Source organism: Tiliqua scincoides, chromosome 2, assembly GCF_035046505.1.
Source record: "Tiliqua scincoides isolate rTilSci1 chromosome 2, rTilSci1.hap2, whole genome shotgun sequence".
NCBI classification, from domain to species: Eukaryota; Metazoa; Chordata; class Lepidosauria; order Squamata; family Scincidae; genus Tiliqua; species Tiliqua scincoides.
Window position 1 is genome coordinate 122,300,880 of NC_089822.1, and position 124,707 is coordinate 122,425,586.

Sequence of the window (124,707 nt, forward strand, 5' to 3'; positions counted from 1 at the left end):
ATGTACCATAACGGGGTGGGGAGAGGCCATTACTGGAGGCCTAGTGCAGCACCTCCAGGGCCTCCAACAAGCTAGTACAGGCACTGCTGGTGCACTTGTGTAACCGTACGTGTGAGAACCGTACGTGTTACAACTGTGTCCCTATTTTTGTCTCCAGAATGCTATGTACTGATGTGCTAGGACTTTCCTGTTAGTGCAACATGTTGCCAAAATGGAAATGTTCTCTAAATCACACAACTTTTTCAAGATCTTTCCAAGATATCGGCCCATTTGTCAATTGGTTTATTTTCTGTTCATTTACTTTCATTCCTTGACCAAGTTTTTGTATTTGTGGTTTAAAACCCTCTTGCTAGTTCATTCCCACATCTTCACCAGAGGACAGGGTTTTGGCACAGACCCAGTCATGAAAGAGAAATGTGTCCCTTAAGTATTACCCATCAAAAGAGTACCATCCCACTCATGAGAAAACTTGGCCTGGAGCTATAAAAATAATCTACTTCCACAAATTGCAAACATTTGAAGTGCGAATGCATCGGTTTTCCCACAGAAGCTGGGGCTGGGCCTATGTCATTCCTCGAAAATTATTTTATCTTGATGTTGATTTATGAATGTGCCCAAGAGAAAATGGAAGTGTTGTGGGTTTTTTATTATTTTTTTTTAAGGGCAAGTTAGTGAATGAGGGCTGGAAATGCAGAGATTTTATTTCCTCTTCAGTGGTTCAGCTGCTTGGGCAAAGTATATTGAGTGAGTTTTGCCCTATGAACTCAGAATGATTGAATTACCCCTGCTTAACAGCCACAGGGCTCTTTCCCAGCCTTGTGGGAGAATGGTGGTCGATCGTGTGGTTTTTGATAGTTTAGGCCAGACCAGACCAAGCTTCACCAGTGTGTGTGCACCTTCCAAGCCAGCTCCAAAATGCCACCTTAGGTCTTAATCCTAACCAACTTTCCAGCACTGAAATAAGGGCAATGCAATGCTGAGGTAAGGGAACAAACATTGCCCTATCTTGAGGAGGCCTCCATGATTGTTCCCCAGCTGCAGGATGCAGCACATGCCCCACTGGTACAGCTATGCCAGTGCTGGAAAGTTAGGATTGTGCCCTTACTGTCCCTTCCCATGCATGCCAAAATTAAAAAGAAGAATCTCTTGAGTACATTTGCTGAGGCGTGAGTGGCTGTGTGGCTGAGGCATGAATCAAGCCAAGCCAGACTAAATCCCTTTGCTTTACCTTCAACTTTAGCTGCCTAGGGTGCAGGGTAGATGTCAAGAGAGTGTATTTTTTTGGGGGGGGGGGATTTGTGAAGGAATGGAATTGTTGGGTTGCAGGGGAAGGGACATTGTGAGGGACATCTTAATTTGTCCTGACTTCAGCAACCCTTCTGAACTAGGAGGAGGAAAGGCTGAGACACAATCTTATGGTGGAAGCTGTGTGCTTTTGGGGTGGAGAAATCGTGTTCGTTACACACTGTCCACTATGGCGCCAGGAGACAGTGGGGAACAACATCGATCTTGCGTACCCAGGAAACTGGAGAGAAGCAGGGAGACATTCTAGAAAAGGAGAACATTGCGTAGTGGAAAAGCAGTTGGGAAAGAGCCTTTGGAGGGGCAACTGGAAACTGTTACTGACCCTTGAAGTACAGTTCACCTTCCAGACACACCCCTCCCTCTATTCTCTTGGACTAGTCACTAGGAGAAGCTCTTCTACTGGCCTGTGTTAAGAGTCCTGCTAGGGAGTAGCATAATATCCTATTTGTTAAAACTGTTACATTGTCAATACAGTACATGTGTGGAGCCTAACAGCTCAATCCTATGCATATCTACTCAGAAGTCCCACTGAAGCCAATGGGGCTTACTCCCAGGAAAGTGTGGATAGGATTGGGCTGTAAATGTGCTAATCAGGGCTCATCAGAGAACACAGGTCTGTATGCCATAAATTGTGCAGGCTTGTCCAAGATTAATCTTGAAATAGGTCCTGTCTCAGTTTTGTGCAATTCTATGGCCTCTTGGTTCTCAGCTACGGCTGAACACTAAATGCCACACGTCTTTGCAATCTGTCAAAATATCAAAATTTCAAATCTGAGAGTTTTTTGTTTTGAGTTTTTCCCCCCCAAATTTAAGTTTTGGTGTACCTTTAAGAAACAACCCCTTTTATGCCAGTAAAAGGATGGATAGGTGGATTGAAGAAACAACCCATAAAATCCTGCTGATGAATTTTAAAGCAATTATGTTCAGTACCAACGTGTCAAATTTAATAGTTTTTTACATGTATTTGCCCCTAAAAAAATAATAATAAAAGTTATATATCCAGTAACATCCACAAATGATTATTTTGACAAAAATTTCAGTTTTAAAGTAGTAGCATATCAATTTGAATTAGGAGAATCTGCTTGCAATTTTCATTTCCCTTATCCCTTAACCCTATGTCAGTCATAGAGATTAACAGAGGTTGTTGTTTTCTACTGCTGCCCTCTGCAGTTAAGGCTGCTGCCAGCCAACAAGGGAGATCATATGTGAACAATCAGCCCATATACTACATTTGCTCATGCGAGTAGGTAACCCAGACCAGCCGTGGCAGAAGAGGAAATGTAATTGCTGAACAAGCCTGTCAGTTCCCCAGGCTGATCTAGGGATTTCAGGATAAGAAGAACCAAAACTGCAAGTGACTTGCTAATTTTCTCTCAAGAGCTTTCAAAAATACGCATGTTCAGAACAGAGCTGTAGTTGGCAAGGGGTACACGAAGGCAGAAGCTGAAATGAATATTCACATATTTGAAATTTGCCAACATTTCAAAAGATGTTCCTTTTTCCGAGACAAACCACCCAAGAAGTGATGCCAGCAGGAAGCCATGTGTCTATGAGGTAAGTAATCTGTTCACATAGCTGGAGCTACATTGTATAGCTACAATGACACCCACCCTCCCAAATTCTCCTGCAGTACACGCCCAGTCACAGAGGCCTTCTCCTCCTTCTGCCCACTTCTGAAAAACACTACGTTAAGCTTCATTAGAGGGGATAAAAGATATTACAATGGAGGGAGGGCAAAGGTTCATGACAAGGGACACATTCTCTGTTGTGATAAAAGCAATGTGTTTCAAGAACTGTTATTGTTTTTTTACCATATGCCTCATAATAACCAGTGATTTTAGAAGACCCTGAGAAATAACGCTTGTACTGAAATATGGGTGGTGGTGGTTATGGGGTGTGTGCATTCATTTATCCTCCCCATCCTCTCTGAATATCCTTGTGAATATTTGACATCAGAGTCAAATACAGGAAAAACTGAATTTCCCTCTCCCCCAATCTGTGAGGTTCAGGGCTCTGTCTAAAGAGCGCACAGTATCAGCCTTGCCATTTGTGGACACCTCCCTGCAAAGATAACAGGTATGACAATGCCATCTGTCTTTAACCAATTTTGTGATCATCATCTCCTGAGATTTCTCTTTATTCACAAGTAAAAGCCAGTAATTTTCTTGGGAGGAAAAAAAAAAAAAAAGAGTCTCACCTCTTGCCCAAATACTGAACCAGTATCTGACTTCATGGCCATTTATGGTTCTCACAAGAAGCTGGCAAAAAGCCTGTACCAGTCATCAGTAGAGACTTTTTGTGCAGCTTCAGGTGTTTCAGAAGCTTCAGCTGAAGCAGTGTAGATAAGGACTGTGAGACTTCCTGAGATCCAGATCCTGAGACTGACACTGCAATCCTATACACACTTTCTTGGGAATTAGCCCCAAGGTTTACTTCTGAGTAGACATGCATAGGATTGTGCTCTGAATGAGTTCAAAGATGGCAGCTGTCAAAAAGGGATATTGTCTAGCTCTCCTGTCCAGTTTCTAGTGCAGGATAATTGCCCTAGTTTTTCATACACTATATTTAAAAATATGTCTCTTATGCTTTCCTTGGTGCCTGCTCCCAGTTACTCTCATCTAGAAAGACAGAGATACAGAGACTGGAAGAACATGCAGGAAAAGCAGGGGCATTATCTGGAAGGGAGAAGACAACTGGAAATAGACCTTATGGAAAAAAGGTGATGTTCTTGCTTCTTCTGAATCCTCAGTCTAAAGCTTTGTCTGAAGACTCTGAGAAGGAAGCTAAAGTCCTAAGACTCAGCAACCCTGACAGCTCAATCTTAGGCATGTCTACTCAAAGTGCCCCACTAAGTTTAGTGGGATTTACTCCCAGATGATGGAGTATAGAATTGCAAAAATTATATGCATACTTACTTGAGAGTGAGTCCCATTAACTCAATGAGGTTTACTTCTGAGTAGATTTGCACAGGATTGTGCTTCCAGTGTAGGTCACCCCCTGCACTTGCCTCCAAGATCCAAGATATTGGATTGCATCAAGATATTGGTAGTTCCATAGTGTTCCCACAAGGGGCCCTCACCGACTGACTGTAACACTCCTGGAGATCCTCTCATTCACTTTCATTGACTCAGGCTTAAAGCCTGAACAACTCATTCAATCACAAATATTGTATTTTGCTTTAGTCTTCTTAAAATAACAGCCATGGGTAGGTCTGATCATGATAAGGACCACAATGAGTCAAAGTGGATATTCATCCCTTTGTCTCCACCTTGATTCCCTGACTTAAATTCCTTCCCTGAAGCTGCAATTAGTCACAGAGTGGAAAATTTACACGCACAAAATTGTGCTTGGGTTCCCCTTGTCTAATGAAAGCTTGAGAACAGCAATTTGAATTGGGACTGTGATGTGTAGAGGAAAGGATTAACCCCCCTCCCCCCAGTGCTGTGACCCAAATCACACCCTCCCATTCAGATGCTTTTTGAGAAAGAAAATGAAATTGGGACCTCCAAAAACTGAGCTCCTGCATCATGTTTAGTTTGGCCTACAGGTGGGTGACCAGAACTGTAGACAGTATTTTAAATATAGTGTCCTAAAACAGCATTATAACAGACATTTTTGTTAACCCCTTTTCTAAGAATTCCCAATGTTTTCCAAGAATTCCCAAGAATTCTCTGGTGATTGTTCTGCTTGTTCAACGGATATTACCTAGGCCATGGTGATTCTTTCCTGAGTAGTCACAGCCCCTTCAGAACTAGTGCATGTGCGTGTGTGTAGCTTAGAACTTTTGCTCAAGGGTACCTCATTTATTTGCACTTAGTTTTTGCAACAGAACTTTGTTGCATGGCATTTTTGGGTCAACAGGCTCCTCAGGGCAACAACGCAGAATATCCAGCTTGAGTTCCCAACTCTTGAAAACTACTGTGAAAGAGTAAAGTGGTTTTAGTGCAAAAGTGTTAGAAGTTCCCCAGTGACCCCCCCCCCATAAAATGTAATCATATGAGTGAGATGTTGTATTTTGCAAAAAATGTATAATGATAATATGAGAAAAAATAAATCAAAGCCACAGTAATTGTATATAACTATAACATTTCTAGCTGAACTTGCTTCCTAAGCACAGCCCTAAGTATCTCTACTCAGAACTACCATTGTATTCAGTGGGGCTTATTCCCAGAAGATTGTGTATAGCAGGGGTGCTCAATAGGTAGATCGCGATCTACCGGTAGATCGCGAGGCAAAATGAGTAGATCGCGGAGTGCCGACCCCCCCCTTCAGGTGCCTCTGGGAGGAAACGCCAGGAGTAAGGCCCATTGTACTCAATGGGGCTTACTCCCAGGTAAGTGTGGCTAGGATTGCAGCCTCACAGCCTAATCCTAGGCATGTCTACTCAGGAGTAAGTCCTGTTATACTCGGTGGGGCTCAAGGTAAACCAACATACATTGTACACATAAATGTTATATGTTATGATGGCGCTAACACTGTAAAAAAAAAAACAACTCTGGTAGATCTCCGGGCCTTGCTGGGTTTCAAAGTAGCTCTCGAGCCAAAAAAGTGTGAGCACCCCTGGTGTATAGGATAACAGCCTTACAGCCCAGTCCGATGCTGCCTGAGTGCTGGTCACAAACTTGCTGTAAGGCACATTTGTGCCACCCAGAGAGCAAGCTGTGCCCCTGGGGAGACCTGCACTGCCCAATCAGTGCCACAGTAGGAGCCCCAGCCACTGCCAGAGTTCAGGTAAGTGTCAAGTGGTGCAGGGGCGTGGGCTTGGAAACCCAACATAGGACTTCTTGAGTCTGTGCCAGTGAAATAACTGGCACAGACTCAAGAAGCTCATTGAGCAAGTTGGGGTTTACTTGGGGAAAGGGGACCCCTTCCCCTGAGGAAACCTCCAGCTTGCTTGGATTCAGCACAGGATTCAATGGTACTAGGTAAGCCTTTGGAGACGCCGCTCCTGTGCTGGATAGAATTGAGCCCTCAAAGTGCAGTCCTGTGCAGGTTTACTTAGATTTAACTGTGTTCAATGGGGCTTGCTCCTAGAAAAGCATGCTTATGATTGCAGCCCAAAAGATACATAAACATTCATCACCAATATCACCTTGTGCGTAAAGACAGAATTCAGACACTACATGATTCAGCCTGTTGTATGTTCTGCTAAAGAGCACTGATTCCCAGTCTAGCACATACAGGAGGCTGGTCCAATATACTCCTCACTCCTAGAATAATATCTCTGATGATCATGCTTATCCACCTTTGTGGTCAAAAGCATTCTGTTTTACTGAGGTTTCTCTTTACCAAGAATCAGGAGTTAGCTATTTTCTTGAAACAATGTTTGAGGGCCCTAAGATTGCAAAAGGATTATCTAAAGCAGGGGTGTCAAACGCATGGTCTGCAGGCCACCATGTGGAACTTCCTTGCCATGAGAGTTTACCTTAACTCTCTCTTTGTCAGTCTACCAAAAACATCTAAATATGTTCCTGTTCTGGTAAGCATTGGGATTTCCTCTGTTTTTGTGTTCTCCCTGTGTGTTCGATGGGTCTGTTTTTCACTTCTGAGTTATTACAATATTTGGTTGCTTTGCTGTTATTTTGTTTTGCTTTGGTTGTGCTGTATTTAAACTGATGGTTAGCGGGGTTAGGCATCTCCATTTTGAAGAGGCAAAGCAGGAGAAAAAATTTAAAATAAATGAATGGATCTTTTTGTTGTCTTAGATCAGGGGTGTCCAAAGTTTTTTGGCAGGAGGGCCACATCATCTCTTTGACACTGTGCCAGGGGCGGGGGAAAAAAAGAATTAATTTACTTTTCAAATTTGAATAAATTTACATACGTTTACATAAATGAATATATTAAAGATGAACTTATATGAATGAATGAACGTCTTGCAATAGCTCAAAGCCTATAAAAGCCCTTGCACAAAACAAGGCTGGCCTTTCCTTTTCTGCCGCTACTGCATCACAGATGTGAAACAGCAAGCAGTGGCAGGAGCCCTCATCCCACAGCTCACGGGAGAGGTCAAACAGTTGCCCTCACACTGAGAGCAGTTGCATCCGGCCAGTGTGGGCTCCAACAAATCACCAGAGGGCCAGAGGCTCATTGGAGACTGGGAGCTCCCTGAGGGCCGCATTGAGAGGCCTTGAGGGCCGCAAGTGGCCCCAGGGCCAGGGTTTGGGCACCCCTGTCTTAGATTGTAAGCCCATGGGCAAGGGCTGTTTATTTTTGTCTTTATTTCTAACCTGTGCTTAGACATTTTTAAGAACTTCCATCAATCATCATGATCATATGCCACCCTGAGTTCCTTGAAGGAAGATGAGGAGAGGATACAAATATGAATAATGCTGTGTTTGTTCCCCAATCTGTTCCTGTTGCCCAGATCTGTGATGAACTGTTCCCCCAACCAAATCCTGTCTGTTGTGTAAGCAGCTCTGAGCGGCTCTTTACCAAGGATTCTGTAGCTTGCCTGGGCTGAACTGCCAGCACAAAAAGAAGCACCCTCTCTTTGTGAAACTGTGGGTGCAACCCTAACCAACCTTCCAGCACTGACCTAGCCATAATGCAACCTCAAGGTAAGGTAACAAGCATGCCCTTACCTTGAGGAGTCCACCCTGTCTCCCTCTCCGCTGCAGGATGCATGCTCGTTACATTGGCACAGCTATGTCAAGAGCTGGAAAGTTGGTTAGGATTGCGCCCTATGTAACTCAGTATCCATTTTTCCAGGAGTACCTCTGTTTTCATCGATCCCCCCCCCCCTGCCCCGGCCCCACCAGCCTGCGTCACTATCTTTATCTCTCTCATCTGATCTAAGACCAGGAAGCATGGAAAACAGAACAGGTCACGCCTGTCCCAGGGGAATGAGATACAGTAGTCAGATTTATTTTGTGGATGGGGGAGGGGGACAGGCCCGGGAGATGGAATAAATGTGGCTTTTTGACTCTGCCGTTCATCAGGGAATATATACAAATATTTTCCTGAGTATTTGGCTGGATTGCAATGGGCTTCATTCTGGTAAGGTGGCCACCTGCCCTCAGGGTCTTTGTGGTATCATACTGCTCCCTGAACCCTTCAAATGGCCTTGGGATGGCTAAGGATATTCAAGTGATTGCAGGACAATTAGCAATCACTTTGGACCACCAGAAATACTTTCCGATTTCCTGACACAGGACAGACTTTCAGAGGAGCATGTAAACCAGGGGCTTCAAACATAAGGCCTGGGGGCCAGATGCGGCCCGCAGAAGCTTTTTATACGGCCCTCGGGCTTTCAGCTACTAAGTAGTGCTGAGGTGTTACTGCTGAAAGGGCTGCCCGCATGAAAATTGGGCTTTCCCATATCTTGAAATATGATCAAGATTCATATATTTTCTTTTTTGTTATTTGCAGCTAAGTGAGAAAAACGTGTTTATTTTTGGTTATGACCTGTTTAATGACATCACTTCTTGCCTAATGACATCACTTCCGGTCCTCAGCAGGCATCATGAATGCTATGTGGCCATCCATATGAAATGAGTTTGGCACCCCTGATGTAAACATTTGAATTACATGTAGCATTTCTGATTTCAGTGCTCTCCCTGACATGGAATGCAGTTTAACTTGGAAAGCTTGCACATTCTTCAGCCAAGGCATCTGGTAGGAGATACTTCCTTACCTATCCGGCATTTCTGGAACAAGTTTGACAGCAATTCCAGCAAGCTCTACCTTCTGATCAGGGGAACACTCAGGCAGAATTATATCTCTGCTTCTGCTGGGTTGGTGTTTATGGTACATCAAGGAAAAAAAATCATAGAGGGTCAGGAAGGTGATGCTACTGAATAGAATAGGGTGCTACTGTCTACTGTCAAGCCCTGACCTGTTCATGTGTCTTTTAACAGCAATGTGATGTATACAAATCAGTTAAGTGATGCTTTTCCTGGCATGGAGATGCTAATTCCTGCCCATACAACTGTGGAAAAGAGCACAGGAGCAGACTGATTAAAGAAGTTGGCAACCCTAATTGTGAACTGAGGCAGCAATCATAAGGCCATGTTGTAAAGTTTAGTTTATCAAACCTTCATCTGCTTTTAAGTTATGTTCTGGGGCTAGGCCCGGCACACGTGTGTGTGTGTGTGTGTGTGTACACATATACGTCAATACATATATGAGAATGAGATGATAGCAGCAAGCTTGTCACAGGCTTGGCCCAGAGCTCTAAGAAGATTAATGATTAGTCTCCAACAGGTAACAGTGGTAAGTTAAATAACTTGATAACTGTGAGATAGAGCAGAGCAGAACGGCAATGCCTGCATTTGAATTGACATGGTGGTGGTGAAATCTCTGCTTAATGGGGCAGTTACAGAAAAAACAGGGCTGCTGTTCACATTCCTTTTTTCCAAGCCTGGGAAGCTTCTGCTTACTTCTGGGCTAGAGATTTGCAACCAAGGTACACAATCTTACCTGGGAAGGTGAAACATGGGAGGGTGAACACGGGGCCCAGCCCAAGTCAAATCTCGCTGCTGTTATTTCAACTAAAATTGCTGCCATCTGGTTCGGAAAATCCTATTCTGCACTGCTCTTATGCTTTAACAGCAGCTTGATCTACAGAAATGATCAGGTGACAGGTTTGACAGCACAGAGACAAACATTTTCTCTGTGCCCTTGCGGGTGCATACATGCCAGTCGATGTGTGCATATCAAACAGCTGCTAAAGGCATAGCTACTGAAGACCACTGAAATTCTTATACCCTTAAATTTAAATATGTATTTCAAACCAACAGCGTAGGCACTTTGTACACAAGAACTTCATTTGGCAAGTGGGGAAATTATAGGGATTGCCGAAGAACCAAAGAAAGATGGGAGGGGGGAAACAAAGAGTGGTGCAGATGCTGGTAAACAGAGGCTATGGTGGCAAAGGTCTTGTTTTCAGGTCTTGAGGCATTTTTTTTAAAAGGAAGAATGGGTGAATGGCTTGATGAACAGAGAAGGTGAGCTTCATCCAGGTAAGCTTCATCCAGGAGGAGTATGACAGAAAGCATGGAAATGAGGGGTTGCCAACTTTACAAAAGAGAAATCCTGAAGAAAGCCAATTCTATGCTTGGGATCATTAGAAAAGGTATTGAGAACAAAACGGCTAATATTATTATGCCGTTGTACAAATCGATGGTAAAGCCACACCTGGAGTATTGTGTCCAGTTCTGGTCGCCACATCTCAAAAAGGACATAGTGGAAATGGAAAAGGTGCAAAAGAGAGCAACTAAGTTGATTACGGGGCTGGGGCATCTTCCTTATGAGGAAAGGCTACGGCGTTTGGGCCTCTTCAGCCTAGAAAAGAGACGCTTGAGGGGGGACATGATTGAGACATACAAAATTATGCATGGGAAGGATAAAGTGGATAGAGAGATGCTCTTTACACTCTCACATAACACCAGAACCAGGGGACATTCACTAAAATTGAGTGTTGGGAGAGTTAAGACAGACAAAATAAAATATTTACTCAGCATATGGTTGGTCTGTGGAACTCCTTGCCACAGGATGTGGTGACGGCATCTGGCCTGGACACCTTTAAAAGGGGATTGGACAAGTTTCTGGAGGAAAAATCCATTACGGGTTACAAGCCATGATGTGTATGTGCAACCTCCTGATTTTAGAAATGGGCTAAGTCAGAATGCCAGATGCAAGGGAGGGCAGCAGGATGCAGGTCTCTTGTTATCAGGTGTGCTCCCTGGGGCATTTGGTGGGCCGCTGTGAGCTACAGGAAGCTGGACTAGATGGGCCTATGGCCTGATCCAGTGGGGCTGTTCTTATGTTCTTATGTTCTTATGATTCTTTTGTAAACCATCAGTGACTTTGAGGCAGGTAACCCTCCCTTCTTAAAAATTAACCAGTGCTCAATTCTGGCCGTCCCGTTTGTGAAATGTTTCTTGAAGACCTCCTGCCTTAGATCTTTCCTTCTGCCTGACCTCTTGACCTTCCCCAAAAGAGAGCAGATCTGCCTTTAAGGAGAAGGATTAGTGTTTTTGCATCACTTCCTGTGGAATAGCAAGCATGTCCTTCCCTTGGAGTGTTGCTTTGTAGAGAAGGGGGTTCTGACACACACCCTGTTTTATTTTACAGGTAAGTCGAGGCTTCTTTCTCCCCAATTACTAACTCTTTTTGTACTACAGTACATTTAGTGATAGAGCAGGAGAGTCTTAAAACCCCCAAGCTTATCCAATAAAGGTCTTTTGGAATCTTCACAGTTCAGTTGTTCATATTGCCTTGCTCAAGCGTTATGTGGTTGCTGCTTACTGCCTCTTAGTTGTGAGTTGATCAGAAAAGAACCAGCATGGATATCGAAGATTCTTTGTGTTTTCAGGCAGTCAGAAAGGCAAGAGGCAATACCATTTTTTCTCCTTCTGGAAGAAGGTTGGTGTGACTCCACCCCCAGGCTCCCTATAGGCTCTGTTCCTTGCCCATCTAGGTGCTATGGGTTGGAAGTTCAATGGTTGGGGATGTCATATTTGTGCCACTGCTGCTGCAATATATGTTGCTACCTGCTGCATCAGGAGGGATTGCCAGGCAATTGTTCCATTTGTTTGGTAAATGAACATAAGAACATAAGAACAGCCCCACTGGATCAGGCCATAGGCCCATCTAGTCCATTTCCATTATGTCTTTTTTGAGATGCGGCGACCAGAACTGGACACAATACTCCAGGTGTGGCCTTACCATCGATTTGTACAACGGCATTATAATATTAGCCGTTTTGTTCTCAATACCCTTCCTAATGATCCCAAGCATAAAATTGGCCTTCCTCACTGCCGCTTCACATTGGGTCGACACTTTCATCGACCTGTCCACCACCACCCCAAGATCTCTCTCCTGATCTGTCACAGACAGCTCAGAACCCATCAGCCTATATCTAAAGTTTTGATTTTTTGCCCCAATGTGCATGACGTTACACTTACTGACATTGAAGTGCATCTGCCATTTTGCTGCCCATTTTGCCAGTTTGGAGAGATTCTTCTGGAGCTCCTCACAATCACTTCTGGTCTTCACCACTTGGAAAAGTTTGGTGTCGTCCGCAAACCTTGCAACCTCACGGCTCAATCCTGTCTCCAGGTCATTTATGAAGAGGTTGAAAAGCACCGGTCCCAGGACAGATCCTTGGGGCACACCGCTTTTCACTTCTCTCCATTGTGAAAATTGCCCATTGACACCCACTCTCTGTTTCCTGGCCTCCAACCAGTTCTCAATCCATGAGAGGACCTGTCCTCTAATTCCCTGACTGTGGAGTTTTTTCAGTAGCCTTTGGTGAGGGACCATGTCGAACGCCTTCTGAAAGTGCAGATATATAATGTTCATGGGTTCTCCCACATCCACATGCCTGTTGACCTTTTCAAAGAAATCTATAAGGTTCGTGAGGCAAGACTTACCCTTACAGAAGCCTTGCTGATTCTCCCTCAGCAAGGCCTGTTCATCTATGTGTTTTGAGATCCTATCTTTGATGAGGCATTCCACCATCTTACCTGGTATAGATGTTAGGCTGACCGGCCTATAGTTTCCTGGGTCCCCTCTCTTTCCCTTTTTAAAGATAGGCGTGACATTTGCTATCCTCCAATCTTCTGGCACCGTGGCCGTTTTGAGGGACAAGTTGCATATCTTAGTCAAGAGATCTGCAACTTCATTCTTCAATTCCTTAATAACTCTAGGGTGGATGTCATCAGGGCCCGGTGACTTATTGATCTTTAGTTTATCAATGAGGTCTGAAACATCTTCTCTTTTAACCTCTATCTGACTTAATCATGACTTAATGGGACGGACTAATGTTCCAGTGATACCTTCACGCAGCCAGAAATGACGATAAGCAAAGGGTCTTGATAATGGGACAATGCTGGTTGTGTGTTTCAGTGAGGGTTGCTGACTGACCACAAATAGCAACCTGACCATTATTCTTTTGTTGTTTTTTGTTGTTTTTTTTTGGGGGGGGGGTCAAGAAAACCTCAGAGTGTCTTTCCCCTTCCCCTTTCAAACAAATAAGCAAAGCTGTACCCCTTTAAAATGAATAGGCTGCTTTTGTGCTGATTTCTGCCTTTGAACCCACTAAAAACCACTGGGTTCCAACTCCTGGCTCCGTTCAGTCTCCAGATTTTTTCTTGTTTTAAGAAGCAGTCTTCCTGTTCAGTATTATATATCATGGTTGAGAGTAGCCTATCAATAGCTACTAGAAATGATCATTTGGGTTCAGTGGCAGTAGGCTTCTTAATACCAGTTTCTTATACTAAGAGTGGTCTGCCTTTCTCTCCTGCTTGTGGGTTTTCTAGAGGCAGCTGAAGGGCCTCTGTGGGGAAACATGAGGCTAATCTAGATGGTCCTTGCACCTGAAGCAGCAGAACTTTTCATTTATCACATTCTTATGGAATACTTACACACTGCTTTTTCAACAAGAAAAGTTCTTCAAGTGGTTGACCAGTCACCTGTGCTGCAAAACCTGCCCCAAAGGGTTGTATTTTCATTAACAGCTTGCCATCCTTATTGACCTTACATGGGCTGTTGTGGGAGCCTTGTCAACTGAAGGACAAGGCTAAAAAAAATAAAAGCTTGAAGCATTAGAAGGTGCACTTGCAACTTCCTTCAGTACTGGGTACGCTTGCAAGATTTTACCTGCTATTGCACTGGTTTTCAACCTTTTTCATCTCATGTCACACTGGCGAGCACTGTCAAGGCAGTTTTTTGACAATTGACAAGGCAAACCATGCTGCTGGTGGGGGGGGTCGCACATCAGTTGCGGACCACCCATTCAGTCTGTGGGGCAAATGCCCTGGGCACGAGCCTCTAGGACTCGTGGAAGCCTCTCTGAGGCTCCTGACGGGGTCGAAAACTGTGTTTTTGGTTTTCTGGAAACACAGTTTATAGTGTCAGGAAACCTTCAGGAGGCTTCTCTGATGCAGGCACGGGTCATGCAAGGCTCCGTGAGCCTCAGGTGAGTGGGAGGAGGACAGATTTCTGCTTGGGGGTGGTGGTGACATCCCACGGGGGACACCACCATAGACCTTTGCCCTGGGGCGCAAGGCGGTCTGTCACTGGCCCACATCTCCCAATGGCCCTCCTAATAAATGATCCTCCCCCAAATTTCCATAGCACACTTGCAGACCATTTAAGAACATAAGAAGAGCCCTGCTAGATCAGACCAAAGGCCCATCTAGTCCAGCTTCCTGTATCTCACAGTGGCCCACCAAATGCCCCAGGGAGCACACCAGATAACAAGAGACCTCATCCTGGTGCCCTCCCTTGGATCTGGCATTCTGACATAGCCCATTTCTAAAATCAGGAGGTTAAGAACATAAGAACAGCCCCACTGGATCAGGCCATAGGCCCATCTAGTCCAGCTTCCTGTATCTCACAGCGGCCCACCAAATGCCCCAGGGAGCACACCAGATAACAAGAGACTTCATCCTGGTGCCCTCCCTTGCATCTGGCATTCTGACATTTGCGGCACAGTGGTTGAAAATGGCTATTCTATTGGCTCCAATTCTGTTAGCCCTTACTGTGTCCACATGCAAGTGTTCGGCTTGTTCTCATTTGCACTAGTAGGAACCAGTATGAGCTGGATCTGAATGAAAGCTCTTTCCATATACCTTGTGATACCTGGCAGTTGCGTGTGTAATTGCAAATATGAAAAAGCAAATTAGTTAAACTTGGCAATTCTTGGCTGGTTGGTGTTGCAAGACATGGGGTTATTATTTCACCTGGATTGTAATGCAGTGGAATCTTAGAATGGTTGGGAAACTTGCTCTGAGCTGATTTGACTCTAGTTTCAACCTTTTGCGTTCTGGTTACCACATCTCAAAAAGGACATAGTGGAACTGGAAAAGGTGCAGAAGAGAGTGACCAAAATGATTACTGGACTAGGGGACCTCCCTTATGGGGCACCTGATGGGGGAAATGATTGAGATGTACAAAATTATGCAGGGGATGGATAGAGTGATATTCTTTTCTCTCTCTCACAACTTCAGAGCCCAGGGGCATCCACTAAAATTGAGTGCCGTTAGAGTTAGAACAGACAAAAGAAAATATTTCTTTACCCAGCATGCAATTAGTCCATGGAACTCCTTGCCACAGGATGTGGTGATGGCAATTGGCCTAGATGCCTTTAAAAAGGGATTGCACAGATTTATGGAGAAAAAGTCAATCACAGGTTACAAACCACAATGGTATGTGCAACCTCGTTTCAGGAGTAGGCTTTTCAGAATGCCAGATGCAAGGGAGTGGCGACAGGATGCAGGTATCTTGTCGTCTTGGGTGCTCCCTGAGGCATCTGGTGGGCCGCTGTGAGATACAGGAAGCTGGACTAGATGGGCCTATGGCCTGATCCAGCTAGGCTCTTCTTATGTAACCTAAGTAGCAGTCGGATGACTCAAACTCAATGGGGCTGCACCTTGTTTGTGAGCATTCTCCACTTGTTGTTCTGAATTGGGTGTCTGTTTGATGGTAATCACTCTTTGCATTCAATTCAAGATACGCTTGCTGTGTTTTCTTGAGATACTAGGAATTGCTGAAGCATAAATTCTAGAGCAGAGGTCTCCAGATTATGGCCCAGGGGCCACATCAGGCCTGCCACAAGATTTCATCTGGCCCACAGCAACTTAAAATATTTTTTTCCCAACCAGGCTGACGGACAGTTAACACTAGCAGTTCTGTTTGCCAAACTCCTTTCCATATGGCCAGAGTGGTGTCAACGTGACTGACCCTCATTTCAGTCACCTGGGCCACAAGCTTCAAGACCCTCTATCCATAATTATTCGACCTCACCCCTTGCCGATAATACAGATTGAGTTTCTGCATGTTGATTTTTCAACAATGCCGTAGAATGATTGCAGTGAGGAAACAGCATCATTTTTGTGCATGCGTAAACAACTCACAATAAACCGGGTTTCTGCAACGGATTGGGCAGAGACAGTGTACTTTGCATTGCTTGCCTCTGCCCTAAATAAGCAGGTCATGTCAAGCCGCTGCCTCTTGTATCACCCCTGTGAATAACTATTGTCTTTGCAAAAATCCTAATCCTTAGAATTTTTAAAGATAATTCTAATCTTTTCATTGTTCAGATATACCCTTCGTGCAAATTTCATTCATTCATTTATAAAACTGATTTTTTTTCATGACAAATATATGATGTGGCCCTCGTACTGAAAGTTTGGAGACTCCTGCTCTAGAGCAGCAGTTTTCAACCTTTTTCATCTCATGGCACACTGAGATGGTGCTGTTATGAAATGGTTATATTTCATGGGCATGATAATCCTCTTTTGGCTATTTCTCTTTAAAATCCTGCTTGCATGACCCTGTGGTTTTTTTTTCCCTTTCTGTCTTTTGCTAGTGGAGAGTCCCAGCTATTCCTTGTTTACTTTGATTGCATGGGTTTTCCTTGTGGGAAGTCTCAAGTTATAGGAAAGGTGGAGGGTTAGTTTTATCCAAATAGAAAACAGGGTGTGCTTTCAGTTGGAGGATAAATGCTCAAGAAATCAAAGCCTTGAAAAGTGTCCCAAGGATTGCCTAGGCGAGGACCCAGCAAGTGACTTGTAATTGTGAGTTGAGAATACTGGTGGAGTTCACTATCAGGATTGGATTAGTTTGAATGTGTGTATTTAGAACCATCAGGATATATTTTATTTTGGGCTTGCTTTCTATCTGCTGTTTACAAAGTTCTGCTGAGGAGTTTCTTTTTTTGTCAACTTTGATGACTTTGTTTTTGCCTCTTTAATTGACCTTGCTATCATTTTGTATTCAGTAAGACTTCTATGTCTGTAATTTTTTTTGTCTCATTAGAAAAATCAGCAGAATTATTATGGTCTTGTTTTACAAGCATTGTCAGCAGGATCTTGAGGAAGATCTCTGAGCCTTTGTATTAGGTTGGGAGGGGGGTCTGCCCCCCCCTTTGTATAGCATAGTTTGCTGGGCTGGTGGCAGTGGAATTACTACCAAAACCGTCTCTGGCCATGACAGGTGCAAAAACTGTTCACACACACCCCATCAGTTCCTTGACAATTGACAAGGCACACCACTCTGCCAGCCCAGGGCTCACATCCCCCAATAGCCCTATAATATATGGCCCTCTCCCAAACTCCTGCAGCATACCTGCAGACCATTAACAGCACAGCAATGTACTGTGGCACAGTGGTTGAAAATCAGTGCTCTAGGTCAGTGGTTTTAGCACTGAGACTCACTTTTTAGAATGAGAATCTGTCAGGACCCACCTAGTGAGTCCCAACCCACAGTTTGAGAAACACTGCTTTAGATAATTTAGCTTTAATCAATTAGGACCTAATTTGTACCAAGTAAAATTTAGTCCATTTGGTACACTAGAAGAGCTGTGCTAGATTTTCAAGGTTTCAGATGCCCTCAGAGAGGGCAGTGCACACGTGTATATACCTATATTTTAAATAACAATGAGATGATGTCACTGTAAGCGAGTCCAGTGCCTTGTAATTTGAAGTCAACTGAAAGTCCATACAAATGCAATGGAGGGTTCCCCCCCCCTTCCAAAACTAGGGATGGGGGGAGTTTGGGGACAGGGATGGAGTTCCTGATGTAGTTTTAGAATACACTGGAAGCTCCTGCATCATTCTGCCAGTCTGACTCCGAGTATATTAGGATGGTTAAGCACCTCAAAATACTGTAAGAAGCCTTTTCTACTACAAGCAAGCATGGATTGGAACACTGTGCATCATATTAATGGGGCCCCAGCTTTTGATAACTGCCAGCTGTCCTTACACACAGCTCCTCTGTGCTATGAAGTAGGTTGTGCTGAGGACCGATAGGCATTGGCCCAGGTTTCATAGCTGAGCTGTGGAGAGTCAGATCCTTAACAGCCAGGCAGGTTCAGCACTTGATGTGCTACAACCTGATGATGGCTTTAAAGCAGGATAGAAAATGAAAGAGCACCTTCCCCCCCCCCCCAAAAAAAAACATACCTTCTGATGCAGGAAATGCAAATACAAGCATCCTGTGTGGAAAAACCCCTGAATATGCCCCCCTCACCCCATACTCAGTAGGCCTATTTTGAAGAGCCTGCTCTCTCACTGCTTCCTGTGGGGAAGCTGCAGAGCGTAGCCGGCTACTTTGAACTCCTCCAGACTTGCTCTACCAGAAACGTAGCAGCCTGTCAGTTGCCCAGCTTCTGGGGGTGTGGTGCTCCCAGCCTCTGATGAGAGGCTTTTCCAGCTGAGAGCTTCTGGGCAGGAGGCCAAGTGCTCTCCTGGTTGCAGCCTTAGTGGCGCTTTTCCTGCTGCTGCTCCCAGATCTTCAGAAGAGGGAAGGTGCCAGAGCAGAAACACACACACACACACACACACTCTGTTTCTCCTTGGGACTGTGTGTCAGACCAGGAAGCTAGGAGTAAGATCCTGGTAGCTTCTGCTCAGTGCCTTCCTTCGGGTGTGTGTGTGTTTGCCAAGAAAAGGTTTTGCTCAGAGCACACACTGGATCTTAACCTCAGCCCAAATGGGATCAGTGTGTGTGTGCTCTGGGATTTCCGCCTGATGTTTCTTCTGCTCGGCTTTTCTCCCAGCAGCATCCCAGCCAAAGACCGCATGCCTCCATCTACATGTGCTCCTCCATGTGGACCAGGCACGGGACATGAAGGTGAGTGTGGATTCAGACAAGGCTTTCCTATTGAGAGACCTGTTTCATGCCTTCCTGTCTGTGAGCATCCACTTGGCTGGGTAGGCACTGTACTCTCTCTTGTTATTGCAGTCTGGGGTAGTTGTGTTAATCTGCTCTTGCAGAAGTGATGAAGAGCCTTGTGGTACTGCAAAAGCTGCCATATCTATCTTTGAAGAAGCTTTCATGAACTACAGTTTGTTTTGTCACATGCACCAAGTGGCCTCTTGAATTCGCAGGTGTGCAGAGGAGGCATGAGATGGGTACTGAGAAAAGCTAATGTAGCATCCTGGCAAAGACACTGAGCTGTGAGCCAGGAAATCCCCAGCTAAAACCTCACCTAATATACTCCAGAAGGGTAACCTTGTTAGTCTTCTGCAGTAAAAAGAACAGAGTCTTGGTGACACCTTGAAGACCAACTAGTGTTTTGAAGCATAAATTTCAAAGTGCCCAGAGCCCACTTCATTAGCTCCCTGGAAAGTTATCTTCTTTTGGCAGGTATCTCATCACATGTAGGGGTAAAGATAGGGCTAAAACAAGCAAGAAGTTGGCTTTTAACAGTAAATGCATAAATGTAGACCAGTGGTTCCCAACCTTCATGAGCCTGGGGACCACCGAGGCAAAAATTGGAATTGTTGTGAACCGCAGTGTGGCTATGCGTGGTCTGGTCTCTGACCTCTCTGGTGGTCCGTCTCCCAAGTGCTCCCCAACAGACTATTCAATGGCTGTGAGCAGTCACTGCGGTGGCTGTGAGTAGTCCGCTCTCCTCCCTATTTAGTGGTCTGTGGTAGATTTCCTGCTTAGCAATATACTGGAAGTGATCAAAGGTGTTTGTTTGTTTTTTTTGCCTGAGACCTCTCAGACCACTTCTCAGGGTCTCGCGGACCACCTGTGGTCCACGGACCATAGGCTGGGAACCAGTGATATAGATGGAATAAGCACAGCAGTCCTTCTCAGTAGTAGGTGGTAAAAAAATCACCCTAAGATATCAACTCACTCAGTGGTCTTAGGCAAGCCAGTATGTGCCCAGCAGGACTCCTGGAAGTTAATGACCTACCTTACAGGGTTGTTGTAAGGATCACTGTGATAATATACACAAAGTGCTCTGTACACTCTCAAGCACAGTAAAAGTGCTGCAGTTATTGTATTGCTCTTCCAGTCTCCTGTGAAAGCCGAATACAGTTGGCACTCCATAGCAATAAGAGAATGTAGAACAAAAGGAGAGTTCCAGCATGTTTTCTCTGTTCTTAAAGGTGACCTGGAGTGGGCAGGGAAGATGGAATGCTGGGTTTCCCTTTGGTGACATCTCTGGTTTGCCCCAGCTTCCTGCGGGGTTCACGGACCCCACACCTGAAGGAAACCTGCTTTTTGGGATTTGGAGAAAGATGCACTTGTTTCGCAGCTGCAGCTATCGGTTCCAGGTGGAAGGGCAGGTTGGCAGCACCCCAAGGATCCAGGGTATCCGATGGGTAAGTACTGATGCTCTCTAGGACTTCAGGAGAACCAGACAGAGCTTTTTGATGTGGGTATTGTCATGGTTGTGCGGGCAGCCAGATTCTAATGGTAGGGAGAGTTCACCTGACCTCAGGTAAGCACACTGAATCAGCCAGGACAAGCAAAACCTTTGTTGTTGTGCCCAGAGCTGGTTCTGCCGGCCCTTGTGAGTCAACGTGATAGCAAACCACTGGCACAAGTGGGGCTGGGGATCGGATTGTTCTTGGCTCCAGAGAGGACAAAAAGCAATTTTCCACAAATGGAGTCTGTGTTTGCATGTAGGTTAAAAAAAAAAAATAAAATTAAGCACACAAGACTAACAAACACACAATGAAGCAATTCCCATTCCAGCACCAATGGTATCTGGTCTACTTTTCTTGTTGGGCTTCTTTTCACTGCAGTTCCCTAAAGAAATTATCAGCTCTGGTTCTGCTCCCCCCCCCCCAATCCAGGTAGTATGACTCTTGATTAGCACTGTTAAGGCTCATGTTTATCTGCTTACCTAACACATTCTCATTCCTGTGATGTAGTAGTTGGAGTGTTGACCTAGGACTGGAGACCCTGGATTCAAGTCTCCACCTGGCCATGAAGTGCATTAAATGACTTTGGGCCGATCACATCTCAGCCTAATGGTGGCTGTAAGCGTAAAATGGACAGAAAGAAAGGGACAGGGAATGCTTACCCAGTCAACTTCATAGCGAGACAGGAATTTGAACCCAGATCTTTAATCTACCCTGCATTACCCAAGTCTGTACATGAAAACCTTTATTTAACAATATTTTAGTTTGCAAAAATTTCATTTACCACTTTGATAATCCTCACAACTATGTAAAGTAGTCCAGTAGAAATTATTATCCCCATATTGCTGTTTGTAAGAAATAACGCATTTATTTCTTGCAAACTGGAAGTGGGTTGCAATCACTATTTTTAGACATTCTGAGGCTTGGGGTGCCCTGCAGAGGCATCTGTGGGCTACACACACACACACACACACACACACACACACACACACACACACACACACACACACACACACACACACACACACACACACACACACACACACACACACACTGGAGGCTGGCACTGTCCCTAGTAAACTGAAAAAACCCTTTCGTCCCCAGCAGTGGCATGATCCTGATGACTGTGTTGCTGCCTTCACCCCTCCCCTGCAAAGACTTATAGGGTTCCCAACTTTCGAGAAGTTTGGGAGCCACTGCTTTAGACTGTTAAACTCTCTTTGAGCCAAATATTCACTTGATTTATGTTGGATAATTCTCTCTCACAAGCTTCTTATCCCAACCCACAATTAATTACAGTTTAGCTGGATAAAGAACCAAGGCAGTTGGTCCTTCTCTTACATGATGTTGAATTATAAATAGAAGTCAGTTCTGTGAGTAATTAAAGAATTTGAAATCTGTTGCAAAATGTAGATTTTGAAAAAGCCTTCATTTTTTGTATTTTTTTTAAAAAGTTTCTACCCCTCGTGTATGTGAGTGAAAGTACTGATCCAACAAGGGCACTTTTTTAAAGCATGAATTCAACTTTTGTCTCAATTTACAAATTTGGTGAATCAAGCTGCTGCCATCGATCTCCCTTTCTTGCAGGTGATTGGTGCTGTTAGAATTGATGGCACCAGCCATAGCCTTTCACAACAAATATCTATGGACTGAGACTGGTGCCAAGCTCCACATACCTCAAAATGAGGTGATAGAATCCTGAAGTGGTAGTGTGGACTGTACCGTATCCGCCTGCATGTGAGGAGTGACATTTTTTATACACCCTATGTTGAAAAAGAAAAAGTCTTTCCTCAGTGGCATTCTTGGCTGCTTTTGTTTTTACATGCAGGGAGGAACATTTAAGCCCAGCCACTCCTTTTCAAGATACTTTTCTACTTGCAGGGAATGTTTTGTTTTGTTAAATCTAGGGATGTACAGTATTCAAAATGTTGTGAGAGTCAGAGTGTACAGAGCTACAGCCCAATAGGACACTTGCTGCCCAGTGTAGCAAAATGAATTGCATGCAGCTAGTGACAGGTTCATTAGGAGGATCCAGAATTTACACTTCTTCCCTGCCTCTGAGGAACTGAGGGTGGCCTACCAGATTAACTCCTTTCCTGTTTTATCCTCACAACAACCCTGTGACATGCCCAGTGTCATACAGCCAGCTTCATATGGGTGCTGGGATTTGAACCTGGGTCTCCCTGGTCCACGTTTGCTGCTTTAACTACTATGCCAGTGGTTCCCAAGCTGGTGGGTCGTGACCTACTAGGGGAACTGGAAGCAGGACATTCCCCCTTAAGGGGAGTGCCCTGCAGCGATGGCAGCAACATGATCGCTAGGATCTTGCCATTGTTAGAGACAAAGGGAGGGTTTCCTATTCATCTGTGACAGCTCCGGTCTCCTGGGGGGTTGGGGAGCCTGTAGTCCTCTTGATACAGACTCAGTATCTGTTACAGCATCCCTGACTGGTGGCTATCCAGCCTCTGCTTGTGAATCTTGGATGAGAGAGAGCCCTCGGCTACATGAGGCAAGACTATTCCAGTGCCAGCAGCAACTGTTACCCTGCACATGCCCAATCTTGTCTGATGTCAGAAGCTAAGCAGGGTCAGGCCTGGTTAGTACTTGGATGGGAGACCGCCTGGGAATACTGGGTGCTGTAGGCTTATATCATAGTCTTTCGAGACTGAAGGTTGCCAACCAAATTCCAGTGCCACTTCTTGTGGTTGTAAGGAAGAATTTCTTCCTTCTGTCTATCCTAAATACACGTATTTCCCTGTAGTTTCAACTGCATGTTGATCTCGGTGTTCGGCTATAGGGTAGGTTCTAACCTTGTCCTCAGAAGCCACAGAGGTAAAAGGTTCTCCCCTGCTTCTGTGTGAGCCTTTTGTGCACTTGTAGAGAGCTGTCCTATGTCCTGTTCTCCAGGCTAAGCTCTTTTAGCCATTTCTTATAGGATGGTTTCCAGACTTCTCACCATCCAGACTCCATATCGAGATTCTTTTTAGGCATGCTGCTGCCCAGTCAGGTCTCTCCTATCCTGTACTCATGTCTCAGATTATTTTTATGGCCCTATGTGCAGGACTTTACGTTTGTTTCCCCTGAGCTTCATCTAAATATAGGACCAGTGATCAAGCCTTTCAGGATCATTTCGAATCTTCCTTTGGTCTTCCACAGTGTTGACGCCGTATGTCATCAAATTTGATGACAGTGAAGATGAAGCACTTTACATGAACTCAGAGGCACTCCTTTTTAATTGTTGTTTTCATATTTACTATGGTCCCAGTACTTGAAAAAAAGCCCCAGTACTTAAAAAAAAGAAAGCACCTGTTTCAAAACTGAGCCATGGTTCAGATTAAAACCTGCATACATCTAAAGGTGCTTTTAAGTCCCCATGCTCCAGAAAGTTGTTTGGAGAGTTTAGTGTGCCTCTGCCTTTAGTCTCCTACATAGTTGTCCTTACGAAAAAATTCCAGAGGAAGAAGGCTCCCTAGGGGAGCTCCCGACTGTTCCTTTTGGTCTAAGGAAGGGCGATGGCCGTTGGTAACAGAAGTCGCAAGGAAGAAAATGGCAGGCCCCAGGTTTATTTGGCTGGCTGCCCACATAGGCCGGATTTCTGGCGACAGGCAGACTCTCTTGTCCCTGCAGCCAGAGGCAGGAAAAGAGGGAAGTGACAACCCCCTGAGGAATCTCTTTGGGCTCTTACAGCTTGAGCTGTAAGGGGCAGAGCCAGGCAGCTACCCAGATTGCTGTGACTGAAGCAGGCTAATGAAGGGACATAAACATTGAGATATTCTAAGGACGGTCCTGAGGGTGATGCTGCTACTTTATTGGTACTAAGGAAGTCAAAGCTTGTAGCGAGAGCTAATACGGCATAATAGATAGGGGACTGGGGCTTAAGCTGTTGCCTCTTTCACCTGACAGAGAATAGGGAGTCCAACCATTTCCCCACACCAGTGGGGCCAATGATACAGCTTAAGGGGCTTGTAGCAGCCAACAATCATCCCAGCTGCCTGATAGCATCATTTTCATAAAAATGGCTCCTTGCCTAGGCCTGAAGCATGTGTCAGAGCCACCAAGGGGGGATGGGTTAAAATGACTTTGAAGGACAGTGGCACATCACTAGAGAGATTGAGCCAGGTTGGCGTGGTAGCTGAGGGACTGAATCAAATCTTTCCTTTTCCACTGGTTCAGTAGGCAGCCCTGGACAAGCCCTTCTCTCTTTGCTTCAGCTGTTCCATCATTCCTACTCCTACTGAGTACCTTACAGGGTGGTTGTGAGGAAGTATACACGAAGAGTTTTGAATGCTCCAAAGAATGATATAAATGTAATTGTGGGGCGTCCTTAGTGAAAGTGGCATGGATTTAATTTGTCCAGGTCCCCTGGTGAGCACCTGGACAGCTCACCACTGCAACCCCACACAGGAATTGTGTGTCATATGGTGGCCAAACTGCATGCACCTGCCCTGATAAAAAGTTGCCCTTAAAAAGTTTTGATCCTATTTTATAGAGCAGGGCTCTCCAAACATTTTGGTTAGAGGACCGCATGAAATATCTGACGCAGTGCTGAAGGCTGGAAAAAAATTAAATATAACATTTAAATGAATAAATTAGAGATGGAACTTAGATGAATGAATGAATGAATGAATGAGTGGGCTCATTCACTCAGCCTCTCTGGCCCTCAGAACACCCTCCGGATGTAATCAGAGCACAGCTCTGGTCATGTTCAGTCGAGTGGGCCAAAGGCTTTCAGGGGACAAGAAGCTGGCTGCAGGCCGGAGAGATGCTTGCTGCCGGCCGCATCTGGCCACCAGGCCGGGGTTTGGAGACCCCGTTATAGAGGATAGGTTAGTCCTTGGAAGTTTTCTTTACAGTTTTAGTCAAAAGGGGAAGCGGATCAGCCATAAGAGCAACCCTACTATGTCAAACCAAAGGTTAATCTGTCTAGTCTTCTGTTTCCGAGCACAGCGGGAATGCAGCTATTCTCCCCTGTTGTTTGTGCCCAGTGTCTTTATTCAAAGGTATACTGCCGCTCATCAAAGAGGTTCCATTTAACCATCATGGCTGAGAGCCATAGATTGCTCTAGTGTTAGCCCATGAAGTTTTTTACTCCCCCTTTTTTAAAAATCACCTAATCCAGTGGGAATCATTACTGTACACAGATAAAGCAGATATCTGCATTACCACTATGTGGTGGTAGACCATTCCATAAATTAATTATGCATTGTGTAAAGGGGTTTCAGCAAATGCATTAGGAAGGAGCTTCCTCTGGCAGGCTTTCCATGTCCATTCATCATCTCAGCTTAGGTCTCCTTCTGTAGCAACTCATTTTTCTTAGGGCTTGGAGGAGGGAGGAACAGGGAAAATTAGCTGGTTCTGAGGGGGGGGGGCAGCTCCAACTTTCTCAGCACATTTTACTGGCACCCTGTTCCCCTTTCTCCACAAATGCCCCACTGGCTCCAGCACTCGGTCTTGGTAGGGCCATATATGACGGGTTGTGGGAGGCTGCTTCATTGGAGTCAGCAGGACACAAATTACCAGATCTGTAGGTGGGAGGTACGGAATAGCTCTATACAGAGAGCCCATCGATCTCTAGACCTTGTCCTCTAATGTGGCAGCAGCTCTTTGAGATCTGAAGAGGTCTTTCTGAGCCCTGCTACCCTAAAATCATTTTAGCCTGCCAGTGAGATGCTAGATATTGAAGCAGAGGCTTTCCTGGGGCATGCCCAGGAACAACCCCCCGCGCCCAGGGCAATGCCCAGGGCACACCCACACGCCCAGGGCAACCCCCAGTATTCTGCCCCCCACATGCCCAGGGCAACCCCCAGTATTCTGCGCCCCACATGCCCAGGGCAACCCCCAGTATTCCGCCCCACACCCTGTTTCGCCCCTTCTTCTCCGCCCCCCCCATGCACCTGACCCGGAAGTAATTGTGGTGACGTTATCGTCACTGCAATTACTTCCATGCAGCTGCCTCCTTCATTCCCCCTTTGAAAACCAGGGGGAATGGAGGAGGCAGCCGAGGCCCCCATGGAGCCTTCCACGCCGCGGGGGTCTCCATGGCAGTGGTCTGGGGCTGCTTCCAGTGGCCCCAGACCACTGCAGTGAAGACCTCCGCGCAGCTTGTAATCTGCGCAGAAGGCTCTGTAGGGGCCGGGAAGCGGCATGCGTCTCCTCCAAAGTTGGAGGAGGCATGCACCGCTTCCGCTCCGCCTCTGAGGGACGCCCTCAGAGGTGGAGCAGCGGCACCCAAGAGCGCTCCTGGGAGGCAGCGTCTTGGTGCCGACTGAGCCACCCCCCTCCTCTTTTATAGGAGGAGACGAGATGGGCGCCCTAGAGTGTCAGTGTCTCTCTAGGGTGCCTGTCTCCTATCCTATAAAGGAGGAGGGGAGGGGGGTGGCTCATTCGGCTCCTAGGCGCTGACAGAGGCAGCAAGCTGCCCCTCCACAGCGCTCCTGGGCGCCCCTCCTGGGGGGGTGGGGGCGAGGTTCCGAGAGGCGCCCCTGGAGGGTCGGCACTCGAGGCATTTGCCCCGTATGCCCCCTCTAGGTCCGCCAGTTTATTGAAGCTGGGACGTTATCTATGCAAAGTATGTATTCTAGAGCTGAGTTATGACTCTGCCCTTCAAATTACAAAGTTACACTCATAGGACTTGTCTGCTTAAACAGCAGATCATATGGTGAAACAGCAGATCATATGGTGAAAAGTACCGCTTTAGACTACAGGTGTTGGAGGGTGGGAGGGGAGGGTGTTGTTTCAGTGCTCCCCCAAACAAAAACGCTCCTGCATGTCAAATAAATGTGTCAATTAGAATTAGTCTCTCTAACATCTAGTTTTCACACTGCGTGATTTTTTTAAAACTAGGTAACTAAATGAGTGTATGCGAGTCCACCTACATGCAGTGAACGCAGGAAGCTCCCTTCTCCTGAATCCATCTTGTTTAGTATTGTCTACCGTCTTGTCTACAGTGACTTCGTATAGCTCACTAGGATTCCAGGCTTGGGTGTCTTTCCTAGTCCTGCCTGGAGATACCAAGAATTGAACCTGGAGTGTTCTACATGCAACGCAAGTGTGCTGCCATTGAGTTCCAGAGCTTCCTTTGACTTTCTTAGTGATGCAGTCAACTTAAAGACCAGTTTTACCCTGAACCAGGGGTGGAACCAAGGGGGGGCATGGGTGCATGGCCCCTGCCCCCAAACTGTCTACCAGCAGGGAAGGGTGCCCACTGGGCTGGTGAGCAAAATAAGGAAGGCGGAACGCCCACTGGGTGGGGCGTAGGTGAGATTGGCTGGAATGGGAGCCCAGGTCTATCTAACTGGTAGAGCTGGGCTCCAAGTCTAGGAGGAAGCCCAGATCTATCTGCCAGGTAGACCTAGGCTCCCACCCAGATCTACCGGCTGGATAGACCTTGGCTCCCATTCCAACCAATAGCTCCAAGACCAGACGGGAGCCCTGATCCAGGTCTACCTGGCTGGTAGATCTGGGCTCCAAGTCCAGGTGGAAGAGCAGGTCTACTCAGCCATGGAGGCAATCTAGTTCAACCTGGAGCCCAGGTCTACCTGCTTAGTTGACCTGGGCTCTGGAGTTGGTAGTGAGCATGCTCCCTCCCCAACACAAATATTGGTTCCACCCCTGCCGTGAACTCTGCTGTTTGCATGGAGAAGCTCATTGATTTATTTTTTTTTGCACATGCTGTGCAAAGTGCTATTGAGCTCCTTTTATGCTATTTAGGCAGAAATCCAGTTCAAAGGTGCTTGTGTCAAATTTTTAATTTGGCCACCCATATCAGTGGATTGACAACCTCATTTCTACCTGCTTGCACCTTTGTTGCCTCCCTGTGAATAGATGCATTCTGAAAGACTTCTTTAGACTTCCACATTCCATTTCTTTCTATTAGCAACACTATGCCATGGTGGTGTAGTGTTTTGGGAGGTGGACTTAGACCTGGAAAATCCAGGTTCAAGTTGCCCCTTAGCCATGAAGCTTCCTGGGTGACCTTGGGCCAGTCACTTTCTCTCAGCCTCGCCTACCTCACAGGGATGTTGTGAGGACAAAAGGCGGTGAGCAGCTGTGTACATCTCCCTGAGCCCTTTGGAGGAAGGGCGGAATAAAAATGTGAAAAATAAATAATAATAAATAATAATATTTGGGAATGGCCTTTTTCATATTTTAATCTCTCTTGTGTATGAAAGCATCTCTTTGGTCGCTATTAACAGATGTGGCATAGCTCCTTTTCAGTTCCTTTTTCTCATGATCAGGGTAGAGAGGCAGATTGGCTGCACTGTTATTTCCTCTTCACATCTGCCTCTGGTGAAACTGTCTTGTAGCGCAATCCTGTGCATGCCTACCCAGAAGAAAGTCATACCTACACATACCTACAGGTATGTGTATGTAGAACTGCAGCCTCAGTCACAAAAAGTCTTGTCAATTTCATTTATACTTCTTAGATCAGCTGTTTTCAACCGCTGTGCCATGAGGCAGCCTCAGGTGTGCTGCAGGGCCAGAGGAAGCAGCCAGCGTGCTGGAGAAGCGGTTGCTTTGACCCTCACAGGGCAGCCTTGGAAAAAGGAGCAGCTGCAAAAAGGAGCAGCTGCAACTGCTTTGCAGCATCTCCTGCTATGAGCCAGAGGAAGGCTGCAACCCAATCCTCCTTTACCTGGGAGTAAGCCCCGTTGACTATTATGGGGCTTACTTCTGAGTAGACACACCTAGGATTGGTTATCAAGTCCCTTGTCTGCCCTACATGCTGACTGGGCAACCAGAAAAGCCTGGAGGAGGTCTGGGAAGAGTGAGAAGGAGGGAGCCAGGGAGTCTGCTGGGGCCACCAATCTAAGAATGGGCTGGCTGAGGGTCCAGGAAAGTCCCTTCTCTTTGCCACAGTTGCCTGCAGCTCCCCAAAGCGACACTCCCTGCCTTGCTTTTGCCTTTCAGAGAAGGGGAGTTGGGCCACAGTCCTATCCACACTTTCCTGGGAGTAAGCTCCATTGACTATAATGGGACTTACTTCTGAGTAGACATGCCTAGGATTGGGCTTTTGGTCACACTTTTTTTCTGAAATACAGGAGCAGGCAACTGGGGGGGGGGGAATGTGAGGCAAGTGATTCTGGATTCTGGACTTTGGAACATGTGGACCAGTGAGGGGAGGGACAGCAGGAGAGGTGCTAACTGCAATTATGAGATGGTGGGGAATGTCCCTGTGGGAGGGGGTGGGGTGGGGGAGAGGAAGAGAGAGAAGTGCCAATCGCCTGCTCCTGTATTTGAGAAAAGAGTGCAACCAAAAGCCCAATCCTAGGCATGTCTACTCAGAAGTAAGTCCCACAGGCACATTCCCCCCCATGCGCCGCCCCCCCCCCCGTCTTTGGCTGCAATCCTAACCACACTTTCCTGAGAGTAAGCCCCATTGAACAAAATAGGACTTGCTTCTGAGTAGACCTGGTTAGGATTGTGCCCTTTGTCAGTGTAATGATTTAATTGTATTCATTTTATTAATTAAAAATTAATTGTAATATAGTAAAAAACTGGGAGTGTGCCTTGACCAATTTTAGTGCCTTGACAGTGTGCCGTGAGCTGAAAAGGGATGAAAATGGCTGTCCTAGACTATTGATTTTTTTTTTAAATTAAAGAGTGCTGTGTAGGTTGCATACCTTAGTGCACACATTGGAAGAAAGAAAACAAACCACACTTGTGAAATTGACAAGGTGTTTCCCCAACCTTGTCACTTTCATCAGAGGGAGTTCAGTGAAGGAAGTGGAACCAGTTAAGGAAGGGGGGAAAGCGTGCATTTGTGTTACACACTGTTGCCAACTGTGATTGCGTCAGAGACTAGTTGCTGTGTGGCCCGCCATACAGGTAGGCAAATGCAAGAGTCTTTTCGAGCGCACTAGCTTCCTGTTTTGCAGGAAAAAACATAACTTGTGAATTGTGATAAAGTGCAGTAACTGAAGTGGAAGAGAATTTCTGGATGATCATGAAAACTCTTTAAAATGCATTTTGTGATTTCAGCCTTGGCTGCATCCATGTTGGAGCGAAATGGGTGTTGGTGGTTTTCCATCCCAGTAGCAGACAGTGAAGGGAGAAGAGATTTTCAGGGGGAAATGGGATGGGGGTGTGTGCTTACTGCTGATAGCAATTCTATAGCCTGCCTTTGGGATGGGCCTAGGAAGGGGCTGTCTTATGCCAACCTGTGAGCCCCACTTCCTGGTTAGTGCACGATTTCCTTTGGAATCTCCAAATGCCCAAACATTCTGAGGGGGAAGAGTCTGTGATGGAATGTTGAAGATCAGTGCGGTTGCTTTGAGTGTTTGGTTGAGGCAATAGCACTGGAGAAAGGAAGGCGTGTGTACTGTGGGGGACACATAGGGGACACACAATTGATTTGTTTAGCTCAGTAGTGCCTACTGTGACTTGCAGCAAGTTCCAGCTCCACTTGCTGAGATCTTTAAACTGGAGATGCCAGGGTTTGAATGTGGGACCTTCTACTTGCAAAACATGTGCGCTACCACTCAGTTGTGGGCCAAGGGGTCAGAAGTGAGGCGGAGAGGCAGGAGAAGTTTCTGTAGGGGCAGGTTCTGAATTGGTAAAAAGAGGCATGGAGAACTCAGGTTCGCACGCTTTAAGTCAACCACTGCTACAAAAGATGTAATGATTTTTAATGGGCCGTTTGGCAAGCTGATGTCTCCTGGTTTAGGACAGTGCTGAGTGAGTTAAGTTTTGATGCTTCTTTGAGCTTCTTCTAACAGCTTGGCTAAGAAACAGGTCAGACTGGTCCCCTTCAGGCCAAGGTCTTCCCAGGACACTTTATATCCCTGACTGCAGATTAAATGCCATCGGTCCAGGATGTGGCAGCGAAGATGCACCCCTGCAGCTTCCAAAATAACGCAGCAGCCCACATCTTCTCTTCTGGAGCCTCGATCAGCATCTGCAGCTACAGCAGTTTGCATGGGTATTCACTTGCGTCACAGCAAGGTAAAAATTTGGATTTCTGACAGGTCTCTTTTAGACAACTAGAAAGTGGGTTGCTGCCTGGACCTGATCAAAGATCCTCCCTGGCAGTGGCCTGGGATTAAATAACTGCTAAGTAGCCCCCAGGGTCTTTGATGGTGACAGTCGGGGCAAAGAGCTACTTTTGTCCTCTTGGGTTAGGTGTAGGTAAGGTAGCAACTTCTAGTGGGGTAACTGTACTAGTCTGTAGCATCAAAAGTAGCAGGGGCTTGTAGTGCCTTAAAGGCAAACAAATGTTTGTCTTTCGTGCAGTACAGTCTGTGCAGCTGATGAAATGGACACATTTACACAGTAGTAACTGTGTTAGTCTTGTGGCACTTTAAAGATTTCCTTGTTATAAGTGGGTAGAGCGCCCTATAAACAATTAGCACCCTCCATTGCCCTTTACTTAAGACAAAGGAATATGGGATAGAAGCTGATTTTTCTTCCCAGGTGGGGAGCAAAATTGGATTTCCACTAAACAGTTTCCTCTTAATAAGCATATCACTCTTGTATTGTGAGCCATACAATAGTGAAATGCTTGTTATTGTGGGTGGAGACTGCTGCTGTCTGGAAAAAGTAGGTGTGAACGTGTGGTTATGAGCTTGAACTGTGGCTGATGGCATGACGGCATGGTCTTCGGTCAATTTGGCTTGAATAACGTTTTTCGGGCATGACTTTCAACACTTTTTTCCTCCACTGTAGCCTCCCTAAACCAGTGGTCTGTGCTTTCCCCAAATGCAAAAATACAAAGACAATTGGGTTGTGATAGTATTAGCTCTTGACAATCTTAGATCTGTTGCACTAAAACTGGAAGGAGATTTGTGGCACAAATGTGGCATATGGCCACATTGCAGAATTCAGATGGAACTTACTGTAAGTTCAGATGTTTTCACATGTTTGATTTTGAAAACCAGGTTTGAGTGACTTGGTTTTAAGTCTTGTTGATGAAATTTGTATTATCTTGCCAATTTGACTGTACACCTTTCCTACCCACTAAGAGTACCATTTGTATGGGGAGAGGGGGGATAAATCTGATTAGTAGCAACCATTCAGTTCTGTATTCAAGTAAATTTGAATAATGAGAATTTTGACTGAGGTTTCTCCCTCTACCATCCATTTCAGCTTATCAAAATGCCCTTCAAACTGTCAGTGTATGGTTGAGATGCTTGTTGTTGGCCAAGGCTTAATTGATTGAGGATAATCTTGCATATCTGTTTAGTGGGCAGTTTATTCTACTGATTTTATAATTGATTGATTATTATTATAAACGGATGATGATGATCATCATCATCATCCATATCGTAACTCCATAGGTTGAGACAAGTTAGATATCTAAATCAACCATTATTAAACTAAGGGTGAGGGACTGGAGGCTCTATGATATTGTGGACCTGTCAACAGCTGGACTAGAGACAAAACTGGCATCTGTGGCAACAGAACTAGCTGACAGCAACTCCAGGGAAGTGGGGTAGATGGATTGTACTGTGACTACCTGCTTGCTGTCAAACAGCCAAAGGAAGGTAACCTTTGGATGTGATTGTAATATGCTGGCTGGAGCAGGTAACGAAAAGCATTTGTGAAGAGTGAATGGGCTCACATTGTCTTTCCTAAAGAGCAGAGCTTGGTCCCTGTGTGTACCAACTGGTCTGACAGCACAAACTGGGCAGTTGACTCAGCTGTGTGTCTGGGCTAATCCACTTGCCTTTTCAGTATTATCTTGGTTATGCAGGAGGTGGCTCAAGTCCCCTGGCACGAACGCCAGGCACGCCTGCCTGGCTGACGTGATAGTTTCCGAGATTGCAGATTAGGCATGTTTCTTTACCAGGACTGCAGTGTTTTGGGCAGCAGTCTCTAACCTTGGAAGATCTGAGAACCACTTCATAAACTGCAGTATAATGCTGGAACACTATACTACCCTTGCCTCCCCCCAACTGCTCACAACTTGTGTTCCCCTGTGTCTCTTAGCTTATATACAGACATGTGTAACAGAAGTTCATGTTGGCAACCTTCAGTCTCGAAAGACTCTGGTATCGCGCTCTGAAAGGTGGTTCTGGAACAGCGTCTAGTGTGGCTGAAAAGGCCAATTTGGGAGTGACAGTCCCGTCCATACTGGGAGCAAGTGCAGTCTGTAACAGAAGTACATCATAATCATTTCAATGCCCACTGCCATCTGTGGTCCCCCACGTGGAATTACTGGGCAGCAGTGATGAGTGGATGAGGGCAGAGGAGGAGTTGTGGCTAAAAACTGAGATTGCGTTGTGCCTGGATTACAACACTGATGTAAGAGCTAATGCAAACAGATTGTCCTCCTTGTCTATTTTGCATAGAGGGGAAACATGACAGGAAGTGGAGTGTAGCTGAGCACCTGTCCTGGTGGGGGCTCTGCAGGGTGGGCCATTTCCTCTCATCAAATGTTGTTTGAGTGATCAGAGGCAGCTGAGCTTCTATCTTACTGGAGATTCAGCAGGAGGGAGCTTTTTGTTTCCCTGTCTTTTCCTGTTGCTTGAAAGTGTTCTTAGGGGGGCAGATGGGGACAAGAGGCAGGAGCTCAGTTGCTTGTCCTCTGTTTTGGTTCACAACTTCTTTCGTCTAGGATTTGTTGCCAGCCTTCGTGGTCAGGTAGAACAAAATTAACTAGCCCCCAGAAGCGAATCTGTCTTAGCAGTTGCATGGTTTGCTTCAAGGAGAGGCTGGGACGCTGCATGGTCTGCCTAGGACAGCCATGTTCAAACCAGTGTGCCATGGCAGATTGGTGTGCTGCGAAAGGTGTGCGGTGGGAGTTAGAAGCACAGCAGTTGGAAATGGCAGAAAAAGTCTTCTGGGTTCCGCAGCTCTGTTTGTAGTAACATGCAAGAGGCGGAGACCATAGAGAAGACCATAGAGGTTAGTGTGCCATGAGAAGAAGAACTTTAAAAACTGCTGACCTAAGTATTGGCAAATGCTTCTGATCTCTCTCTGGGTTGCAAATGAGTAAACGTGACGAGGCCTGTGCAAAATGTGGAGCCTGCCTGCCTCTTGGGCTCTGTCAATGTGCTCCCCAACCTGCCTAAGGTGATTCCTATTAAGAGCAAGTGTGGGCCTGAGGCACTTGGCTGGCTCCTGGCCACTTACAGCTCTTGTGATGTTTGCCATGTCAACAGGCTAAGGGGCAGGGAGGTGTTTGTTTTCCGCAGTTGGGGAAATTAAGAGACTTGGCAAGGAATCTTGGAAGAGTGTCCTGAGAGGACATTTCTAAGAACCAAGGAAATGGTAGCACTGGCTATTTGCCTTATATAATTGCTGTGGAACTAAATAAAGGAGCAACGGTGGGCCTTGGTTACAGCCATGGCCAGCTAAGTTTTTAGCCTTTCCCATTTTCAGTGCCTAGTCTCAGGCCAAAAAGAAATGAAGTAAAAATTAAAAAGGTGTCTTCAAACATGTGCAGAGTGCTGTTCTATCCTTGGATGTACTGGCTGTTTGGTGCTAACAAGAACTGCTGCTGGGTGTGCTCCTGCTACTGCTCTGGCAGTTGCAACAGCCTAGCAGAACGCAGGTACAAAATGCTGGAAGATCTGGGCACCCTTTCTCTGCACACCCAGGGTTGTGCATCAGGCCAGCCCAGTTTAAGTGATTATTCCAGTGGGGGGGGGGGGCAGAACATACGAACAGCCCCACTGGATCAGGCCATAGGCCCATCTAGTCCAGCTTCCTGTATCTCAAAGTAGCCCACCAAAGGGAGCACATAAGGCAAAAAGAGACCTGCATCCTGGTGCTTTCCATTGCATTCTAAGGTTACCCACTTCTAAAATCAAGAGGTTGTGCATATACATCATGGCTTGTAACCTGTGATTACTAGGAATCCTCCAGAAATTTGTCCAATCCCCTTTTAAAGGCATCAAGGCTAGATGCCATCACCACATCCTGTGGCAAGGAGTTCCACAGGCGAACTACATGCTGAGTAAAGAATTTTTTTCTTTTGTCTGTCCTAACTCTCCCAACACTCAGTTTTAGAGGATTTTTTTTTTGGGGGGGGGGGTGAGGCGAATGTGTGCATGTGGATGATCTGCATTTTGTAGTTGGTTGTATTAATGTTTGTTGGCTTTTAAGTTGGGATATATTTATGTATTAAACAGTGGCTCAGGCTCAGACAGTACCATCTGCTGGACCTGTCAACAATTCAAAGTTGCACGTGCATGAATGGCCACCCCTGCCATCTCTCTCTCTCTCTCCCCCCCCCCGTGTGTGTGTGTGTGTGTGTGTGTGTGTGTGTAACTTTCAAATAGCTCAGTTGCTTAGTTTCAACACTTTGTAGTATTTAAACTATTCAGTTAGGGATACTTTGAACATTCTGCTGCCCGTGTGAGTATGTGGAGGGAGGGCACTTGCACTTTTCTTTTTAACTGCCTGCTGGATAGAATTGTCAACTCTTCAGGATTGTCCTGGAGTCTCCATGAATTAGCATCAGTTTCCTCAATACTGCAGAAAGCAATCCCAGAGATTTTATCATGCCTACCTTGGCTAAATGACATTGCATCCTGTGGGGTAGGCAGAGGACCTCCAGAAATAGCTTCAGTCAGAGTTGGCAGTCCTGTTGGTGGCTGGAGGATAGTATCAACTGAATTGGCCCAATGATTTTGAAGAAAAAAAAGTATTTCCCCTTTAAGAAGATCTCAGTGCATCTCAGCAGGTGCTCTCATTCTCTCCTGTATGTAAGGCAAGGGGAAATGTCTATTCTGAAATGGTGCCTCCAAAGCAAAGTTTTATTAGGATTTGTAAAAATAATTCTAATCCGCTGCCTGTTTAATTGATCCACCTTTTTTAATTGATCAAAATGTTTTTCATCAACCTATTTGTTGCAATTCTACCTGTACCACATATTGTGGCACAGCCCCTCTCCTCCACCACATGATCAGTCTGTCAACTAATTGAGTACATCAGCTGGCCTTATTTATCTGTTCCATCTTCATTATGGGATTGCCATGAGGACCAGGTAGCATGGATCTGTGGCTCCCAAATGTTTTAACATTGAGTTGCACCTAAAAAGAAAGTTTTTACTTTACCAGATGCTAAAGCCTCTGTGGCTACAATGGTGATTGGGTAATAGTACTCTCCCTCCTCCCCAAGTTTCAGGGTTTGCTTAACCCTTGATGTGCATCGCTTTATCTGCCTTGACAGTTTCACAAACTACCAAAAATTAGTTGGGACCGACTGGTGGGCCACAGACCCACAGTTTGAGAATCGCTGGATAGGGTTTTGTGACTTTTGGATAGAGTAGGACATAAATCTAAACAAATACTGTACAATTTACAATAAGTCAAGGCCCCCTGCTTTTATTTGCAGATATGGGTGTCTCTTCCTCAGCTTAAGTGTTACATTTTACATCTCTTTGGAACCTTTTTGACTTTTGTGAGCTTATATTTTGCCTTTCTGGACTTCTGTTGTCTTCTGTTTGGATTGGTGTCGTCCATCCGTCCAATTGTTGGTTGATTGGTCAGTGGCTCCCAAATATCTTGGATCAGGTGAAGTGTTGCTTGGGGCCAACATTTAGGATGTTTGTCTGCTCATGTTTCAAGAAGCTGTTATCTACTTTGCAAACTGAGCCCACTGTTAGTAAAGCACTCAAAAGTTGAAATATTTCCACGGGACCTCTTGCAATAACACTCAGCATTCCTGCTAATCAAATGCCTACCATTACTGAACTGGAGTGTGTGTGTGTGTGTAGCTTGGTGAGGGGGGACCTTTATGGATTGCTCCACTCTTTTCTAATCTGCCATCCATGATATAAAATCCACCACCTGAAGTGACTGCCCGTTGTTAAACACAGTTAGGTCTGGTTGTGGGCATAAACCTAACAGAAATATTTAGAGAGGCTGAAGAGATACAGTAGCTGTTCTCTGACTCTGTGTGGATTTCTGGTGTGTACTGATTTGCACCTAGTACTGAAGTTCAGATTCAACTCACTGATGAAGTCATCTGAGGCTCAAGCAGCGGATTGACTGTGGGTACCCATCTCTGTACACACATGCCTGCACTGTTGTTTGGCAACCTTCAGTCTTGAAAGACTATGGTATAAGCCCACAGCACCTGGTATTCCCGGGCGGTCTCCCATCCAAGTTCTACCCAGGCCTGACCCTGCTTAACTTCCAAGATCATACAAGATCAAGCATATGCAGAGTTCAAGCCACCTACTACTACTCCTTCTCCTACTCCCTGATTTGCAAAAGAAAAAAGGGAAAGAGGAATGGTGGACAGGAGAATGGGGTGGTCACATCACCACATAAAGGGACACGGCATTTGGTGCACTGCCTTGAGGACTGAGAAGTTCGGGCCAATTCTGCTGGAGCTTATTTGAACATAGGAAATGGCCTAGCTTAGTTCTGTCTGCACTGACTGGCAGGGGCTCTCCGGAGTTTCAGGTGGGGGGTCTTTACTTGCCGTATCTGAAGATGTCAGGAATGGAACCTGGGATCTTTTACATGCAAGGTAGTGGCTCTCCACCATTGAGCTACAGACCCATCCTATAGCATCTCACTGGTGCAAATTCAGTTTCCAGTTTTAGGTTGAATTTTTTTGCACATTCATCATAATTGCAATATCAAATGATGCATATTGATGATGAGACACCTTAGGTGTCCGTAAGACGGTGCTTCCCAAACATTTTAGCTCCGGAACCCACTTTTTAAAATGACAGTCTATTGCGACCCACTAGACGAGGGCTTTTCAAACTGGGGCTTTGTGACGCCCCAGCCGGTGGGCCCTGGCCCCTGCCCCCTTAAGGGGCGGGGGCAGCCTGGAGGCAAGGAGGCAGCAGCGGGGCGAAGCCCCTGCTGCCCTCCTGAGTGGTGCGATCCCAAGGATAATAAAATATCCCCAGGATCGTGCCACTGCCTTCCCCCGCCCCTGCTGCCTCCTCCCTCCTGCCCACGCAAGAACTTACTGGCTCTCCAACTCTCCCAGAGAGTTTTAGAACCATTGCACTAGACCAAAAACAAACAAAAAACTTTGGTTCACACATGATCTATGGTATGCCAATTACTAAAGAAAATTGGAAAATGTGACATTTTAGTTTGGGTATATGGCGATTACCTCATACCACAGGTTAGCATTCCTGCTTAAACTTTTCATGACCCACCAAGAATAGGCTTGTGACCCCCTGGTGGGTCCTGACCCACAGTTTGGGAACCACTGCTATAAGGTAATGTAGATGACTGGAAGCACAGCAGCAAGACTCTCTTTTTCTTTTTTTTTTCAGAAGTATTACCAAATTCAATGCAAGTTTATTCTCAAGTGTACTTGGCCCCAAAATAGCATTATGGGATGGCACATAAGTATCACCAATACGGTCGTCTCCCATGTCTTCTTAACAAAGTGTAGATCAGCAATTTTCAACCTTCTTCATCTCACGGCACACTTACAAGGCGCTAAAATTTTCAGTGCACACCATCAGTTTTTGATAATTGACAAGGCACACTGCAGCACCGGTGGGGGACTTGCATCCCCCAGTGGACCTACTAATAAATGAACCCTGCTCCAAACTTCCACAGCACATCTGCGGACCATTTGCAGCACACCAATGTGCCATGGCACAGTGGTTGAAAATGGTTGGTGCAGATGAAAAAAAGTACCTGTGTGATGTGACCCCCCCATTTCCCCCACCTCCGAGTGGAGCCAGGGTAGGGAAATAGTTCCACAATGATATCCTGTGACACATATTTTCAACTACACGTTACAGGGGAGATTAGCAAGGCATGTGGATTGGGGATTCTGGTACTTTCCAATGATGTGTAGTGTGGTTCTATATCCATAACAATGTTTCCATGTTGAGGTCTTGTTGTGCCTGGAATTTTAAGCCATGGGAGGAAAGTTAAACTGCCTACAGCCAAGAGCAGAGAAAAACTCTTAGTGGCTGAGCTTCCTTCTACTCTCTATAGGTGGTTTGTTGACTTGCTTGGCTACAGAGTCCTGAACTTTTTGTTCGCGGAGTATTGATCAAGAGCACTTGTTTTTCTTCGTCAAACGTTGGAAAATATGGACTGCAGGCACTGCTCCTCAGGTTTTGAAATGCTTCCATGTCATAGTTTCCCTGCTCATGCACCCTGACTACATGTGGGCATCTCTCATTTGGGGTCTGCTCTCGTATAGACCACCTGGTCATTTGGTGCTTGTAAATTCCCAGAGTTTGTAGTAGATCCTTTCACAGGGGAGTCTCTTTTTTTTTTTTGTATGGGGAATGCCACCTGCTATGCTGTCCTAGACAAATGTAACAGACAGTTCCTTCCTCACTTTGTAAACTTACTACGGAAATGTCCTTGATCTCTTATTTGCTTTTGTTTCTAGACCCCTCTTCCAGAGAGTGAATCAGAGTTGGTGCCTAGCCACAGCCTGAAGCAGGTAAACATCTTGTGAAGCTCTTGCATGAGGTGGAAAAAAAAAAAAACCAGGGTAAAAGAGGAAGTGGTTAGCAGCACCTTCAGGTCTACCTTACAGTTTTTTCTTTATAGTAGCATGAGTTTTCCCACAGGTTTATCTATTGCCCTATGCTTATGCTTATAGAGGAATATGGGGGTGGGGGCAGTAAGAGTATGTTGGCAAACTCTGCCCCTGCTGGTCACCACGACCACAGTGTTGGTAGGGGGTAGGGCTTACCAGTATGCTTTTGCTCCCTGCCCTTGTTCTTCTGCACCAATGAAGGACATCTGCACAGAGTTTGTATAATCCGTGATTCTATGCAAGCATGGAATTTGACATTGACCACAGAATTCTGCACCTCCAATTCTTTTTTTTTTAAAAAGCATACTAGCCTTTTATGATTACTCAAGCACTTGCAAGCCTCTCTTCAGGCTCATCAGGTGAAATCACATGACTTCTAAAATTGCTTTTGCTGGATCAGAACCAGGATCTGTCTCCAGCTGGAGGGGGAGATTTATAGTGGTCAGGACTAGTGCTCTGCACAGCTCCTTGGTGCTAATTGTAATTGAATAAAGCAGAATAAATTATGGAAACAATCCCATATATCAGGGGTGCCCAAACCCTGGCCCTGGGGCCACTTGGTGCCCTCGAGGCCTCTCAGAGCCTCTGGCCCTCTGGAGATTTGTTGGAGCCCACACTGGCCCGACGCAACTGCTTTCAGCATGGGGGCAACTGTTTGACCTCTCCCGTGAGCTGTGAGATGAGGGCTCCGCTCCTTGTTGTTTCATGTCTGCGATGCAGTAGTGGCAGCAAAAGAAAGGCCAGCCTTGCTTTGTGCAAGGCCTTTTATAGGCCTTGAGCTATTGCAAGACCTTCATTCATTCATATAAGTTCATCTTTAATATATTCATTTATGTAAATTTATTCAAATTTTAAATGTAAATTAATTCTTTTTTTCCCTGGCCCCCGACACAGTGTCAGAGAGATGATGTGGCCCTCCTGCCAAAAACTTTGGACACCCCTGCCATATATTAAATATCACCTGATTTTTAGGCTGCTGTCCTGCTCACTGAATTTTAGTTACCCTGAAATAGAATTCTTATTGAGGCACAATACTAACTGGGTCTACGCAGAAGTAAGTCCTATTTTGTTCAGTGGGGCTTACTCTTAGGAAAGTGTGGTTAGGACTGCAGCCTGAGTGAAACAAAGAAGGTGTATCTGTTTCAAATAGACAAATGTGTTAACTCACTGAGAACTAGACGAAGAAACTCTGAATTGAGAGGTTTTCTTTTCCATTCATTCCGTGTCCTTGGCTGAACCCTTTGAGCCTCTGCCTCCTGTCTGCTGTAGATAGATATTTAATAACTATTACAGCCCAATCCTATGCATGTCTACTGAGAAGTAAGTCTCATTAAAGTCAATGGGGCTTACTCCCAGGAAAGTGTGGATAGGATTGGGCTGTTAGGAAGCTAGTGATGTTCTCTTACTGCAGAGGGCTATTGTAAGGATTGCCCCAATATCATATATGTAACCTTGCTATGAACAATTAAAAGTGCTATGTAAAGTCTTTATATTGAAACCTGGGCTGATGCCAGCAGCGCTCAGTTGGTTTCAGACTAAGGTTTCAGACTAAGGTTTTTCTCAGTCAGAAGTTCAAAGATATTGCAAGGGCCTGTCTTTTCATTGGGCTCAAGAAAATTATGTTATTATTTATGTACCGCTTTTTAACAAAAAATAGTGCACAAACTGGTTTACATAGCAAAATAAATCAATAAATGGTTCCCTGTCCCCAAAGCGTTTACAGTCTAAAAAGATAAAAACTGCAGCAATCTGTTATAAGAAAAGGCACTGTACTGCGACAAAGAGGGACAGTTGCTCTCCCCCTGCTTTAAAAGGTGCCTCTTTGCCCAGTTAGCAGGGGTGTATATGTATTTTTAAAGTTATGAGACTCTAAAATTCAATTTTAAATTGATCATTTAACTAAGGGTGCCAGTTTTCAACATGCGTTCTGTTTGCGGAATTGAAGCTGCTCTAGTTGAACAAGTTTCCGAACCAATAATGGTTCTTGATGGCATTAGTAAGCTTCAGCAGTATGTATGGGAGACAGGGGAAAGGGGATTGGCTGCATCTGTGTGTATGGGGCTGGCCTTAGGGTAATTTGACCAATTGGGCCAAATTGGACCCCGTGCCCCTCATGGGGGAGGTAAGCAGAGTGCCTGAGGCCAGTATCTCACCCTGTAGTTGACACTCCAGCATGGAATCTTCAATGCTGAGGTGTCCTGAGGAGAGTGCAGTGAGCCGAGCATTGTCACTGGAAGGTCCTCCCTCCCAACCACCCCTGGGTCCAATTGGCTTGAAATTGCCCCCCCAGCAGTTAGCAATGCTGCCACTGCTTGGTCCCTTGCCACTGCTGCTCATCCTGGTGGGTAGGGGGCCCCGTATATTTTGCATTGGACCCCACACATGTCTGTGTGGCATGTTCCTGCACGTGTTTGTGTATGATTGCACAATGTGTCCTTGTTTAGTAATGACATGACGCATGGCTTTTTGTGTGGCACGTGAATTTTTATGTGACATGCACCTGACATGGTGTCCAGGGCAGTAGTTTACAACCCACAATAAAACACGAAGATAAATGGAAAAAACAATAAAAGACAAAACAGAAGCCAGCATATAACATCAGTATAAAATTGTATATAATCAAAAGGCATAAAAACAATATAAAATGCAGCCGCAGGTGATGATGACAAAAGCATCTGAAAAGAAAAGTCTTTAATGCCTGCCAGAAGACCTCCAGGGAGGGCATGTTTCTCAGTGCAGCTGGGAGGGAGTTCTGTATTTTTGGCACTGCTACAGAGAAAGCGCTACCCCTTATTGCTGCCAAGTCAGGGGTGGCATTTGAAGGAGAGTCCCCCCCAGATGACCTCAAGGGATGAGCTGGTTCACATGGGAGAAGGCGGTTCCTTAGATACTTGGGCCCAAGCGCTCAAGGTCTTGAGCGGTCAAAACCAGCACCTTGAATTGTGCCAAGAAATGAAAGCACCATATGGTGCCTTGCAGCACCTCTTGAGTCTGGCATGCGCATGGCAGCAGGCATATGGTAAACTGCATGTGGTGTGTTGCAGGATGCAACACATTGCAGTATGCACGGGGAGGTGTGCAATGTGTTGCTGAATGTGTATCTAGGCGTGAAGGCGTGTGCTTTTCTGGAGCGTGTGAAGTGTCAGATTCTAATGCACAATACAGAGGTTAATGTGAGATACTGACCCAAGCAGGGTACATAATGGGAGGGGATAGGTCACAGTTTGGGTAGTTCAGGGCATGCCTGTTTGCATGTGAATGGTTTTACATGTGTGTTCAGCCGTGCTGGCAACAGTGCCTTAGTTGAGAGAACAGTGCAGGAATGTGCCTGAGCAAATGCTACAGGGGGTGGCATTTAGGGGAAGCCCTGTGCCATGTAGAAATGCATCAGGCAGATCTTCATTAAGTTCATATCTAGCAAGTATAAGAAACTTCCCACATTGAATTTTTGCCTGAATACATTCCTTCCTCCCCTGGGGGCTGGGGATAAGAATAGGCCCTCAGTTTGGCTGTACTTGTAAGAGACGACTAAACAGCCACTGGGTAGATGGGACTCCTTAGCCTGGGAAGGCAGCTCATCTAAGAGAAGGAAACTCTGACCTCAAACCTCCACTGCCTTGTGGCTACATCCAGTTATGGAAAAGGCTTCAGGAGTCAACCTCGAGGCAAAACCCAGAGCCGGAGTCCCTGAGGCAGTTCATGGCTGAACACAGTCACTTTCTGGCAACTCCTGCAATGCCTCTGGAACCAACCGTATTGGCTTCTGCCTTTCCATTGGACCATTTCAGCGACGTGGAGAGGGGGGATTTGCTGCATGAGAGTCTATCCTCCATATCTACTTTACCCAGGCTTCACGCACTGGAGAGGACACTGTTCCAGAGCCACCATTCAGAGCGCGATACCATAGTCTTCCGAGACTGAAGGATGCCAACATTCCTTCCCAGCCAACTCTAACTTCCATGTTTTGGAGAGCATAAGTGAACATTGACAGCACTTTAAATTGAAGGGTTATTTTTTTAATGTTTGAAGTGGATACTGAACCAGAGACATTCCGTTGCCCTGACCCAGTAAAGTTATTGTTGTGTTCTTCTTTCACAGGCTTCATCGAACAAAATTCAGAGAGCGGGAAGGCTCCTCTGTGCGCACTTAGTATTTGTGTACCCAGACCTAATCCGTGATCACAAACACCACCTCCGGCTTCACAGGTGTGTTTATGTGTCTTTCCCCTTTTGCAAAGAATTAGCAGTGTTTGTAAGTGTTCATTTGCACTAGGGGGAAAGAATGGGTTGCCATCGAAACTTTACACAAAGCAAAATTACAGGTTCCTCTGTACTCGAAATATCCAAGGAGTTTCAAGGGAAACTTCTTAAGGTGAGTGAAATTTTTCAGCGGGGGTTGCTTATGCCTGAAAATGATGCTTGATCAGCAAATTTATTTATCTTTAAATACCTTGTGAAGCTGATCACCAAGGCAACTTACAGTCAGTAATAATGTATTAAAACAAATTCAGTCAAGAATTAAGACAACCAAAAGTCAAAACAATCAGAAGCGGAAACAAATTTTCAGACTTTCAAAACGTGGTGTTTGCAAATTTGTCTATTGAATGAGAAATGTCACTCTCAATGGTCGTTTTAGCAGCTGCTAGCATTCTGAAAGATCTCAAAAATCTCAGGAAATGTTCTTGGCACATTTTTGTTCTTGTCAGGGAGGAAGGTGGTGGAATATTGGAAGGTGTCCTTCCTGAGATCATTCGGTGTGTAAAAGCACAGACTTATTAGAGTTCTTATAAAGTTGTTTTTAAAAATCAGAAACAAAAGCCTCTTCAGAATCTGAGCAATGAGACTTGGAGCTAGATAACATGGCTGCCATATGAGAGATCCATGATTCATGCATGGATTTTCATCTGTATTGTACTTGTAAGGGTTTCCCCCCTATATAGCTAATGGGTACATCCAGAGCAGGGTGGGGAGGTTAATTCCCCTTCCAGAAGCCCTGATCAAATGGGGTCCTCCCCCAATAGTTGCTTTTATACAAAAAAATTTTATACAAAATTTCAGGAGAACTAATCATGTAGTTTGCCCTGAGGTTGAAACAACACATTCTGAGAAAAATTACAGATTCTCCTCTGCAGTACCTCCCCTGGACTGTCAATTATTTTTTTTCTTCATCAAGGCTCTGAAATTATAAATAAGTCCAACTGGGGGGAGGGGGACAATCTCATGAAGCCCATTTTCAGGGAAGTATTGTTTGTGCAGGAGAATTTAAACATCTTGCTTTCTGTTAGGGTTGCCAGCCCTCTAGGATTTGCCTGGAGTCTCCAGGAATCTGCATTAATCTCCAGATGAAACCTGAAAGTGATCCTAGAGGTTTGAACAGGGCCTCCAGGAATTTCTAACATGACATCAGGCTTGTCAGGGGTGGGGGTGGAAGAAGCATTTCCTTCCAACTTCAAGTCAGAGTTGGCCACCTTATCAATCACCCACCAGTTTTCCCTGACAAATGCCAGCCTCTGCATTTGCAGCCTCAACAAACCATTTTGGGAACATGTATTTGCCAAGTTAGTGGTGGTCTACTCAGGAAGTGTTACCAAAAGCTGAAATTGACTCCCAAAACAAAGTGTGTGGGGTGGGTGGGTGGAGAGATTCCTCATTTATTTATCTGGTTCTTTGGATCTCTAGCACTGCTTTGAACTCTCTGCTGTCTCCTATCTCCCTTCCAGGCAGTGCTGTTCTGGGAAGGAGCTGGTGGATGCACTACTCAGCGCAGGGCTTTCTGTGCAGACCCGCAGCCAGGCCCTTGGACTCTGCCAGGTGCTGATGGATGAAGGTGTTATGGCTCATGGTGAGATCCTACATGATCTTCTGTGAGGATGTTCAGTTGCAGGGTGCCCTGGTGCTGGCTTCCATAGCTCTCTAGGCCCCAAGGTGTGTTCTGAAAGCAAACTTGCTGGTGCTAAAGAGATCTGGATCTTGCTAGTGCCTCAATGGGAGGCTGCAGAGACACCCCCGTGTATGCTGTTGAGTTCTGTGATGAGGTGGAAATATGAAGTGGAATAAATAAATTGGGAAAATGAGACTATGTGGGCAACCTACCTCCATAAAAAATGTGTGCACGTGGCTGGGCAAGTTGACCAGCTGTGAGGTCACAAAGAGCTGCTTACACGTCTCTTGATGTCATAAATGGTCTCTTTCCTACTGAGGCTGAGCTATCAGCCCAGCAATGGTCTCTTATGCTCTGAGAGAAGGAACCTTGCTTGTGTCAGTATGAGGAGATGGGTTGCTGTTACTCGGAATGAAGCCACCTGGGCAGTGCATATTGAGCTGCAGTGAGACTCCTCTACCAATTTGATTTTCACCCATGCATAGTCATCTGATTATGTTTCCTAGTCCAGAGTTGCTGCTTCTCTTACTCCAACGCCTGGTTCATGACCATCTTTGGACGATCTTGAACAGGAACTTACTCTGGATAGCACCAACCCCCTCTGAGTCCTTTTGCTCCAGAGCCACATTCCTTCACTTTTGGTTGGTTGGCAACCTTCAGTCTCGAAAGACTATGGTATAAGCCTACAGCACCCGGTATTCCCAGGCGGTCTCCCATCCAAGTGCTAACCAGGCCTGACCCTGCTTAGCTTCCAAGATCAGACGAGACCAGGCATGTGCAGGGTAACAGGTTAACCCTTTGATATGGTGGCAGCTGCTGACGCAGTGAGAGAGCCTGGCTACAATCTTATCAAAGCCAGCAGCTGTTCTTCATATTCCCCTGCTGGCAGGCAGTAGGGTGGGGCCAGACTTCCTGTTTCCCTCTGCTGTGTGCTTTGGCTCTCATTTTGGGATCTAGCATTTACCCATCTTTTCCCCTTACAGTACGACAGGAGAGCTATTTCCAGGATCGGGATGCCCAGTTCTTCCGCTTTGTGGCCCTGGAACCAAGTGCTGAAGTCCAGGATAGCGAGGAGCTGCTGGAAGCATTGGCACTGCTCACCCAGCTGGGCCCTACGGCATTGCTCACCACTGTCCTGCGCAAAATGTGAGTGTGAGAATTGGACAATGAGGCAGGCAGGTAGAAAGTCATTGAGGAGGCTTCAAGGCTGTGCTGGGGGTTCTGTTCTGTACATCCAGGAAGATGATTTAAAGCACTGGTTCATTCATTTCTCTGTTTTATGCATTCATTAATTTGAAGGATTTATAGCCTGCGTTTTGACCAAGGGCCATCTAAGGCAGCTTGCAATGCATTGTGGAAATAAAATATTAAAAACCTTGAACAACCCCTTACATCAACTTAAGCATAAGAACATAAGAACAGCCCCACTGAATCAGGCCATAGGCCCATCTAGTCCAGCTTCCTGTATCTCACAGCGGCCCCACCAAACGCCCTAGGGAGCACACCTGATAACAAGAGACCTGCATCATGTTTGCAAACACTGCATGTTTGCAGTTTGCAAACACTGCAGGAACAAGAGTGCTGACTTGAAAGATCTTGCTCCTTTTCAGATACTGGCACCAGCTTTATCGAATGGTCAGTTATAACTTTGAACAACCCCTTACATCAACTTGAGCATAAGAACATAAAAACAACCCCACTGGATCAGGCCATAGGCCCATCTAGTCCAGCTTCCTGTATCTCACAGCGGCCCACCAAAGGCCCCAGGGAGCACCACAATTCCAAAGTCACCTAGCCAATGGCAGAAGTCGGGAGGTGCTTCCTTTCAGAGCTGCAGTTCTTGGGCCACTGGCAGTTAGAGTGGAGCAGAGGGTTATTTTCTGGTTGAGGGGAGGAGGGAGAGTGAGCTCCCTGTAGCTACTCCTTCCCCAGCAGATGCATGGGACTAGTCTGAGCTTCCCTTTGGTCCTTATGGTCTTCCTGATACATGCACGTTTTGATTCCACTTTTCTATATGGTACTGTATATTCCAAAGAGCTTAACACCTTCTATATGGTACTTTTCTATGTGGACCTCAACAAGTGGGAAACCCTGGCCTCTGAGCGGCCCGCTAGGAGTCAGGCTGTGCAGAATGGCCTTTCCCAGTTTGAAGAGACACTTGGCCAACAGTCTGAGGCTAAGAGGCAAAGAAGGAAGGCCCATAGCCAGGGAGACAGACCAGGGACAGACTGCACTTGCTTCCAGTGTGGAAGGGATTGTCACTCCCGAATCGGCCTTTTCAGCCACACTAGACGCTGTTCCAGAACCACCTTTCAGAGCGCGATACCATAGTCTTTCGAGACTGAAGGTTGCCAACGATGACGACCTCCACTTTTCTTTATGGTACTGTATATTCCAAAGAGCTTAACACCTTAATTAAAATAGCCAATCCAATATGTGAACGTTAAAATCGGTCAAAATCACAATAATAAAACATTGCAGTACTGTTGGGCCTGTTGAAACGAAAAAACCTTAACTGCCTGCCAGAATGCAAGCAGAGGTGGAAGTTTTTGGTGTTCCCTTGTGTGGGGGCATTCCATAATTGAGTTGCCACCACATGAATTCTGTGTTTTCAAAAATCTTAGCCTTTTCTGACCGCTGCCCTTAAAGTGAATTTCTCTGTTCTCACAGTCATGAAACTAAGCTTCATGGCAGGGCCTCTGAGAGGAATATTATTAAGGGGTACAAAGTTTATTTTGGGCCCCTTTGGGAGGGAGTGAAACAGAGCAGGGGAGGGTGGTGACGGTTGAGCAGAATAGGGGCAGGGAGAGGTGAAACAGGGTGCAGGGAGGGTAGAGACAGCTGGAAAAGCCTTTGGAGCCCAGGTCTACCCACCCATGTGGCATCAGTAGTGTCCCCAGCATACCGTACAGGCAACAAGCCTGAGTAGAAAGGAAAATGTCAGATCCTAGGAAATTTCTGGGCCCCCTCCTTGAGCTCCTGGCCCCCCCTTTTGACCCTGGGCCCAGGTACAAGTTACCCCCTTTACCCCCATCTCCTAGGCCCTGCTTCATAGTATCTATCTAGCATTAATGCAGCGGCCAGAGATTACAATGGTGACTGAGTGGGGCTTCCTGTCAGTACAAGGGTGAAGTCTCAGTGCTTTGTACTGTCTGTTGTCCCTTCCATATGGCTTGGGGAAGCAATAGAATACTGCACATGGAAAGTCATGATTTTCAGAATTCATTTAATTTCCGTTTTAACAGGTTCCTTAAAGCATTGTGAATTAGGCTGTAGAGGAGAGCTTGCACAGTGTCTGGAGAAATTGGGGTGGGTGAATGTATGTTTGCCTGCATGCTTTACTTGTCACCTTCTCCACCAGCCCTGGCCAGCGCTCAGAGGAGGAGCTTGTGCTGATCTTTGAGGAGCTGCTGCACATCAAAGCTGTCGCCCACCTCTCCAGTTCAGTGAGTTGCAAGTGCATCCCACCCCAGCCTTTTGGATGACTCCCATCACTTCCTGCTTTCCCCACCTAGCTCTGCCTCTGCCTTACCAACTCCTTAGTTTTCCCTCCTTTACTAGGCACTCCGTATCTACCTGTCAGGTACAGTAACTTCAAACTGCTCCACATCTGACTCTTTTCCAGCACAGGTATGGGAGGGGGAACCATAGATATCATCTCCCCCCCCCCCCACCACCACCAATAAGACCTCATGTATGAAAAATGTGAGAATCTGTTTTACCAGATTGTCTCTTTTGATATGAGATGGGGGTCACAACCACCTTGCTTTAAAATTTACATGTCTGTCCCATCATTCCTCTACGGAGCTCAGAATAGCCTACCTTGTGAGACAGTGCTGTCGCAGTGTGCACTGACACGTTTTCTCCCATCTGATGCAGGTGAAGAGAGAACTCGCTGCCGTGCTGCTGTTTGAGTCTCATGCAAAGGCTGGAACTGTGTGTGAGTAATTGTTTGTCACTTGGGTCTTATATGTCCTCTGACTTCTAACATGCGAGCTCCCAGAGAGGCACTTTGTTCTTCCCACGTCCCCTGTTGAAGGGGGAATTGCTGCAACCATTGGATGAAGGGGCCAAGTGATGTTAAAGGTGTGTTGGCTTCTTTGAAATGGTGACTGATCTTGTGTACGGCATCATCACCTCATCGTCTTGTGTCTGGTAGTGTGAGTGGGAACAAACATGGCACAGAAGAGTTCCTCTGCCCTATGAAATCTGGGAAGAAAATGTCTCCCTTTGGGCTAATTCTTTTTTTTTTGGGGGGGGGGGAAGTGGGCAAGAAATGACTCCCTTCTGGAAATCGTGGCTGACACCTATTTATTGTATTTGCTCCTTCTTTGGCTCTTGCTCTATTTTTTCCTTTATCTCTTACTACTATTGTTGAAACTCTTTTATCTATTCATTGCTTTATCTGTTGTTAGGTTTATTGCTTAGTAATTACAATCTCTCCCTGCATATGGATTGTTTACTTACTTCAAAGCCAATAATAATTCTATTGTTTTGTGATATATCTACATGGAATCACCACTGAATTAATATTTATGGATTTAATATATTAATATTGCTTTATCAGTTTGCATTGAATGTGTTTTTGTGTCTTGATGTTATGTTTTGCTTTCATTATCTTAACATTTTGCTGTAGTCTGCTACTTTTTGGCTTTGCTTGCAATGGAAAAATAGGCCAGATCTACCACTACTGGTTGGCTCTGGTTTTATGTATGCCTATCCCATAAGTTCCATGGCATTGATCTATAGCATTTTGTTTGCAGTGTTCAGCCAAGGGGACAAGGGCACCTCCTGGTACATCATCTGGAAGGGATCAGTCAATGTTGTCACACATGACAAGGTACATAGGTGTGTGTGTACTTGAACTCTCCAGATCCTACATTGAAATGGCCAGTCTGAGGTTAAATCCAGGCAAAGTGGCTTCTGATCACACTTGGGGAAATCTATGTAGACAGGATAGGCTAGATTTGTACCCTTTGAATAAAATAAAATGTAAGCAGAGTTCCATCACTTTGGAGCCTTGTCCAATTTGCCTTGTCTCTGAATTTTCAGAACTGTGATCTGAATGATGGAATGTAGCTTTTACTCTGATTTTTTAGCAGGAAAGACAACCCCTCCAAAGTATTATTATTATGAGATTTTTGTACAGTTAGGTAGGTGTTATTGACTGGTTTGTTTTATCCCAACATCAGGTCCTTCCCCAAGAACCTGGGATGCTTGGTTTTTATCCTGTTTTGATGTTATGAATAGCAAAATTCATAGCAAAATATAATTGCAAAATATAATTGTTATAATAATAACAAAATTCATTGCAAAATATAAGCTGTTCCCAGTGACGGTGCTTTCGCAATTGTCTGATTGCTGATGATGATAATTAATACAAGAAGTATAAGTTAAGAGCATTTCAGAGAGATGTGTCCAATCTGCACATACTTGTATTTCACTCCTTGATCAGCACTGCTACATTTAGGTTAGCATGCATGTGTTCATAAAGATACCCATGTACTCAAGCAGAAAATTTAAGTTCACCTCTTCCTGGTATGTTTGCATCTCTGTTATATTTTTTAATGGCTTATTATAATACAGTGACAGAGTACAAGAGATGCGTAACACAAAGTTAATATGATCTCAGAAGGCACCATAGGGCAAAAGTATGTGTTATGAGTCAACTGCCAAATCTATGTTTGCCTTGTATCGCATTGGGGGGAGGGATAATATTGAAAAAATTGGAATGAGGGGTCTTTTAACCCTTCATCCCCCACTAACCACCACAACCCCTCCTCCCTGGTTATCTTCACCTCTTTTGTTCTCCAGCCAAACTTTGAGGCCAGAAATAAAACAGGGTAAGGAGGGGCAGAATTGGGAGAGGGGGAAGCCAAGGAGACTTGTCAGGTTGCTTCCATATTCCAGGTAGCTTGGCAACTTGCATGTTTGCCATGATTATTGACTAATCCTAGACTGCTGTGCTTGCTGTGCAGGGCTTAGTGTCAACCCTGCACGAGGGTGATGACTTTGGAGAGTTGGCATTGGTGAACGATGCTCCCCGTGCAGCCACCATCATCCTCCGTGAAGACAACTGCCACTTCCTGCGGGTGGATAAACGGGACTTCAATCGCATCCTCAAGGTGGGCTTTGGGATTGGTTTGCATTTTGGTCAGGAATCTTTTTTTTGGGGTGGGGGCAGCACGGTGTGGTTCTCCATTGACTTGGTGATGGAGCTTGTCTCAAGGAAGAAGGAATATAAGATCATTGAGAGAGAGGAGGCAGGAGGATTAACCTCGCATACTCTTTCCCCATTTAGGGCTAATACAGGTGGACCCTTGTTGTTCTTCTGTTCCTGGAAGCCATGCGAATACCGAATTTTGCTTGAAATCAAGTCACACAAAATTCAGAGTTCACCAGCTCTGAACATGACTGGAGCCTTCCTCCGTTCATGTCCATAGCTGTTCTGAGGCCTGTGGAGGCTGTACAGGGCTCAAAATGACCTCTGGAGGTCCTAGAAGGGCACTCGTGGTTTTTGGGCGAAAACTAGACGTGCCCTTCTAGGACCTCTGGAGGTCTTTCAGAGGCTCGTGGAGGCTGCACAGTCCAGTCACCTCTGGAGTGCTCGGGTGGGGCCAAGTCTGGCTCTATGCAGGTCCCGGGGACCAGTGTTGAGCCAGATTCGTGGATAGTAATTCTGCTAATAAAGAGGCTCCACCTGAATAAAAGATTTTCCTACAATGCCAGAACTAGGTTGCTGGGGGAAAAGCACTGTACTGCCCCTTCACAACTCTGCTACCTACTCCTTCATAACATGGTAGGCACCACCACTGCCACTACAGGTGCAAAGGTTGGTCTGTCTAGGTGAGCTTTCTGATTTGCATGGGCCCTCAGCCAGTGGTCATGCTGGCTGACCTCCAGTCATTCCTAGCTGCCACCTTCTCTATTTCCAGAACTTTTGCCTTGCCAAAGGAAAAACATGCTGGAAACAATCAATGAAATTCTTCCCCTCTTCAGCCCCCTGTGACAACTGTTCCCATTGACTGTGCTCCCTTGAGAAACAGTGCCTAGGTCTGTTAATAATAATAATAATAATACAGGTATTTATATACCGCCTTTCTTGGTCTTTATTCAAGACTTTATTCAAGGCGGTTTACATAGGCAGGCTTATTAAATCCACGCAGGGATTTTTACAATTGAAAGAAGGCTCTATCTTTCAAGAGCCACAACAATTCAGATGTTTCATTCTGATCTGGCCTCCATCCTGGCCTCCATCCTCCCACGCTCAGAGCAGATGGAAATAACTCAGCTTCAGCTTGTCAGCTGCTTCAAGGTTGCACGGTGCCGGTGGCCTCGAACTGGCGACCTTTGGATGTTATCTTCAGGCAAATGGAGGCTCTACCCTCTAGACCAGACCTCCTATTGTCCATGTTCCCTTCCTGACCAAGCTATTTCCTTCCAATTCTACTTGTCTCTACCAAGCTCTCTCTACTAGTTGGCTCTGGTTTTACATCTACCTAACCCATAAGTCTCATGGTATTGATTTATAGCATTTTGTTTGCAGTGTTCAGCTAAGGGGGTAAGGGTGTGCCTGAACACCACTTCTACTCTTATTCAGGAACATCATCTCTTCTTTATCACATCCATTCCAGAACCTGTGTAGCTAGCCTTCCCTTTCCATGCCCTCTGGCTCTTCTTTGTCCTATTCCCATAGCTCATGTATGAGTTCCTTGCGGGTTTCTCTGACTGTAAGACTGTGGTTTACAAGAAGCAGCCCAAATAGTACTACAGTCTTTCCTATGTATGCATTGCCTTCTCCTGTAAGCCCCTGCCCAGTCCTTAAGACCAGCTTTTGTTAAAGCCACATACTAGTGATTGTAACTGTGGGAGGAGGGAAGGGGAAAGGCAGGTTGCTGGATGTCAAACATTATGAAAGACTTTCTGATCAATAAATAAAGGCCAGCTTCAAAGTTCTTTCTCCAGGGGTTTCTGCCACCTGAGATCAGGTGTGGGGGTGGTAGGGGTGAGAGGGCTTTGCCAATGGTAATGCCACATTTATGGAACACACCCCCTCAGGCACATTTGGGAGATGTGTACCTTACTGTCACCCGGGAGACAGGTTAAGTCCTTTTTATTTGCCAGAGCTTTTTTTATGGCTGCTGATTTATGGTTTTAGTGGCTTCTGCATAATTGACTGGCGGTTTTTTCCCCCGCCTCTTGATGTTAGTGTTTTTCTTTTGTTGGCATGCCATTTGTTTTTATGGAAGTAGGTTGCTTTGGATATTTGTCTAGTACTGGGTAAATACATAATGCTGGTGAACTACTGCGTGCACTTCAGAAAAATACTGGAGAAATGCCAAGTATTGTTTTTCTGGCACACTGAAGCATGTTGTAGAGGCCTGGCTGGTTTGCGCCCTTTTCCAGAGGAGGCCCACTAAGACCAAGTTTGAGCACCTCTGTCTTTGGTCAACTTCTGCTGGGCAGCTTCAGCAGTCTCATCAGATGCAACGTTTTCTGCTAGCATCTGCTTTCCTTCCTAGGACGTTGAAGCGAACACCCTGCGGCTGAAAGAACATGGAAAGGTGGTGCTTGTTTTGGAGAAGAATTCCCAAGGCAGTAACTCCTGTCACCTTCCTGGGACTCCAGGGAGCAGTAGGTACAGCAGTTTGTCCCCATCCTTTCATTACTCCTTCTTAGCAGCTGGTGTAGGTAGTGGGTAGGCTGCATTCATATATAGCTCAGGGTACCATGCCTTGAGGGGGTGTCTTAGAGTGCCAAAAGGCACTTCTGGTTTTTGCTGAAAACCAGAAGTGTTTTTTGGAGGTCTCTTAAGACATTCCCTCAAGGCCTCAGAGCCTCAGAGAGCACCTAGTCCCACTGGCTTCAGAAGGAAGTGCCTTTCAGAGTCCTCTAAGATGTCATTGGGGGGGATGTTGAATTTTTTTTGGGGGGGGATGTTAAAACTTTTTGTGCCCCCGAGCACCAGATGCCTTAACTACAGCACTGCTTCATACCCTCATAGTGATGTAAACAAGGAGTACAGTAGTTGTGCAGGAATTTGTTCACAGACACACAGCATGGTATACAGCCAAACTACAAAACCCATGTTACACAGCCATTTGTAGGCGAAATAGAAATGGCTAAGAAAGAACTATACTAATTCCTCACCTTGGGAGTGTGGACTACAAAATCCATGTCACAGTGTGACTGTGAGCAAAATAGGCATATGTAAAAATAATTGGGGCCTGTAACTGAATTGAGCAAATGGAAGTATGGCAACAAATGAAATTTGACAGAGTATATAGATTTTTGTTGTTGTTGTGATATGTGGATGTGAGCTGGAAAATGGACTGCAAAGTGGAATTCCTCCTTTGAGTGTTTCACATTCCCAAATGCTGAGAGTCAAAAGCAGCTCATGATACAAGGGAGGGCTCCAAAATTTTCCCAGCAGATGCAACTTAGGTCTGTCTCTCAGGCCTGCCTTCTACCTATTACACTATCTAAAATAGTACCTTGCTTTGTTCTTTCCTTCAGGTACACAGTGATGGCTGGGACCCCTGAAAAGATTCTTGATTATCTCCTGGAAACTATGCGTCCTGACTCCATGCTCTCTGATCCTATAGGTAAGCAGAGAATTGCTTGAAGAGAGGGGCTAGTGCCCAGGAGAACACTCCAGGCTAGCAGTTGGCCACTAGATTATCTTCTGGCCCAATTCAGAATTGGGGTAGCAAGCTAGGCAAATGGCATACAGCAACAATTTCAATGACAATGGCATTATAAGTAGTAGAAGGATATGGATTTAAGCAAGGGACCTATCTAAGCCGTGCTTATCTTACTTCTGATGGCAAAGACTTTAGGAGTAAGGCCTCCATATATGTGTGTGATATATGAGGAACACATGGGAAAATGCATTCAGTGTTCAACCCATTTCTTTTAGTGGACAAGGCTGCTCCCTATTTACATTCCTTGGTGCTGGTAAAGTTACCCTCCTCCTTGAAATGAGTGAGGCAGTCAGTGCTAGCATACGCGTGTGTGTATTGAGCATGCAAAGGATTCTACATGAGTGTAGGCATGCAAACCTCGCTTGCGTACCAGTGGTGGGTTAGGATATCATGTAGCCTACTCTGTTACTCTTGTTTCACAACAGCTTCTTGATCTCTCTATAGACACCTTCCTTGGAGATTTTCTCCTGACGCACAACGTGTTCATGCCAACACCACAGCTGTGTAGAATTCTGCTCCAACAATATCCTTCATATGTGTGTCTCTTTGGGATTCCGGCCTGAGAGTCAGTCTGATAGGAAGCTGTACTGGTTAATGGACTGCAAACAAATGCCAGATCCCTCTGTGGATACTTCTTGGCTTTGGATTGGTAAATGGCAGTAGGGGAAAGGGAAGATGTCTTTCAGAGGTCACGTTTAGCCCAAGAGCCACTAGCTGTTGAGCCTTACACTAGAGAGGTCTCAGATGTGTGATCAGGGATATCAGCATCCCTCGTTAAAAATAAAAGGTGGTATTGTTACAACAGTCTGGAGATAGTTATAGATTGGATCAGTGGTTGCCAAACTTTTTAGCATTGGGACTCTCATTTTTAAAAATGACATCCTTATTGGGACCCTCTAAGGCAGGGGTGCTTAATAGGTGGATCGCGATCTACCGGTAGATCGCGAGGCAAAATGAGTAGATCGCGGAGCCCTGTCTCTCCAAACTGTTAATATGTCAGTTTCGTCTAGTGACTAGACAAAACTGACATATTTAGCTGACACTAAACCTGAAACTGACACTTTAGCTGCTCTTCAGGCATGCAGCAACAAAACTGACGAAAGTGACTAGACTCCAGCAGGGGCTCCATACATTAAAGGGGGTGTCAGACGCTTCCTTCCCCCCTGGTAGATCTCCGGGCCTTGCTGGGTTTCAAAGTAGCTCTCGAGCCAAAAAAGTGTGAGCACCCCTGCTCTAAGGTTTACTTTAGTGGTACTTAGTTACTAGTACTTAGTTACTAGTACTAGTAACCTTTAAAAGTTACCTTAGTACTTAGGTACTTTAGTTACTTTTAAAGGTAACTTTTTTAAAAAAAACTAGTAACCTTTAAAAGTTACCTTTAAAAGTAACCTTAGTACTTAGGTACTTTAGTTACTTTTAAAGGTAACTTAAAAAAAAAAGATCTAGAAAGAAAAATATTTTTATTTATTTACTCACAAGTAGTAATATTTTTATTTGATTCTTTATTTATAAAAAACTCAATCTGTTTCTCATAATGAAGCAGCCCTAATGAACTTTAATGAATGCTCGCCTTCCTTTCTCATATTTCTCCCCAGAAAAATAAAAAGAAAATCGGGTGGTTTTCTTATAATTCTTTATTAGGGGGCATCAAGTAAGACACATGTATCTCTCTATATTTACACATGCCTGCAAACTGCAGGAGTTCAACTCCTTGCAAACCCCAGGAGCTGAGCGTTTTGCAGGGCAATTAGCAGCTATCTTGCAAACTGCAGGAGCTGAGCAGTTTACAGGTTAAGAAGCAGGTATCTGATCTTTGAGTCGCCGCAGGGCTTGTAGCAGCAACTATTACCCTGCAGATGCCTGATATCGTCTGATCTCGGAAGCTAAGCAGGATCAGGCCTGGTTAGTACTTGGATGGGAGACCGCCTGGGAGTACCGGGTGCTGTAGGCTTATACCATAGTCTTTCGAGACTGAAGGTTGCCAACCGTTGTGGCAATTAGTTATCTGATCTTGCCATTACCTGTGTTCAAATTGGAGGCTCTGCCCAGCCCTTTGCAACCCACCAAAAATCATGTCGTGATTCACTACTGGGTCCTGACCCACAGTTTGGGAACCATTGGTTTAGACAGATGTAACATCTACATGGTAATGTCAGGTCAGTTCTACTTTATAGATAAATTCTGAGCCCAAAGCTCATAACCAAGTTTGGCATTAATTAAGATATTACTGCATCTTCCCTGTTTTCCTCCAACATTTTTTTGTTTTGTTTTCCCCCCCGAGACTACCTCCCTCCATTTTTTCCATTACTCCAAACCTGTAATATCTGCACCCAAAAGCACAGAACTTGATAACATCCAGAATTTTAGAATCGCCCTTGATACTTGAGTATAAGCCGATCTCACAGATGTTGAAGGTAGGCTTTAAACCAAAAATCATGGAATTTTCTATGACCCTCGGATAAGGCAAGGAGTTAGAGGAATGCCTGACTATAACTTTGTCTGATTTTTACCCAAGGCCAGATCCTGAAAAATAATCTACCAGTAATTGTTACCTAATTCTGTAATTTATTAAATTAGAAATTTTATTCTCTAATTTATTAAAAATATAGTAAAACATCATAACATACATTTTTAAATTCTGGTCTTTACAACCTTTTTGTAAACACTATCGGAGTAAGTGCTCTGTAAACAATATACCAGTACAACCTTTTAATCAAATCCTTCTTTAAAGTGCTGGTGGGTTAAGCTAAAGGCACAACATATAACGTACAACTTATAAAACATAACTGGGAGTGTGCAGTTCAATTCACAGCAGAGAGACGTGCAACAAGGAATTAATGTGAGCAAGCTCAGCTACACATAGTTGTAAACTGATTTACTCAGAAATAGACCCATTGCTTTCCATGCGTGTCATTCTTAAGTAAGAGTGCACTGAATTGTAGCCTGGGAATTTGTTTCAGACAAAAATGAGGATTATCTCCTGGTGTTTAAAAAAACTAGACCCCTGCCAAACATTTGCAAAATGGAAGGAGGGTGCAGAAGTGTTGGGTGTGATTCTGCCAAGGAGAATGAGACTTGCTTCATTTAAATGGAAGTGTTGAACCCTGGCTTGCTTTTTTCTCAGGAGGAAGGAGTGAAGGTTAATTTTGCTGCAGCTTGCAGCCTCATTGCCCTGGAGACTAATAGCTCTCTATCTCTGCATTGTCCTATTGCTCTCCTTTGGGCTTCTCTTGGCCGCTGTGATGTGCCTGAACAGCCCTGACCACTGTTGAGATGATTTACACGGTTTATTGGCAGAAATTTCTCACCGTATAGGCGAGTATCTATAGAAGTCAAAGAAAGAAAAGTGCTTACCTTTTTAAAATGAGTAGGGAAACGTGAAGTCCCCAGTTCATCTGTCTGAGTGGTCCATGTCATCCTGCACCCAGTGCTTCCTTGACAAAACACTCACTTTCCATTCGGAGCCTTCAGAGGGCACGGAACAGGACAAGGCTGCATACATCCTGGGTAAAAGGCAGAAGGTCTTGTGTCTGGTGAACCAGTGGGTGTTGCTGTATGGGCGCCTGCTGCAAGCAGAATCCAGTGCCATGGATTTCTTGCAGGTAAGGAGATGGCGGTCAGGATATGTAGAGGTACAGCAGATATGTATACATTTGTGATGAATGACCCAGGAAAATGAGGACAAGAGTAGAAGTAGGTTTTCATTGGAGAGAACTTCTCTCATATAGGACTAGACCTGACCCTCATTGGAGTGTATGCTGCTGTCTATATTTATTAAATCTAGCTCCGAGATTTGATGAAACTTGGAAAAAGACCATTAGTAGACCCCAAATGAATCCAAAGATTGCACCTAGAGGAAGAACTCCAATGTCGATAACTTAGAAGTGGGAGCTCACTGTCCATGCTCACAGAGATAAAAATTCAGGTGATGGGCCCATCCTGAGAGACTCTCCAGTGCCATCATTTACAGAGCCAGCAGAAGCCTGCTATTGCTGGGGATAAAGCACTTGACAGTTGCCTAACAACTATTTGTATTGGCTTTCAGCTTGGCAATGGTTGAAGTATTTTGAAAGGCAATTAGTATTTCCTTCCACCTTCCTTGGAAAAGAAAACGTAATTGGCAAAGCAATTTGCCTGTTTACCGAAAGGCCTGAGATAGCTGCCTTTCTAAGCAGAACTAGATGTCAGGCGAGCCATGGAGCTGTCACCGCAACTGCCAACCTCTGTGCCTTTTTCCATGAAACGGAACTTGTGATACGATGCCACTATGCTGCGAGTTCCTCTGCCCCATTCAGCGTCATTTGCTAATGGTGCTGGCGGGAATGGCTACATTTGCAACATGAAGTCGTGTTCATGATGGCAGGGTTCAGTCAAATTCAGGTTTCTATGGTGATTAAAAATTTTTTGTGGTGCTTAAGAAATAGCCAGATTTTTCCCAACATAAAAAAAACAAAAGTAAAAAGAAGCTGATTGGTCCTCCCCACATAAAAAAGAGGAAAAAGATCCAATGGAGTGGGAAGGTGGAACACCCAGGAGGAATTGATGTTGGAGTTGTTTTTCAATAAAATTAAAATTCTCTCCCCAAGGAGGGAGGTGTGATTGGACAAGAAGGGGGGGCGCAAAAGTTCAGGGATTCAGTTCAATAAACTGAGAGGAAAAAATGTAATTAGATGGGAGTTTTCAATTCAAACAAATTTTTCTGTTTCTTAGATATTGGGGTTGGCTCTAAAATTCAAAGTAAATTTGTTGAGAGAGGGGTTTTATGGAGAGAGGGGAAGAATTAGATCCAACGATTACCACGTCTTCTATAATGACTTTTTCTGCTTTCAGTTACAAAAGTCTTGGTTAGTCTTGGAGAATGAGTTGCTGGTGTACAATATCATCTTCATCGCTTCTAGCCAGCTGGGCTGCTTCTAATGGCTTCTGACTCTTTCCCCTTGCAGAGCCTTACCGAATTCGTAGCCCAGGATGCTCGCTTGGGCCCCCTTCTTAGGGAACAGATGCAGGATCGGCGAAGGAACAGAGTGTGAGTCAGCTTCCTTGTTCCTAAACACACGTACGTGTGTGTGTGTGTGTGTGTGTGTGTAGTAGAAGTAGGATGACTGGGGAGATATATTTACACCCTGCTTTTCAGTCAGGGCAGGTTTCCAAAGCAGCTTACAAGTTAATATAAGTACTACTAAATAGGGGCCTAGAGAAGGGAGCAGAAGATCTGCAGGTGGACACAAGAACTGGCTGCTGTTAAAGCTGCCAGCCCACAGAAGCAGACCCACATTATTCTGCCAAGTATTCTGGGCCCTGGCAGTTGATGATGTCATAGTCCAGAGTTCTAGGTTCCCTCCTTCAGAAGGAGCCACATGTGGACACAGGGGTGGCTGATGTTAAGGATGTCAGCCCATAGAGGCAGCCCTTCACCTGTTGTATCTGGTCTGAAGGCACCTTCTAGTGTAGTGCGGCATATTTTGGTGCGTTCTAACTTTGAGCAAAAAGTACTGTATATCAGCTGTGCTTAGCTCGGTCAGAATGGTGGATTTGGACTCTTCTGGGTCAAGTTACTTTGGGGACAGAGCCTCTTCCCTGACACAATATTGTGATGTCCCTTGCCCAAGCAACTTGCCCAGAAAAATCTGACATCCATGGCTGAAGAATCTGGAAGACACCCCTGCTGTTGAGAAATGAAAAGTTGCCCCAGAGGTTCAATTTCCTGGTATGATGAGCTCCTGTCAGGTAATAAGTAGCACATGACTCTCTCATATACTAAATAGACCTGTCCAATGTGACTTCCAAGTGGTTGCTCATTGACCCAGGCCAAAACCAAGGTGTAAGAAACCTTCTTATATGGAAGCTGCTTGTCCTTTTTAGGTAATGAATAACTACTCCAAAGACCTTGTGATTAGGATATGAAGACAGATAGCTGCAACCAAGTGATGTTTTACATTTCTGTCCTAGCATGAGGAGAGGAGCCAGATGAAATCCAGACAGCGACTAGTTGTGGTCAAGGGGCCACCAGATGATCATCCCTGTTCTAGACCATGTGAATTAATTTATGGGAACCTGATGTGTGGAAGATCCTGGGATTAGTTTGAATGTCTGGTCTCTTTCAGTTCTGTGATTTTTATGATTGCCTTTTTGCTTCTGAGCATTTTTCTTGTACTTGTGAATGTATGTACATGCTGCAAGCCCTGATCCAGCCTGAATATCTATTCACCATCTGAAGTAGGCTGTTGCTGACTTAGCTTTTGTGTGTTTTCCTCTTGGACAGATTAGAAAATGGCAGCAGTTGCACAACTCCAAAACTTCAGGTAAACAGATAGTTCTTCTACAGACTGTACAATTGTGAACAAATCTTTACAAATCCTAAAATGGGGAGGGATATTGTTTCCTTCTTCCACCACAGGTGGGAAAATCATCCCATGTCCTCCTCCCCTCAACCATACTTACATGGATTGCTTCATTTTGGGGAGGCATGTATGTCAAACCTATGTTAGATATCAACGTGCTCCTCTGAAAAAAATAAAAGCTGGTATGAGGGCATTGCATTTTTTTTGCATTAGAATAGTTAAATTCATAACATATTCACAGTTATGTAGATTCTAAACATTGCCCATGTACAGGATCTGCTATTTGCTTATTCACCATTTTCTTTGTGAACCCAGCTGTTGGAAAACCCGTGGCCCCCTAAGATGGGCCAGCTGGTAGTATCAGCAAGACTGGGTGTATATGACATCCCTGCCCTCTCAAGATCTACACCAAAGCAGCTCAAACTTTGCTCCAAGAAAAGCGGAATTCAGGAACCTAAATGAATTATTAAAATTAAGGAAGAATCTGCACCTGGCTTTCTAAAACAAAAACTAAATGTCTTTGATGAATTCCCAGGACCAATGTTTGAGCTTGGACAGTGCCATTGTGCGATTGTGTGACTTGGCTTGCCCTTTCAGGTTGCATTGCTAGTGTTTTTTAGACTCAACGCTGAGCCTGTAGGTGAACTTTGATCCTGGCTCCTGTACCGCCTGGGCCAGGCCCATAGAATGCCCCCAGGAGGATGCCGCTTCTGCCCCACCCCCCATGATTTTGTCTTGGGGGGCCTTTTGAGGGCCAGAGAAAACCGTATGTGGATGGTGTGCAGCCTAAGGCTTTTGCGACCCTTGCACCTCCCCAGGCACACCAGTGAGCTGAAGTAACATTAGAAAACTCATTCCTTCATCTTAATGCTTCTTCTGCTCTTGTTCCTAGGTGCGAAATGTTGTGGATTGGTTTGCCAACCAGGAGGAACCGTTTCTGAACAACAGTTACACCATCCGGGCTAAAGACAAAGGTAATTATCACAGTGTTGTGGATGGTGCTTTAGATATCCTGGAATGAAGTGAAGTAGAGCTTTATAAGTCATTACCAATGCCTTGAGTTGTGCTTGGAAGTATATTGGAAGCCCATGCAGCTCAATGAGCAGTGGTGTAATATGTGCAGACCAAAGGATGCCCAAAAACACACAGCAGTTGCATTTTATGCCAATTGAAGCTTCTGTACGGGCTTCCAATGCAGGCCCAAGTACAGTGCATTACAGCAGTCCAAACAAGATGTGACTACCGCAAGGATTGCTGTGACCAGCAATCTTCTGTTTAGAGGGCAGGGCTGGTGTACCAGCTGAAGTTGGGCAAGAGCACTCTTAGCTACAGCTGCTTCGTGTGTTTCCGGAAACAAAACCAGGTTCAGGAACACACCCAATCCAGAAAAGAACTGGGAAGCTTAATGTTGGACCTCTCAGAGTTAGGAGCAGACCTCACTGGAAATATCAGGGACTGAACCTGACTATATACAGGTGTGTGCCGCTTGGTGGTCAAAGTACAACAAAGAGGCTCTTAATGAGGCAGTCAGGTCTCCCAAAGCCCAAAGCAGAGTGTGTGTTAACACAACAAAGAGGCTCTTAATGCAAAGAAGAGGCAATCGATCTCTAGTAGCCTGTGTAGCCAGCTACTGTCTGGCAGGGAGTGTCTGTTTACACAACAAAGGGACAAGATTGAGCTGAATGCTCATTTAATGACCTAATCACGTAACAGGAATAGGAGAACATATCCCTGTCATTAAGTGGCGCACACCTGTATATATGAACTGTCCTTTATCACTAAGCCATAGCTCCTTTGCTTATCTTTCTCTTTCTTACAGTTCCATATGATATATACAGGCCAGACTATTCCTGCCTCACGACACTGCTACCAGTGAATGCTTCAGTGCAAGAAGTGCTTGCATCCTTGTCAGATAAGCAGGGCTGGACCAAAGAATGGATCCTAGTCAAGGTCAACTCAGCAGGGGGTGAGTGAGCAAGCTTACATTCTAGCAGTAATTGTATTGGGGGGGGGGGGCAGACTGCATTATCAGCACCAGTGTCAGTGACCCTACAGTTGACAAGAGTGTAAGAAGTGCTGCTCCCCCTAGTGGTATGTTGGGGCATGGCCATATTTCTTACCTATTCCTCTTTCTGGTAGATAAAGAGGTATTGCCCATGGAAGCCTTTGGAGTGTTTACATCCCTGGGATTGAATGAGAGACTCTTCGCTGTCAGTGTCCAAGAGCTTCATACATTGGTGAGTGCGTGTTCCTTGTAAATGCATGCAGGGAAGATGTCGGATGGTGACTTGTGTTAATTCCCTGCTTCCCTCCCCCATTGTCCAGGGCATGACTTGTAGAAAATACCTCTTGCACAAGTCCCATTGAAGTAAATTTATGTGTGACTAAGAAGAGAGAGTACAGCAGAGAGAGAGAGAGAGAGACATGGGACCTCACACTGGGATGGTTTTCAGTGCAAATACTGTTGGAAACTTGGGGCGAGAACTCATGAGTACCTTACAGCAAGACCTCTTGCTATAAGGAAATATTTAAACCAGTGTTTCTCAAACTATGGGTCAGGACTCACTAGGTGGGTCACAAGTCAATTTCAGGTGGGTCCCCAATCATTTCAAAATTTTATTTTTAATATATTAGACTTGATGCTACCCTGGTGAGTGTGACTGCATTTGGGAAAATGTCACAGATCTGTTTAACAGGCTACCATGAAGATGCTTTAAACAATGATAGTAAATGGGACTTACTCCTGGGTAAGTGTGGGTAGGATTGCAGCCTAGGATTGTTAAAAAATTTTCCTGCTTGATGATGTAACTTCTGGTCTTGACATCACTTCCGGTGGGTGCTGACAGGTTCTCGTTCTAAAAAGTGGGTCCTGGTGCTAAACTTTTCACTATGGGGTAATCTTAACTGTGCTAGAGAGGTGGGGGCACCGAACTGGACTTGCAGTTTGGGAGATCAGATCAGCTTCCAAAGTGTGGCAACCCCCTAAGACTGCCTCTCTTTCCTATTAAAAAGCAGCATAAACAAAAACCTTTATTTCAGAACATCACACAGTTCTAAGCTGCAGCAAGCCAAATTTTGTTCTCCTTCAGCACAGGGTGTTGTCTTTGGATGCATTGCTCCTCCCACTTTGCTAGGCACTGCTTATGCAAAGTACCTTTAGAATTTTCATCCCCTAACAGTTGCAGAGTCCAAGGCAGTTGGGCATGGACAGAGCTCCATCAAAGCTCACCATGGACTCTTGCTTCCCTGTCATCTTTTAGATAAGCCAGTCATGGGAGGAAAGAAGTTGGTGAAGAAAAAATTTAAGGTGGTTAGAAAAATGACTTAGGCTTGTGCCATAGATTTAATCCATGCATGGTAGAAGCAACGTAGCTGAGTCTCACTATGCCCTGGCTTACGGCTAAGGGGTTTCCTGGGGGTGGCGTCTATAATGCCGTAACAGCTTTAGCAACCCTCTCTCCTCTAATTTGCATAGACCCCCCACTCTGAGCAGCTAGGCCCTGCTGGGGTTTCTTCAGATATCCTGGATTTCATCAGTTCCAAGGACCTGGCCAACCAGTTCACAGAGCACGACTGGAACCTCTTCAAAAGCATTCACCAGGTAAAGAGATGTGTTTGCAGCTAGAAAGAGCTGTAAGGAAGGAACAATATTGTGATGGAGGAGATGTTGCTGTGCACCAAATATTTTCATTGCATACGACATGACTGTGGAGTTTAGCAAAGATTTTGGGCGACTTCTTGCATGTATAAAGTGGAGCAGAGTGGACCCGATCTCTGGCTGACAGGTTGCATGTCATAAGTGGAGCTGAGCTGAAACCTTCTTAAGGTTGGAGTTCAGCAGAGATTCTCCTGGCTATTGTGTTTTTTAAGGTGGAGCTGATATACTACATTTTTGGACAGCAGAAGTTCCCAAATGCAACTGCAGCCAACCTGGAGCGCTTCCTGCGTCGTTTCAACGAGCTCCAGTTTTGGGTCACCACTGAACTTTGCCTTTGCCCCGATGTCATCAAGAGGGCCCAGCTGCTTCGCAAATTCATCAAACTGGCTGCACAGTAAGAATCTGATAGATGGGAAAATGTCAGACTGTGTTTCACATCGCCCTCCCCCTGGGAGTGATCCTGGCTCTGGTTGGTCACTGCAGAAGCTAAGCTGTTCTTCTTCACATCTGGAATGGAGACTCTGCCTTGTCCAAGGCACCTCCTTAGGCTGACTGTCTTTTATGTCTTTGTTTTCAGCCTGAAGGACCAAAAGAACCTCAACTCCTTCTTTGCAGTGCTATTTGGCCTGAGCCACTCCGCCATTACTCGTCTCTCTAGGACATGGGAGGTAAGTTGCTGCTAAAGAGGGGAGGGGAACCAGTGGGTCTAACCATGCTGGCTTTGAGGCTGTTTCCCTCATGTCTCATTCCAGGTGAGTGCAGGTCTGGGGGTGTTATCTGAATAGGGGGGGAATTTGGGGGCAGTATTAGATAAATAGCTATAGCCCCAAGGGACTTGATGGTTTGTCCCTGGTGCAGCAAAATAAAAAAAAACACAACAGGTTTGAAGTTTGGTACGCTTCCATGCTTATTCTGCAGAATAGAGACAAACAAAGCTGCACAATGGGCAAGCAAGCAGTCAGGTCTCTGCCCCTAGGGACAGGGCCATGAATATTTGTACAGAGTCATACAAGCAAACAAATCTCTGCCCCTTGGGGGCTGAGCTTATTACACATGGTGCTTACTCTTCCCTTTTTGACTGAGCTTTCTGAATTCTTTAGGCCTTCTATCCCTCTGGTCATAACTGACTTTCTTAACCTACTGCTGACTTTAAGCAAAAGTTCTCCGGTTGTGTTTGCTATGTGCTGCTTGGTTCTCATGTCAGCTCCAACCGGCTTGCGTCTTGTGTTTCGGCTGTGTTTTTTTCCTCACAGAAGTTTGTGCTGTGGTAGTGGCAGCTACTCTTCTTACCCTACCCTACCTCTCACAAATGAGAAGATCTCTGAGCCACAGCTCTTTTACCACTTTCCCTCTTCATCTGCTAATGGGTAGGAGGCATAAGCTGCCACTACTGAGAGAGTCCGCAGTAGCCGCTCCTCCTCCCCTGCTCTATATTGGCCAATAGGCTTTCTCCCAGAGATGCCGTTGTGGAAACCCATTACATTGTTGCTTCCACTTTCTCCCAACATCTTCCGTAATGAGATCTGGGGTTTCATGAGGCTTAAGCCATGATAGTGCCCAACCTAACCCACTCCTGGAACTGGCCCTGATTTACCTGTATTGCACTCAACACAACTGAGAAGTGACTCACTGCATCTTCCACTTACCAGTTTGACCCACCACCTTGTGAGTCATCTTGTGGATCTGTCACATATCTGTTTGTGGGATGCCAGTAAAGCAGCAGTCAAAGCCGGGGGGGGGGGGTGTGCCTGTGTGAGAAGGAACCATATCTCGTATCTGTCTCACCCGTAAGTCTTGATGTGTGGCAGTTGGAGGGATGAGCCAGACATACCGAGAAACCAGAGGAGCCTCCTTTATAAGTACAACGTGTACTTTACAAGGTGTGTGTAAAGGGTGCTGAGCCAGGCTTAACAGGGCCTAGGGCCCATCTAGTTTTCATTCCTTCTTTCTCTGTTAAGCATGGCACAGCACCCTTTACATACACCTTATAAAGAGTACAGTGATAGGACCTTTACTGTGCTCTCAAGTGGGTGGGCAGTTCACAGAAGGGGAGGGGCTATGACCTTCTCCATTGAAGCTCATGTGGGGATGGATCTCTTAGAATCCAGGAAGAGGAGATCAAGTTATAGAGTGGCGTATGATTACTGGTAATGTCAAAGGATCTATGCATAGACTGAGTGGTTCATATTTGGTGCAATGAGTCAACACATGTTGATGTCACAGTGTAATTAACTAGTCATACCACAGCTTCAGCATACATCTAAGCCAGTGCTTCCCAAACTTTTTAGCACCAGGACCCACTTTTAAAAATGACACTCTATCACGACCCACTAGACCAGTGATTTTCAACCTTTTTCATTTCACAGCATGCTGACAAGGCACAAAAATGGTCAAGGCACCTCATTAGTTTTTTTGATAATTGTCAAGGCATACTGCACTACCAATGGGGGGGCTCACATCCCCCAATGGCCCTACTAATAAATTACCCTTCCTCAAACTCCCACGGCACACCAATGTAACATGGCTCACTGGTTGAAAATCGATGCAGTAGACAAAAAAACCTAGAAAAATAATTTTATTAATTAATAAAAATCAGGGTCCTGTGCTCCTGAAGCTGCTAGAGATCCTACGTATTGTATGGGTGTGTAGATATTTGCTAGACTCTCCCTAGGAATGGAGTTCAAGGACTGTTATTCCAGGGTACCCAGAAGGTTGAATTGGAGAGCGAGATGTGTGGTTAGGGACTTCCAAGCCAGACAAAAGGCTGAAACTGGGTTCAAGTGGATCTATGGCATGCAAATTATTAGAGAAAATTGAAAAACATGACATTTTAATTTGGGGGTATGAAGATGACCTCATACCAGCTAATAATTTTCTTCTGCAAACCAGGCAAAGGCATTGGCAAACTTTTTTAAATGTTTCAAAAACTTTTCGCGACCCACCAAAAATTGACTCGTGACCCACTGGTGGGTCCTGATCTACAGTTTGGGAAACATTTTTTCTAAACTGTGGCTCTGCACATCTTGGTACATGCCTTATCAGTGAGTTGAGCAAAGGGTGAGATGACCAATAGTTTGGAGTTGTGTTGAAGCAATCAGACGAGTACACCATCTGATTGATGAGGCTCAAAAGTTGTCCTTAAAAGTTCCACACCAATGTTCATGAAATAGTCTCCATAGATAGTTGGTGGTTTAGTGCTCAGGTTTGTGTCTGAGCTATAATACTTTAGACAGTCAGTGGAGACTGCACCTGATGAAATGCTTCCCCATGGAGGGGAAAAAAGATTCCTACACATAGAAACTAGTATGACAGGGAAAAGGCTAGTTAAAAGCTACTTTTTTGATATCTTTTTTAGTGTGCCTTTATTTTTTCCCCCCAAAAGAGCATTTAATCATGTGAACCCCCAAGTGTAGTCTCAAGCAATACAGCCAAGGTATAGGTTTATTACCTTAGTAAGAATTACACCTATGTGAAGCCTTAGGGGTTAGTTCACGCAGTCATTATGTTTAATTACGGACTTGACCCTTCTCTGCATGGATTGAATATGCACCTGCCACAGTGGTTGGAGTGCATGTCACAACAAATACAAATAGCCAGTGTGACTAGTGAGGAGCTGGGTTGATTTTTTTCCACAGTTTGATGCACAAATACTAGTGCTTACTACTCCAAACCACTTTGCCACATGCAAGTTTTGTTGGTATAGGAGAAACAATGATGCTGTTTGAAAAAGAAGCCCGCAAGTGGCTGTGTGGTTTCAGTCCTGTCCCTTGACTGGGGACATGCTTTGTGATGGAAGTACAAAGGCCTGGCTTGGTCAGTTCAGACATGCTTGTACATTGCCCACTATGCCATGCCGTGATAGCTTATCAGTTGGTGAACCACAACCAAACATGGAGACAGCATGGGAAAATGCGGTGTTTCAGGCATGAAAGTCCTATCTGTGGTATTTGGTGCATTACGGCCATTTCACACATGCCGAGCATCACTTGATGATTAATTAGTGCATACGTATGAACCTGACTTTCTACATGAACATGTCAACCATTTCTGAATAAGCCTCTCCCTCTTTTTCCTGGGTCCCAGAAGCTTCCCCAGAAGACCAGAAAATTGTATGGGTCTCTAGAACGAATGCTGGTGAGTGGAGTTCCCTATACATTTTGGGAAAATGCTAAAAGCTTGCCTTTCTTTCTCTGTTATGTACTATTTCTGATTTCCAAAGTGCATTGCAATTTTTACTGTATTTGCCAAGTGGAATAAATAAATCTTTTCCCCATTTTACAAGTGGAGTACTAAGAATGAAATTGTCCTGCGAGCTCAAGGTTGTGGCTGGGGTATGGAGGTGAATTTGGATTTCTCCCAGTTGGGCATAGTCAACGGTTCACTGTTCAGGTTGGCACAACCAGTAGGAGGTAGACTCTCCCAAAGAATCCCAAAAGGTTAGAACCCACCTGTTCCCATGGAAATTCAGTCATTCTTCTCCCTTTAGCAGAGCTTGGAAGTGATAGACACTGTCAGACCTGATTTGGCACCAGAATGTATTTGTCCTTTTCAGGCTTCTTCCCTAGCTGATTCACCATGTAGTGCTCAGCTGCTCCTAGAGGCTCAAATGGGTTTTGATTATTTTCTTGCCTTGGCTTTCTTTCCCTAGACAATCCACCACTTAGAACTCAGTCATTCCTAGGGCTGATCTGGTGCTAGAATTTTGCTTTTTACCTCTTCCATCCTTCCCTGGTTGGCAACCTTCAGTCTCGAAAGACTATGGTATAAGCCTACAGCACCCGGTATTCCCATGCGGTCTCCCATCCAAGTACTAACCAGGCCTGACCCTGCTTAGCTTCCAAGATCAGATGAGATCGGGCATCAGCTGTTCAACTACTCCCAATACTCAACCTTCTGTTAAGACTTCCCTACCATTTCACTTCTGCAATGCTGTCACTGATCAAAAGGAGCCTGTGTGAGATCCTGCTGAGTGCCTCCCAGTGACCTAAGTGCACAATGTCAGGGGGTGCCAGCTCCAAGTCTTCCTCAATGAGGCAGCTGCCCCACCCTTCCCACTGTGAACTACAGAGATGGAGTAGGCACTAACGTTTCCCTCAGGTCCAATCCCTGTGCTTTAGCAAAAAGATCATCCTGGCTTTCATCTTCTCTCTTGTCTCCTGTTTCTCAAACACTGAATTGCACATAGGCTCTGGATGAGTGATTGTGAAATCTGGATGAGAAGATTGTGAAATCTTAGAAGCTGGGTAGCTTCAAATGAGTGACTTTGCTTCAGCACCCAGCATAATTGCTGCTTTCCCCTGACTAGCAGCATGGTGTAAATACTGGATATTTTAGTCACCAGACTTTCATCCAGAAAGTATGGTGAATAAGCAACCATAGGCAAATGTGTTTAAATTTGCATAGTGTTATATAATTTGATGCTTAGTAGTGCAGAACAGAAACCTGTCGGATAAACCAGGAAATGGGTGTAGCTGGAAGGTGTTGGTTTCAAGAGCTTTGAAAGTGTACTGAGTCAGGCCTAGAAGTTTTTTCATCAACCAGCAAGTGGTAAACCTACATATCATCCTCTTTGCGGTTTGTGAGAACTTGACCTTACTGTCCTGGAAGGGCAAGGCAGGCATTAATACAGGATGGTTTTGAAAGTGGGGCGGTGGAAGAACTCTATAAACGCTTCAACACTATGCTGTCTGTCTTTATTCTAGGACCCTTCTTGGAATCACCGGATCTACAGACTGGCAATGGCCAAACTGAGTCCACCCATCATTCCTTTTATGCCCCTCCTTCTTAAAGGTACAATCACCTGTACCTAATCACATGTACTTATTGAACTGCTGAAAAGATTTTAAATCCATGTCAGTTGTGTGGTAGCAAGCATACAGTATATTTTTATCTGCTGAGACCTTAGGGCTCTAAATTGGAAAAAAAAAAAAAAACATTCCGTACAGGCGTGAATTGGATGAGCAAAAAATAGCTATAGCAGAGCTATAGCAGATCAGGCTGTTGAACTCAGGAGTTCTTAAACAAAATCATAGAGCATTTTATTGTTTAAAAGGGTCCAATCCTATTCCAGTCTGTTAAGAAGGGACACACATTGACTATAGGTCCAAGGAGACCTTTTGGGGGCCAGGCAGCCTTATGGTGAGGTAAGGAAAAAAGATTTTTTTTTACCTCTCCTGGGCCATCTGGCCCCTGTCACTCCCCCCCCCCCACCCCACATAGCATGCTGGGTACATTCCATCGGGGTGCTGCATTCTGTAGGCTGGTGGAGGATAGAACTGGGTTGCCTATCAGCTATGAATGAGGTCACCCTTAGTTTCCAAACCTAATCAAGAAAATTGTTGTTTGGGTCTTGCTGTTTCCTAGGATGTTTAACCTTACACCATGAGAATCTTTGCTGAGCCTTCAAATTTAGCCATTTCTGGGGGTTTTAGAACAAGGGAGGCCAATATGCCTTTCTCTCCCCGCCCCCCCCCCCCCGGTTTTGTAGCAGGAGTGGTCAGAATAACAATACTGGTATGAACATGTGGGGAAAATATTACCACAAACAGGGGGCTTTTCCCAGCTCTGTTATCTCAGAAGATCCTTTAAATGGGGATGCCAGAGATTGAATTTGATTCTCCTGTATGTAAAGCATGTACTCCATTGCTTGGCTGTGGATCCTCCTTTAATGTGCATGGCAGGTGGCACGAGGATGTTCTAAATTAAAATTTCCTTGGCTTGGTGGAAGAGCGTTGCTTCTGCTCATTGAGTGACTTGCTCATGGCAAAAAATAGACCATGAGCCCATATTCAGCACTTTATCAACTGAACTGAACTGACTTAATGTAGTTCACAATGGGAAGGCTCAAAGTTCACCTTCACCTTGCAGACATGACCTTCATCCATGAGGGCAACCGCACACTGGTGGAGAGTCTCGTCAACTTTGAGAAGCTGGTGAGTAGAGAGATGCAGCAGGTGAAATGGAAAGAGATCAGTGTGCCCTACTGTTGGAAAGAACTCCCCAAATCAATGGTGTTCCTGGAGGCCCCATTGTACTGACATCACTTCTAGGTCCTCCCAGAGCAGGAGAAGCAGCTTCATGATCTGGCTGCCATTGTCTGTTCCTTCTCCTGTGGAGGCTCCCACTTAAATCGGACAGCACCTGGTTGCCCCCATTCCTTCAATGGGGCTCCCTTCAAAGGGAGCACAGGGAAGGTGTCCATACCTGCCGCACCTTAGTTATGCTACTGCCCCAGATCCATTATGCTGTGATGGAATTTTGGTCATTCATCTCTAGGACAAAGTGAATTGTTGCTGAGGAGGAGAATCTGGTTTTGGTTGCATACCAAGATACTTTGAATCTTGCTGACCTTGTTGTCTACAAATTAGTTGCCTGGGGTAAAAATGAAGAGGAAACATAAGCCCTTGTCTTCCCATACAGCGTATGATGGCCAAGGCTGTTCGTCTCGTGCATCACTGCCGGAGCCAGCCCAATCGTGAGTGTAGAAAAGTTGGAGGGGAGCAGTGGTGTTGGTGAGGGTGAGGTGGAATAATAGCTACAAAGGCACAGTAGCTAACCCATCCACAAGTGTACATGTTTGGGCCCTGTTGTGTATACGCAGTGTTGGGCGGAAATGATTTAAGCATGGTTGCCACAGAAAGGCTGGTTTGGTACGTATTTATCTGAGGGCCTATGTCCCACTGCATAGCATATATTAATTTTTTTGAACCTTTATTAACTATATCTAAGAATTTGGACGGGGTGAGAGGGGGCATATCATGGTAAGAGGGGTGGATAATCCAGAATTTAGGGAGACATGGGGGAGGGGGGAAATGTCTCTGTAGATGACAAAAAAGCAGAGATTTTGAGGCAATAGGCTACTAGGAAGTACTACATTCTTCACCAGCAGGCTTCTAACTTTACATTTTTGACTCTTTCCTTCCCCAGTTCCACTATCCCCCTTGAGGAGTCGTCCTCAACACCTCCTAGAAGAAGCTCGGGCAATGCGTGCCTCTACCTGTAAGCACACGAGGAGGCATCTCTTATCAGCTGAACATGAAGGGAGAATAGGAAGTAGCCTCTATCCATGGAGGGGAGTGGGGGGGTGCAGCCTGCAGAGTCAGAGTAAGAAGTAGTATGCATACCATAATGGGAGAACACTGATTGGCAGTTGATTCAGAACAAGATGAAAGAAAATGCTGCTTCGCAAAATTATGCGTTGTGTGCATCTTGCGCTTAGCTTCTGGAACTCGTATTGCCATGTGATGAAGGATTCTCTGAGTTTCTTAGAGACCAATAGTTTTAAAAACTCCATTTGTGAACAACGGGTTTGGTGATAGCTTTACAAAGGAATTGAGGAGGGGTCCTACCAGTGATGGCTCATTAGAACTTCCATGTTCCAAGGAGTGTACCTCTAAGTAACATTTTACTGAAGGACAAACAATGGAGGAGGACTGCTGCCTTCCTGCTTTGCTTGTTGACTTTCCCGAAGCATCCATCTGAACATTGATGGAAATATCATGTTGGATTAAATAGACCCTTGGTTTGATCTTGTTGCATACCGGCCCAGCACAGCCTGGCTCAGTTCAAACACCTTGTAAAGCAAAAGGGGTGCTGAAACCCCTTTTTGCTTGGTAATGTTACCGTGGCCAATTTTTATAACTAGATTTATCAGGTTAGCAGTTGGTCCCCATCAATTACGACTGACACACAGAGATTGCTCCCAAAGAATTTTATTAGAAGCTTTATAACAGTGAGTCAAGTCTGCAAAGGGTTAAAGGTAAAGTGTGTTTTCCAGGAAATTCGCTCCTTGGTGGTGCTTTCCAGATGGTCTTCAGGGAATGCTTCTGATGTACCTCAGTTCCTACCAAAACATCTCTAAGTAGTTTGCCTTTGAGAAACTGTCTCTCTCCCCAACACTATTTTCTAATTGCCCCTCTAGCTGCTTCTTTCCAACTGCCCTTCCACAACATAAAGTTCTCCTTTCCTAGAATATCTCCCTGCTTCTCTCATCTCTTTCCTATTTCCTCGTTGTTCAATGCTGTTCCCCACTGTCCCTTGGCTCCATAGTGGACAGTGTGGAAAGAACCTGATTTCTCCACCCCAAAAGCACACAGCTCCCACTACAAGAACTTGCCTGAGCCTTTCCTCCTCTAGTTCAGCTGGGTTGCTGAAGTCAGAATGAAGTAAGGCATCTTTCACAGTGTTGCTTCCCCTGAGACCCAACTGTTCCATGCCTTCACAAATCCCCCCCTCCCCAAATACACACGCCTCTTGAATAGAGTTGCTCCAGTATCTGATCTCAAAAGGAAACTAGAGTTATCTGTACCAGCTAATGGCCAAGGGTTCTTTCTTCTGGTAACATATCTCTGAACTAGAGGGGCTAACCAACCACTATCTTCTCTTCAGGAAGTGGCCAATGCCTTAGAGCTTCTCCTTTGTTGTTCTGATTTTAGCATGCTATCTGCTAAATTTAGCTCAGCAGAGTCATCTTGGTAGTCAATCTGTACAATCCGGCTCATCCTCTTAGGTCATCAGAGAAGGCCTTTCTACAAGTGCCGCCGCCTAGGGAGGTACGTGGGGCGGCGGCAAGAAATAGGGCCTTCTCAGTAGTGGCACCAACGCTATGGAATTCCCTTCCCCTTGACTTAAGAACGGCTCCCTTTTCTTATAACTTTCCGGCGAGGCCTGAAGACCCTTCTGTTTAGACAAGACTTCTGAGTTCCTGGCCTTTTTAACATCTTTTTAACATCTCTTAACATTCTTTAACATCTGCTCACAGGCCTGATCCTTTTCTAATTTGCTGCCCTATGCTCTTACCTGATTAGTTTTTATCTGACTACTGTTTTTATGATATGTTTTTATCTGCTTTTAAATTATGTTTTTAACTTGTTTTAACCTTGTTTGTAAGCTGCCTTGAGTCCCTTCGGGGGGAAAAAGGCGGGGTAAAAATAAAGTATAATAATAATAATAATAATAATAATCCTTTAACCAGATATGGAGAATTCTGTTTTACTCCAGTACCTTCACACAGATTAGGTATCAGAATAGCCTCAGTTTTGCCAGTTCTAGCTAGCCCAGTACTTGTCTGCATAGCAACCTGCTGTAGGTCAGCCCCTGAAATTCAGTACCTCCCTCAAATACTGAGTGATCCAAATAAGGGTTGAACTAGATGTGACCCTAAACACATAACCAATTCCTCCATTTTCAAAATCAAACCAAATCATTTAATTTGAAATTAAATTGCAAGGGATGAACCAGATTGAATTTTGTAAGAGGTGTTGGTGGGCTTTAGTTCTTTGACCTGCTGCAGTTCTGTCCATGCCCAGTATGTGCTATTTTTAATTGAAAAAAGCTTTCAGTGACTTTCACACAATCATTCCATTTTTAATTTTAAAAAAAATTATGTATTTAGGCTTTCATATGACTCCCACTTTTGTGATTTTTGCCTGGCATTTTACAAAATTTTTCATCGGACCCTTTCAAATCTACTTTCCTGACCTTGAGATCTAGAAACTTGGTATTTAAAGAGAGGAGTGTTTTAGGGTGTGCGTGTGTGTGTGTTTCTCAGAATACAAAATTCTTTGCACTAAGCATTGGCAATTTACACACTAGCTTCTGCTTCTCATGGAATTTGTTTAGGGAACTGGAAGATATCTTTCCCTGATACTCAGCTGTTTGTTTTTGTTTTTTTAACCCCCAGGCTCAGAGCAATCCTTCAGCACTCGAAGCCCGGCTGCTACCTGGGCCTACATCCAGCACCTGAAAGTGATTGACAGCCAGAAGGAACTTTTGCGGCTCTCACGAGACCTGGAATCCTGATGCTTCAGGAATGCTCGGACACAAGATGTGCATGCCATTCAGCCTAGGGCAGCAAGAACTGCTAGTAAGGGCAACTTGTCATGAGTTAGCCCTGCCTTCAGGACTGGGCAGTGGAGCATACTATGCAGATGGGAGTGTTCCCCATTCCAGGGGTGACGTCCTTGATTTTCACCTGGGAGCCAGCAAAGTAGATGCCTGCTGTGCCTAGATCAGAGGAAGAATATGCCTCTTTTCCAAAGATGCTTTGGCAGGCTACTGAGTTCCTGGTTTGAGAGAGGCTGCTTCATGGACACACTGGACTGCCTTGGAGCAAGAGGAGCAAGTACTCCTATTTTTCACTAAACAGTGTTCAGCAGAAGTTTGGATTTTTTAAAAAAGCACATGGCAAAATTTACTTTCTTGTGTTTGGAGGATTTCTGCTTGCTAACTGAGATCATCGCCACCTTTCTTCTTCCTGCTAAATGGGTTGTGGTGTGGAAAGAATCCCTTGCACCCACTGGAATTATGCCACCAACTCTGAGGATAGATTCAATTGCTGTATTTGCCTTTAAGACATGGGATATGCACTGGGAACTCTGCAAATTACACTTGTTTGTGTATTCTTTCTTTCTCCCTGCTTTGTTTGTAGAAGGAGAAGAGGATGAATTATTAAGCTTTCTTGGAAAGTTCAATTCCCCCCTTCCATAAAACAAAAAAGCAGAGAGAGAAAACAAATGCACTGCTGTTTAACTGTTTCCAGTTCATATTCTACCCCTGCCATGCTCCTCTGCTTTGAGAATTTGAAATTCCTGCAGCAGGCACATCACTTAGCAAGCAGGGGAGATGGGTGAGGATCTACTTGCTAGTGAGCCAGTCTTGTAACTACTGAGCTGCCCTCATTGGCGAGAAAGAACTCTGCTGGGGGCTGTCTAAGGAGAGAAGGAAGCCACTTGCTTGACAGTCAAATAAATACAACAGGCTCAACAAAACACTGGTGCAGCTGGTCCTGCTGTTGCTCAGCTGACTTGCCCAGATGGGCACAAAGCTGCCAGTACAGCTGGCAGGCACCATGGCTTCTGGAAGCAGAGCAGTACTCCCAGTTTCTGCTGCAGAAAAGCAGCAGATTGGGAGGAAAGGTGACGTTGAAGTGCAACTGTGTCTGTGTCATAAATTCTGCCTGCCTCAGCAATGGCATTACTCAGCACAACGCTTTTGATTCATGTCATCCTAAGTTTGGTCCTGCCTATCATGTAGTAGAGGATGCTGTTAACACTACTCCTGGATCATACGTTCGGACCAATACCAGGCTGCATTTGTTGGGCTTTCATGTTGCTTCTGGCAATATCACAGGTAGGTGAACCTGATCCAGACACTGTTGTGACATCTCTACTCTGTCCTCCCCACTCAGCCAATTGGTGCCAAAACACTAAATTAAAGATCCCTATCAAAGCCATTATATGGTCAGAAATGACTAGAGATGCAAAGCTTCAGACCAGTGGAACTTTGGAATTTTTGTCTGCCCAGAATTATGAAGACTCATCTCTAGTTGACGTTCCCTTTCTTGACATGTTCTTAAAGCAATGAATTAAGAAAAATATCCCAGCACATGCATTTATACTCTATGTAGATTTCAGCTCAGGGCTGGACCAAGATCTCCTGGCACTTGATGTGTCAAATGCTGCCCTCTTTCCTGGCCATGCACCAGTTTCTCCTCCTCCCACTCCCTGGACAGGAAAAGGAAGAGTGGGGATGAAGAGACGGTGCAGAGAAGAGGAGGGTGGTGGGCTACAGCAGTGAGGTCCAAGGGTGGGGAGGCACTGTGCGTGGAGTTCATTGTAGTGGAAGTATGGTGCTATTAGCCAAATTTCTCATGGCCCCTTTGGTCACAGCTGCTGAGTTCAGCCTTACTAGTGAGGGCCACTTTTAAATGACCATGGGTAATAGACTACACACAGACACCAGCCTGAAGTTGAATAAGAACAAAGACTTTTATTGAGAAAGAGATAAAAGCTTTCTTTTATTGCTTTCTTATATAAAACAAAGATCCCCAGAACATATTAGAAAGGAAGGGCAAGCATGGTTTTCTCCTTTGGCTGCTGGAAAGCTGGATCTTTGGGCAGAACTGGGACCACAGATGGAAGTTTGGGTCTTGGCTGGAGCTCAAGTGGATCCTCAAGACAAGTAAGGTTACTCCCTGCGAGCCCTTCTGGAAACTCTTTGCCAGCTTCCTTCCTTGCCCACGGAGAACTGTGGGCCCTGAGCATCAGTTTGCTCTCCTTTTTATATGCTGGTTTCAGGGAGCCTTCTAGCTGTGCAGCCAATCAGAACCTTCCCCTGCCTGCTTATTTACATAATTGTCACCAACTGTTTTTACATTGGTGACATGACAATGTCATTACACCATTGTCAAACCCCTGGGTCACTGAGCTTCCACATTATTTTTACACAGTGCATGCATAATCGAAGGCGAAGCGGCGCTTTTGCTGCCACAGCTCTAGGAGAGACTCGGTCTCCTAGTATTAGTGAAAGGGAAGCAAACTGGGCAGTGCCAAGTTCAAGTGGGCCCTTACCCAAGTGCTGTTGTAGGTCCCTATGAACTCCCACTGCCAAGGGGAAAGTTCAGCATCCAAAGGATTTAGGGAGGTCATAGGAGGACAGGGAGTGCAACAAAGGATTATTTGGATCTCAAACATCAGTATTTCTGTTAAGAGAAAAACCAAACAAAGTCAACCAAAGAGGCAGGGAGGTGTTTCTACCATCCACTCGTGGAGTTTCCTCATCCTGATCCTGGTGCAGTTTTTTGGTGACTGCTTGATGTGGTACCTGAGACAGTCTCACCCAGGTTATGTGGGGGCTCTTCTCAGGGTCTTCAAGGGAGGTTATGCTGTCAGGGTTAGTCTTCAAGGGAGGGCCCACAAGATCTGTTGGTGCAGGTCAGAAGTGATGCTGATCCCTGGCTTCCTTTCGGCCACTCCCAGCCATGCCTCCAACCATATGGAAAAGGGGTTCGTTTTCCATCTCTGGTGACTGGCTGACTTGGTCCCCTGGCTTCAATGCATACCCCCTTCCAGCACCTGCCCTCCCCAATTTTTGTCTCTTCTGCCAGTTCCCCTTTCTCCTCCCACTCCCCCCTGAGCTTCCTCTCTGCTGCCTTCCCCTCTTTCCCCTTTCCACTTGCGCTTCCTTCTTCTCTCCCTCCCTCCTGAATCTCTCCTTCCATTGTCTCTCTGTGCCATTCCTCTCCTGTGTGCCCTTCCTTCATATCTTCCCCCCCCCACCCCTGCTGCTTTTAAGGACTGATACCCAGGGCCTAGGAGAGGGGGGGTAAAGGGGGTAATTTGTACCTAGGCCCAGGGTCAAAAAGGGGGCCCAGGAGCCAAAGGAGGGGGCCCAGAAAGTCCCTGGGATCTTACATTTTCCTATCTACTCAGAGGTTGCCTGCATGAGATGCTGGGGCCACTACCACAAGCGTGCAGCTGCAGCTACTGCGGCTATTGGCAAGCCATATATATTGGGTCAAGCAATGCATATATGATGCTCCTTAACAGTGTCAAATCTAGGAGGAAACTGGACTGTTACAGTAGCTCTTTGGCTTGTGAATCTGCCTCTCAGGGACACAGCTGCAAGACTACAGCTGCTGCAGAAGCAAGTTTGGTAAGCACAGGACACTTTCTATTCTAGTGGGAGCCTAAATACGATGATGCTAATTTTCTATGTTTAGAAAGATTTTAGAGAGACTTAGGAGTGTGTTTGGCTTTCCATTTTACTGTATCTACAAGTTACCAGTGTATTACAGAGTTTCCATATTACTGTATCTCGTAGTTGCCAGTGCCACGTGGGTGGGTAGACCTGGGCTCCAAAGACTTATCCAGCTGTCTTCAACCTCCCTACATCCTGCTTTGCCCCTCCCTACCCCCATTCTGCTCTCCCCAATGCTCTCTGCTCTGTCACCACCCTCCACCACTCTGTTTCATCCTTTGCCCAAAAGAAACTTTGTACGCCCTGATAAAATTCCTCAGTGGCCCTGCTGATACCAGCCCCACTCCAGCTCTGACAGTTGTCAGCTGCCTCATTCCCTGGATAGGAGCTGTCAAGTATGATGCATGGCTGCTCTTTTGCCAATAAAATTTGCACTCCTTCCCCACTGTTCTCTGATGCTGCAGCATATTCTCCAGTGACATGACGGAAATGCACATGTATAGCCATAGGCCCAAACAAGCCCATGGTGTCTTGCATAATCCTGCTTGAGTGACTTATCAGCTAGTTCTCTTTTGTTTTGATTGCCCCTACTTTTCTGCATTATCATGCATGATTTGACTCTTTGTGTACTCAGTGATGTGGGTCCACAATCGCATTTTCCTTCCCCAAGATCCCTCACATTCTTGGGTAACTCTAGATGTATTTCAATAGTCTCTGTGGTGGCTAAGTATTAAATAGTGATCCAGCAGGGAACCCAATGTGGAATGCAGTGTGACTGGAACATCTTGCCTCTGATGAAAGAAAAAGGACTTAGTGGGTGTTTATTTCACACACACATACCCCTACCCCTGTTTTGACCGGGAAGTTTTGGGAGGAGGTTGAAGTTGTTTTAGCCCTCTACTATTTTTCTGCAGGGTTACAGAAATCTATGTCATGGAGAGAGAGCCCTCAGCAACTGCAGAAGCATCTCTATTTAAGGATGCAATCCCCTACACCAGCCATTTTTAACCACTGGGCCATGGCATACTGGTGTGCTGTGGGAAGTTGGGAGAGGGTCATTTATGAGTAGGGCCATTAGGAGGGGGGTGCAAGCCCTCCAGCTGCACCTCAGTGTGCCTCGTGTGTCAAAAACTGATGGTGTGCCTTGAAGTGCCGTGCCTTGCCAGTGTGTCATGAGATGAAAAAGGTTGAAAATTGACACTCACTCTGGGAGTAAGTTCCATAGTAGTCAATGGGACTTACTTCTGAGTAGACATGCATAGGATTATGCTCTCCGTCGTGGTTCACACTTGCAGCGTAGACAGATTCATTGTCAGACCAATCCTATCCACACTTTCCTGGGAGTAAGCCCCATTGACTATCATGGGCCTGAGTAGACTTGCATGGGATTGGGTTGTGACTGGGCACCTGTATCTGGATCATTTGGGTGGAGGGGGAAAATGGTGCAGACAGTACCTCCTTGGGAAGGGTGTGTGTGTGTGAATGCACTTCTAAAGAGGCAGGGAAGACTGGTGTGTGTGTGTGTGTGTGTGTGTGTGTGTGTCCACCTTTCGACGGTGCGGGCAGAAGGAATGCAGAGGAAATTCTCCTCCTGCCGTCAACCGGACAGGCGGCGCGGTGTCCCCCGCAGGTAGAGGAAGAGCTGCCGCGCAGATGCCGCGTGCAATGCGACGGCGCGGCCAAAACGCCCGCAGCTGCTAACTGTGCAGCGGAAGACGCAGCAGGGCTGTGCGATCTTCCTGGGTGGAAGGGAGCCTGGCAGCCCAACCCTATCCACACTTACCTGGGAGTAAGCCCCGTTGACTCTAATGGGGCTTACTTCTGAGTAGACATGCATAGGATTGGGCTCTGGGGCTACAATCCTATCCATACTTTCCTGGGAGTAAGACCCGTTGACAATGGGGCTTACTTCTGAGTAGACATGGCTAGGCTCCGGCTCTCAGGCTACCATCCAATCCACACTTACCTGGGAGAAAGCCCCATTGACTATAATGGGACTTGCTTCTGAGTAGACAGGCACAGGATGGGGTTCTAGGGCTGCCATCCTATGCACACTTACCTGGGAGTAAGCCCCATTGACTACAACGGGTCTTCTTTCTGAGCAGACATGCACCGGACTGGGCTCCGGGTCAGGTGGCCTCGCACCACGGGGAACTGGCTGGCCCTGTTCGCGAGCTCCCCCGAGGTGCTGCTGCTCCCCCTCCGCTGGCTCCGTGCCCGGGCGTGGTCTGGCAGGGAAACTCCGTGGAGGGCTTCCAAGGAGGAAGCCACCAGCCCTGGGCGCGCCCTCGCGGTGCCCCTCCTCCCCGCGCTAGAATGCCCCGGGACCGCCTGGGCAGAGCGCGCGGCGTCCGCCCCGTCGGAGGAACGACAGGGGCCCTGGCTGGCTGGCTAGCGAAAGAGATGGCCTCCTTCCCGGGAGGCGACCCCGTGGAGCGGCTGCAGGACGAGGTGTCGTGCGCCATCTGCCTGGAGTTCCTCCGCGACCCGGTGACCATCGACTGCGGCCACAACTTCTGCCGGGCGTGCATCGCGGGCTATTGCCAGCGCTGCGGCGGCGGCGGCGTGGCGCTCTGCCCCCAGTGCCGGGCCGGCTTCCTGCTCAGCGGCTGCCGGCCCAACAAGCAGCTGGCCAGCATCGTGGAGGGCATCGAGCGGCTGAGCCTGCGGCCAAGCAGGGGGCCCGGCCCCGTCGAGGCCCTGTGCGAGAGGCACGGCAAGAAGCTGCGCCTCTTCTGCCAGGACGACGGCCAGCCCATCTGCCTGGTGTGCGACAAGTCCCGGGAGCACCGCACGCACACCGTCCTGCCCATCGAAGAGGCTGCGCACGACTACAGGGTGAGCTGCAGGCTCTTCGCGGGCAGAGCCCAGATCTCTCTGCAGTAGCGCCAGACTGCCCTCCCCAGGGCTCCCATGGGGTGTTGGGACCTTCAAGCTCGCTAGCGGGCGGGGGACACGACTGAGATGCGTAATTAGTCTGTGGAACTCCTTGCCACAAGATGGCCTAGACGCCTTTCAAAGGGGATTGGACGGATTTCTGCAGGGAAACCCCATCGGATGTTACCAACCACGCTGTGCAGCCTCTTGATTTTAGAAGGAAGGTGCCTCAGAATGCCAGGTGCAAGGGAGTGGCAACAGGGTGCAGGTCTCTTGTTGTCTTGGGTGCTCCCTGAGGCATCTGGTGGGCCACTGTGGGATATAGGAAGCTCCACGCGATTGTTAGAGGATGACTATAGGCACCCTCTGGGTTTTAGAAGTAGCCTATCTCTGAATGCCAGCTGCAAGAGAATAGCAATAAGGTACAGGTAACTTGTTGTCTTGAGGTTCCTTGAGGCATCTGGTGGGCCACAGGAAGCTGAACTAGATGGACCTTTGGCCTGGTCCAATGGGGCTCTTCTTATGTGCTGAACTTGGCTTACCCCACACCTTGCCTCTTCACTGTCCATCCTGAGTCTGCCACACACCTCCTCTGCTCCATCTTAACTATGACATATTTCTAGCTTGGGTCCCCCCCCCCCCCATTTCACACAGTAATCTCTCTCTTCCTCACCCCCAATGTCCTTATTTTTTGGTTTAACATCAGATTTAGAGAAGAGTTCTGATGAACATGAAAGCTCATTCACTGCTTGATGAAACTTGGGTTGATCCTACAGGCTTCCGTTGCTTTCAACCACTTTTCTGAAGAAGCCTGTTGCAAGCTACCTCCCCTTCGGGAGAGGGATTCTGCAACTGTTTGAAGTGTTTGTTTTCATCTGAATGATGACTAATTTCCCCTGAACTCTGTGGTTTGAGAAATGTTGGCATCCAGTTTAGCCAAAACTCACGCACACACTTTAACTTCAGTTGGCCTTGTTCCTGTCCCTTGAACAAAAGCTTGACATGTAGAAATTAGCAGGTGAAATTTTCCTAACAAGTGATTCATAAAAGCAGTGTCATAAAAGTAATAAATTCTCTGTGTCTGGCTGCTGTTAAATGCACAGAATTCAGGCTGGGATGAAAGGTGGCAGCTCATTTGGGCATAGTTCATTACATGGCATCGATGCCCATTTATTTTTTCATCTCTTGTATAACTAGTGCAGAGTTGGTCCCACTCTTTCTTTTGTCTGCTGCAATGTGTGGGGCCAAAATGAATGGTTGCCAGCTTTTTTACCAGGCATGGTTCCTTTGCCTTAATAGTAGCATGATATATAGACATAAACATTATATTCTGCTAATCCCCATGCCATGAGAAACTCCACCACTGATTTCTGCAGAAAGTTAGTGAGAAAGAGAGACTGCTCATTCTTGAAAGGGAAAATACCTGTGTAAAAGTGCTATAAAGCAAGAAAAGTGTTGGGCCATTTTCTGAAAACAAAACCAGTCTTTTACAGCACTTATGGATAGTTTTCCCTTATTTAGCTATGGATTGGTACAACTCTCTTGTTTCTGGCTTGTTACAGGACTGCCAACTTTTTACCATCTCATACTCCTGTGCATTGATGTGCTTATAATTCTGATCTCCAGATCATGAAAAGCTTTGTGAGCTGATTTATGTACATTAACCTGCGGCATAGGAGCAACGTAATTTTTTCAGTCAGTTAGCAACTGTATTCTGTCATCTTCATGGATTGACTGGAACAAGTGTGAGGTTAACCATCCCACATGTGTGGATTGAAAATGCTGAAGTGGTCAAATCCAGCATTGTACTCCTGGGAGTCCTGGGGCTCCCTGACACCTCTTCAGGGGCTCAATGAGCACACCGTCAGTGGTCACCATCTGTTTGGTGCTATGCCACTCTGTGCATGCGCCTTCACTTTGGGCTCTCAAAACTCTGTGTGTGCATTGGTGGGGCATGTTGCAACTCCATTTAGGAATGTAAAGGGCTCTGAACACTCAAGTTTTTGCAAACCACAGGCAGGTTTTCCTGGTAGGACCACTTCACGTGACTATTGAGCACAAGATGGCCACATTAAAATTCTGTGGGTTTTGACTCTTTGTCTGTGATATTCACTGTTCTCAGGATTGGTGTGGTGCTGCACTGGGAAAAACTACAAAAGCGCATGTGGAGGTATGCCAGAAGCTCATTTCTGCACAGAGGAATGGCAGAAGTGATTGGTTAACCCCAAACATAGAGCTGGTATGCCCAAAATTTTCCCTCAGGTTCTGACGTGCCCAGTGGCTTGTGTGACTAGTTCCTTTAGAAATAATAGTGCTTAGGCAGACCACCATTGCACAACAGGCAATTGTCTAGAAGCAACTTCTGATCTGAAGGCAAAAGATGACACCTCGCTGACACTAAGCAAGTCTAGATCTCGTCAATGCCTGGAGAAGTGATTGCCTGAGAACCTGTCCTGTTTTCCAGGGTAGAAGACAGATGGGCAGTAATTGGAATTTGCGACTCCCAGTCTAGCCTTCTGTTTTCAGCATCTGGACATAATGCCACAACATCTGTTGCTTTCAGCATGGGAGAGGTTGTTCAGGTTGCTTACCTGGAAGTTGTCTTCTTCAACACCTCTCTTTGTCCAGTTTCCTCTTCTGAAATAAATAGAAACCACGCTAGAAAATGATGGCATGCAGTTGGCAACCATCAGTCTCGAAAGACTATGGTATCGCGCTCTGAAAGGTGGTTCTGGAACAGCGTCTAGTGTGGCTGAAAAGGCCAATTCAGGAGTGACAGTCCCTTCCACACTGGGAGCAAGTGCAGTCTGTCCCTGGTCTGTCTCCCTGGCTATGGGCCTTCCTTCTTTGCCTCTTAGCCTCAGACTGTTGGCCAAGTGTCTCTTCAAACTGGGAAAGGCCATGCTGCACAGCCTGCCTCCAAGCGGGCCGCTCAGAGGCCAGGGTTTCCCACCTGTTGAGGTCCACTCCTAAGGCCTTCAGATCCCTCTTGCAGATGTCCTTGTATCGCAGCTGTGGTCTACCTGTAGGGCGCTTTCCTTGCACGAGTTCTCCATAGAGGAGATCCTTTGGGATCCAGCCATCATCCATGATGATGATGAAAATCATGATGATCATCATGATGATGAAAATGATGGCAGTTTGCTTTGTTTTTGAGAGTTAGGAGGTTCCCTTTCCTTGGGGAACATTTCCCAGCAGTCCCTCCAACTTCTAATGTTGAGTCTGAAGGGGAATGAACTTTTCACCCCAAACAAAGTGGTTCCCCATGTCAGGTCACTGATGGAGAAGCTTATGTAGATGGTCATTTGCATGGCCACGTCTCCTTTGACTTGAGAATAAGAGGACTACAGTGTGGCCATTATAAAGTCTCCTTGACATACAGTGTCTGCATCATGGAAGCCTCTCAGAAGACTATGGTCCTATGAGAAGAACCCTTTTTAGAGGTTGCTGTACCTATCTTGACCCCATAGGCTACTCCCCCTTATAAGCACAGCACTCTGGAGGAAGGCCACCGAAAAGTGATCACCATAGTTTTATGCTTCCTTCATAGATCAAGCTTCAGGAAGCTGTGGATCTTCTGAAGAAGGTGCTGGGAGAAGCACTAAAGCTGGAGGCACAAGAGGAGGAGAAGACAGCTCAGTGGAAGGTAAGGATTGAATGGAAACCACTAAATAAGGGATACCATGGAGTAGTGGCAGCCTGGTTCTAGATGGTTAGGCTCTTGATGACAAGGATGTGGCCTTTAAAAATGACAATCCACACCCATGAAGTGTGACCTCCTCCAAGATTATGATGGTGTTCAAAATGGTGTTCAAAAGGTCAGGTTTTCTCCCCCTAAGCTGTGCAATTTCCCACTCCATGTATCCTCTTTGCAATAAGTCTGCAATCCCATAACTCTTACATGGGAGTAAGTCTCATTGAACCAGAAGGGATTAATTTTGAAATAGTCAAATTGCACTGTAAAGGAGCCAATTGTTCTGTTTCAGAACACCCTCATTTCTATTTTACTTTTCTTCTGTTCACATGTTCTCACCAAAAGACCATAGGAGTGAGTCTGATGGGCAGGTTGGAGAGCAGAGCCTCTGCAGATTGCAAAGTCTGTGATGGTTCAAAAGGAAGAAAGCGCCTTAGGTTCTTAATGTGTCCTGGTTGCAGGCCATGTAGGACTTCAGAGCTTAAGCTCAGCACCCTGAATTGAGCCCAGGCAGAACTGACAGCCAATTGTACTGACAGCCAATGCAGCTGTACCCGAAGTGGTGTGATTCACAGCAGCTGCCCTGTCCTGGTCCATGAATGGCTGGCAGCAGTATTCTGGATCAAATGAAGCTTCCTAGCTATCTTCAAAAGCAGCTCTCTTCAGCGGCCATAGCAGTAAACCAGTCTGGATGTAACCAGTGCATGGAAAATTGAGGCCAGAACTGCTGTCTGCAGATAGGGCTGCCGTTGGTATAGCAGCCAAAACTGATAAAGTGGTCACCTGCACATTCAGGGATGGTGCTAGATCCATGTGAACCACTGCAGTAAGTAGGTGGTCCTCTAGGGGGAGTGCGACCTCATCTGAGACAGGCTGATCAACGCTATCCCACTAGGGAGGATCCTTAACCAATCAGTTTTTTGTTTACTTACCCTTATCTGACCCAGCACTGTCTATGGATATTAGTTCAAGGTTTCTTCCTTGGGATTAGATGCTGGATGTAGGAGGTACAGCTAGGTGTCACCAGCATGTTAGTGACACCAAGCCCAAACCTCTGGATGAAATTATTATTTAGAATAATAAATAATTAAAAAACATCTATTTCCCTGGCACCTGAAACCTGTTGGACTATGCATCAGGTGAGTGGCCTTTGGCTGAACAATCTGAATTGTGACTGAATGTTCACTTAATGACCTAATTGCATAAGAACAGGGATTGTAGAATGTATCCCCGTCGTTAAGTGGCACACACCTGTATTGTAGTTTCAGTGTTTACTCCCATTGATTTTGGCACATGTTATTCTTTGTTTTAACATTTTGAGGTCTTATTTATTATTCCAATGCTCTAGTTACTGCCTTTATTCCTTTGCTTATTTATTGTTTTAACAGGAGAGTAGCTGAGAAATATTGTAAATAAATTAAAAACTCTGTCCATACATTGATATTGTAAAATGCATATCATTTTTTTTTTTTACCTACAGTGTGATCTTAACCATGTTTACTGAAAAGTAAGTTCCTCTAAGTTCAATGTGTGCTTTAAGATTGCAGACTGCATGGTTTGTAGCACTGGCACATTGGGATCAAGGAACCAATGCAGTTGTATCACCTTCATTCCAAAGGCTAGCTATTGCTTGGTTCATGCGCTCATGAAGGACACTGAATGTGATGCCCCTTGCCTGTTTTGACTCTGATATTGGTCACCATGAGGGTTTTCCCCCCAGCATGCTTTGCTTCATGGTTCAAAGAAGGAGATGTGAGAAGGATGGTGAACTGTATTGTACTACAGACTTGGGTGTCCTTAGAATAAGGTGAGAACATGGCATCTGCAGTTAGCAGGGGGAGAGCCATTTCTCCTTTCTGCTTCTTTTTAGAGCATGAGCCCTTTTGGGGCAGGGGACCATTTACTTACTTATGCTCTGTAAGCCACTTTGTGAGTTTTGTTTTTTTAAGAAGTGGTATACCTTATAAATATTTGCTACTGCAATAATAATATGATTATTATTATTGACACAAAGTTCTTAGTCATGATCTGGGTTATTTGGTCTCTGCTGCCACCTAGTGACTAATTTGGACCACTGCATGAAGTGTCATTATTGACATGGGTGTTGGGGGTGGAAGCTGGTGTAGCTTTTTCATGTTTTGTTTTGAACTGGCCTTCATCTTGAGGATTTAACAGTTGCCTGCCATGCAGAAATTATAAGTGGGGGAAGCCTTTCTTGGCATGGGACTAAATGGTGGCAAAAGTGCCCCCGCTAAATTTCTGTGTGAAGGGAAGCTTGTCTTGGGAAGCTACTTTAAAACTGGGAACTTTGGTCCCTATGCCACAAAAGGAGCCTCACACTGAAGGATGTGAGAGGCAAAAAGACATCATGTTCTGTTCAGATGCATTTGCTGCTTTCCCACAAGTGTCTTTTAGCTGCCTGGAGTGTGGTTGAGTCAGCAGGAAGTTATTCCGCTCAGAGGGTTGGGGAAAGAGACACAGTTGCTCAATCTCTTGGCTCTGTTCCCAGGCAGGCAGAACAGAGGATCCGAGCCTCCCTGTCTTCATCTTTGATTCTAGCTCTGTGAGGAGCTAGTGGCCCTTTCTGGGTTGTTGCTGAATACTGGTCCATAACATAAAATTTAAAAATAATAAAATGCAGGGGTTAAACAGTCTGCTTTATGGTAGATCAGCCCTACAACTGGGGCAGCCTCAGCACTGACGGACTGAAGTGGGTCAATAGTAGTGGTGCCTATTGTCACCTGAGTTGTCTCTGAGTTGTCTCTGAGTTGCCACTGAGAAACCTGAGTTGTCCCCTGTTTACTAGGTCTCCTCTTAATGTCCATAAAATATTCCGACAGGGCTGGCACCATACAATTTGATGCCTGAAGCTGACCACTCAAATTCTACGCATCCCTAATGGCAAAGAACTATAAGAATGTACACTGAACCTATGGAGCATTGGCCTCGTTCTGACTCATGGTAGGGCTGATTTAGTCAAATGTTCTCTGTGTGGTGGATTGTGTTTGCTACTGCTAAAACAGCATGAAAAAGGAGACTGTACTAAAGGCCAGTGTCTATGACCGTTCTCCACATGGTAGGGCTGCCAACTAACCAGAGAAAAAGCAGCCTAGCTTGCACTTGTACCTCTAAGTAGCAACTCGATGCAGAAAGCAAGTACCTGTAAAGCTTTTCATCATGTGGGGTTAAATTTTATCATCTGCTAATAATGGTGCTTTGAATGATATGATTGAGTCCACCCTACCAATCCACATAAGAACAGCCCCACTGGATCAGGCCATAGGCCCATCTAGTCCAGCTTCCTGTATCTCACCAAATGCCCCAGGGAACACACCAGATAACAAGAGACCTGCATCCAGGTGCCCTCCCTTGCATCTGGCATTCTGACATACCCCATTTCTAAAATCAGGAGGTTGCACATACACATCATGGCTTGTAACCCATAATGGCTTTTTCCTCCAGAAACTTGTCCAATCCCTTTTTAAAGGCATCCAGGCCAGATGCCGTCACCACATCCTGCGGCAAGGAGTTCCACAGACCGACCACACGCTGAGTAAATTAATACTTTCTTTTGTCTGTCCTAAGCCTCCCAACACTCAATTTTAGTGGATGTCCCCTGGTTCTGGTGTTATGTGAGAGTGTAAAGAGCATCTCTCTATCCATTTTATCTTTCCCATGCATAATTTTGTATCTCTCAATCATGCAAAATTATGCATGGGAAGGATAAAGTGGATAGAGAGATGTAAGTGATCTGTGTAGACACTCAGACTCAGACTGTTTAGACTCACTCTACTGTGTAGACACAGTAAGAGATGTGTGCAAGCTAGTCCCCTTCTCCTAACTGAATATCATGTGGTGGGAATATGTGATGGGAAAATTCTGGACTGGGAGTCGGGAAATGGTGTGCAGGACATGAATGTTTAGAGCCCTGATTGGATGTGGATAAAGGCAACTTTGACATACCAACTGAACTTACTGTGTCTGCAATTCAAGTTGCTCCTAGAGGCACAACTACAATGGTCAGGTGAAAAGTTGGCAACCATAGCTTACAGTCTATTTCTCACCACCTAGCCAGTGTGATGCTCAGGGGGCCTTGAAACATTATCCTAGCCACGTAACAGCTGTTTTTTTTTCTGTGAGGGGTGACCTCTTGGCTGCAATAATGTGTAAGTGATTTACAGCCCAATCCTGAGCTGCTTGGCGTCCAGGGCTGCAGTGGCACCAATGTGGCTGCTGCGGCATCCTGCGTGTGCTGGGCATCTTCTCGGGAAGGTAAGACTTCCCATAATGGGGTTACTCAACTCTGCGCCAGCTACTTAGCCGGCACAAATTAAAGCAGCTTCATGCTGGACCAGGAGGCCTGATGCGGGGCTATTGATCCCAGCTGGCAAAGCTTTGCCAGTCCCGACCTGCCCAGGCTTCCCCCCGCCCTCCCTCTGCCCCAGAATGCCTCCTTCCATGCTTTCACCTCTCCGCTGCCTGGCACTCTCCTGGAGCTCTGGGCGGCAGTCGCCCATGCTCCACCTGGCGCTGGCTCAGCATGGGTTCGCACTGAGCCAGCGCCCGCACTGGCCTGGCAGTGAGTGTTGCAGGTGGCACGTTTGTAACACTGTGCGCTGGTGCTGAGCCTGTTCAAACCGGTCAGGATTGGGCCCTTAGTTATGTAGGTGGGGGCTGATTGCAGATCCTGATCACAGAATTGCCCCCTCCTTCTAGAAGGTTACTGAGGATTCCCTGCCCAGCAGTCATGCCTTCAGCCCTTGTCTACAGGGTAGGGGCATGACCCCCAGCTGCAACAATCTCAATGGCCTATGATAGAAATGGGGAAATGGCTGGTTTGACATGCCGTGCTCATGAATCGGTTGACCATCTTGACTGCGTAAAGACCGTGCAGGAGGGGAAAACAGAATCAGAAGTTCATTGTGGAATCTTGGGATAGGAATATGCCAAGGGAAAATGACGGGTAAGAAGTTCTTTGCTTGCTATCAGTGGTTTTTTTAGACTTCTTTTTTCCATTGGGGGGGGGGTATGTATTTTCCTCTATGTAAACATGGACTGTGCCTTTTGAGTTAATGGAAACAAATCTAGTTCACAGTTACAAGCCAGCTGTGCCAAAGTGATTAGAAACAGGAAATTCCCTTGCCTTGTTTGGACAAGCCCAGCGTTTCCTTGTTGTTTTGCAAGCTGAGAGTTGCCAGTTTTACTAAAGATTCCATACATACAAGCAGAATAGATAAATGGTGTGAAATTATTTGCAGTGGTACGATGCTGATGGCGGGGGGGGGGGCCATGGAATGACCTCTGCTGAAGAAAGCCTGACTCCCATTTTGAATGGGACTTGAGACCCCTTTGGCCTCGGACCCACTAACGTTGGGTTTTCGCTACCACTACACAGCCCTTCTTGCCAGCTTCCTCCAAGCAAAGAGGACCTGCTAAAGGGATAGCCAAGGAAACCAGCAGACCTGTGGAATGAATCTTGATTTGCAACTTCATTATGTGCCTTTGAATGGATTGTCACCCTTCAAGATGGGGTAGGCAATGCATTTCAATAGCTGGTCAACAGATAGTGTGTTTGTGTCTCCTCTGTAAGGCGAAAGTAGAAGAACAAAGAGCGCTCATTGTATCTGGGTTTGAGAGACGTCGACGGGTGATGGCTGAGGAGGAGCAGTTCCTTCTGAAGCAGCTTCAAGAGGAAGAAGAGGCAACCCTGAAGAAGCTGCAGAGGAACTGGGCCTTTCTGCTGGAACAGTGCACAGGCTTGCAAGAGCTGATCTCCGAGTTGGAGAATAAGTGCCAGCAGACAGCTGCCTCTTTGCTTAAGGTAAGGCTTTCTCAGGGATTTAGCTGCAGCAGAGAACAGGGCCCCAACAGTGTTGGAGAAGAGGAAATTGGGGAATACCATGATTTGTTAACTGCAAGTAATAATTGCTCCCCCCTCCCCCCCATAAATTGGTCTGGTGCTTTGGAAGTTAAACTTGGATATCTTTGGGGCACTGATTCCAAAAATGGCATCAGTTTGGCTCTATCTAGTTTTGGAAATACAGTATACCTACTGTAGTTGCTGATGTGCAGACAACCAGTTGAATCAGCATATAAGGTGGCTGTCGTATTTGCAAAAATAGAGCTGATAGGGCCAAACTGATGCCATTTTTGGAATCAGTGCCCCAAATATATCCAAGATTAGGTCTAATTTTTTAAGGCGCCAAAATATGTGTTGGCCTGTGTGAAACCACAAGCCAATTAAAGAAACCACAAGCCAATTAAAATGGTCTTTGCATTTTGGGTATCATTAACTGAGGTGGACCAACCTTCCCTAGGTACTTCTCTGATCTCATGAATGAAGCATGTTTTATGTTTGAATCAGTGATGAATGACTAGAGAGCAGGATGCTGTAAGGATGTGAATTCCATGTTCCCAATTTGTACACGAATTACACAAGGGTGTGTCTAATTTGCCTGATTCATTTTGGTTTTAAGTGCAGCTCCACGTTTTGTTTTTAATCACGTTTTGTCTTTAATCAGATTTAACTCTGTGAGGAAGAAGCTTATCTTGGGCTGTGCACACTTGAAAAACCAAGTGCCAAGAAAAGCAGAATTCTGCAACTTCTATGAAGTATGCAAATTTACATAGATTTACATTACATTGTAATGTAATGTAATGTAATGTAGATTTACATTACATCATTTAAGATATTTTGTTTTACCTATTTTCCTTCTGAGTTTTTGTGTGACGAAGTGGCAAAAAAATAAATAGCAGCACAATCTTTAAAAAAACAATAACAGGTCCTTTAAACAGAGCATAGCAGCACATAGCAACAGCCATGACAGCAAGCAGTCCAGCATTAAAATGAAAGGAGGTCTTCCCCAATCAGGAAAGACAGGGCAAAACAAAACAGAATCCCTCAGCAGCCACCACTCTCCTCAAATGTGTCCTCAGAAAGCTACGTGTTAACAAGGTAGTGAAAATAACGAGATGTAGGGATTAGGTAGGTTTCCCAACTTGGTGCCACAACTGAAAAGGTCCTGACCTTTGTACTCATCTGCTGAACCTTGGAGGTTTGGCGGGCCACCCAGAGCAGAACCTCCAATATTGATCAAGGGTTCGTGGAAAGGAACATGTGGGAGTAGGCAGGGTCTTATTTTGCTTGATTTATTCTACAAGTTTAACGTAATTCTCCACTTATTACAAGACAAGAAGTTACAAAGGGTGACAAAGACCTGAAAATCTTATGAGGTTTCAGCAGATATTACCACCGCTTTTGAAATCCCACAGCCACAAGGGCTAGAAATGTTTATAGAGTGTGTTTCCTTTAATTTTTTTTTTAAGCTGGTTTTTAGGTAGTCGAATTCTGCTCTCCGTTCTCTGCTTTTTCTGAATTCTTGTGGCATACACACAGCCCTGAGCCGCATCGCCTGTGATTTGTAAAGTGCCACTTCATGCCTGCGTGTGTGGCAGAAGCAGGGCTCAGCTGGGGGTGAACAAGAAATCTGTTGTAAGCATCTGGTTTATCTGTCTTTTTCTTCAAAGCTGGCAAGCCTGGGAACTTGTTCAGCTAAAACACACGTAAACATTTTGTAAATCCAAATTAACAGCTGTCGTCTCTCTCCTAGCTTCGGCTATGGGGAAGCGACACCAGTGCTTAGGCTACTAGTAGTCGTAGATGCACTGAGCAATGTTACAACGTGATAAATCACCTAGGTATTTTACAGTGTTTCTTTTTTTTCCCTTTAGGATGTAAAAGCCACCTTGACCAGGTCAGTATGATACACTTTATTTAACCTTTCATGTCTGCATATGGGCCCCCCATAAAACAGTGATTTTTGCTTCTGTGGGAAGATTTAGGTTTATTGATTTGATTTAGAAATTCGTACCCTGTCTTTTCATGGAAACATAATATCCAGGGTGGCTCACAAACTCTGAAAACAAATGAAAATCAGTGAAAGAAGAACCAATAATCAGCCATTTGTCACATGCTCTCTGTAGGAGCGAGGGGGTGTCGCTGCAGGAGCCACAGCTCATCTCAGTGGATCTGCAGGACTCCTATGATGTCCCTGGGTTGATGGAATCACTCCAAACATATAGAGGTAAATGAAAGGCGATGTAAAGCTTCGCTAGGCACATGGGCTTGATGGGAATGGGGTTCTTCTCAAGGCATGTCTGCCCTGCTTGATCAATATGACTTTAGTTTAGGCTTCTGAACATTAATCAGTCAACTAACCTCAAGTTAAAATTAGCTCCCTGGTGAATTTGGGGGGGTTCATTTGTTCCCTGCCCTGAAAGGGTTCAAATGCAGAAGAAACTGCAACAAGAAAAGATACTGTGCTGGGTTGGAAAGGGACACTTGCTCTCCACCTGCTAAATATAAGAGGATCACCACTTAGAAAGGTCCGTCTTTGTCCAGTTAACAGGGGATAGCTGTATATGTGTGTGTGTGTTTCTGTGTGTTAAAGCTGGAATGTTTGGAAAACGCTGGAATGACTTTGAATCAAAGTGAGGGCCAGCATTTTCATTTAGTATGCCAAGAAGCGCATTTTTCCAAGTGGTCCCCTCTTATGTTGTTGTTGTTGTTCAGTCGTTAAGTTGTGACCGACTCTTCGTGACCCCAAGGAAAAGCATGCCAGGCCCCCCTGTCTACCACTGTCTTCTGGAGTGTGCCCAAATTCATGTTCATTGCCTGCATGACACTGTCTAGCCATCTCATCCTCTGCCGTCCTCTTCTCCTTTTGCCTTCAATTTTTCCCAGCATCAGGGTCTTTTCTAAAGAGTTTCTCCCTTCTCATGAGCCCTCTTATAGGGGGAGAGTAACTGTCCTTCTGTTGGCCAGTGTTTCTTCTGCACCTTTTTAGACTGAGCCCTTTTGGGACAGGGAGCTATTTAGCCACTTTGGGGACCCTTGAGTGAATTGAGTGAATAAATAAATATTTTATTTTATCTGTAAACTGCTTTGTGAACTTTTTTTTTGTTGAAAAGTGATATATAAATACTGTTGTTGATAATAATAATGAGCACCCAAAAATCCCAGTCCAAACTTCTTGTGGACTGTGACACCACTGATGATGATGGGGGTAGTGGTGGTGGTAAGAACATAAGAACAGCCCCACTGGATCAGGCCATAGGCCCATCTAGTCCAGCTTCCTGTATCTCACAGCAGCCCACCAAATGCCCCAGGGAGCACACCAGATAACAAGAGACCTCATTCTGGTGCCCTCCCCTGCATCTGGCATTCTGCCATAGCCCATTTCTAAAATCAGGAGTTTGCACGTACACATCATGGCTTGTAACCCGTAATGGATTTTTCCTCCAGAAACTTGTCCAATCCCCTTTTAAAGGCATCCAGACCAGATGCCGTCACCGAATCCTGCGGCAAGGAGTTCCACAGACCAACCACACGCTGAGTAAAGAAATATTTTCTTTTGTCTGTCCTAACTCTCCCAACACTCAATTTTAGTGGATGTCCCCTGGTTCTGGTGTTATGTGAGAGTGTAAAGAGCATCCCTCTATCCACTCTGTCCATCCCCTGCATAATTTTGTATGTCTTAATCATGTCCCTCCTTAGCCATCTCTTTTCTAGGCTGAAGAGGCCCAAACGCCGTAGCCTTTCCTCATAAGGAAGGTGCCCCAGCCCCGTAATCATCTTAGTCGCCCTCTTTTGCACCTTTTCCTTTTCCACTATGTCTTTTTTGAGATCCGGTGACCAGAACTGGACACAATACTCCAGGAGTGGCCTTACCATCGATTTGTACAACAGCATTATAATATTAGCCGTTTTGTTCTCAATACCTTTTCTAATGATCCCAAGCATAGAATTGGCCCTCTTTACTGCCGCTGCACATTGAATCGACACTTTCATCGACCTGTCCACCACCACCCCAAGATCTCTCTCCTGATCTGTCACAGACAGCTCAGAACCCATCAGCCTATATGTGAAGTTTTGATTTTTTTGCCCCAATGTGCATGACCTTACACTTACTGACATTGAAGCGCATCTGCCATTTTTCTGCCCATTCTGCCAGTCTGGAGAGATCCCTCTGGAGCTCCTCACAATCACTTCTGGTCTTCACCACTTGGAAAAGTTTGGTGTCGTCTGCAAACTTAGCCACCTCACTGCTCCTCACTGTCTCCAGGTCATTTATGAAGAGGTTGAAAAGCACCAGTCCCAGGACAGATCCTTGGGGCACACCGCTTTTCACCTCTCTCCATTGTGAAAATTGCCCATTGATACCCACTCTCTGCTTCCTGGCCTCCAACCAGTTCTCAATCCATGAGAGGACCTGTCCTCTAATTCCCTGACGGTGGAGTTTTTTCAGTAGCCTTTGGTGAGGGACCGTGTCGAACGCCTTCTGAAAGTCCAGATATATAATCTCTACGGGTTCTCCCGCATCCACATGCCTGTTGACCTTTTCAAAGAATTCTATAAGGTTCGTGAGGCAAGACTTACCCTTACAGAAGCCATGCTGATTCTCCCTCAGCAAGGCCTGTTCTTCTATGTGTTTTGAGATCCTATCTTTGATGAGGCATTCCACCATCTTACCCGGTATAGATGTTAGGCTGACCGGCCTATAGTTTCCCGGGTCCCCCCTCTTTCCCTTTTTAAAGATCGGCGTGACATTTGCTATCCTCCAATCTTCTGGCATCGTGGCCGTTTTGAGGGACAAGTTGCATATTTTAGTCAAGAGATCAGCAACTTCATTCTTCAATTCCTTAATAACTCTTGGGTGGATGCCATCAGGGCTCAGTGACTTATTGATCTTTAATTTATCAATGAGATCTGAAACATCTTCTCTTTTAACCTCTATCTGACTTAATTCCTCGGTCAGGAGGGGCCATTCGGGCAGCGGTATCTGCCCGAGGTCTTCTGCTGTGAAGACAGATGCAAAGAACTCATTTAATTTCTCTGCCATCTCTAAGTCTCCTTTTATCTCCCCTTTCGCTCCCTCACCATCCAGAGGGCCAAGCGCTTCTCTGGCGGGTTTCCTGCTTCTAACATATTTGAAGAAGCTTTTATTATTCCCCTTAATGTTGCTGGCCATGCGTTCCTCATAGTCTCGCTCGGCCTCCTGTATCACCTTCTTACATTTCTTTTGCCACAGTTTATGTTCCTTTTTATTCTCCTCATTAGGGCAAGACTTCCATTTATGGAAGGAAGCTTCCTTGCCCTTTACAGCCTCTCTAACTTGGCTCGTTAGCCATGCGGGCACCCTCCTGGATTTAGTGGAGGCCTTCTTTCTTTGTGGTATACACCTCTGCTGGGCCTCTGTTACTGTTGTTTTAAGCAGCCTCCATGCACTCTGGAGAGATTGGACTCTTTTTACCCTCCCTTTCAACCTCCTTCTAACCAGCCTCCTCATTTGGGGGAAGTCCGCCCATCGGAAGTCAAGGGTTTTTGTGAGAGATTTGCCCGGTATTCTTCCCCCGACATGCACGTCGAAACGGATCGCAGCATGATCACTGTTCCCCAACGGTTCCGTAACATTGACATCTCTAACCAGGTCCTGTGTACCGCACAATATTAAATCCAGAGTCACCTGTCCTCTGGTGGGCTCCATGACTAGCTGCTCTAAGCCACAGTCATTTAGCACGTCAAGGAATCTGGTCTCCTTTTCGTGACCAGAACACAAATTGACCCATTCTATATGAGGATAATTGAAGTCCCCCATGATTACAACCCTGTCCCTCCTTGTCACCTCCCTGATCTGTTTCCTCATTTCAAGGTCCCCTTCCAATTTCTGGTCTGGGGGACGATAGCACGCCCCCAGTATTACATCGCTCCACAGGCCTGGTAATTTAACCCACAGAGATTCTACGGAGTCGGACCCACCTTCAATCTCTACTTTGCTGGATTCTATCCCTTCCTTAACATAAACGGCCACCCCACTTCCAACACGCCCCTGCCTGTCTCTCCTGTAGAGTTTATAGCCCGGAATTGCAGTATCCCACTGCTTTTCCGCATTCCACCAGGTTTCCGTTATGCCCACTATGTCAATGTTTTCTCTCGTTACCAGACATTCCAGTTCTCCCATCTTTGCTCGGAGACTTCGGGCATTCGCATAAAAGCATTTGTACATGGAATGCCCCAGGGTGGGCTGCTTATTCACTCCTTTGTCCCCGCATCCTCTCACTGTGCCAAGCCGTGTATCACATCCCATCACGCTACCATTCCCAATTTCTTCTCCTACTCTGCCTTTGTCTTGTTGCTCTCTAACCTTCCCATCCTCGTCCCATAGGAATGAGGAGTCCCGAACCGGATGCCCCTCGGCTCCTGTCGGCCTTCTCCAGGGATGAGTTTAAAAGCTGCTCTGCCACCTTTTTAATGTTATGTGCCAGCAGTCTGGTTCCAGCAGTCTGGTAATGTTTGACCTGTGTAGTCCAGGCATGAGCATGAAATGCCCAGGCTGTTGAGGTCCACGCACCATTTCCTATACCTCTGCATGGGAGCCTGCACACACAGGCTACATATTCATGCTTCTTCTTCCTCTATACAGCCCCACAGGTTCTTTGGAGCCAGGGAGGGCCAAATGGGTAATGGAAAAGCAACACTGGAACTTGGAGGCAGAAGCAGTTGGGAAGGGTTTGCTGTGACACCTGCTCCCCTGGGCCAGTCTTTCATCCTCTACTGCAGTGATTTTCAATCTTTTTCATCTCACGGCACACTGACAAGGCACTAAAATGGTCAAGGCACACCACCAGGTTTTTGACAATTGACAAGGCACACCATGCTGCCAGTGGGGGCTCACATCTCCCATTGGCCCTATTAAATAAATGACCTTCCCCCAAATTCCTGTGGCACACCTGTGGACCACTCGTGGCACACCAGTGTGCCACGGCACAGTGGTTGAAAATGGCTGCTCTACTGAAACCTAAGCACAGGCTCAATCCCCTAAAGGGGCCATCACCAGCCACAGGAGCAAATAGGAAGCTTCCATTAGTAGCTCTGGTCCTGCTTAAGTCCAGCAGGCTCCACCTGCTATCCCTCTCCATGAATCAGAATTCTTGGGAGAAAATAGTTGACAATCCTTTTGTTAGAGAACTGAGGTCAACCTCATCACCTAATTCATTCTGGGATGTACTTATTGTGAAAGATTTTATTGGCACAATTAGAGTATTTCCTTGTTACAGTTGGAATAGAACGTTTGCTTCTTTTCTGCAATCTAAACTTCTTTTTTCCTCATCTATTTGAGAATGACATGACTGTATTGGTTGGCAACCTTCAATCTCGAAAGACTATGGTATAAGCCTACAGCACCCAGTATTCCCAGGCGGTCTCCCATCCAAGTACTAACCAGGCCTGACCCTGCTTAGCTTCTGAGATCAGACGAGATCGGGCATGTGCAGGGTGACTGTATTAACGGAAAAAAAATAGTTGGCGTCCTGTGTGTGAGGGAGGTGGGTGTTGTGTTCTGACTTAAAATCCAAGTTATTCAAGAACATAAATATTGGTAGGTGTGGCACAGAGTTCCTTGTCAATCAAAACACGATGGATTGACAACACCGGTGAGTTGTTTGCCCACAGTGTCCAAGCCCATGTCCAAAAACAATCCATCAAGCAGTTCAAGCACCAGTACTTAAGACAGCCATCTGGAGCCTTATGCTGGCAAGGAGAGGCCCAGGTGAGGCTTCTCATAGCCCCATCTGTATCCCTCTTCATTCCTCTATAATCACACAACAGGCCTTCCCTGGGTAATGCTCTGGCTGCATAAGGCTACAGATTTGGGAGATGGATTGCTTTGTAGGATAAAAAATTAGACAGGTTTGTTTTAATTAAAACAGGAACAAAGGGTTTGGGGAAGAGAATGGGATTGTACTTGATATCAGGGCCAGCCGAAGACCTCTTGATACCTGAGGGGGCAGGCCAAATGCTACCCCCTGACACGTGGTGCCCGTCTCTTCTCCTGCTCCCCAGTGTCTAGCTCAGCTCTCTCCTCCCTTCCACATTTCCTTGTCCTCTCTGACCTTCTCTTCCTTTTTCCAATCCCGAGAGTGGAAGGAAAAGAAGGAACAGTGGAGGTAGGAGGGCAGGGATGGGCACCAACCACTTCTAATCTGCTGCCTGATGTGAGAGCTTCAATTGGCCGCATGGATGAGCCAGCCCTGGTTGAGTGCAAGAGGCAAAGTTCAAAATAAAACAGGTTCTAACTAAGACATCCCTGACTTAAATAGTTCACTTAAAATTCAGCATCTTCCTGACATCGGAGAGAAAAGTCTTCTTAGGGACTGGCCTTGTCCTGACTAGACCACCGCAGCTTTCATCATGGCTTGACTGGCATCTTGCCACTCACGTCTAACACAGCTGATAAGCTCTTTTTTTTATCCCATTTTGGGGAGCCTGTTGCAGTGTCAACTCAGAACTCACTCTGTCTGTTTCTATCCACAGTACCTGTGACATTCGACCCAAGCACAGCCAATCCCTACTTGCTGCTGTCAGAGGACCTGCTCAGTGTACAAGTCGGAGATCGGAGACAGGATGTGCCCCAAAGCCTGACCCGCTTTGAGACATGCACCTGCCTGCTGGGCTGTGAACAGTTCACAACTGGGAGACACTTTTGGGAAGTGTGTGTGGAGAACAAGACCAGCTGGACGCTCGGGGTGTGCCAGGAATCTGTGAGCCGCCAAGGGATCTTCACACCCTCCCCGGCGACAGGGTTCTGGACAATGTGGTTGAGGAATGGTGATGAGTATGCAGCCCTCACCTCCCCGCTCACAGAATTAGTGCTGAGAGCAAAGCCTGAGGCAATCGGCATCTTCCTGGACTATGATGCAGGAGAGGTCTCCTTCTATAACGCAGACAGTGGCTCCCACATCTTTACCTTTTCAGACTCCTTCTCCGGGCCACTCCGGCCTTATTTCTACCCCGGGGTCCGGGCAGGCGGACTCAATGACGCTCCCCTCATCATCCGACCTGCAGCCTATCAAATGTCAGGCAGATGTTTTTCCCACCAATGAGGTCTTTCCATGTCACAAAACATAGAACCCACTGCCTGCCATTGGATGGAGACAAAGTTACACGCACACATGTGTTAGATATGTCTGTGTAAAACAGCAACAGGGAGAAGACGACTTGGAGGTTGCTTTTGTAAGAACTCATGGAGTGCCAGAGTTCTTTTGCCTCCATGCACATATGCCTAGCCTCACTTTTTTTGCAGCCTCAGGTTTGCTGTTTGCTTCTGAAATGTCTTTCTGCCGTACATTGCTTCACATGCTCGGTAAAATGTTTTCTTGTACCTGTGCATGAGGCACAAAGTGATCTGTTTGAGACTGGTGGATGAAGGGCCATTCCTTATGGCAAGGGGTTGGCCTGGTTGTTGCATTATAATGGAATAATTGACTGGTGGGCTAGAGATTTTGGGTGACAGAACATTATTACTTGTATTCATTACATGGGTTCTTATCTTTGCAACAATGCTGTGAGGTTGGTTAGGCTGAAAGAGAATGGCCCAAGTTCATTCTGTGAGTTTCATGACTGAATGAGGGTTGAATTAGTCCTGTACTGTAACCACTACATCACACTGCTTTTCCCATTACAGTGAGATGAGAATGTGAGGGGAAAGGCAGTGTGGTTCCACTTGCATTAACAAGGGACTAGTGCAGCCACCTTTTCCTTGGTAAAGGCCAGTGGCTCAGCTACACTGCAGTCTCAGTCATGCTGTTTACAAAGTCATTGCTCCTCAAGAGCTTTTGGAGGTGGGAATGTCAGTGTTGAACCATTGCAGAACTATTCTCATAAGGTATGGGTGGCTGTCTGATCTGGCACCGGCGTGGCAGCCTGAAATGTTCATGACAACCCTGGTCCAAAATGCTGGTCAGCATAGTGTGTCTTGTCAATTGTCAAAAAACCGACAACTCTAGCGCTTTGTCAGTGTGCCTTGAGATTAAAAAGATTGAAAACTGCTGGTCTAACTGGACATATTCTGCATCTCATCCTTCTGTATGAAGCTCTTAAGTTTTCCTCATTTTATTCTCCTCACAAATCTGGTTGAGAGATAGTGACTAGCCCAAGGTCATGGTTTACCCAGAATTTGAATATGTGGTTTAAGTACAATACTCTACCCATTGCGTGACACAGGCTCTCAAATTCTGAAATAGTGCTGAACCAAAGCTGTGTGCATTTTTTCCGACTTTATCAGGACTCATTCAGTGGACCCTCCACAGCTAGGGCAATTGTAACGCGGCAAAGCAAACTCATCCTTTCATTCTTAGAATCGTTCCAGAGAGTTTTGGAGGAAGGGAGCTCCCCTTAAAATGCATCCAACCATTATGAGCCAGACAAGTTTGCGTTCCAGATTGATTTGTTGAAAGCAGTTACATCGCGTGAGGTCTACAACAATATGAAGGGTGTGGAGGAAGCAAAGAGACAAGTTTTATTTATAGTTTCTCAAAACACCTACAGTTGACACATACAAACCAAGGAGAGATTGGAATATTATGGGCCAGTGACGTGACACATCATGAAATTACTATGACATCTCAAACCACTGCTGTAAGAAGCCTTGACAAGTTCATAAGGGACTAAGTGAATCAGAGGTTATTAGTCAAGCTTTAAGATACTGTCATTCTACCAAATCTCTGACTTGGAGGACTATCTTCATTCTTCTCCCCTTTGCTCATTATCACTGGGTCATAGCCACAGATGCCGTACTAGGTGAACCATGACTATATGTGGATAAATGTGGTGATTAATCCATTTTTGCCTGGCCCACAGGTGTACACGTTTTATCCCTGTTGCGTATATGCAACCTTTATACAGTGACTTAACACTGACAATCTCCTTGAAAGCAAACATCTTATGGGAAAATTCTAGCTAGTGATGGTGCAGAATTTTTGAACTGGAGAAAATTCAATGGCATTCCAGTGTTCTGACTTTGACAAAACCCTTGTAGAAAAATCCACTAGATCCACTTGCATTTACCAAAATGTTTTGATTTTGCTTTTCATCCTTTCTGCCCCAACTGATTGCAGTTCTGAATGTCAACCGTGAGATGGCACATGGACTGCAATTTCTAATTCTACCGGCAGCCACAGGGTGGCACTTGATTCCCACCACCCTAAGACAGTACTTTCAATGAGTAATTGAGAATCTTCATGAATTACAATTCACTGCTCTCTTTCCCCCAATTTATGTCTAATCAGAGACAGCCAATCCATTAAGTGTGAGAGTGTTATGCTTCAAAGGGTTTGAGCAGCGGCATATGAATGGAGAGGGTTCCAGGCTGCAGGGTATGTCAGAGAGGCCAGCAGTGCATGGGGGGATGTGCCCTTGCCCTCAACACTATGGGCTCTCTGCAGGGGGGGGGGGGGGAGTCATAGCTTAAAGCAACAAGCACTTTGAAGGTGGGCCCACCTATTCCCTCACCTCTATTTGGCCCAGAAATGAAGCCATTCTGGAAGCAGGGGGGTTGTCAGGTGCAGGGGTGACACAGGAGGGGGTGCCATTTCTATGGCACTGTGTTGCCTGGCCCCTGTTGCCAGGAGACTGGGACGCCGCTGGGTTTGAGTATGGCAAACTGAGTGGGATTAGGACTACCAGCACTGAATCATATTTTATATAATAATTGCTTAATGGGGAATCCCAGATTGGCGAACAACAAGGATGACATCATGTTAAATGATGATATGCATGAGAAAAGATCAGAGGCGGCTGATGTTTACAGCTCTTTAAATGGGTAGTTGTTTCTGGTAATACTTGAATCATTTTTCTTTACAACACCCACAAGGTATTTTATAAAGCAAGCTAGTATCACATCTTCTCTACACATAGGAACTATTAATTTGCACAACAATCCTGTGTCTTGTCAGAATGAGAGAACATGACTATAGCAGCCCTGCGGATTTCATGGACATGTGAGAATTCAAGCTCATATCTTCCTACTGCCATTCCAATAAGCTCCCCACCATACCACACTAGGAGGCCATTCATTTTACTGATAAGGTGGTGAGTGAGAACACCATGCCTAGTTCTCACTGAAGAAGGAAGCCCATGTTGAGGCTTTACTAATAGCGGCTGTTTCAATATTTTATTTTTAATATATTAGACTGGATGCTCCCATGGTATGTGACTGCATTTGGGGAAAAGTTACAGATCTGTACCTTTAACAGGCTACTATGTTTATTCTTTTAACAATGATAGTAAATGGGACTTACTTCTGGGTAAGTGTGGGTAGGATTGCAGCCGAGGATTGTTAAAAAATTTTCTGCTTGATGATGTCGCTTCCAGTCATGACATCACTTCTGTTGGGTCCTGACAGATTCTGACTCTAAAAAATGGGTCCCAGTGCTAAAAGTGTGAGAACCACTGGTCTAACAGCCTAAGATACATCCTAGGGAGGTTGTGAGGATAAACTGGGACAACATCCCCTGTATCTGGCATGAATACCTTGGAGGAAAAGTGTGATACAAGTGTAGTAGTTGGGTACAACTCAGACTAAAAATTTGGAGGAGCCACTGATTTTGAAGCCACAAATGTTCTGATAAAGGACCACTAATTCCCGCACAGCATTCCCCTTCCCCAGGGGATTATCCCAAGAGCTTCTACCTGTGGAAAAGTGACATTAGGATGGGTTTTATCCAGGCAATGTGTCCTGGAGTAATTGTGAGAAACGACAATGTTGCAATGACTTTGGGAACAGCAGGATTCAGAAGGTTCAGCTGCTAGATATCGTGCAGGTGCAGAAGCGGAATGATGAGACAGACAGGTTTTTAAGGGAACTAAGCAGGAGGAAGGCTGGAGCTGAAGAAGTCTCCTGCCCCGCCTCTAGCAAGTGTCTTTTTATTAAGGCTCAAACAGAACAGAATAAGCTGAGTTGCATTCAGTTAAAAGATAAACATTAGCCAGCTCTAGCCTGACTAAGGCACATTTCTTGATAAGAGGTGCTTTTTCCAAGTACAGTCTCCCATCCTGTTTACATAAGTACAAGGTGGTGAGCCAAGGCTGTCTCAGAATGTGTTCTGAAAGCAAACTGCAAGTTTGCTCGCGCTGTGGCAAAGCAAACTTTTTGTTACTCTGCGATTTTCCCCACACGACAACAGTTGTGTTGGTTGTGTTGCGATGAGCAAGTGACTTGGATAATTCACGCTGCATGTGAACAGCTTGCTGCATGGGACAGATGCCACATTGATGCAGTTTCAAGAGGCCTTGTCACAGCAACAATTTTGTGTCTGAGAATGAGAGTAAAGGGTGGGGCACAAATTCACACAATGCTCTGGTGCCATTTGTACCAAAAGTGCCTGTATGACTTGATTTATTGCAGTACAATATTTCAACACTAGATGTCTCACCTGAGCCTCAGTAGCTCAAGTACCATCCTCTGGAAGGCATGTCGTCAGGGCCACAGCAGGGCAGAACTCAAGGTGAAGAAAATTCCTAGATAATTTTTTTGGTCCTTTTGATAAAATAAATAAAATGGTTCATGAAAAAAATGTTTTGCTCTGCAGTGATATGCATTCTTGGCGCTAGCAAACGCAGTGACCTTCACCTGTAATAAATTATCATAGGAATTCATCCTAACAGAATGGCCTTTAGCGGAAATAAATTTGTCAGCCCCTCAAGTGCTGTATGACCCTTTGTGGTTTTCACCCTAATGGCATTTAGAACAGTTCCAGAAGGGCATAAGAATTGTCCATGAACCACTATTTGTTTCCAACAAATTAGTAGACATACGCTCATTCATAGGCATGCCCTGAAAAACTGGGCCAACTGACTCTTTAATCACTTTTTATTTATTTAGAAGCTTTATAACCCTTCTTTTTCCCACCCTTCTGGGACCTCAAGGCAACTGTATGATATGTTTAACCATTCTAGGAACTGAATTGGTTGGCAACCTTCAGTCTCGAAAGACTATGGTATAAGCCTACAGCATCCGGTATTCCCAGGCAGTCTCCCATCCAAGTACTAACCAGGCCTGACCCTGCTTCGCTTCCGAGATCAGACAAGATTGGGCATCCATCTCTTGGCAGGTCGATAATTCACATGATATTTGGGTTCTTTTGTCTGTTTTATGACATGAGATGCCCCCATCCCATCTCAGGAATGCACTTGACTCCCCCATGTCTTATTCCCATGATAAAATCATTGCCTAGCATTTATATATAGACAGGTCTATATTCTCATTGTGAACAGGGGTTAAAGCACTTTAATTACCCTTTAGGTAATTAAACCTGCCTAAACTATATAAATTTATTAACACTATGTAGTGTCAAGTGGTCTGCAGTAGGCATTTCCTAACAGGAATCATCCAGCAGAGGGCACACTAGTGTGCCATCTTTAGAGCTCCACCAGAGACATCTGGTTGGCCACTGTGTGTGTGTGTGGGGGGGGGGAGGGTTTTCAACTCTCCTGGTGAGTCCACAGAAATCAGCATTCAACTTCCAGGTTGAAAGCAATCCTGGAGATTTTAATGGGGTCCCCAAGAATTTCCAACGTTTCATCATGTTGGAAAATAAAATCCAGGAATAGAGAAGGCTACACAGTGATTTCACTGGCTGCAAATAAAGCTTACTGGGCGGGAGGAGAAAGAGGGCAATGTAAATAAATAAACATCCTTACAGACTTTGCCAAAAATTGTTGAAAGATGAGCACTTTTTAGCACTGCCAAAAATCTCCCCAAAACCACAGTAAGTGGTTTTGACTCAACCTTAGAGAAGATAAAAGGACTTTTAAGCTTTCATAGCAGTCTTAGAAGCCGGGGAGGTTACACCCACACTACAAACAGAAATGTGTTTTTCCCATCACTGGTGCAAGCTTTCAAAGCTCAAGCAGTTTATACAAGTCCATTTAACTCCTAAGATCTTCTGGAGAGATCTTGCTCAGAAGACCTATTCATGTCTTCTCATAGCAGTATCCTCAAGATTGATTCTACACCACCCAGGAGATCAGCTACCACTTGAGGGGCTGATTGCACATGATTGCATATGCATGTGTCATTGCCCAGCCAAAAAGGGGAACAATGACTGCATGGAAAGATCTACATGCTTGGCTTAGCTCAGTCTGCCAGGGTGGTAAGAAGGAACAGGCTAGTGACTTTTCACCTGTCATCTGGCAGCCCAATCCTATGCATGTCTACTCAGAAGTAAATCCCATTAGAGTCAATGGGGCTTACTCCCAGGAAAGCATGGATAGGATTGGGCTGTCAGTCACATGGCTTATCAGAGGTCTGTTTGAGATGCCTGAGATCTGCAGGCATCCAGGAAGCAATGCAAACTGTTCTTACCTGAGATGAAAGCATTAGGAATTTTCACATTGTAGTTTTAATTGACTTTGCTGACAGATGTTTATAATTGTTTGCATTGCTTGCCAGTAATTTTAGGCCCTCCCTTCTGTCCAAATAATACCATGTGGTCATAGATGTTCTCTGCAGAAGGGAAGTTTTCTTCAGCCAAGTTCTTTCTTTCTTTCTTTCTTTCTTTCTTTCTTTCTTTCTTTCTTTCTTTCTTTCTTTCTTTCTTTTTACAACCCAGAGAAGACTGAAGTCACCTGAGCAGTGTGCTATAAACAGGCTTGCAAAGAGTGAACTCTCCCAAACATGGCTTGACTTGATGGAAAGCATTCCAGCAGAGAACATTCTAATACAGATAACTTGATCTGGGAGGGGAGCACAGAGGTGTGAAAAATTGTAGATTAGATCTGGGGGAGGGGAGTTAAGCATAGTCTTGAAATTTTCAGGAGACTCCTAGAGATCTGGTCCGCTCCAGACGCCTAGAGATCAGGAGGTCTGGTCTAGAGCAGGGGTGTCCAAACATTTTAGCAGGAGGGCCACATCATCTCTCTGACACTGTGTCAGGGGCCGGGGAAAAAAAGAGTTAATTTACATTTTAAATTTGAATAAATTTACATAAATGAATACATTAGAGATGGAACTTATATGAATGAATGAAGGTCTTGCAATAGCTCATGGCCTATAAAATTTTTATTTTATTTTTTATTATTTTATTAATTTATATCCCGCCTTTTTGCCCCATGGGCACACAAGGCGGCTTACAACAATTAAAAATACAAAAATAGCAATTAAAAACAATAATTAAAACAGTTGCATGTAATTAAAAAAACTAAAACAAGCCCTGTGGATTCTAATATAAAAGAGAAAAAAGAGAAAGAAAGCCAGCCAGCCTGTCAGCAATTAAAAGTTTTTTGAAATAAAAAGGTCTTCAGTCCACACTGAAATATTAACAAAGAGGGAGCAGTTCTCAATTCTAAGGGGAGTGTATTCCAGAGTTCGGGGGCCACCATCGAGAAGGCCCTCTTCCTGGCCACCGCCCCTCTCACCTCTCCTGGTGGTGGCACAGTCAAAAGGGCCCCCCCAGATGATCTAAAAGTACGGGCAGGATTATAAGGAGGGAGGCGGTCCCTCAAATACCCTGGGCCCGAGCCATAAAGGGCTTTAAAAGTCAAAACTAGCACCTTGAATTGGGCCCGGAACAGAACCGGCAGCCAGTGTAGTCACTGAAGCAACGGCTCGGCAGAGTCAAACCGACGTGCCCCAGCAACCACATGAGCAAGGCCATAAAAGGCCTTGCACAAAGCAAGGCCAGCCTTTCCTTTGCTGCCACTGCTGCATCACAGACGTGAAACAGCAAGCAGTGGAGGGAGCCCTTGTCCCACAGTTCACACGAGATGTAGAACAGTTGGCTGTCATACTAAGAGCAGTTGCGTCGGGTCACTGCGGGCTCCAGCAAGTCTCCGGAGGTCCAGAGCTCATTTGAGACTGGGGGCTCTCAGTGGGCCGCACTGAGAGTCCTCAAGGGCTGCAAGTGGCCCCAGGGCTGGGGTTTGGGCACCCCTGGTCTAGAGGGTAGGTCTGGTCTAGAGGGTAGAGCCAAAGATATTATCTGAAGGTCACCTGTTCAAGATCACTGGGAGCAGCACAACCTTGACAAGCCGAACAGAGCTCTTTTGGGTGAGAGCCAAAAGAATCCGACTCTGAAGCTCTTTGTGAGGGAGAAGACAGCAGCCAGAATGTGACCAGACTGTGAGAAGATCCACCTGAAATGTAGTCAGTTCTTGAAAGATAGTACTTCTCTGTTCATTGTAAAAACTCCTTCAGGGGTTTAGAGAAAGCCAGTCCATGTAAACCGCCTTGAATAAAGCCAAAAGGAGCAATCCAATTGCCAGAAAATTGGTACCTGCTCTTGTTGTTACTACTGAAGGTCTGGAATTTCAGTGCTTCCACAGTGGAGAAGAAAGGTGAAGGAAGCATGTAACCAGCCAAGACTGGTCCAGCAACAACTGAATAGTTCATTTCTAACAGTGAATTTGGAGGGATTGGCAAACCTGCAAGGGGTACTCTGGGAGCAAAGGGGAAGAGGACTGTGTCAGCGGCAGTCCACTGCTTCCTCCACTGAGCAGTCACAGCACTGCTGGGGGGGGGGAACACTGCTATTTTGCTGCTACCACCACTGCTGCTACCTCAGTGGTATAGCTAAAGGTGGCAGGGGTAACATTGCCCTCGGTACCACGCCTGAGGGGGGTATTAAGGCCTCTGAAAGGCACTTCCAGTGTTCGTCAAAAAAAAAAAAAGGGGGGGATTATCAGAGGCCTCAAGAAAACCCTCTGAGGCCTGGCACAGGTGCCAGTGGTATAACTGGCAGGGCCAGAGGGGCAGTTGCCCTGGGCACAAAATTCTTAGGGGTGAAAAATTTCAAAAGAAAAAAAAAAGTAGTAATAATCAATAAAAAATAGTTCTTTTTCCACAGTGGGTTACCCTTCTTTTGGTCCCCTTTCCCCCCTTTCTTTCAGTTCTTCTGGACTTTCAATAACAAACACCCAAGTTGCTAATCTGGGTGAATCCCTGAGGGATGCAATGGAGAAGGGAAGAGAAAGAGAATGGCAACCACAGAGGGTTGGAAGAGGGTGTCCCCCCTTGGTGCAGCCACCCCTCATTCAGCCTGCTCCTGTTCACACACACACCAGGGCCTCCTCGAGCCTCAAGGGCTCTCCGTGTGTCCGGACGACCACAGGGGCCCTCTGACTCAACGGGGCCTGGTCATACTGACGTGGCCACCTCACTTGGCCTCTCCATCCGTGCCTGCAGGTTTCCCTTTCCGGCGGGGTCTCTCTGTTCCTCTCCCTCTCTGGCTCAGGATGCTGGCTCAAGCTCCCCCACCTTCCAATAAGGGGTACAGCCCCAGCCCAGCCCCTCCTTGCCATGATGCATCTGCCCTGGCCGCAGAGGCGGCTCAGAGTCTAGAGCCAGCAGCTGGTTCATGCAGAGGTTACAAGCAAAGGCTGCGCGTTTGCATGGATGCCACTTAGCCTGGCTTCTTAGTCAAGGACATCCTCAATCTGGAGCAGTTGCACCTGGGGGGGCTCCCTCGAACCACCCTTCCCCGCCGCTCCTCTTGCCTCTTGGGCTTCCACTTTACAGACAGAGAGGATGACAAGGAGGGCGAGGAGAAGCTCCATGGCGGTTCCCAAAAAAACAAGGGGATGTGGGACTCTTGCCATGGAACTATGCGCAGGTGGCGCTGCAGGGTACCTGCAAGCCCAAAGGGCTGGCAGAAGAGGGAGAGCAGATGTGGGACTTTTGAAGCTGGTGAGTTCTAGGCCAGCATGGCCAGGGTCCCGAGGGGCCATGTGGAATGAGGTTTTGTTGGGGAACAACAAGGTCTTTGTCAACCCATCAGGCAGGCCTGGCCAAGACTGGCTTCCAGAGCACCCCAAGATACACACTCTTCAAAACCTAATACTGTCAATTAACAGATTTCAACACTGTTATTGAAAAATTTGCATAAATTAAAACCAGGCAATTCAAACCCATTCTGTGCCTGAATGGCCCCCTTGCCACCCTTCCTTACCCCAAAAAACCTCTCTCTGCCACCAGAGCACCCTCCTGCCACCCTCCCCTCACCCCTTTGCTGCCCAGCACAAGGCCTATCTGCCCCACTGGCTGTTGGGTGGGATGCTGCACCTGTGGCATGGCACAGACCTTCCCGCTGGTGTCGCTAACTCACTGGATGTTGAAAGGCGCTTTACAGCACTTGTATGACACCCAGCGCAGGCAATGAGGCCACAATGCTGGTGGAGCTGGACCAGAGGATCAGGCTTGAAATTGCTCTTTATGTGGGAGATGTGTTCTGAGAACACAGAAATACATGTACACTATGTGGCTACAATTGGCCATAGTTCTTCAGCACATGGCTGTGAATGTTGACCAGAACCTCTCCTTCACACGTCATGGTGTTCACCATAGTAAATATCAATGTATACATGGCAAAGGAACCTGCCACATTAAGAAGTATGAATCAGTTCTAATTTATGACATTAAAAATGGGAAAACTAGTATTTCTGGGTTGTAATGGGAATTGATCTTTTGGTAAGATTGCATGCCACTTATGACAAGAGGAGACAATAAATTGTCCTCTCATTCTTCCTGTTTAGTCCGTCATAAATAATGTGTTCATCTGTCCTCCTCCTGCCAGCATACTGTGCTTACAGGAAACGGGGGAACTCCAAACCATTGCTCAGCTATAACTGTTTTGGAACAGTGCTTTGTGCCCCTGCTGCATTCAACTCCAAAATGTACCTTTTTCTCTCCAGCATCAAGAAATAAAGAAATAAATCATGAAAGAACTCCAAACTTGTGATCTTGAAGCTTTCAATGGCAGTTGTTGGTGCTGATTGACTGGTACCTGGGTTGCTGTGAAACATGCTCCTCCTCCTTCACTTTTAAAAAGTGTCCTTTTAAAAAAAAAAAAAAGGTTGATGAATTATAACTGATGGCTATTTACCCAATCCTGTCCCTGTGAAGTGGTGGAGATGGGGGCCAACCAGACAGCCTGGGAGAGTTAAGTAAATATATTTTAAATTACCTCTCTGTAGGCTACCTGGTCATCATTGGGTCTCCTCAGTCCTATGGTGGCCTTTTGCTGATGTGAGTTCAAGGAGAATCAGGAAGCATGTCTGGGCTGGGAAGGGAGCATATGATCTCAGAATGTGCTCCTCCCCTTGACCGCCCTGCTACCACCATACCCGCTCTAGTGGCACCTGGGATCAGTTTGCACAGGCATCTCCAGAGTAAACAATGGCGATAAGACTTTTGTGCTGCTGTAACAGGACTTACAGCATCAGATATGCTGCCATAGGTCCTGCATTGAATTGGGGACACCCTAGAAAAGAATACATAAGGTGGGCAGCATGCTTGAAGCATGGTGAAGAGGCCAGATTGATGGCTGAACTGGTGCTGATTGAATGTTAAAAGTGACATTCAAACTGTGAGACCAGGAAGGAGCTGGCTCACACCTGGCCAAGTGACCTGCTGCTGGTTCTTTTTGTGTTATATTTCTCTTCATCTCTGGCCTTTCGGCTGTCCTTCCATTTATTTCTCCCTCTCTCTTTCATTGTGCATAGTGACTGACAGAAAGTCTTTGCCATGAGAAGTGTACAATCTAAATTTAGACAGGGATAGGGAGACAACAGAGTTCAAGGAGGGAGTAATAAACTAGAAGGAATGAGAAGGGAGAGAAATAGGTTTAACAAAGGAACAAATTTAGACAACTGTCATTACATTCAAGACTCTGTTTCAGATGCAGACTGTCCATCAGTCAAATTTTTTGCTGTGTAATTTTGCATTTTTCTGATGACCAGCATTTGACTTTGTCTTCACAATTTTTTTGACTTGCTGTATTGTGGTAGTTTATGTGGATCACGGCAAAAATTGGTGATAGACCTCTGTGTGAGATACAGTGCAGCCATATATGTCACACCCACAATTTTCATGTCTAAAGTTGGATTTTGTGATTGTCTTGTACAGATGAGGTGTAGCATACAGCATTCTTGAATGGCTCAGTATTGCTAATCATGATGACACCGGGAATATCGAAGTGAATTGCCAAATGCTTTGGCTGTTAAGATTGTCCAGACTATTAGTTGCAAACTTGAATAACAAGGGAACACCACAATAGTTTCTTCAGGATGTCATCACTCACTTCTTGAGTAAGGCTCTCTTTGCTGAAACTCATTCCCAAGTCATCATAGTTTTACAGTGTGGAAAGCTCTGTCAATGATGTGGAGCAAAGAATCAACCTACAAACTGCTCAGATACTCTGGCCCCAATGTGCGTGTGTATGTGTTTGTGTGCTAATGCAACAGTTGGATCTGCTCATGACGGTGCCTCTTCAAAAAGCAGCACTCAAACCAACTCAGTGGAAAAGAGGGTATGGAGGAATTACATCCATCTTCCAGCTCAGTAGAGAAAGGGCTATACAGACAGTCCGCAGAGCTGGATAGGGGAAGACCCAAGTGTGTAGCTCTTACAGGATTCCTTAGCACTGACTGAGAAATCATGTCCCATTCTCCATGCATTACTTTTTGTATGGTTGGGATTAGGCCTGGAAAAAAGTCATACAAATTCTACACTTTGCAATTTTAGAATTCAAATCTGATTTTTGAGGCTGTTGGGATTTCACTTTTGAAATCTGAACATCTTTATTCTTGTTAATGAAAATAAAAGCAAGAATTTTAGGGATTCAGGTTACCAAGTTGGATTCTTTGATACTCCCCCAAACACCCCTTAAATCCACCATTTAGAATTTTAACAGGAACGGGGGATAAAATTACAACAATATCAAATCCAAACTTTTGGCAGCAAATTTCTGAAGTTAAATAAAAACTTTGGGGTCTCAGAAGTTCACTTCTCAATGGAGCAAGATTTTTTGAGACTCCCTGAATTTTTTGAGCTTCCCTGATTCCCTGTCTGAGCCTGAATTTGAAGGCGTTCATTGGCATCCCTAATGCAGTGATGTTTGCAAGGAGTGTCCCAAATCAGAGAAAAGGTGAGGCATGTACTCCCCCATTACACTCTCTCCAGCTCTGGAAAGGACTCTTCATTCATTCATTCATTCATTCATTCATTCATTCATTTTTTTTAAATAAGTCCTTCAGTCTTGACAAAATTTGACGGTTGGAACTGTTATCTCCATAATCCTTACAATAACCTGTAAGGTAGACCCATATTACTGCCATCCCATTATTGTTGATGGGAGCCTAGGCTAAAAGAGAAAAGCTTGTCTCAGGCTCATGGAAAGTGAATTTGTTACCAAGAGGTGAGAGTTGACATGAGGGTCTTCCAGGGTGGTGGCTCAATCTCTCCACAGGTACAGTTTCAAAATTACTACTCTTAAGCCACAGTTAGCAGTGTTGGCATCACGCTGCGGGGAGTCCTGGGGCAATGTCCTGCACGTGGCATTGCCCCTCATAGGTTCATTGGTCCTTAACACCAAACTTATGGAAGGCAAGAGCTCCTCCCACCTCACGAGTGGGAGGAACAGGAGTCATCACTCAATCCCATCCCCGTTTGCTGATGGGCATGTGTAGCTGGGCGAGACAGCAGTGGCACATGTCTATGGGCCGACTGACTGACACCACCAGCACTGGGCACGTGCTGCGGTCAGTACAGCCAGGTGGGCCTTTGTCCTGTGCCCAAAGGGTCTGATCATGGATTCCGTTCCTAATCAGAGACGATGCTTGCAAAGATATCTGAAATGAACTCTACTACTCCCCAGTAGCTATATTAGGAAACTCTTCTGTCCTGTAAGCCAACACATATTACAACAGGAAGAGCTCCAAACAAGAATTTCCTGCCAGATGCCTGGTGTTTTTGGTTTTTTTTTTTATTTGTTTTATCTCATAATGCAATGCAAGGAGTCATGCATACAGCAGAGGCATGGTTGGCTGACACTTGCACACACGCCTCTCTCCGCCCTTCTGCCATGCCAGGCTGTCTCTCTCTCTTCCAGGATCCAACCCCCAAAGCTCCTCCTCTCCTTGTTCCACAAAAACCATTAATATATAACTGGGTGGCAATGAAAGCCAGCTCAGTTTGGCTGATTCCCTGTGCCTTAGGACACACTGGTGCTACTAGAATGATGAAGACCTGGGCACTTCTCCTCCTGGTAGGAGCCTGCTATTCCCTGACCTCTGGATGTAAGTTCTGAGATAGTGAACTGTGTTTCAAGGATCTGTACACAGGGAGGGAACTGCTTTATGATTTGACCCTGTATGATGCTAAGGAAAAACAGAGTTCCAGGGTCCTCTGGGAAATGCTGGCATTGGGAGAGATGGAGTCGGCTCACAGGTGTCTATCTTGCTTTTGATTGCTGCATACCGGGTAACTTACAGCTGAATTGTGAATGGACTATAAAGCATAGCGAAGCGACTGCAGGTGATAGACAGGTTCAGTCAGTGGGGTGAGATGAGTGATACATGCAAGTAAACCTTTTTTATAGCGCAGTGATCAAGTGAATGAGCAGGTGGATGTGAACCATTCTTTGGGACTGATTGGCTTGTTCTGATGGGGACACATCAAAGTATCTCTCTCTCTTTTTTTTTTTTTTGCTATTTTTTTCTCCTAAGTATGTTGTTCTCCCTCCTCCCTAACACACACACACACACACACACACAAACACACACAGACACGTAATTTCCAGCTAAGATGCACAGAGATCCTGCATCACTGCAAGCAACTATAGTACAAGTCCTCACTGAAAGTCATTTTGTTTTAAAGTTGATGAAAAAGAAAAAAAATTGATTCCTGACCGGGACCACTGTTTGTGTGGGGTTTGCACCTTCTCCCCATTTCTGTGTGGTTTTTGTCTGGCCCAGAAAGCTCACATTTATTTCAGAAGTGTTTTGAACCTTCGTTTAGAAGTTTGGTGATGCTTTTGTGACCAGAAATATGCTGTAGGAATGTAACTCTTGTTTATGTATATAGGTTGGTTTTGTTATAAGTCGTTTCCCTTAAAGTTGCAATTTTCAAGAACCTCTCGACAACTTTAAGTGAGGACTTGCTGCACCTGTGTTGCTGATATATGGCCCCTCTGTCTACCTACGTCTGTATACATATGATAAGCACAGGAAACTGAGCATAAACTGTGGTGTGTCACTGGTGTGTGGATTTCACATGTCACAAGGTTTTGATCCAAGAGGCATGTGCAGCGCAATCCAGACTGCACGTTGGGCTGGCGCAAGTCCCTTGTACTGGCCCAGGAGGGTCGCAAATGTGCTGTAAGGCACTTTTGCACCTCCTCGTGAATCGGCAAGGCCAGCGCATGGAGGCACACTGGCCTGCAGAGGCTGGCCTAAGCCTCAGCGCTGACAGAGACTTCGAGTCTTGCGTGGGCCAAGCTCCGCCAACGCAAGACTCTAGGATGGGCGGGGAGGAGGTGGGGAGAAGATGGGGAGGGAGGTGTTCTGGGGCGGGGGGAGTGTGGGTGGTGAATGACTCTGGGGGAAGACAGGTGGGGAGCGGGAGGCGGGGCTGGGATCCAGCAGTTATGCCGGATCCCACCCCCCATTCCCGATGTTGGTTCAAGCCGCTCCGCTCTCCTCAGACATGTACCACCTCAGGAGGTAGCACAAGTCCAAGGAGAGCCATAGGGGCCAGGGTGCTTTACCCAGAGGTAAAGGGAAAAATTTTCCCTTACCTCTGGCTGAGCCACTTTGGGCGCCTATCCTGCACTGGATACAGCGCAAGCCTCTTGGCTTGCCTGTTCCAGCGCAGGATAGAATTGCACCCTTATTTATTTGAAAGACTTTTCAAAATGATCCCCAGGGTGGCTTAGAGCAGAGAACACAAAAACCATATCCCAGCATTTATCTGGCGGATGCCAAGGAACAAAACACACTTCCTGTCATTTCTCTGGTCCTCAGGCAACTGACAGTTGAAGCAGGCCAGTGTTCTGTTCCGATAGGGAAGGGACAACCAAGCTCCCTGCAGCTACTCCTTCTTTGGTCTGATGGAGCTTGCTCTCCCCCTTGCCATGGTATTCATTCTGGGATGAGCTTCTCCATGGACCTTAGGCCTCTCTGGTCGATAGCAGAAGTCAGATTCTGGTTGCAATCCTAGGTACGCTTCCTTGGGAACAAGCCCTGTTGACTCTAATGAGACTTACTTCTGTGTAGACATGCATCCGATTGGGCTCTATGTCTCTCTTCAGTTCAGCAGTCACAGGGCAACTGGAGTAAAGCATTCTTTCTGATGGAGGTTGGGGAGATCAGCAAGCTAACCCCGGTTACTACCAGAGACAGCCACAGGGGCAGGCAAGAGAGAAGTGCATAGGCTGTAAGAGTTGTTTGGAAAGTATCCACTGCAGCTGATCAATTGACTGAACAAGCTCATTGAGTTCTGAGTCAACATGTGCGGGCTTCTCCCTCACCTTTGTGTACTGTGCATGTCTATCTAGGCTTGCAGCCTTAGCAAAATTTGGATTCAGGTCAAATCAGCTGTCTTGATTACCATCTGAGAATGTTTGCTTTGGACCAGCATTGAACTCCCAAGGACAGAAGGGTATGAAATGTGATAACACAGGGCCCTTCCAAGGATGTTTGGGGGGAGGGGGAGGAAAATGGCAACTGCCAGGTACTGGTCATGAGGAGGAAAACTGCTGTTGCAAAACAGAGGCAGTGACACAAGCTTAGGTAAAGCCAGGGGGATACTTTTGGCTCCCTTTTTTCTGCACTCTGTTGGCGGTGAAAATTCTCACATAAAACATTTGCCAGGTCAACAGGGATCAGGTGGCACAAATGGCCACTTCCTCTTGTAAAGTTGCTGACTCATACCTGATCGGAGACTTAGGCCCAAAGTCTAACCCACTTTCCAGCCCTGGCATAGCGGTGCCAATGGGACGTGTGCTGCATCCTGCAGTTGGGTGTCTGTCACTCACGGAGGCTTCCTCAAAGGAAGGGAATGTTTGCTCCCTTCCATCGGAACTGCATTGCCCTGATGTCAGTGCTGGAAAGTTTTTGGAAAGTTTGGATTGCGCCCTCAGGGCCTGATTCTAACGGGCCTGTGCTAGCCCAGCACCTGCATGCAGTGTTGCAAACATGCCATAAGTGGTTTGAAAGGTGGACTTAGACCTGGAAGATCCAGGTTCAAATCCCACCTCAGCCATGAAGCTTCCTGGGTGACCTTGGGCCAGTCACTTTCTCTCAGCCTCACCTACCTCACAGGGTTGCAGTGAGGACAAAAGGAGGGGAGCAGCTGTGTACACTATCCTGAGCTCTTTAGGCGGTATAAAAATGTGAAAAAAATAAAATAAAATAAGGCATGTCTGCGAAACCTACTGCTGGGCTAGTGCCTGTGCTGGCTCAACACAAGCCCATGGTGAGCCAGCACCAGGCAGAGGACAGATGAATGCCGCCTGGAGCTCTGGGCGAGCGCTGGGCAGCGGAGTGGTAAGTCAGGGCTGGGGGCAGGCATTCTGGGGCAGAGGGGAGGGAGGGGGGAAGATGGGAGGGAGGGGGTGGGAGGGGACGGAGATGGCAGCAGGCTGTGCCGCCATATACTAATCCCCTTCCTGGCACAGGAGACCCAGCATGTGTTTCTTCAAATCTGGGCCTGCTCAATAGTGGGCACAGATTCAAGGAGACCCATCGGGACCACCTGGGTCTTAGATAGGGCTTACACGGTGCTTCCCAGCCCCATGGGATGCAGTGGTTGCCATTTTAGCACTGCTGCAGTGCCGGGCAATGGGAAGTACAGGATTGGACAGTTAGTTCTCATGCTGTCTATCCCTGCACATTCTGTTTCACCAGCTGCCTGCTCAGGTTCAAAAGACCGCTGGGGCCCAGAACACAGGCACACGTGATTGTGTGTTGAATACTACAGCCTTCATGATACAGGTCCTTATGAAGTTGGATGCATGCTATAATTTGCAGAAGTTTATTCTTTTAAATTAGGGAGCTGAAAGTTTGTGCCCCAAGGTAGCTTTTGGACTACTGATCTTCCAAGGAACTGACTTCAGTGGTGCGAGGCAATGCTAGAAAGAAGTGTAAGAGAAGTATAAATTGTTGGTTGCGTTGCTTGGCAAGCATGGGTGTTATCTGCATTCTCAGCCCCTGTTGATAATTGTCTGCTAGAAGTTCTCCATTCCTATCGACATAATATGTCACCTTAAGCCTACAAAACCCATGATGCTGTGGGGCTGCATGGAAAATGCACACACTTTAACAACTCGAGGACCTTTAAGTGAAAAGATAAATTTATGAGATCAAAGAAACTAACGTAAATCTGACTGCCGAAATGCACTTTCTGTAGAAAGAAAAAAAAAACCCACAGAATTTTGTATAACAGTTTTGCACGTGCCCAGTGTTCGGTTCCCTTCAAGGTATCCCAGTCTTCCTCCAGAACATTTCTCATGTTTCTGGTGGCAAGCCATCACCCTTGACCAGGAAAGTGGCATTTCACTTTATGGGTGATTCCATAAATTTAGAGCCCAGGGGAGGAGGTCGGTGGTTTGTCAAAGGCATCCCTCTCATAGGAATCAGATATGATGACCATGAACTTTGCAATAACTATGATCAATAATCAATTGATCTAAGACAGAGGTTCGCTAACTTTTTAGCACTGGGAGCCACATTAAAAAAAAAATGTTTCATTTTACCAGCCGCTCAAGGCTTTGTGGCTGTAATGGTGATTGAGCAGCAGTGCTCTCCACTCCCACCTCCCTTCCTAGCAGATTGTTTAACCCTTGATGCACATAGCCTAATCTGCTCTGTCAGTTTCATGAACCACCAAAAACTGGGTCGTGATCTACTGATGGGCCACAGACCCACAGTTTGGGAACCACCGAATCAGAAAAACAAGTCCTGCAGGGACTGTAATACTCCAAAATGCTGCAGCAGGTGAGCGGGGGGAGGGAATTTCACATTAAAGGAACAGTCCCTGTTTGTGAACAGTTAGTACTATATGTCAAGAAGAGGGATCTAGCTTACCCTTTTTCTTGCTGTGCTAGTTTTCTGTATAGAATGACTCCTTTAAAGGGGGGGGGGAGATTTCGACATCAGCATTTACTCATCTGCCTTCTGAACTATACAGTCTCAGGGTTGCTGTTCCATATGTTTTCTGTGAACGTATCAATCAAATCTAGAACGTTATGCTTGATGTACAGCACTTATCATTGGGCAGCTTGCTTCTGCAGCTAGCTGAGATGTGTTCTTCTGTGACTGGTAACTACCAAGAACAAAGGAAGTGCGGCAAGGCAAGGCAAGGGCAGTTCACACTCATGGGACCATGGCAGCAACAAGACAGTGTAATGAGGAGTCCAGTGGGCTGTGAAAGGAATGAAGCATGGGGTGGGGGGATATATAAGACTAGCAAGGACACAGGAGAGACAGCAGATTTGGAGGGAGAACTGGGAAAAGGGGGTAGAAAGTGGCTGATCAGTTGGCAGTGGGATGTAGGGGGAAAATCCTCCCTCATCCCTCCCCCCTGTGATTTTGGTGGGGGGACAAAAAGTTCCTGTTTTTGCTCTGAAGCAACCAGCTAATCCTATCCTGCTGAAAAACATTTTTACTCAAAAATGGCCACCAGTAGCAGCAACTATTACCCTGCACATGCCTGATCTCGTCTGATCTCGTAAGCTAAGCAGGGTCAGGCCTGGTTAGTACTTGGATGGGAGACCGCCCAGGAACACTGGGTGCTGTAGGCTTATACCATAGTCTTTCCAGACTGAAGGTTGCCAACCATCCAGCAGGACAGTGACCCATTGTCATAAATTGGGTTACAGAATTGGGCTGTGTGTGGTGCAGGGCAAAGCAACTGCCCTTGTAAGCTCTGTCCTTATGCCTAGCTCAAATCGGCTTCACCTGGCTCTTGCCAACCACAGAGCCTTTCTTTTCTTTAGGGAAACTGTTTTGTGATCTATTTTTTGTTGAAAAGTGATATACCGGTATACCTATTCTGAACAATAATTAATTCGTCATCCTTGGAAAAGACCTAGGGCCCATTCCTATCCAATTTTCCAGGGCCGGTGTAGCCATGCCGGTGGGGCATGCGCTGCATCCTGTGGTGGAGAGGCAGTCACAGAGGCCTCCTCAAGGTATGGGAACATTTGTTCCCTTACCTCAGGGCTGCATTTCAGTTGCACTGGTGCTTGAAAGTTTTATAGGATTGGGAATATTTAAGAAATACCTGCCACCACCAGGTGGTGGTAGTAGTAATAGTAAACTATTTAAAATCTGCTCCCTCCCCCAAGTTGGTATTGGCTCTGAAAAGAAAAACCTATGGGTACCCATATGATATCCCCTGGAGAAGGGGAAGTACTAATTGAAAAAAGAGTGCCCAGAAAAGGATTAACACCCCTGTCTTCATGCTGCAGTCCCAATTCAAACCCTATGGTGGCGGCGGCTGCTATGATTATTATATCTTAAATGTGAGAAATTTTCACATCGCAGAGCTCACGCATCACTTCCAGTTTGTCCCTAAGTGCGTAAACCCTAATAAGTGCTCTGATGCCTCCTGTCCTCAAGACACCAACTATTTAAGAGCCCAATCCTATCCAACTTTCCAGCTCCGGTGTAGCCATAATGCAGTCCCTTGGTAAGGGAACACATGTTCCCATACTTTAAGAGGGCCCCAGTGACTGCCCCTCTACCACAAGATGCAGCACACACCCCACTGCCACAACTGCACCAGCACTGGAAAATTGGATAGGATTGGGCCCTTAGTCCTTTAGGGAAGGAAGAAATTTTGTATATGCTGCTGCTGACCAACTCTTTCCTTCCCATTAGCCAGTTGCCCATCCATCTCTTTCCCACCTTCGGTACAACTGCTGAACTACTCCACCGCGAGAGCACTCATACCTGTGTGATGTTTCCAACCTCAAAGAACCCAATCCTATGCATGTCTACTCAGACATAAGTCCCATTGAAAGTCAATGGTGCTTACTCCCGGGTAAGCATGGATAGAATTGCTGCCAATGTTCCTCAAAGAAAGAGGCCAGGTTGCAGGATTGAGAGATCACTAACACTTGCCTTCCAGAGAGTTGGCAAGTGCATAAATGCTGCTCTCTATTCATGCTTTTATGGGTCACACCTTTTGGCAACAGCTCAAGCTTTGATGAGTCAAAACAGAAGATCTAATCATCCTCTTTCCCAAGCACATGAAGACAATTGGGCAAAGCACTGTCATGAAAGGAATTCAGTCTGATTTCTGATATTCCAGTGTTTAGCAATTATATTATGCCTCAGAGGGAATGGATAGTGTCTACATCAACTTGACCATTCTAGTTCAAACTAATGCAACAAGATGGCATTTCGTTGGGAACGCACACGAGTCTAGGGAACACACACACACACACAGCATCTGAGGCAGTATGAGCAGCACAATGTAGTAGCAGATTAGTTCTAAGGAAACCTGAGTTCAAATTCTTGCTAAGCCATGAAGCTCACTGGGTGACCCTGGATCAGTCACTGTCTTGCGGCCTAATGTACCATACAGAGTTGTTGTGAGGATAAAATAGAGAGGGGAAAAAACCATGTACACTACTTAAGTTGCGTGGAGGAAAATTAACAAACAAATCAAGACATGCTGTATTTATCCCTTACCATCCTGCAACCCCGTCCCTTCCTCCAGTCCTGTACAGATGACTAAAGGAGGTCCTTTTCATGTGCCCACACTGTCCGAAGTATGGTGACAGGGCTTTCTCTGCGGTGGCACCAATGCCACAGACAAAGTAGAAACTGGTAAGCACTCTGAGGCCATGGATTGGTAAAAGTACTACTTAAAGCAACTTCTCACAGCCTGCTAGCTCGAGGAACCCCTTCCTTTGACCCTAGCAGCCTCATGGAGCCTAATGCTCAGCGGCCGATGGTGCTGAGAGGGCTTCCTTGGCATTCTTTTCAAGTTTGTGGTTAATGAAAAACAAAGTTATGTAGCACTGATCTTTCAAATGCTGCTCGGCGCCAGGGTGTGGCTGCCCAAAGATCACCAGCAGCAGATGTCACGTCTGAGCTGTGACATTGGCATCAAGCATACCTGCATTGTGCTTGGGGAATTTGGCTTTAACTGGTTAAGAGTGTTGCAGACCGGACATGAAAATGAATCAAGTTAAGCCCAAAGTTCAACCCCTTCATCACCTCATGCCTTTCATCTGGGGGCAAATGTGTCAACAGTATTATTGGTTGGCAACCTTCAGTCTCGAAAGACTATGGTATAAGCCTACAGCACCCAGTATTTCCAGGAGGTCTCCCATCCAAGTACTAACCAGGCCTGACCCTGCTTAGCTTCCAAGATCAGATGAGATCGGGAATGTGCAGGGTAATGTCAACAGTGGTGTTTTCTTAATTTATGAAGTGTAGGAGGTCATCTTGGCACCCTCATAACCACACCCTACTAAGGCTACCAGTAATTTAAAGAAACAACAACTAATTTAAATGTCTTCTTTTCAGCATTTTCTTCTTCTGTCACTTATTCTTACCAGGAAATTTATTATAATCTTTTAACTCATTCATCCCAAACTCTTGGAGGGGGTTGCTGTTGTTTAAACAAATGTATGAAATCATTTGAAACAAATGAAAAATTTGAAATTTTTGAAATTTGAAAACAAATGAAAAATCAGTATTTTAAAAGTATCCCTGCTAGATATAATAACCGTGATAAAACATGTATATTAGAGCGATAGTCTTTGCACGTTTACTCAGAAATATCCCAGAGTATTCAACAGGATCTACTCCCAGGTAAAGCTGCCATGGATTATTATAGCCTAAGGGCCCAATCCTATCCAATTTTCCAGTGCCAGTGCAGCCTCAATGCAGCCCCAAAGTAAGGGAACAAATGTTCCCATACCTTGAGGAGGCCTCTGTGACTGCACCCCCAACACAGGAAGCAGTGCGTACCCCATTGGCACATTAGCGCTGGCACTGGAAAATTGGACAGGATTGGGCCCTGAGGCTGGAATCCTAAACACACTTAGCAGACAGTAAGCCCCTCTGGATGCATTAACGCTTAATTCTGAGTAAACATCCATAGGATTTAACTGCTAATGTAATATGAGCTACGTACTGTGTCTCAGACAGCTTTTGAGAAAGGCGATGGCCTAAATATTACCATATCCACCTAGGCAAATTTCTTAGTTTGCCTCCTTATGTGATGCACCTTTTTGGCTAAGTGGCTTTCAAAGGCAGCACCTGAGAGCTCCTGATGATGAAATGGCTGCTCCTGCGGTAGGTGAAGCCCTCGAGCGCAATTCCCCCATGACTACTCTGGCGCGTCAGTGCAACACCACTGCAAATCAAAATGTGCCTTTCCCCATTCACCGCAGCCTCTGGGAATTCTCCTGACTCAGTGAAGATTCTCTGTTTTATCAGGAGCATAAATCAGCAAGGAGGGAAGAGTCACACCTGCGCTGCTGGACTCACAGGATGCGTTACACAAGCAAAGGCGGTTATAATCATTGTCCCTGGAATAATAAAATGGTGAATTCCTTGTTCTGAGAACCAGTGGGATGTTGTACGAAATGGGGCTGT

General features: G+C 45.8%; 2 protein-coding genes and 1 pseudogene across 2 annotated transcripts; 2 read left to right on the forward strand and 1 right to left on the reverse strand.

Moving 5' to 3' along the window:
* The first annotated feature begins 16,751 nt into the window (after positions 1 to 16,751).
* Positions 16,752 to 77,272, forward strand: RAPGEF3 (Rap guanine nucleotide exchange factor 3). Its single transcript, XM_066613624.1, has 29 exons — positions 16,752 to 16,829; positions 18,815 to 18,885; positions 20,157 to 20,372; positions 39,696 to 39,749; positions 43,947 to 44,053; positions 45,568 to 45,689; positions 46,712 to 46,874; positions 49,090 to 49,174; positions 49,608 to 49,668; positions 50,492 to 50,568; positions 51,707 to 51,853; positions 54,251 to 54,366; positions 55,245 to 55,333; positions 55,877 to 55,955; positions 58,884 to 59,034; positions 60,376 to 60,458; positions 61,695 to 61,734; positions 62,666 to 62,747; positions 63,593 to 63,739; positions 63,913 to 64,010; positions 65,249 to 65,374; positions 65,644 to 65,825; positions 66,009 to 66,099; positions 69,515 to 69,565; positions 71,134 to 71,221; positions 72,299 to 72,363; positions 72,851 to 72,905; positions 73,358 to 73,429; positions 76,113 to 77,272. The coding sequence occupies exons 2-29, from the start codon at positions 18,880 to 18,882 to the stop codon at positions 76,229 to 76,231; spliced, it is 2,772 nt and encodes a 923-aa protein (XP_066469721.1). The 5' UTR covers positions 16,752 to 16,829; positions 18,815 to 18,879; the 3' UTR covers positions 76,232 to 77,272.
* A 4,958-nt stretch (positions 77,273 to 82,230) lies between these two features.
* TRIM58 (tripartite motif containing 58) lies at positions 82,231 to 102,357 on the forward strand. The gene is made up of 6 exons (XM_066617654.1): positions 82,231 to 82,747; positions 86,337 to 86,432; positions 92,071 to 92,301; positions 94,212 to 94,234; positions 94,464 to 94,564; positions 100,852 to 102,357. Exons 1-6 carry the CDS (start codon positions 82,313 to 82,315, stop codon positions 101,418 to 101,420), a joined length of 1,455 nt encoding a protein of 484 aa, XP_066473751.1. The 5' UTR covers positions 82,231 to 82,312; the 3' UTR covers positions 101,421 to 102,357.
* A 21,040-nt stretch (positions 102,358 to 123,397) lies between these two features.
* LOC136642548 (5S ribosomal RNA) lies at positions 123,398 to 123,516 on the reverse strand (annotated as a pseudogene).
* Between the last annotated feature and the right edge of the window lie 1,191 nt (positions 123,517 to 124,707).

Excerpts from the sequence above, each read along its gene's own strand:
- RAPGEF3 (XM_066613624.1), top strand. Across the intron at positions 50,569-51,706 it reads ATGTTGTCACACATGACAAG|GGCTTAGTGTCAACCCTGCA; the intron begins GTACATAGGTGT and ends CTTGCTGTGCAG. Across the intron at positions 72,906-73,357 it reads CTGCCGGAGCCAGCCCAATC|TTCCACTATCCCCCTTGAGG; the intron begins GTGAGTGTAGAA and ends TTCCTTCCCCAG.
- TRIM58 (XM_066617654.1), top strand. The coding sequence starts at position 82,313 with ATGGCCTCCTTCCCGGGAGGCGACCCCGTGGAGCGGCTGCAGGACGAG. Across the intron at positions 92,302-94,211 it reads CAGCTGCCTCTTTGCTTAAG|GATGTAAAAGCCACCTTGAC; the intron begins GTAAGGCTTTCT and ends TTTTCCCTTTAG. Across the intron at positions 94,235-94,463 it reads GTAAAAGCCACCTTGACCAG|GAGCGAGGGGGTGTCGCTGC; the intron begins GTCAGTATGATA and ends TGCTCTCTGTAG.